Source organism: Gallinula chloropus, assembly GCF_964237585.1.
Source record: "Gallinula chloropus genome assembly, chromosome: 2".
Classification (NCBI taxonomy): Eukaryota; Metazoa; Chordata; class Aves; order Gruiformes; family Rallidae; genus Gallinula; species Gallinula chloropus.
Window position 1 is genome coordinate 113201576 of NC_140086.1, and position 142887 is coordinate 113344462.

At 41.8% G+C, this 142887-nt stretch overlaps 3 protein-coding genes across 3 annotated transcripts; 2 read left to right on the plus strand and 1 right to left on the minus strand.

The window, feature by feature from the left end:
• Positions 1–21023: 21023 nt before the first annotated feature.
• NME8 (NME/NM23 family member 8) lies at positions 21024–37920 on the plus strand (the record flags this gene model as incomplete). Its single annotated transcript, XM_084260647.1, is given in 16 exon segments — positions 21024–21053; positions 21144–21201; positions 22081–22187; positions 22880–22951; positions 24056–24172; positions 24779–24844; positions 24846–24849; positions 26648–26721; positions 28312–28404; positions 31350–31501; positions 32833–33008; positions 34096–34240; positions 34939–35046; positions 35965–36116; positions 37013–37157; positions 37698–37920. Coding segments are annotated over 16 exon segments (1722 nt in total).
• A 7562-nt stretch (positions 37921–45482) lies between these two features.
• SFRP4 (secreted frizzled related protein 4) lies at positions 45483–54776 on the minus strand (the record flags this gene model as incomplete). Its single annotated transcript, XM_084260909.1, is given in 8 exon segments — positions 45483–45671; positions 48553–48616; positions 51071–51269; positions 53743–53808; positions 53907–53990; positions 54162–54627; positions 54629–54721; positions 54723–54776. Coding segments are annotated over 8 exon segments (1215 nt in total).
• A 1544-nt stretch (positions 54777–56320) lies between these two features.
• EPDR1 (ependymin related 1) lies at positions 56321–89376 on the plus strand. The gene is made up of 3 exons (XM_084279859.1): positions 56321–56623; positions 83686–83894; positions 87023–89376. Exons 1-3 carry the CDS (start codon positions 56355–56357, stop codon positions 87211–87213), a joined length of 669 nt encoding a protein of 222 aa, XP_084135985.1. The 5' UTR covers positions 56321–56354; the 3' UTR covers positions 87214–89376.
• The last annotated feature ends 53511 nt before the right edge of the window (positions 89377–142887 follow it).

Below are 142887 nucleotides of genomic sequence, written 5' to 3' on the forward strand. Positions count from 1 at the left end.
AGTAAGTGATGTGTTTAGAGTAGTAATCTTCACTTTACATAATCCTCTCCTTTATACACATTTGCTCTCAGTTGGGAGCAAATACAGAGTTGATCATGTGCATGATACATACATAAATGTCAACTAACTCAGCTGTTGTCTTCCTCCACTTCTCAGCATTGCTGCAATAGATGATGCTTAAGTGCGGCAGTGCTGACACTTATCCTATTAAAGCTCTGAGAATGCACATCAGTGCTACTGCAATATTATAATTCTTAACATTTGTCCCTTCTGGCTGAACAGACAATATGATTGATGACAGAAAACCCAGTTATGAAGGAAGTAGTTGCTAGTAAAGAAACATTTCAGTGAGTCATGAATACAGATTTAAATGGAAACCAGAAACTATAGTTAAAACCGGGTTCCGGGTTATAGATCAATATTTTAAAAAATAAATCAAACCCTCCTTTCAGCCATAACTTATTCTTTGACTTGAAAGAAAATTTAAGAGGAATGCAGACGTGAAATACAAGTACCCAGCTTGAAATGCAGTGAGGCCACATAGTTTCTAGAACCTGACAGATAAGAAAGGATGATAAAAATGCAATCCAAACTCAAAAGAGGAGACTCAAGAAAGGCAAAATTCAACATACAGGCTGAAAACAGAGACAGAAAGGGAGAAGAAGTGTTTCCCCCACAGAACGAAACAACAAGAGACTGCCACTCTGTGACATCTTTTTAAAGATTTAAAAATAATTTTTTTCTGTGACAGAAAAAGGGATGGTAAGCAATGAATGATTTTACATGGTAGCCACACTTTGTTATTTTATTTTGGCTTTATAGTTATTCTTGGAATTACTGCATTGTCACCAAAAGATAATTATATAGATTTCCCCAGCTTACAGAAGGGGCAGGGGATGTTTACGAATCTCCTCAAGTCTTACTATTGATATCATTAATTCTTGACCTCAGGCGTCTTTTGCTTAAGGGGTTTGCTTAATGGTTTATATATATATGTGCGTCTGTGTGTGTGTGTGTAAAGTGCTGATCACCATATTTATAAGCATTCTTTGGAACCGCTCTGACGGCAGAGGTAAGATCAGGAGTCAGCCTGTCAGTACCTCAGCGCTGCTGCAGCCAACCGATTTAAGAACCAAAACAGAAGCCACAAGACTTTGCTGCCAGCTTGCTCAGCTGGTGTTTAATACTGCTGCTCCGTCAGGGGTGGAGGGAGACCTATTGTGAGTGGCAACAGTTTGCACTGACTTGTCCCGCTGCGCTGCTGAGGGGCGCGGGTGTCTCTGAGGGGCAGTGGGACGCGAAGGCCCAGCAGGATTGAGTGACGTCCACGGCGTACACAAGAAGCGGCCCTGAGCTGGCCCTGCCCGTCACTCTCCCAACGCACTTATTGCCACCTGCCGGCTTTCTGCTGCCAGGACAGGTCTCCGTTCCGCACGCAGCTCCGGGGGATGAACTCGGGGCGTCCCACTCAGCTCGGGAAATTCAGAAGTTAGGGTCAGGGCAGATCTGAAGCTCCAAAGACACATTACTTGAGCGTAAAGCCTACCAATTCGGGCAATAGGCAGCCCGGGAGTAAGGATCAAATCCACGGTGTAGCGGTGGCTTGCAGGCAGGCTAGCTGTGCGTTAAACCACTCTTAACAGGATGTCCAAGTGTTGTCCTAAATCATAGAATGGTCTGGGATGGAAGGGACCCCAAGGATCATAGAGCTCTAACCTCCCTGCCACAGGCCAGGCCTCCAGGCCTGGATCTACACAAGGGTGCCCAGCGCCCCATCCAACCTGGCCTTGAACACCCCCAGGGACTGGGCATCCAGCCCGTCTCTGGGCAGCCCGTTCCAGCACCTCACCACTCTCTCTGTAAAGAACTTCCCCCCAATACCTCATCTAAACCTTCCCTCCTTTAGCTTCAATCCATTCCCCCTTCTCCTGCCATTGTCCACCCTTTTAAAAAGTTGATTCCCCTCCTGTTTGTATGCTCCCTTCAGGTACTGGAAGGCTGCAATGAGGTTGCCCCGCAGCCTTCTCTTCTCTAGGCTAAGCAAGTCCAGCTCCCTCAGCCTCTCCTCATAGAGGAGATGCTCCAGCCCTCTAATCATAAATGCGCTAGTACAAAAATTCCTACTCTTGTAGGAAAATATAATGTACATCAGAGGGAAGCATCATGGAACACAAATCCAAGAGCAAGTTCCATTAAGGACATTATTCCAAAGCATGCCATATACACCAAATAGTAAAGTCTCTTAACAAAACTCCTGAGGTGTATCTGAAGAATCCACCCACATGGTGCAAACCAAAAAAACCCACCTAACCAAACAGTTTATTCTTTCCCTTTCCCAATTGGTTCTTATTTTAAGGACAAAGCATCTCTAAAGAAAGAATCTGAGTGACTGCAGGAAGGGAGAAGTAGTGGTAACTGCACTGCTGCTCAGCTGTTTATATTATATCACATGTCTGTCACTTCAGAGCAGGAGAAGAAAGTAAGTGTGAAGTTTTTGTGCAAAGTCATTGCTGTTCTGTCAGCTGTCACCATTTCCTCGCTCCACTCCTCCACCATTCATGTTTCTCTTCAGGATCCAATTCTGTTGAGGTACTAACACAATTTACAAACAGCTTAGAATAGACCTCATCAGTTTTTTTTAAAAACTTCTGAAATGATTCATAACCACAAGACTTTGGTATTAACCACATCACATAACCCTCTGTTCTTACTGTTTCCTACTTTTACAATAATAACAACAACAAATAAAGTACAAAACCAGTGCAAGCAAGATGAACTGGGACAGCTATAGCTGAAAAATTTTATCTGATGGTTTCAAAAAATTATTATATTTTTCTTGAGACATTTTTAATGTTCTGAATTGCATACATAGGAGAAATATCCTCACCGTCCTCCCCATGGAAGACCTCACAATTGCTGGGAAAGGGGTCACAAGACTCTAAGTCACCATTTTAGTGAGACAGCAGTGGGAAGTTTGCAGGCACTGTTCCTCTCAGGGAATTGTGTTCAGAAGTTTATGGGAGTCCTACATTAATTCATTTCCACGAATCAATTTTTTCCAAAGGAAAAAAACAAGTCAGGAAGGAAGTTTCTTACAATGAACATGATAGAAGTAGGTTTTGAATAGCAGGGAGAGAGCTAGATAAAAGGAACAGAAACCAGTTTATTTCTTCTTTGCCAGACCCAGGCTTGTGTCTCCACTATCACATAATTTTGAGGTGCACCATCCACATTCAGCTCAAAGAACTTGTTTAAAGGACCAGGAACTGCCCAAAGACAACTTGGTTAGCATGCAGAAGTAGCTCAGGGTCTAACAGAACCTGTTTGATCACACCCCCAGCATGGCCAATATCAGCAATTACTTCAACTTAGGGACAAAAGGAACTTTTACACATAATTTCTCATTTAAAGACTCATCACATTGAGTTTCATGGAACATCAGTGTTATGGTCAAGCCTCAAACAGTGGCCAAGCACCACAAGACACTTGGACTCTCACTGCTAGAGGAGAAGCAGACAGAGCCTAGGATAAGGATAGTTTACTGCCAAAAGCACCATGGAAGGGGAAAAATAACAGCCTGTGGCAAATTACACTCACATCTCACGATAACACAGAGTACCTTATCAACAGAGTAACACCAAGCACCACACAAGGGCTAAACCAACACCCCAGCCACACTCAGGCTGCCCTAGAAGCACCCAAGAGTGCCCCTCCTCAACCATCTGCTCTTATGGGGAAGTGATGCCAGTTGGTGAGGAAAACAGCTTGGGCTAACCCAGCTCACCTGTGCTGGCTGCTTGGGGAGGTTGACTCTGGCCTAGCCAGAACCAGGACAATCAGGTAAACTTTCCTCATTGTATAAATGGACCTTCTGGGTCTGCTTGTATAAAGGGTGTAAAACTCATTGTTAAATCTGAGAGCTTAATGTGTGAGAACATGAGTACAGCGCAAGTGTAAGCATGAAGCCTCCCAGCACAATACAAAGATGATCTTTCAGAACTAGGAGAAGCAATTAATAGCTGAAAACACAAAGTTATTAAGATGTCTGAAATCAATCGAGTATTAGTTGATGTAAAACAAACTTTGTTAAGCACTCTCCTTCTTGCTATTGCAGTAACTAAAGGCAGGGAAGCTAATTAAACAATTTTTTAACTGGAAAATCAAAAGGAGGAAATTTGTCATTCTGCCTTTCTTTAATTTTCTGCTTTATTTCTTTACTGAGACTTTATTCTTGTCTTCCTGTTAGTTTTCCATAAAGTCTTACCTCCCATGCTAATGCCACAGAGAGGCCAGTATTGGACACACAAGAAGGGCGTGGAAGCTGATCATCCTTGGCAAGATCTTCAAGTGATCCCTAAATCAAAAGGAATTGTCTTAGCCCAGAATCTGGATGACAAATCAGTGTTACTGCTTTTGAGCTGGTGCCATGTCCTTTCAAAAATCACAGACAGCAGCACATGATGGCACAGTAATGGAGTCTCCCTCAGTGCTGTGCCCCGTTACAGCTGAGAATTAATTCCCAGAGTTACAAGAGCGTCCTGGAACCGTGTTCACATAGTGAATGAAATCTCAGATTAGTTTGAAAATCTTTTGAGGACCTCAGGCAGGTCTGGATATATACGAGAGACAGCCATTGAAAGGATAAGAATATCAGGAAACATGTCTTTAGCTGCAAAAGCATTCTTGCTGTGGTTGACACAACTCTGTTTAGTCCGTCCACTGTTTAATCAATCCGATGCTTGTATACCACGTGACATTTCAGCACCAAGGAAAAGGTGTTTTTTTTCCAACCATGCCTTAATGGGGTTTTAATGATGATACAGCTGAATTTTGCATTGAACCTGTGGTGCTAATAAGCGCCATTCCCATAAAGTTGCCCTCAAAAGACACCTTTGCACCTTCAAAATGGACCTGTGAGTCACCCACTGAGCAGCCAAATTGCTGTGTGACGCTCCAGGCATCTCTAGCAGCTCTGGCAACTGTTGTGGCAGCAGATAATCAAAACATACCTACCTTCATTCTAAGACATAACAGGCTCATTTAATTGGTTTAGTTACTTCATCTGTCATTAAAATGACATTGATGAAAATCTCAATTATCCAAAAATGATTGATGGATTCAGTACAGAGAAAGCTTGCAAGTAGCACTAATCATAATGATTCTAATGGATGGCAAATGATTCCATTTCATTTATAGAATGGAGTGTTCAAGATAATTACTCTTGACATATGATATGCATATAGTTGGAAACACCAGCACAATTTTTCCAGGATGTTTGTTCTTAAAAGTATATATATATTTTCCCTGAATTATGAAATGAAAAGTTATTCCTTTCCAGGATTTGTTAGCGTTAGTTGTCAGGTTTATCCTTTCTGTATGCAAGGGACAACATTGTAGCAGTTATTTTAAAGAATATACATTCAAATTCCCTAATCATTTTGAAGAACACACTTGTGAAACCTGCACAATAAATGATTTTGTTAAAGCAGCAATTTGTATTTCAACTCCAACAAGGGACAAGGTGGAGGGAATAAAAGCTAGCAATCAGCAACAGGAAGGAAAAACATGACATAACTGAAAAAATATTGAAATTTGAGGCTGATTTTCTGAATAAATTTCAAATGTTGGAAAATAATACGGCTCCTTTCCCGTGGGTTCACATTCTGACTGTGTACACATGTACACTAATTTCATATACAACCTGCCTCCGTATTAATATTGGGAACACTGCTTTCATATTATGCTCCAGCATTCCCAATGTATCTTCTCTCAGTTGTAACCACAGTTATGCCTCTTGCCAGTGAAAAAAATTAATCTTTTAAAAATGTGTGATACTGGGTTTACATCATTGCTACACCTTATGAGGATTCAGTGTTGGATGTTTCCAGGTGTCTTTCAATTAAGCTGTAGGATTACCCACTGGAAAATTTAATCAAAAGCAGGTCAAAGGTGCTGATGATACAGCTGTCTATCCCACAAAAATTTATGGTTGCTGGGTGTGCAGTCAGGTAAAAAAGGAAACATGAAAAAGTGGTGAGTAATCACTTCTCTACTAAATATTTGAGTCTTATACAGAAAACAGTGTAGTTAAAGTATGCAGGTTTCCATGAAAAAAAAACATAATTTGCTGCTTCTGGTATGTAGTGGATTGACCTTGGTTGGATGCCAGGTGTCCATCATGCCACTTTATCACTCCCCTCCTCGGTAGTATGGGAGGGGAGAAATAAGATGGAAAAAATCTTTTATGTCAAGATAAAGGCAGTTTAATAAAGCAAAAGCAAAGGTCACACATAGAAGCAAAGGAAACCCAGATGATTTATTCTTTACTTCCTATTAGCAGCCAATGTCTGGCCATTTCCTTGGAAGTGGAGCTTCTGTACAAATAGCAGTTGCAATGGAAGACAAATGTAATAACGAATGTCCCCCCTTCCTCCTCCCTATCTCACAGCTTCTTATTGCTGGGCAGACGTCACGCGGTATGGCATATCCCTTTGGTCAGCTTGGGTCAGCTCTCCTGCCTGTGCCTCCTCCAAAGATCTCTTCCACCCCCAGCCTGCTGGTGAGAGGGGTGTAGGAGAGACAACCTTGGTGCTGTGCTCAGCAGCAGCCAAACCGCTGGTGTGTTACCAGCACCTCGCTCCCTACCCATACACAGTAGAGCACAATGGGGGCTGCTGCGGGGACAATCACCTCCATCTCAGCCAGACCCCATACATGGTATGAAATCAAAGTGCCCAGCATTCACTGGGCACTAGTGAGCATTTATCCACCTTTCTTCACTGTTCTTAATTTCATCTGTTGAGGTTCTTGGTTTTGTCTAGACTTTAACAAAAATGTTCCTGGGAATAGAAGCATCAGTTTTGTAAGTAGGCCCTGTCCAGAGTGTTATTCATGTTAAAGAGGATTATGTGTACATCTTTCATTTGTGCAAGAAAATACATATTAGACAGGCAATGACCCATGTTCTTGTGAATTTTGGTCATTGTTAAATAGGCGTTCTTGTTTTATGGTGAGAACTTTATTTCCCATAAATCAGTAAATACTTTTAAAGATCTCATTTGGGATTCAATTAATTTCCCTAGCAGCTGTGTATGGATTGAAAATACATACTTTTATATATTGCTATATTTATTTATATAGCAATTCTAGAGTCAGAAACAACTGACCAACAACAAAGCACAGAACAGTTACCACAGATTCCTGTTTCCAAGATAAATTGAATAAAGATAACTCTTAATTCACCAAACTGGGAGTTTCAATGTTTGCAATATTCAATTCTATATATTTTTAGTAAGGGACTTTAAAACCAAAAGCACACAGAAAGTTTACCTCAGGAATACCTCAAAAGACTATTTAACAATTGCAACAATTAACTATGCATAATTTTTTCCACAACTTGCTGCCCAAAGGGTCAGCTCTTACCATAATTTCTGAATTTCCAAACTCAACAAAAATGTCTCCATTTGGACAAAAAAAAATTCCACAATGACTTTTTTTTTAATAAGAAAAGAAATGAAGCAGAAGAATACTTTCATGTGATTTTGAAAAACAAATACCTAAGGCAAGACATGTAGCAAATCATAAATTAAAAAGATAATGTAACCTTGAGTTACTTGAGTTTATAACCATGTACTTTTTAAAAATTCATCAAAACAAACAAACAAACCATTTATAACAAATTACCATAATCAATTTAAGATGATGGAAAGCAGACCTCAAGACAAGAAATGAGTACTTCTGTTGTAATCTGCCCTCCTTCTACTCATTCTTTTGTGGTTGAGAAGAGGTACAAATGACGTCCTTTGGATTGTTTTGAACAGCCAGATGAATCATCAGGTTCTTTTTCAAGACATTTAGTTGATGCAGTAAGTAAGCCTCTACTGGGCATGAAGTTAGTGCCTAAAGCAACCTGGAACCCATCAGTGCCTTCTAAAGATGGTGCGCCCTAACTGTGACTGTCAGATATTTATACACTATCACAAAAAACTGCTTGAAGCCCTTATTTTTTGCAAAGAAGATTACACAATTAACGTGCCCTCATTAATAATAAACTGCTCATTAATTGGGAAGAATTACAAAACCTACCAACAGCAGGTCAGAAGGAATTAATATGCAGCAGAAGTCAAATTTCCTAGATGTTTCAAATTTCTACAGAAAATTGTAGGGGGTCAATGAAGGGGGCGGTGCTGCTGATTAGATAAGCCTCTCTGGTGCTGTTGTTACTGAATGACAGCACTGTTAAATTATATTTCTTGCAAAACAGTGAATCAGACAGTGAGTGAACGATATGGAGTTACCTCCTATTTCTGGTCATGGATGGAAGTAAAAGACTGACATTACCCCAAGCTGTACATTTACTTTGTGCATTCTATCTTATCTATCTTTTGGAAGCCCAGCTTTTTTCCTGTAAAGGATTCAAAGAGCTCATAAAACTTTTTGATATCATGTCAAAATGCAGCTGACTGGCAGGAAAAAAAATGAAACTGTTGGTTACCAGATGAATAAGAGAACCAGAGAGGTGTGGGGAGAGCGAAGAAGAGGCAAGGACTTTCAGGAAAGCAGTAGTACTCCAGCAATTATTTTTCTTTCAGTCACTGAAATTATTTCATCCCTAAATCTAACTGCTTAACAGACTTCCTGGCTTTCTGAAACTGAGTGCAGGTGAAGATGACTTGTGCAGTGAGTTCTCTGACTGTTCCACCAGCTAGGAGGGAAGGAAATGATCTCACTGATCCATGTTGGTGGCTTATTTTTCTTGTGGCAGATGCAGTTTCCAGTATCTTGCAGATCATGCTATTATGTGCTTTTGTGCCTTGTGGTAATGCATTTCTTGAGTAAATTTTCAATTTAATGGTGGGGTTTTTTTCTTAATCTTAAAATTAATGACTTTTTAAAAAAAAATATTAAATCATTTTGCTTATGCATTAGCAAAGGTGAGTTCTATATAAAATGCAAATTTAGCTGTTCCTGCCAGTAATTCCACATTGACTTCCACATGTGAATCACTGCAAGGCACATTCTGTGAGCCTATCCTGGTGGAAAACAACGCTGTGATAGCCTGATGGCCTCTTGCTACCCCTGGCTCTTTTTGGCCAGCGTGCAACTGGTTAGTGGACAATTCCAATAGACTGCACCACAACAGAAGCTATCACTCAATTCCATGCTGTCGAGGTTGACTGGTCTTTTGCTTTTTGTAGCCTCTGACTGTGCAGTGTAATTCCTGTTTCCTTTTAGTGCTCTCTGCAAGGAGTCTGTCAAACGTTAAAGACAAGCCTCAGAGACCATCAGGGAAGATTCATGGGCACTGTCAGCAGCTATACCAGCTATCCTGCTGCAGTCATAGTGTAACAACAATCTCCAAAGGCTGAAATGTCATCTTCCTCCCACCCACTGACATCTGTTTGTGTGAGGTCTGAGCCACTTTACAGCGGATGCTGCTTACCCACTAAGATCCTGTGCCACATGGTCACAGCATGCAGATACACAGTGTCTCAAAGGAATACACTTCTGGGTAAGTAACTGGTGTGAATGCAGATAGGTATGTCATTTAGGGAATTAGAGATTTCTGTGGTAGGAATGCTCAGAAGATTGATACGCAGGCCCTGTGTTAAACTGTGCTCTTATTCCACGCTTACACTGTATGTCATAGCACAAGACATTTGGTACCTGAGTCTGGTTCACACAGCAAGTTTTCATCACATTCTGACAACAAACCTAACAGAGCATAAGGCATGCTAGCACCTGCTTCTGGGCATTGCAGTAGGACTTTTTACTGTGCCACTGGATTCAGAAACGCTAATGTGTTGTGACCAATTTAGCTTTATTAGCATGCCTGTATTAACAAGCTGTTGCCAATTAAATCCTGCTTCACATGATTCTACCTTTATGGATGCAACAGGCCACTGCTCTGGCTGCATAACCATGAAGTGATAAGCTCTGAGGCAGGATAACAGTGTGGTGAGCACCGTGTGTGTATCACCAACACCCTTCTAGCAACATGACAGTAGAGAACCTGGGACCACCAACATCCAGACAGACATCCCAGCCTCAGTGGCCTCTGAAGGCCTAGTGACAGGAAAGTAAATAAGGCCATCTGGCACACTTGGTTCAGAGGTAGAGAGAGCTCACCTCAGCACTCAAATAAATCACTGCACCGAACCTTCAAAGCCTTGCAAACATCCTGCTCATGTTTCTGAAAATTATTTGATTTGGCTTTTCCTTGTAGAAGACCTTGTACGTACAGGCCTTCTCAAAATGTAGACCTGTACCTGCATCTCCTGTGAGCCTTTCCCCAGCATTGCACATGAGAGACTGACACTTGTTAAGACATTTCCAGAGTACCATGACAAGGTGGACATGGTCACATTCATAGTAGTAAACAGCAGTGGTCCCTAGCACACCCCAACTTTCTGAGTTTATAGGTTTACTAAGGATGCCCAATGCTAGGCCATATTTATGCACATAATACCAGGGAAAACAGAGTGTGAAGGTATAAAATTGATGCTGGACAGATATTACAAGGGAAGCAAGAAAATCTCAGAGTTTTCCCTTGGCTTGAGCAGACCTCTGGATGTGGTATTGCTCAGTAGCACTGTAACTTGCTGCTATGGCGTTGTTTTACTGCCACCCTTCCTACACACACATGGACAAAATGTCTTAAAACTTGTATGGAACATTTCAGTTTATCTATTTGACCAACTGACTGGGAAGACTTCAACAAAGAGAAATTTCTGTAATTCAGATTCTTCTTCAGGCAGCTGTTTTTAATATCAAATTTTCTCTTTTGAGCAACCATGCAAGATTTAGGTATGTTGAACTCATCAGGTCATTGCCATCGTTCTTGTCTTATATGGATCATAAAATTGAAGCAAAACAAGTTAACCTGAGTGATGTGATAGGACACTAGGCCTGGAGATGGAGTTACATATCATTATTATTATTTTGGAAGAGAGCATTGATTTTAACCTGGAAATTATAAATGATTCTGGCTCCAGAACATTGTGCTTAAAATTCTAAGTGTGGTGATGGCTATATACACCACTTGAATTGCATTAAAAAGAAAAAGCTATCAGAATTTTTATATGCGACATAAACATACTTCTACCATTTGTAACTAAAGTACCTCTCTGCTGCTTTGTGTGTTTCACAAACTTAGGTAAAGTGGTGAAACTGGGACTAGCAGTAGACTTATATGGAAAAGTTTTGAAGTTTTCTGCTTGAGTTAATGAAAACATAAAGTAGTTATGAGATATATTAACTGGACATAATTGAGAACATTGAATAACTTTAGGTGAAAAATGTGTGCAATACAATTTTTAAAATAATTTCATCTTTCTGTGCACTTAAAGTTGAAGGTAAAACTAGATTTATGGCTACTTCTATAAAGAGCTGTTCTGTTTAACATGTTAAAAAATACTGAATTTAGACACTCATGTACAGTATCACAGTACTGTACTGTTTTACAGAGGAAAAACCTGAAACTAATATGTCCCACTGAGAATACTTGAAAGATCATTTACTTATTCTGAACAAGATTACCATTTTTATAGCCTGTTTCATATTTTAAATAAAGCTAGAACCCCTCTCATTCAAGGATTAAACAGCTGCCTGCAGCATGATAATTTTGTACACATGGAAGAGGGAATACTTTAAAATAATCTGTAAGCAAAACTCTCCCAGATAGGTATGATGACCACCTAATTGCATTTATATACTTCTATACTGTGTTATCAGTAACACAGTATAGCTCTGTATAACATGCATTGAATAAGAAATAAATTGGGCTTCAGATCCAAATTCATTATCTTTGCTCTTGAAATCCATTGAATTTTATCAATAAGGACCAACTGGGATCGTCAGCTAACTTTGTTTAAAAGAGGAAAAAATAAGAGGAGTGGGGAATAGAAACTACAGCATTTAGAAAAAAAAAAAAAAGTAGAACGCAGTCTAAATAAACTTTCCCTAGTATTTCTGATATACCAATCCCTGATTCCCTAGTGCATCTCCAGTTGCTTTATTTCACTGTTGGGTGACTTTCCGCCAGGAAATCTTCTTTCAGGAAAAAATGAATTGTTGGGACGTGTTACTGTCGTACTAGGAACAGCGTATGTGATGGCATATCCATCAGCAGTCTGTGGACAAGGAGTTACTGCATGCATTGTCACATACTGAGTTTATGCATACATACTTGTTTCCCATCTGTCTTTGTGTTCAAGACCAGTACAGGGGAACCAAGTTCTGTTATCTGTCCAACCTGTGGTGGGCCCATGGCATGGGACTGGCGGGGTGTTTGACGCTCGGGCTGTGTGCAGTTGCGATGCTTACAGCCCAAAGCATTTCCTATGCACATGAAGTGTACACATGCACTCTGTACAGCTAGCGCATGGGAAGGAAACCACAACAGCAGAGGCGAATTGGGTTTTGAGATGACTCAGGGGTGGTTTCTGATCCTCCAGCACACACTATGTTGGAAACCCCAGGAGAAACCCAAGCTACAGCTCTTACATAGGATGAGTCATCCAGCCACGGGCTTGCTCCGTATCACCGTTTTCCAGCAGGACCCTTCATCTGCAGATAAAAACACATCACTAGCCACACAAAAACTTCCTGTTTCTGCTAAAAAGTGACTATTTCTCTCTCTCCCAATGACCACCCTGTTTGATGTATTATCTATCATTCACTACACGATCAAACCCAGCTTTCCTTTTCCCATACATGGGCACATATGACAGAAATGATCATCTCGTCCTGATAAATCATCAGAAATTATTTATCTCACACTTCTGCCATATACTGTTGGCACATAGCATTTAATCCCTCAAAGTCCTTTGCAAAAAAAAAGTGGCTACTGCTGGCCTTGTGCAGCAATTCCTAATGCAGATACATGCTGTGTACTAGCCAGGACGTGGCATCCATGAAACAAGTTGAAGCAGCATAATGCGTTAAATGTTAAAGTGACATATGAAGCAGGATCTAACATTGAGCAGCCTGGTCTAGTGAGAAGTGTCCCTGCCCATGGCAGGGGGGTTGGAACTTGATGATATTTAAGGTCCCTTCCAACCCTAACCATTCTATGATTCTATGATTTAAAGTGTTTCTGAATGTGACACCAGCATTGACCATATCTAACCAGCAGTCTTCTAAGGACTGGGGTATATTTTCGAAAGCTAGTTGGCTAAATGTTGCGATGACTGAAGACATTGTACCAAGACCTGTTCTCTGTTCCTAAAAATATTATTATCTTAGAATAGAAATACAGCAAATTGGAAATATATAGTCTCTTTTTACTTGCATGAATTGGGACAGAGTCAATAAAGAGAATACCTCAGCATATCTTTTTTTCCTACATAAGCTTGAGTCATTACAGCTAGAAAAAGTTTCAATTCCTTTGGCACGTTCTTTAAACTCACAAAAAGGAACAAAATTTTGTTTAGATTTAACCTTCTTAATGTGTTCTGCCTTGTGTGTTCTTCTTGTTAATAAACTACCCACTATCTTACTTCTTCTTTTAAATGACCACATAGTGCCAATTAGTAGGGAATTTAAATACAAAACCAAAACAAACTCTTAAAGCAGCCAATTGTGTTCCAACTGCTTGACTATTTTGTTCATTATGGCCCTAAAAACATATCTAAAGTAGTTTCTGGCAAAGTTTTTAGTGGCTATTTTACTGTGCTGTTTAATTTCCACTCCTACCTTAGCAAGGAACAGTAATTCATATACTACAAAATATTCTAACCAATACTTTTGCACAGGTACTATCCTGTCCCATGACTGGAATCCAACAGCATATTCTGCTTGGATTACATCACAACTCAAGTATTTGTGTAAATTTTTCATCATGTTCTTAGGTCTTGTATTCTCTAAAACCCTAACCCTTTCCTCAAGCATATTTTAGTGCTCATCTTAATGTGTCAAGAAGATGCAATTGTCTGATCCCCTATTTTTTCTGCCCTGATGCTAAAGCTCTTTCCAGATTGTCTCTGTAGAGGAAGATCTCACAGTGAAAACAGAATGATGCAACAAGGTTTTACTAACTGGAGTTCATAAAATATAGAGTCTGAGTTCAGTCCAGCTCTGATAAGTATTCTGGAGGTCCTTATCTAGGCTCTGAAGATCTGTAGATGTGATAAAATAGAAAAGACCTCTGTGTCTTTACCAGATAAGTTTGATTTAAAATACTTATGTGAACCTCAGTTACAATCTATCTTTGTTACCTGGTATCATGGGTTTTGTTCTTCAGTATACAGGAAGTTGCTTCAAGTCAATTTATTCTCACTTCCCTACACTTTCCAGATCCTGTTGCCAAGGCATTCTTCTCTGTCTCTCTCATAGTAGAGTCCTAACCAGTGTACTAGACTAATGGAAAACTGTACATCGATCTGGTGAATCAGTGTATTTGAGACTGCCAGAGAGCAAACTGCTAGTTGTTTTCCAGCTGGTTTAGATACGTTCCAGATCAGTTACCAGCTGTTTGTTAACGACTACTTCAGCTGTTGAAAAAACCACCAATTATATCTCATTGAATTCTTCTATTCATGGGTGGGTACATGTTACATAGCTAGAAAGGATGAACCCAACGTTACACTTTAGTATTATGTAAATCTGTACATAAGACGTTGAAAAGGTTTCATATACCCAAAAGACAGACCAATATATGGACAGGGAATGACAATAAGGTACAATAAAAAGATCTCTGATTTTTTTTTTGCTCTCAGGCACCAAGTCCCAAAGGATTTAGTCGCATTGCTTCAAAGGTTTAATGCCCATATTTATCAAGACTTCTAAAATACTAAATTCTCTCAGTTCCTTTTCATCTGCACATTTTCTAAAAATTCTATGCTAGCATTCAAGAACATCTTTTTTGTGGTTCAAAAGGTGCAAAAGTTTATGTATTAGTAACATCCTTTAAGATGTTGTGTTTGGGTCAAATTCTACCACTGACAGAACCAGGTCACTCTGAAAACAAGCAGCCACTTCCATTATTTTAGTTGCCATTTATGGGCAAAAGTTATATTAATTACCCTTACACTCCTGCAACTGCAACCCGTAGCAGTCTTGGACTGCTGTCTGGAAGTTAAGTGCCTGTTTTTGAAGTCATCTGGTCTCTCAATTTGTGAGCACACATACTGATGTGTCACAGTAAGTCCTTACAGGAAATTTCTTTGGTTATTAGTTTATTTTATGCTGTTTCTTCACTTGTCAATGTAGTTCTACCACACAGAACTATTGCACCAACAATAGTCTGTGCAATGGAGACCTACACTTGGAGCAGCAAGCACCATGTCCTTCAGTTTTTCAACTTTCTGACCCACATCAGCTATTTGTTTTTATTTTCAAGACATTAAAATGTCTACCATTTCACATACTTTCTTTCTGGTTTTCACAGCAATACAAGAAATTAGAAAGCTCTTCCACTGCTGTCAGATTGATGGTGTAATATGGCTGACACAGAGAAAGCCAGTACACGTGTACACAGCTTTCAAGTTACAGAGACTGCTATGCTGCCAGCCTAAGCACAGTTCTGCAGGAGAACTGGGAAGGTCAGAAGGTCTCTAATCATGAGCAGCTCTAGAATGAATGCAAGTAGAGAGACAGAAGGAACATTAGGACATATCCAGGAAATCTGGCAAGCAAAAGGCACATATTGAATCAACTCCAGAACTGGCGTGCACATGGACTGTGCAGCTACATAAGACATTACAAGAGATAATTTAAGGTCATTAAGGTCTCCAGTGTGTTTTCTAGCAGATAGTCATCACAGCTACACAGGCACTGGAATCCAAGCGTGTACTAGGGCACATAAAAAGACTGATTTGCAGGAAAAACACATCCCTATTTTGTCTCAGGAGTTACAAGTCTCAGCAATGTTTACAACCATCTTTCATTACTTTGTAGAAGAGTGCTAGTCATTTGAAAGGAAGTCACTCTGGGTATTAACAGCTCGTGACAAAGACCAGACCTGAAATCAAGTGGTATGCACAAAATGGAGTGAAATAGTTTTAAAGTTATTCAGAATAATTATGTAGTCATTCATCATGAACCCATTTTGGCTTACCTGTTGCATGTTTTCAGTATGCTTACAGAAATTTTTGGATTCAGAAAAAAGAAGACAGTTAATTTCTAACCCCATTTCTCTGATGCCTTTTATAATGGCCAATGAAAGTTCTGGTCTGGATAATATAAGTACATCATCATTAAATTAATTAAGAATTTTACAGAACTATATGATCTAATCTAAAAAAGCATCTCATCTTTTTATTATACTTATTGAACTGAAAATGTAGACTTGCAGAGTTTTTATTATTGAACACCATATAAAGTCAACAAGCTGCAGCTACCTAAGTTGGCAGCTAAAACACTCTGACAGAAGAAAAGTACTCTCTTTGGGGGAAAAAAAGGAGATGATATGGAAATCAGACACAACCTCCAATCAAAGGCTTGCTTTCATGTAGATCCAATGTTTCAAACATCATCCCAGGGACCAAGAGTCTTTGACAGTTGCTCCCTAAAGAACTTCTTCCGAGTACAGTGTGAGCAAACCATAGAAAGAAAGAAGTTAAAGATAAAAACACAGAGAAAATATTTTTCCCTATCCGAGGCTTTTACTCTTTATTTTCCCTTTCTTTCTACTCCACCCCCTATCAGGTACATACCTCTACCCAACAATTACTAGACAGTAACATGTAGACCTAATTCCTCACTGAAATGTTGACCATCAGGAAAAGAAAAAGAGGAAAAAAAAAGGAGGAAAAACAAAAGAGGGTCACAGCATGACACCCAAAAGGAAGAGGATTAGCCAACAGATGACACAGTTCCAATCTTCATCTACTCCTTGCTCCTAAGTTTCGCAAATGTGTTGATGGGGGTGGGTGCAGTGCAAATCAACCTCTTAAGTACAATATTTTAAAATACCAAATTTATGAACAAAATCTCTTTACATGAAATATTTTGTGATATCCAAAGCATGTATATATATATATATACACACATATATAAAACACATTCTAGCAGAGCAGTTAAAGAACAGAAGAACAGGCTGTGTCAGCCTTTTAAGGTTTGATACATAAGCATTACCTCATTCTACTGTTTCTCCTCAAGACTTTTCCTCTTTTCTAATATATAAATAAGTGGGTATTTATGAAGAAAGTGGTCTGGATAAAGAAGTTAGCAATTTGCAAAGGAAACCTCCAAACCATAGCCTGTGTTTTGGGGCTCTAACTTCCACATGGAGGGTGGGTTAAATATCTCATCTTTTGTAGTTCTTTCTAATTTTTGTAAGCCTATTATGCTTTTGAAAGTTGTTTTCCTACTTTGTGCAGGAAAAGAAAGATTATTCAATGGTATTCCTCCACTTCCAAGCAGGCCAATGCACAGTTTACACTAGTTCCAAAGCTAGAGTTTTCCACTAAAAAAAGTAGGAGATGATTTAATGTTGGCTATATAAATGCATTATTTCTGATCTGAACATGAAGTCTGTCTTGCCGCCTAACTGGTCTAATACAAGCTGTGAGGGCATAGCGCAGTCTCAGCTTTGGAAACTGCTGCAGCTCTGTGGAAACGTTGCCTCATTCACACTGCTGCAGAACAAACATCCTTCAACTTGGGATGATTTAACAGTTAGAAAGAACATCTATTCTAGCTCCTTTCAGTGCTCTTACCCTACTTTTTCCCTTCATATTAGTTTCAGGAAATAAAATTAACTCTTCAGTAGGGGTTTTGCAAGTCATGCTTTGGTGAGCAGACCCTGAAAGTGACAAGAAAGTCACTGAAACTCTGTTTTCTTCAGACGTGGTAGATACCTAGGCACTTAGTGTGCCTAGGCCAGGATTCAGAAATTAATTTGAAGTACAAACAATTTATAAATCAGGAGCAACACACATACCTGAAATGTGAACAGCTTATAGACACCTACATTTGATCTGTGCTCATTCTTAAATCTATGCCGACACAAAGGCATTCTCACAAGCTGATATGCCTTTAAGAGTTTATCTGTATATGAAAATGGCCACACCGTACTCTAGATCAATTGTGCTTTCTACTTGTCTGAATGAACTACACCTTTATCTTCTGTGAATTTTGGGAGCTCCTGAGATGGAAGGTTGCATCTGAGAAATGACCCGGTGTGGTCACAGACCTGCACTGATAGCTGGTGAGCATGAGCAGCACTGTTATTTGGCTTTCAAGACCCTCTGGTCACCACAACTTTCACAAACTATTTCTTCTTTTCATCCCCATCATCTCACAATTTGCAAGTAACACAGAGGGAGGGCAGATTGCTAATTAAGTTCCAAGACTCATTTTCTCACATTTTAATGTCTAAGGTTGGATTCTGCTGAGGAAGGAAGAAACAGAGGAGAAAGAGCGCAGGAAATGGTGCCGCTTCTTCCAACGCCTGCTCAATCCCATTTCCCTCCCCTTTCCCCTCTCTGCATGCCTGCAACTCCCTTGCTGGTGTCCTGTCAGCCCTAGACTGTTGAAAGAGGGTGATAGGGGAAAAATGACCCTTGGAGACTGAGCAGTGAGGGAAGCTGGGTAACAGTTGCAGGAGGCAGTTAGAGCTGTTGAGGGGGAAACAGGTGGGCGGTTGCAGGACATCTGCAGGCAAGAGGGTGATCCAGGGCAGGGGCAAGGTGTGTGCGTGGGTGTTGGGTTAGGGGTGCCTATCTGCTCCTGGCTAGGCCTACGCCTCAGGGGTGAGCGGGCACCCAAGCCATTGTGTGATGGCGTGCCTGTCATGGAGGGTGTTTCAAAACACTGGGTGCACAAGAACCTCAGCATCCTGGTTATGGGAACCTGCCATGGAGCTGGTGTGTGTCTGTGCATTTGTTCACTTATCCATGTTTCTGTGTGTGTGTGTGTGTCTGTGTGTGTGTGTGTGTGTATAGAAGGGGGACTTAGGCCCAAGAGTGTGTGCCTGCATGTGTGCACACCCAGGAGTGCTCATGGAGAGGGCCTGAGCAGATGAGTGTGCCTCTGTGTAACAGAGGTGTGAGCTTGCATGCTTGCATACCCACAGAAGGATGTGAGTCTTTGTTTGTACTTGTGGAAGCATGCAGGCATGCATGCATATGTGAATGGAATCATTGTGCACTCCAAGGTTTTTTTGTATTTTATCCAGTTTCATAGAATTCCAGGGAACTTTGTGTCTGTCAGTATGCATGCATATATACATGGGTACTCGATGATCCTTATTCGTCCCTTTTAACTCAGTATATTTTATGATTCTATGATCTCACAGGTGCTCGGATATTTTCATGTGTATGAAGGTTTGTGCTAAGTTGTTGGATGTCTGCCTGCAAGGAATGTATGTACATGAATGTCAGTCTGACAGTGTATCTGAGTATGCACACAGGTCTATTTTTATATGTGAACAGTCCAAGGAAGCAGTTTTGGTTGTAAAGTGTGTGGTAAGAGGTGTAGTGTACAGCTGACAAAATGCCTTGTACCAAGGTTAGAGAAGCATGTTGCCTGTGTCATAGATAATGGAGAAAATGTACTGACCATATTACTGAGACAATGTGTTATGCAAAAAAATTACTAAAAAGTGTAGATGTCACATGTATCTTCACAACTGCCTTGGACAGCTGCCATGCTAGAGCTATATATATATATTTGTGTATTTGCATGCATATCGTGTCTGTTCGGTGGTGCTTTCTTTTGCCATCTGAGAATGCATGACTGTACATTTTCAATTGGGGACAATGTGTAGACTGACTGGAAAGTATAGCCCATTGTGGTGTATGTTGTCTATGTTTTTTAGATCTAGTCTTGGTGTACATTGATTGTTATCACTCAGTGACAGTAGGTAACAATGACAGAGAAGTCCTTTAGCTGAGATTTCCTACAGCCTATTTCAAGGCCAGGTTGGATGGGGCCCTGGGCAGCCTTGTGTAGATCCAGGCCTGGAGGTTGGTGTCCCTGCCTGTGGCAGGGGGGTTGGAGCTCTATGATCCTTGGGGTCCCTTCCAACCCAGACCATTCTATGATTCTATGATTCTATGATTTTCATCTGTCTGTTTCCTACCATTTCAATTCCATCATCTACTCATATTCTTTAAAGCACTTGACTTAAGGGCATGCTAATGAGCCTGTCTCACTACCTGATATAAATGTTTTGAAGAAAGCCTGCATTTAAAATTTTATTCCTTACTAACATTTTTAGATCAAACGTCAAACAAGTATCCAGGCAAGAGTTCTCACACTGGCCACTATGCCTCAATCTGTGATCTTAATGGAGCATCTCCAGTGGGAATGCCAGGATAGTTCAAGCTCTGGGTGTATTTGCTGGTTGACTTGTCAGAACTAGTGCCAGTGGAGATCACATTCATGGTGGTACTTTCATATTCCCCAAGAAAAAGCCTACCATCTTAACCAAGAACTTTAGAAACCTGCACTCAAGATACTGATCCAGTGATAACTTTTAATGTTCAATCAAGTTCCATTTAGAAGCTGAAGTCAATCTTCATCCATATATGTAACTTAAATGAGATAATATTTCTGTCCCCTTTATATTTAATTAACTATTAAAAAAAAAGGAAAATATTAAGGATATTTTTATGCAAGCCATTGCTTTTCATGTATCCCAGAAGATAGGAAGCCTGATTTCATGTCATTAAAGTTGAAGCTCTGTAATCAATATTTTTCTGAAATGGTCCACTGTTACAGCAGCTGTCATTCTATCCAAGGTTTCTGTGGCCATTCTGAACAGAGTAATTATTAGCTTGAAAAATTGCTGGGGCCAAGATTTTTGAAGATCTTAACAAAGTAAGAAACTAAATTTTACTCTGTTTCCTGTGCCATATGGGTTTTGCATGTAAATTGGATAGTGATTGGACAGTGCTCATGGAATTCTGATGTGGGGTGTTAACTGCCATTATTGTAGGGGCTTCAGTTAATTTTTAAAGGAATTGGAAGGTAGTGCTGGGCTGAAAATCATATAAACCAGTGCTGCATGTCACATGTTCTTTTGAAAAACTGCTAAATGTGCTTCGCATTTTTATGTTTTCTATAATCACAGGGAAATGGCAGACAAGACAGAAATCCCGCTCCAGGTAGAAATACTTATTACTTCAACAATTCTAGAGATGATTAGATTTTATTCTGCCTTTTCATGTTAAAAATGTCAATACATTTTATTTCAGGCCATAATAACCAATGAAAACCAGTGGGATGAAATTTTGCTGACAAAAGGTGTAGTAGGTACTGTTGCTATTTTCTGTTTAATCACTCATGTAGACATGTACAGTTTTTCACACTCATATACTCTTTACTAGATACTTGTCATAAATCTAGAAAACTAGTGCTATATCATCTTTTAAAGAAATGATATGTTGATATGTTTATAAATGTATATATGTTTATGAATATGCACTGTGTTCTATGATATGTAAATGTTTGTCACAAATCATATGATCTGTTATTTTATACACTGTTACACACTGATGTTTAGAAAATACCTTTCCAACATGGTGTTCTGTACAGCATGGAGTTGGAGACCTCTATGGAAGCTTTTACCTCAAATCTTGTATGGACTAAATTAATACTGTGCAGTTGTACTTACTAGTTCATTGGTTGGCATTCTTGAGAATGCATGGTCTACGAGGTATATTATCCCCATTTTTCAGTTCAATCAGGCTAATAACAACATTAGGAATTCTCTTAGGAATTGTATTTAGGTAGAGAGAACAAATCTTTAATGGGATTATGCCTACAGAGGGGCATTAAGGGGAAAGAAATGATCTGTGTTTGATCAGGGAGGTAAAAATCCTGTAGAATAAAGATCTAAATAAGAATGAAAACTAACAGTGGGAAAAGAAAAAGAGCAATTAATATCTACCTGTTTGGATTAATTACCTCAAACAGTATTGTGAAATAGGCTGTTGATGTCAAAAGTAACAGAAATAAGAGAATAAAGCATCCACTGAATACCTTAATGTAATCACAACACATTCATTCACTAGAAGAGGACTGAGAGGTGCATGTGAACACCTTCCCATTACTCTTCCAACACAATAAATATGTGCCATTTTGTAAGTTCCACAAATCAGCTGTTTGTAATTCCACACTATTGCATTTTAGTAATAGATGTGCATCAAGCTTGGTTCGGTCCTTGCAAAGCTGTGGTGAATTTATTCAGAAAACTGAAGGATGAGTTTGGCGAAGATGATATGTTGCATTTTGCAGTGGTAAGGATATAGATTCTGTATGGGTCCATATTTATATTTTACTGTAAATATATCTTTTTATCTATCTGCATATAAAGAGCTTTCACTTTACTATGCTTACACAAAGTCCTCATGATTTTGGCCTGGTTGCCTCTTCTTCTGCTTATATCCTCATAAGACTTTGTTTAGAGGTAGATTAGAAATGACAATAAATGTGGACAGAGCTATAACAGAAAGAGAGCTGATATCCAATAACTACTGTTTTTCTTCACGAGACTGCAGAAGCATTCAAAAGCCTGCTGATACGATTTTTAGTTTTAAGCCTCTACATCATGGTCCATCATATTTAAAATTCTGACATCCCTGAAAAATGCTGTTACACCTTCTTCCCAAATATTCCTTTGTTTCTAACTTTTAAGAGAACAAAAAGGAGAATTGAAAAATAGTCTCCAAACAGTAGTAGTAAAAATATTCCTCTACACTAGCAGTATAAAATAGGAGGTAAATAACATATTTAAAGTAGAAAAAGCAAGTACTGTGAGAACTGCTAGTTGTATTTAAGACTGCAGTTTCAATGTGTAACAGCAAAATATATGACTGCCATTTTCTTGCAGGCAAAAAGGGTTTTATATATATATAAGTCTCTATATATATATCTCTACACGCACACACATACACACGTGAGTAAATAAAATTTTTTCACCTGACTTCAGGCAGAAGCTGACAACATTCCAACTCTGCAACCATTTAGGAAGAAATGTGAACCTGTCTTCCTCTTTGGTGTTGTAAGTACATTACATCAGCTTCTTTTAATGTGCTGCCTACTTTTGCATTAATTTTTCAGCAGATTAAGAAGAAATGTGAAGCTATACAAATTGTAACTTTACATTAGAAAAAGTTGGGTTAACCCGATAGCCTCTGGAGGTTCTTTCCAACCCCTAAAATTCTGTGAGTTATACAGCATGTAGGATCATACCATCTGATGTTATTTACTTGAGGCTGTTTCCCGTGCCTAAATCTGTGGTCCTCAAGCATGTTTTTGTTGTGGTGGCTGCATGTACAACCGCAGAAAATCTGAGGTAGCCACAGTTTTGGTAGTTACTTAGTGAGAAATCAGTGTAAGTTTTCTGAGGTTACCTCATATAAAGTGTCTACATGTGGCTACTGTGAAATGATTGTTTTATGCACACCTTCCCTCAGCAAAAAGTGTTTACGTTTTCTGCAACTTCAAGTTTCTTTAAGATAAATGACTGAAATTGTGTTTTTCACTGAGCAATTGTTTTTCACCTGAGCAATTGTAACAATGAATGACATAGTTCTTATCTCTCCTCGATGGATATAGAAAGACTGTCCCTCTGGGATGCCACTGTAGAACACCACTCACTTATGAGGCAGTGGGATTTTTCGATTTGAGAGTTCTAGAATTCAAATTCCTGCAACTATTGGCCAAGACCAACAATACTTTCAGGACACTTTCTGATTTGATTTGAAGCTGAGTGCTACCAAGTGAAGTTGACAATTGTCTTTGATAGTTAGGTAGAGGTGGTAGTTAGCTCTGCTGTGGTGCCCCTGAGTGTGGTAGAACATGCACTTTAAAGTAACACAAACAAAAAGATAGAAAACTTCATGTCACAGAAATTAAGAGAGGGTAAATTCCATATTTGTGTTTATTTCTGCCTATACTATTAATGGTGAGGCTAAACAGAAATGAGGCAGAAAAGGAAGGGAGGAAATAAAAGTAAGAAAGGTTCGTTCTGAATTCATAGAGGTGGCAGTAGATTTGATGGGAAGTGGTCCTGTTGCAAGATGAGAACATGTTCCAAAATTCAAATCATGGTCTAAACTAAGCGACAAAAACTCACAGAGAGTGTTATTTTTCTCCTTTACAGAATGGCAAAATTATTGCAAGAGTGAATGGTGCAAACGGTCCTCTTCTAAGTAAGAAAATAACAGAGCTGGTGCAAGAAGAGAGGGAAATTGCAGCTGGACGGAAGGAACGCACTGAGGTATTCACAAAACAGATACTTAAATATAAATTAGTGTTTTTTATTATGCTTTCACAGTAAGCCCATGAGAGTGTTTTCCATAATGTAATGTTTAAATTGCGGGGGAGGGGGGAAGGGAATTTGACAGCATACCGACAAACGCGAGGGTGTTTTCAAGAAATTTCCATTTACTTTATAAAAACTTTAGAAATTTACAGATAATATTATTAGAGAGATAATAAATGGAGAAACGGACAAAACATGACTAGCACATAAATGTTTTAGTAATCTTTTTCCTTTCAGGACTTAGTATTTTTCATATACAACTTGGTAAGAATGCATCATATGAAACAAATGAAATACATGGGATATAGTCATGTCTCATTCCTTGTTTTGAGTGAAAATCGAGATCAGAGAAATCCACTTATAGTAAAATGAAATTTTTAAGCAACTGTAGCTCAGTTAAGGAAAATCTGGCTAGTCCAAGTTCTTTCTTAGAACTACTCGCTTTCCTTGGTAGCAAGTATGTTAATACATTAGAGATAAAAGTTTTGTAAAGATCTCAGTGTTTGGGGACTTTAGCTACACACTGGTGATGTGTCTGTGCTGTGTTTGCGATTACCTCAGGTAAATGAACTTGTTTTCCTAGAAGAGAAATCTTCAGAAGAGACTGTTGAGGAGGATGTACCCAACGGCAAGTATATTTGATTTATTTTAAAAATATCAACAAAAAGAGAAAAAAAGAGCCATTTTTTTTCATTGATTTGATTGAGAATTGTGTATGTTCAGCGTTAATAGACCTCTCTTTGAGTTAATTACATGAGAAGTTATGACTGAAGATATCAAACCGAGATATTGGATTGTCATCATTAGCGTTTTCACCCTTCTTTGGGAACCTTCAGAATTTAGGTCTCCAGCACATAGCAGCAGTGCTACGTGACAGGAATTTTCCAGTAAAAAAAATTACTGCCTTAAAGTCACTTTTCTAGAGTTCCTGTGTTAGATATATTTTTTTGTTGAGATGGTGTTGGTTAACCTTCGGATGTTCTACAAAAACACAAGGTTGGAAAAATAAATCTCTGAAAGAACGGCATGCCTTGTATTTCAGATTATTTTTAATTAACTCTTTTACAAAACTAGATTTAAATACTAAAGAACAGACTTACATAAGAGCATAAATCCACATTAGTAGGACAAGGTTCCAAAATATGCACCATCCTGCTTGCAAGTCTCACGTCTATGATTTCTTTCAGGCTTTCATGAGCTGGGACCTTCATTTTTTCTATTCTTACTATTATCTGTGGCTATTGAAGCTTTGTACTGCTTCACATATGCACAGTGTGTCATTTGGCAATGTTCAGATGGAACAAACTCTTCCATACTCTCTCTTCTTCTTCTTCTTGGCTTATTTTTCCTGTGATAAGGCATTTGATCACTGTCACAATTTCAGTTGTGTCCATTCTCCTTCCTCTTCATGTCTTCTTTATTCTGTGGTTCAACTGACAAGTTCAAAATTTAAACCCTCTGAGACCTAGTAGTACGATTTTATTTAGCCATTATATACAGACTCCACTCTAATCCACAAAATCTAAATGTGCAGCAGAACCAGGGGACAAAGATTTCAGCTTGGGTTCAGCTTCAGGTGAGGGGATCCCTCAGAAACCATAATACACTAGCACTTTATGGTAATATTTTCCTTACCACATGCAGATGTCTGTGAGTGTTGTCTAGTATTGAAAACAAGTAGTATTTTGGTGTTTCTGTTAGAGCTATCAAGTTCTGGAGTTTCTATTAGAGCTATCAGGTTCCTCTACAGTGTTCAGGATCTGATTGAATTACATGCTAATGCTTAACTGTAAACCTCAGATCCTGCAAAGAGATGTAGTTTATATTCCCTTCCGACCATGTGCTGTCATGTTGCAGGGATCTGTATGCTATGGGTGGTGTAATGGTATGTCTACAGGAAGGAGGACCTCTTGTTAGATCGTGTTAGCCAGCATGTGTTTCTTCAACAGTTATTTATTCAAAATGACTTCAGCATCCACAGTGCAAAGGAAACAAACACCTACTATGACAAGAAACATATACTGTACTGGATACCACTAATATTCATACAGATTTTCACTTGGTGAATTTTCCTTGGTAATAGTCATTCCTTTCACATTTCCAGTCTTGTATACACAGAGCTCCTCTTAAAGAGTAGCTTTTCCACCACACCTAGCTGCATGTGAACCACTTCTCCATCATATGACCCAAAACACCCTTGATTCATCAGGAATATGGGCTCCAGGGATAACCAATGACAGTCCTGCACTCCAAGACATGCTTTAAGTGTTGGTGTAATTTATTCTTTTGGAACCACTGCTTAGTCATCTCTATATTAAACTGTAGAATTATTTAAAGAAACTCACTTGTAAGTAATGGAAAATTCAGTTGTGTATTTATTTTGATAAATGTATTCATTGGCACGTTGGTTTTTTTTCCCTTTCGCACCAGAAGTCAAATACTCTGTTGGAATCATAAGACCTGATGATGTCTTAGAGGGACGTGTAGAGGAAATTAAACAAAAGGTAGGCAAAATTTGATGATTCATTTATCCTGTTTAGCATAGGCATAAGATAAAGACATAAAACAAAGTATATCTTAACTTATGCCCAGGCTTTAGAACAAGCCCTGTAAATGTTTCTCTGATTAGGACAATAAAAACAAGACAATTCTGAACTGAGATAATATGGTATTCAGATTGACACTATTGCTTTAATATTTTATGTCACTAGGTGGGGTGTGGCATTGATTCATACTGTTGATCACTGTTGTGTGATACCTACAAAGAGAAAGGTATCTCTTTTCCCCTCAAATTGCATTCAAAGTGAGAACTAGAGACTGTGGTGGTGAACTTAATTCTTTGCACAACATCTTTTAAGAATTGTGGCACACATAAAGTAATTAACCAATTTCTTATGGAAGAGGATACATGCACAGGCACATATGACAATATATACGTGTAGATGGAGACACTAATTCATGTACACTACCAATTGCACACTAATATTTGTCAGCAGTGCACCATTTGTTCCTGCAGTGAAGAAAGTGATTTCAGCATTCTCTATTTGTTTAAGCCATCACACAGTGAAAGAAAAAGTCTTTTGCCTTCTAGAATATGATACAATAGTAATGCTCATTTCAATTTGAGGAATTTCTCATTATTTGTGTTACAAAAAATTGCCTCATAACATTATATATCAAGATAAAGTCATGCTGATTTTAAGAAATATTATGAGAAGGCCAGTGACCTTTGCAGAAAAGAAAATCAGGGTGTTGTACAGGTTGTTTCTGCAGTTACTCTACCTTGACCAGAAAGATCAGTAAAGATAAAAAAGCAGGTAATGCTTGACAGCAATTTAGCTGGAGCTGAGCAGCTGCTCGCTGACTCTGCCTTTGCATTTCATTATGAGGTGTGTACCCATACCGTTCCCACACTCATCCTTGTCAAGGCAAGTCTGGAAACACTCAGGAGTATCACAGGGGATTTTAAAAAGCAGAGAGCTGTTATGCAGCTTAATATTGGCATATGATCAGTATTGGGGCTGGGTAGTACCTTTGTGGTTTAAATATCGGTACGTGGTCTAAACCTCATACCAGTGGACTATGAATTTAGATATAGGTGCATCTCTCATGCACAGATAAATTTTGTACAGTAATTCACTGTAAAATAGATAATCATAAAATAGATATTGGTTTAGTTTATTTGCTGTTTATAAAGCCAAGTAGTTTAGCCAAATACATCTGCTGCTAAGTAAACATTCATATGAGTACTGTGATTATAATATAGTTTATAATAACATTCTTAGAAATGGCTGAATATTAATCACAATGGTTAAAATTAGTTTATTTGATGCTAAACAAAAGGGATTATTAACTACTAGCTGAATGTATACTTTCAACTGCACTATAGTTTTCTACAAACATTAACTTATTTGCCATTGTAAACCTGAATTTAGTAAAGTGCTTTGAAAATTTGGAACTTTAGGTAAACATAGCTGCTATATTTGGAGAATTTCAGAGAATTTTAAAATTAAAATTAAGATATCTTCTAAAATCAGTCTTTAGATTTACAATAGCATATGATTTTGTATATATCCATTACTGAATAATTGCAGATTATAGATGCAGGATATGGCATTGAAGCAGCAGAGGAAAAAACACTAACTGAAGAGCAAATTAGAGTATTCTATGCCCGGAATAAAGATCAGGTAAGAACAAACTCAAAACCTAAGCAAAAGTTACAGGTAAAACATATAACAGATACGTCTTTACAAATCTCTATTGTTTAAATTTCTAGTATGTTAAAGTAACTTAATGTAGATTTAGTGCATAGAGAAATGAGGATATCTCTTTTTCTTACTGATCTACACAAATATGGCTTGGCAGCACTCTAACACTCCAACTAAATTAAATTGGAACTCAAATGAAATACCAAAAGATTTTTAGTTCTTTCTGTTGTCAGAAAGTGTGTGACCCTTAATCATGGCCCTAAACATAGAGTAAGTTAGGTGCTGAAACACACCACAAAATGAAAATCCTGTGTAACCTATATGACAATAACTATTTGACACATACTCTTCCAGCCAGAAAATAAGTGATATATACATCGCATATTTTTCATCTTTACAGCTTTTATCTTGGGGTGGTACTGCTAATAAACACACGCAGAAAGAGAAAACACCTTTAATGAAGTTTATTTTTCTGTTTCCATGCTATGTTAAAGGACAATAAATAGCTGTGGTCTGACAGAAAGTTCAAGAAAACAATGAAATTACACTGGTCACCATTAAGTGGCAGTGGTCTTACAAACTAACACCTGGATACTGTCAAGTACTTTGGCAGCATGATAGCTAAAGCTAACTCTACAGAAGGGTCTGAGTCACAAAACCTAATCTACTTAGGAAATATTTATACTTGCTCCTATTTAAGATCTGCATAAGATAAACAGAGGCTGGAATTATAGGCAGACCACTAGTTTGTCCGGTATCATTAGGGAGGCCAACAAAAGGGTCAATGAAAGAGTTGGCATAATCAAGAGAAGAAGCTGGGAATGTGTTTTTATGTGTCCTGGTTCTGGCCAGGACAGAGCTAACCTCCCCAAGCAGCCAGCACAGGTGAGCTGAGTTGGTCTTTGCATCTGCTCTTGTCCCAACCCACGGAGGCTCTGTTTCTCCTCTGAGAGTGAGCGAGCAGCACATGGTGCTCAGCCACTGGTTGGCTGAGTGAGTGAGAGACACTCCTGCATGCTTCTAGGGTAGTCTGAGTACAGCCAGAGCATTGAGCTGGTCCTCACTTTGTGCAGTACTCTACGTTATCACGAGGTGTGAGTGAAATTTGCTGTGGGCTGTTATTGCTCCCCTTTCATGGTGCTTTTGTCAGTAAACTGTCCTTAACCACTATCCTAACCCTTTGTACCCCACTTTGGATACCAAAAAGCCCCAACCAGTGACTGAGCACCATGTGCTGCTCGCTCATTCCCAGAGGAGAAACAGGCAGAGCCTCTATGGGTTGGGAAAAGGGCAGATGCAAAGACCAACTCAGATCACCTGTGCTGGCTGCTTGGGGAGGTTAACTCTGGTGTGTCTAGAACCAGGACATTATGGCATTCCAAATGAATGAGAGTGAGACAAGGTAGTTCCTACTGAATGAAGCCAGAGGGGAAAAAAAGAAACCTGATAGTAATCACCAGGTGTCTGCACTATGGTTTAGAAAGGAAGTAACAGGGAGAGGCTGTAAGGAATAGTGAAGACCTTGGTTTTGGCAAAGTTGGGATTCTAGTTTAGAGAGAGACAGTTTTGAAACAGAGCTAAAAAGAAGTTTTCTTCATGGGAACCACAGCCAAATTGGAGATTAGTTGGGTGTAGAAGGAGAGGTGGGAGGAACAGAGACGGGGAAAAAGCTCGCAGTGTTCGGTCTATGGCAGCACTATTGTACCACAGCAGATCCTAACCAATGTTACAACAGGGAGAATAACAAAACTACTATGAACTACCAGAAGAGGTCGAGGGGCCCCTATGTATATTGAGAAGCCAATTATTTGCCATTCTTTAAGTGTAATTCTAAGGTGAAAAGAACTTATATTAAAATGACAATGTAGAATATATATTCCTTTATGCTCAGTGGGCAAAATTATTCCCGTTTGAACACTGTGCAAGCTTGCTGAAGGTCTAGAAGCTGCCTGTTACAACAGAATAGAGACTCAGATATAACTGGATGGAGAAATTGTTTCTTTTCAATGATGAAATTGAGTGAGGCAGGAGAGCCTAATCTGATAGCTACTCCTATTTCTTTTAATGTGACCAAGCTTACTTTTAAAGCCACAGCAGTATAGATACTCTCTTTTTGCATTGCACTAAAAATTTTTGTATTTGCATTCATTTTGTGTCTTTTGAGTTTGTCCATCTCGTGAAATGGGTTAAGTCTATGCACAGATATGAAGATAATTGAAAGAGAAAACTAATCGATTGAAAGCATACACATGAATATTTCATCCTTGTATTATTAAAGAATCTGATGAGGGTAACTTATACTTAATGATTGTAAAGTATTTAAAAGAAGAGAAGATATTTAGAAAATTAACAATATTGAAGAAAAATGTGACACAAGTAAAAAAAAAATAATAAGCCTTAACAGCTTCAAAAGTTATTTTCTGATGAAAATGTACATTTATAGGATTGAAGATTGAAACTGAAGGAGTTAAAGGAACATAGCAGAGGAAAAGCCTACAAATGCCTTGAAAGTATCAGAGTGTTCTGTATTTGCAGCCAGCTACATGACTCTGAGTTTCAAATATTACACTTGGAACTGCATTGCAGTTTGTTATGTCACACTATATATGCTACTGCAAGCATAGCATTTCATCACATCAAGTTTCTAGATCATTTTCTTCACTCTTACGTTTGCATTTTACCCTGGAAGAACATGTGGTACTTGCTTAATCTAATTTTATGGCTTCATTTACCTCGATTAATTGTTTTAGGCATTTTATAGTGTTATTATCTCAAATGATTGATCAAAAAACTTCCCAGACGATTCGTCAGGGTTTTGAGTAAAGTATGTGAACTAAGAGTTTATTTGGAAAGGATGGTAATCTCTCTCCTGATGATAAATTCAGAGTTCCTGTAATTCATGGGAGAAAACCTATGTTTTTCAGCCTGACTTTGATGATTTTGTTCAATTCATGATGAGTGCACCATGCCACGTTTTGGTAATCACTCAAAAAGAAGGAACTATTTCTCATGGGGAAGAACCACGTAAATTGAACGAGAGCGTGCCTGATGAGCCTGAAGCTGAGAAGCCAGACGGGTAACCAACAGTGAAAATGTGTATATGTGATTTAGTTATGGGATTTGGAGCACACCATAAACCAACACACAGTTGCAGACACTCACATACTCATGTGTACAGGGTCCAGGGAATAGGCAGAATTCTTCACCTGATCTTTCACAAGGCCATCTTTGGAGATGCCATCACAGTTCCTGTGGGAACATAGGAACTCCTTGCTTCACAACAAGCAGAGGGCACTGATGTCTCACCACTTCTGAGCTAGCCTTGAATGGGTTCTTATCAGACTGATGGGAACAGTGCTATACTTCAAAGCTGATATATTCCATGCAATTCCACTTCATACTATTTCACCCAGACAAACTGATCTCCAGCCCTGTCCCTTGAAGGTTGCACTCTTGCTGATGTTTATTCCTGTGTATGCTGGGAAGCTGTAGATGTGGCCTAAGTGAGACCAGGGGACCCCTGAAATATGCTGTGCTCCCAGAGACCACTCTGTAAAAGCCAGTAAACAAGTCAGAGGGTCTTGGGTTTTGTTCCTCCCTGCCCTCCAAGATGCATACAAACACTGTAAAGATTAGTTGCCCACAACCATGGTATCTTGAAATGTCTGTTTTCCTCCTATGCCAAATATTTGTAGAGAATTTTAAAGAGGTTGATAGTTGTGTACACAGCATCAGGCAACAGAGTGTTCACAAGAGTTCAAATACTGCATCAAGTTTTATATTTTGACATGAGATTCACTTAAAGCAACATGAATTTAAATCCTTCCTTCCAAAAAACAACTTCTCATGATAATAGATTCTATTATTGATGCCTGCTGTATCCCTTTCTGCATTAATTTAGTACAACTGGGGAATATTACATTTTCTGTAAGTGGCCAAGAGTGACTGTATTTACATAACTAAATAAACCTTAGAAATACAGTCAAGTAGCAATGAGAAGTACCTCTGTTAAAGACAAGTCTGTAGTGCTGTCATTTTTATGATCATGCTGTACACGCATTAAGGACAATCCTTTTATTGATCATTCATTATACACTGCACACTTGTCAGAGGTAGTTCTGTCTAGTGAAACAGAGACACTATTTTGAATAAGCTAGAGGGGAATTTAGAAAAGCTGCATGGCTGAGATTTCTCTTTCATAGCACATGACAAGGCACTTTTTGAGAAGGTTAATAATTCCCTTCTCAGAAACATTACCTCAGTCATGAATCTGAGTTTAATAAAAACTTAGTTTGGCATTATATTATAATCTTTCACTAAACTTTAAGAAAGTACATTTTCAAGAAGTCAACTGTTAACATAATGCATGCAGTGACTTAAATACTCTATTACTTTATGTCTCATTAGGTTGGAAGGAACCATGGAAACTGGGAGTATATTAAATATATGTGATGTGCAAGACAGCATAGAAGATGCCAGCAGGCAAATTGCCTTATTTTTCCCAAATTTTGAGATGAAGACAAACCAAAAAGTTGAAAAGACTTTGGCATTAATTAGACCTTCTCTCTTAAAGGAAAGATGCAGTAAGTGTTAATAACTACATTTTCCATCTTGGGCATATGAAAACCCTCAGATTTTGAACTTCAAAAATTCTACTTCTACTAATGAAATGTTCTTACATTATATTGTCTACCCAGCACTAAGCTGACAGTACTCTTTGCCAGGAAAAAAAGTTACACAGTTATTGATTTTGATATATTGAGAATGTAAATGTCAACACTATTTTGTTCCTTTGCCTGATTTTTCAATAATGTTTTCAGATTGTATATTTGGATGGAATGTTTCTAGAAAATGATCTCTCACAGAAGCTAGCAATTTCAGAGTATAGTGTAGGGGGCTGTACTTCCTGTCATACTAAAACAGCTGATAATATCCCTGGATGGCAGTTCAAAGGTAGATCAATGGCAAGGTGAAAAAGATCTAACCCAGAATGTTCTATGCTACCTAAGGCAGTGTTGTACAAAGATAGATCTATATAGATGAAGTTTCTACAGAATAAATTGGAAAATCTAGCCCATTAGCATGAAGTGTCATCCAGTGAGTTTATTTTTCTTCTGAGGAACATATTTTCATTTTTTCCCCTAGATTCTAGACAACACCTTTATTTCTAACTTGAGAATCTTTGTAGTGGAAATAATCTATACACAGCCATCTGAGAGATTACAATTTTGGCCTCTCTTTGTGTATTTATTTTCTTGATTGTTATCTAGTATGTTGATTAGAGCATCAGTTTTACAGTCCATATATAGACAATCACAGAGGCATTTTACTTGTACCAAACATTGCTTACTTATGTATGGGGTCTTGTAAGATGAATATTAACCTATTCAAAATCCTTAGACCTTTTGGTGGAAGTAACAGATACCGTATTTCTCAGTTAGGAATTCCTAATGAGTTTTCTGAAGTGAGGGAAAACCTTAAGAAGGTGAGAATCACCTTTTTGAGTGTCTAGAGAACTACTGAAGCCCTCTAGCAGTTGCTTGAAATAACTTTTCTTCTCTTAAGAAATCAGTTTATCTGTAAAAAAATATTATGGAAAGTTCATTTCATTGCAAGTGTGCAAATTAATGAATGGATGGCAATTTAGCATCATTTCAATATTTTAAACAGATTCTATTATGCAAAGAATAAAGGATGAGGGCTTCAAAATAGCAATGCAGAAAGAAATAATCCTATCTGAAGAACAAACACGTGAATTTTACAAAGACCATGAAAATCAAGACTATTTCCCAGTCCTTCTAGAGCAAATGACCAGGTACACTGGATGAAAAATGAGATTGTGGATCTGTGACTAAGAGTGAAATTTTCATAATGAATAATTATCCTGAATAATACATGGCTACAAGATACCCATGTATCTGGGAGTTTAGTAAAACTAGAAAACTGTATGTAATGAAATAAAACCCAGGCACAGTAGACAAATAAATCTGCTTTTTAAAAATGACTAGCTACTCTATATCTCTGTAGGATGTTGAAGCCAGTGGCAAATTGCATTGATTTGGGTGAAAACAGTTGAGCTCTGATCTGCAAGGCTGCAGTTAGTGTGTCTGTAGGAGAGTCCTGAAATATTTGTACGGGCTGTGTGCTGAATTCTGTGGGAAGGGAAAAATAAATGATGTTTAGATATTGCCTTCACATGAAATCGGGACATGTCTAGAACAAATATAACAAACTTAGGAGTTGAACAGCACTTTACATCTTATAATGAAGACATGGCCCAATCCTACAGTGTTCTTGCTGCTATGTTAAGATTCATTACGTTTGAAATTTAAGTTTGCATTTAAGCCCTGTAAGGTTTATCAGACTGTAGGTATTTAAATGAAGATGGGGTTTTAAATCCTCCAATACTAGGGCTCATTTTCCTGGCCTGGTCTATATATAAGCAAAGTCTTTTTACAAATTACAGAGAATGTAATATTTTATTTTTTTAATGCCAGTTTTACTATTTTACAGTGGTCCAACTCTTGTACTTGCTCTAACACGAGAAAATGCTGTAACACACTGGAGAGATTTGTTAGGCCCACAGACTGTGGAAGAGGCTAAGAATGAAAATCCAAACAGGTAATACAGTGGTAAACTATTATCCACAGCTTCCAATTTACTTTCACATTCCTCATCTCAATGAATACCACATTCCAACTGGTGTAACTTTAGTGCCATCATCTGGAAATCAATATATATTACTGAGACTCGTTAAGCTTTTCTTGGAAGAAGTGATGCATTACACATAGTGACTTATAGTAATTTTTTTAGAAATAAGGGCTGCTGAACATAATAAAAAGGTAAGTTCAAAAAAGGATACTGAAGTGAAAGATGACTTATTGAGTCAAAGAAAAAACTTTCACTAATAGAAGCACATACCATAGGGGGAATCTACCTGTAATAGTCTCTTTATAATCCTGCTCTGAGGGCCATATGAACAAGTTACTTGGCTGTTAAGTTGAATCATGACTTCTTATGGCAGTTTTTAGTCTTTGTGGTCTACAGAAGTATTCTCTATGTGCAAAGAATCTTGGGATTATCTCTCTCTTTTTTTTTTTTGCTTGAATTAGCATTATTAATTTTTAGAACAGATGCCTATTTTCTTAGATTAATGAAACTTTCCACCAGTAGAGCATTCTATTTCTAAGTTTCTTCTACATGGTTTATAAATTAACATTTTAGTTTTACCTGCTTATTATCTTGTTCAAAGGAACTGCTGTGGTATCATCTTACTTGTTTCATTAAGCAAGAACTATTATTATCTTGGAAATATAACAAGAACCGTTAGGAAGGAAGATATTAATATCTCAGGGAGTTAATTAAAAAGCTGTGGTGGGTTTTTTTTTCTGTAGACAACAAAGGTCTCTTAATCCTAGATCATCAATCACTTAAGTCACCAGATCAACATTAGTTTATATTTACTGGGTTGAGCCTAGTCATACTTTAGGCTCAAACTGGCTTTTCATTCAAGTGACTTAATCTTTTAATGACTCTTAGTTTAAGTGCCCAGTATGCAATCAACAACATACCTATTAGCCAGCTGCATGGTAGTTCTACACCTGATGATGCTAAGAAGGAATTGCAGTTCTTCTTCCCTCAGGAGCACACGCTGGCATTAATCAAACCTGCTGCTGCTAAGAAGCACAAAGGTGAGTGATCTAGAAAGTGTGGACTATGTCTACAGATGTAATGTCCTCAAAATATTTGCAATTTAGGCTGCAGTAAAGCACATCAGGTACATTCTTTTTACTTGCTGAAATGCTTTTTCTGTGTAGAGAAATGCTTTTACAGGGCTTGTATAATTCATATTAAGGTCTCAAATGTCACATTTCTTTTGCTTAAGCTACCTGTGGCTTTTTCTTCATGAGAATGGTGGTGAATTGAAGTGGAAGAATTCTTAGCTAAGTTAAAAAGCCAGGCATTTGTGCAAACTAGCCATCCAGCATCCTTCTAAGTCAAAGGGGAGGGAGGCTTTCTGAATTCATGTTACTTATTTCAGACAGGTATCTCTACTGACTCAAAAGGGGTCATTGCTTGATTAGATGCATTCCCATCCTTGGTTTAACTTGATATTAGACAAAGAGAATAAGGAGGAAAGGTCAAAGTTAAAAGTACACTATGTACATCTTGGACTCTTACCTTAAAGAATTTTGCTGCCACTTATTTTTTTAAACCCTCCATCCAGAGTTTCATCCTGGTAGTTGTCTTTTCTGCCGTAACAAATGTTGATAGTCCTTATAATCTTAATTCATCGTTACCTTTTGCGAGTCTTTCTTCCTCTGTAATTTTTAACAGCCCAGATTGATTTTAGCAGGCCAGCTGGTGTGTGATGTAGCATTACAAATACAGTCTGCTCTTTGTCCAACATCAGAAACATCAGTGAATGCTACTGGTATAGTTTATAACAGCCTGTGTTTGTCACCTACATAGAGATGGATTAGTGCATTGACAACAGTCTCTGTATATTTTAGAGGACTGTTAAATTGTTTGTCACATTCATCTAAACAATTTCAATCAGGAATGAGTTGGCTTGTTATTCTCCTAGATGACATTATGCAAAAAGTTAAAGATGCTGGATTTACCATCTCAAAGATTAAAGAAGAAGCTTTAACTCGTGAAATGGCTACACAGTTCTATAAGAATCACAATGGAAAACCCTTTTTTGAACAGCTAGTGACTTGTATGACCGAGTAAGTGTCTTGTTATACAATACTGAGGTATGTAAGCATGCTTCAAACTTTGAATTTACAGTGCCAACAAAACATGCTGCACACAAGGTACCCTAAGGATTTTACAATTTGCTACTGTTTATGATGTTTAGTGGCTTTTAGCCTGGACTGCTCTTCCTTTAAAGTAAGATTTTAAATCCTATCCAAACTGATGGATAGTGACTAATATTCTAGAATTTTTCTCAAAAAAAGAACTAATTTCTGATTGAATACTTGTTCTTCCCACACAGGACAAAGATCTTCCTCATAATATTGTTAGTATAGCTGTTGATAAAATAGTATCTGTTGTCTTGCTGATAATAGCTGATAATCATAATTGTTTGGATTTTCAAATACAGGATGTTGTCTTAAACAAAGCACTCAGAGACAAATTTTAATTTTAAAATGTAAAGGATTTCACAGAATTCGGATAGCATAATGCTTACCCTTCATGGTACCGGATGTCCAAGCTAAGTCTGAACCTCAGAGCAGTGTAAGACCTTCCTTATGTTGATTTTACAGGGGCCCATCGGTGATAATGATCTTGACAAAGGAAAATGCTGTGGAAGACTGGAGGCAACTAATGGGTCCGACTGATCCAGAAGTGGCAAAGGAGACCTCTCCTGAATCCATTCGAGCGCAGTTTGCAGAAGATATTTTGTCTAATGCTGTTCATGGATCATCTAATAGAGAACATGCACTGAAAAGCATCGACTGCTTATTTGGAGAGATTGATATAGATTGAACAATCAAGATTCAATCTCTGAAAATTGATTTTCATGTCATTAAATGCATCTGTCTACACAGCCACCTATATTTAATACTATATATATATATACACACTCTTTTCATTCATAATCCATCCATTTTTTTTTATGCCCAGTTTTTGTTACCAGCTTTGCTGTATTGCAAAACATGTCAATATAACAAGTAATAATTGCTGGAAGTTTGATGTTAGTAATGATTTCTTTACATATGCCTAATAGATAGTTCTTCTTTTATGAGTTTAACAGATCTATGCCTTTCCAATAGTCTAAGGGGTTTTATATATAATTACCTTAAAAAAACAGAGCCAAAAAATGTCATTAAAACACTATTAAATGACACATCCACTGTGACATAGCTGAGGTCATCCAGTTTGGGTAGCCTAAAAAGGAGAAATGCTGAAAGGTAGAAGCACTGCAAGTAATGAACCAGGTCCAGGACCCATTCAAGGGTCCAGTCAAGAACAACAGGCAAGAGAGCCAGAGGCAAACATTCCTGCAACACAGCTCAGACAAGGATTAAGCCCAAGTGTGACTTTAAACAGAGCTCCTGGGCCCACTGGCCAACAGTATGGGTGTGCATCCCAGGTGAGACTGCTAGGGGCTATTAGTGCCCATTAGTTCCCTGAAAAACATTTGCATTTTGTATCTATTCTTTCCCTAAACATCTTCTGATGATTACTTTCATTGGTAAGATAATAACCTAGAAGGTGCTTTTGAGTCCATTTACTCAATTCAAATATATCAGATGAAGTAAAACATAAAGCCAGCTCTTGCATAACAGCTATTCTTCACATATGCCTCCTTGCCAAACTAGTGAATTTGTATCCTGCATCTGTCTAACTTGGCTGGCCTTCATGAAGAACACAAATATTCTTCTATAGCTGATATATTTTGCTGTACTGAGTCAACTGAAAGGCTGAGATACTAAAGAATGGCATTCAATTAAAGCAATTTACTTATGGCATTGGTTATGAGCGTGAAGTCCAGAAAGAATGAAGTCTTTCTCACACCTTCTTTACTGTTCCTACTGTATTTAATACAACTTGCTGCATTAAAGAGCTTCCTGACAAATATTTCGGTTGTGATGGGGCATTTGTTATTATAGACATTCCTCCAGCAGAAGTTGCACTGAGTGTTCTCCTGGTGGCCCATTTTCACCTACAGCTGCTTTACTGCCATAAACTTGACTTGAGGCTAGCTAGCCTGTAGGAAGTTGTGATTAGTGCAGAATTCATATGTTGCCTTGCTGAGGTGAGTTCTGAGAAGCATGCTTCAGGATTGTTCTATATTCTTTGGCTTATTTTTTTACTTCAAAAACCCATTAAAACTGTTTTTTCTGGTGTTATTTCAGCCCTCTGGGTCTTTTGGGTGCTGGCACATTGTACTTTAAACCAAGAAATAGTCTCAGAAGAGGCCTGTGTAGGGTGATTTCAGATGCATCAATTCAAGCTCTTTTCCCAAGACCTTTGCTGGAGTTAATGGCTTCTACACCAATGGGGCAAATACAGTGTTGAAAGTTTAGATGGGTTTTTTTTGGACTGGAACAGAAATCCTGAAAACAGCAAAATGTGTTTATGCCTTATTAAGAGTTCATTGATCTTCTGCTGGAAGTTCACAATCAAATAGCTTGATAGGCATCATGTATAGGTTTTGAATACTGTGGATCATTTATTGCTATGGTCTTAGGAATTTCAATTACCTGCAGCAGTACCTTAGGTTTGTCTGTTTAAATATGATAGAATTTTATTTACTGAGTTATTGCTTGTTTAACCATCATTCTTCATCCTCCATTACATCACTCTTAAGCAATACGGCATTTTTTTTCTATTTAGTTGAACTATTAGAAGTTGAAAAATTCCATTTATTTGGGTTCATATATTCATGCATGTCAATTATTATCCCTGTTCTGTGCTTGTTAAAATGATCCAAAAGATTGAATTGAAATATTACGCATATATCTATGACAGAAGTATTCAAACCCAAATTGAAATATGGGAACATTGAATTTATTAATGCTTATGGCTTCTCCTAAATAGATTCTTGATCTTAATTTCTTTTAGCAGCTTTGGAAAGGAGGAATTTAAGAGATATATTTGAAAACAATGAAAATAACTGTTTCAGTCAGCTGATGAAGAGATTCAGAAAAATTAAGTTTTTACATTTTTGAGATACAGAATTTTGTAGAATTATCCAAATATAATACATTCAAAAGCATTGAAATACTGGCAATGTTTTCAGAGATTACTTTGTCTCTTTAAAAGTTTAACTCAACCCTTAGGTATTGTATACACAGTTTAGGCTGCCATCCACTCTTCAAATTTTATATTACTGTGATATAGACACAGATGAAATTTTTAAGAATTTGAGCACTTGTGATGGTATCAGGCAGCATTTTAATTTATAGCCAGGAGGAATGTGCTCCAACATAATTTCCACTGAGTCTTGCAGATTAAAATCTTCTTGCATTTAAATGTACACAACTCCTTTGCCTACAAATCTTACAGAAAGTCTGACTCTATCCTTTTATCTCATATACAAATGCCAGACCAAAAGAGAATGTGACCTTTGTAATCGTTTATTTAGAAAATATCTCGTGGTTCTGCATAGAATTAGGTGGTACGGAGATGTGATGAGAATGCTTCCAACACTAACAAAAGATAACATAATTATTCTTCTGATTTTTGTCCCAGAAGGAGAGAAATGGAACCACAGGGCATGTTTATTTGTACAAGGGACCACGTATTTCCTTGTTTAGGAAATTTAATCAAATCATAATCTGACACTAAGACTATATTAAAGATCAGTTTCCTCTTAGAATGGCAAACAAGCTGGTCCTTAATCTCAAAATACTGTTTAAGAAGAATTAGAATGTCTGATTGTATTTGTATTGAATTACCACATAATAAAATAAAAGAAGTGGGGAAAAAGCTTTTTTCTCTGCCAAGAAGATGGAGTCAATCAGCTCGTGGTTGTGTACTGCTGGACTGTTTTTCCTTTGTCTGCTGAATGAGCTACACTGGCAAGTTATTCATTTTATCTACGTTATTTGTGAGCAAATGATTAGCTTTCTGATTACCTTGCTCAGAGGATAAACACTGGATGCGCTCTGAGTATCTACACACTGAAGTTTTTATCGTGTTGTCACCTGAAGGAATCAAAATACTTAAGGTAGTTGGTCTCTTCAGGGCACTCTGATGCATCCCTTAAACGTCCCTGCGTAGCACAGACTGTATGGCATATTAAAATTCTGGGTGTTGATTGTAGTATTCTCATCTGGAGAGGAGTGTGTCCTCCCCTCCAGACATTCTCCTTTATGCTGATCAACATACTGATTTATCCACAAGTCCTTTTGGCAGCAACAATGGAAGCCTGCCTGATATCAATAGGTGTACCTGGAAACCCCTGAATTTAGTTCATCTGTAGCGAGCAAGTTCAAAGTCCAGTTTTACCTTCCAGTAAGACCGGTGTTCGATTTTGGAGATGTTACATGAAATACAGTGTCAGCAGTTGAAATTAAATGTAAAGCCTGGACCAGGTCTAATTAGAAGTAATGTACCTCTATAGAAATTAAATGCTTATTTCTAGGCCCTTGCAAGTTTTTATTACTATAAATGGATACATAATTTTCCATGTTTGTTGACCCATATTGATGGTTTTATATTTATTTTTTAAAAAATTAATTGGAGCTGATGCAGTTTACCCAAAAAATCTGGTTGAGGAAACATTTTCAGATGTGCATTTATATTCAACTACGAAGTGCAACCAAAAAGTGTGTGTCGGTTGTGCATAATTGGAGTAAATATTTTTTCAGGTTTCATTCATTTGGAATCTAGGTTACAATGCTGGATAAAATAATTTAAGAGCTGTTTGAGTATTTTGGACTGGAAAAATCTTCTTTTTATTTGCACAGGAAGTATTTCTCAGTTATATGCAATGACTGGGCAAAAGTAACAAAGTTGCAACACTGAATTTAATTAAGGTGACCGGGTCATTCAGGTCTTGTTGGAGAGGGGTTCATGAGGAATTTTTTTTTCTTTTTTTTAAATGAGGGTCATTAAAAAGTTCTGATTTGCATTTACAGTGAGCTTCTAAAACGGTGCCAATAATTCACAATTAGAGTAAATATTTTTTCAGGTTTCATTCTTTTGGAACCGAGGTTAGAACATTCAGTGAAAAATATTCAATGGCACTTCTCACTGAACCGAGTACATATGTGTGGGAGGTAGTGAGAAACTCACTAGAAAAGCCTGTTTGGTGTTCCAGGCAAATTTTATTTTATATATGAAAAATAAAAATGCCAAGTCCCTCGGTAGGAAGTCAGCTGTGCTGCTGAGGAAAAAAAACCTACATTTGACACTTCAAGTTTCGGTCTGTTGGTTTTTCTCAGCTGCAAATAGGTACAGGAATGACTTTCACCCATCAGCCGATTATTTGCCCGCTCTGCCAAGCCCAGGTTTCGTGACTCTGGTGCTGGGGTCACTACCACAGCCATGACTACACCTGCCCATGGATGTGCATGGGGAGAGGCAGCTCTGACTCTCTGCCACAGTGCCAGGGTGCAGAAGTGCGCAGTGGGCCCCGCAGGGATGCAGGAGGACGTGTTTGCCCACTCGAACAGCCTTTTGAAGCTCCAACATCTGCTTCACACCTTCGCAAAGGAAGGGCAAGCGGCTGGAGGGTGGGGATGTTCTGGGTCTGGATTCAGCTGGCATTTGATGTTGTGGCAAGTTAATAGTCATAAGGGATTTTCAAAATGGAGTGACTTGTATTAGTGCTGGATTGGGCCACCACATGGCTTCTTAACAAGTATTTAAAAATGGATTTGGGAAAACACACTACCTTACTAACTCAGCCCCCCTGTCTGCACATCTGTTCTTTGTATTACAATATCCCCTATCTTTCCTTCTTCAAAATTTTTATCATATCAGATTGAAAGTTAGTCAGCATAAAGCATATATGAAAACGCCAAGGAGTTTGGAAACACTGAGCTTGATGCATAGAAGTTTATTCCAACATACTGGAATGGTCAGTCTAATGACAGAAACTTACAGAAACAATGGTGACAATTCTCTGCAGGAAGTAACTTTTACATTTTTTCCCCCCGATATTAAAAAATTTCAGAACTTTTATTTTAAACAGCTGTAAAATAATATGTAATGTTGCTATGAAGTCTAACGAGTTGTTCCAAAAGTTTCATTCAACAAACGCCACACAACTATGTTCACAACAAAACTTAGTAGAGTGAAAAATCACAACTTTGGTGTTTGTCGTTTCGACATCCCATTGACAGGACTGTCATTCATTTTTAACAGCTAACACTGCACATATTTATTGGATTACTTTAAACTGGGATGAATAGATAATCAAAGCTTAAGAACTCCTGATACATGGTAGACAGAACTATCTTAGAAGCTCTGCAATCACACTGATCTTTTTAGATCATGCTTACTCAAGTCAGCATTTTCAGACTTGATTTAGTCACCTACAATGAAATGCTGTGTTCTTTGATTTTTATTTCAGTTTCTCCATTTCGTTGTACAGGATGAAGATTTCACCTATAGTCTGTATTTAGGCACCTGGTTTTTTAGACACGTCAAACGCGTAATTCCCACTGAAGTCAACAGATGCAATATATGCTCAGCACTTCTGGGACCCGGATGGAATTTTGGATCTTATTCTGCAGATGTTCCATGGTTCTGCATCTGCCCTGAATTAGCAGGAAGAGCTACATTCGAATGCTGACCTTTGCATATTTTAACCAACTCCTCAAAGCTCTTTCAAGGGTCATGTAGGGTTGTTTCCCCACACCCCCATTACGCCCGAATTACTCTATATGATATTATGCCATTTTTCTGTAACACCTCTGTCCTTTTGTTTTAAGCATCCTAACTTGGCAGCTGTGTCTTCTGCTTGTGTCAGCATATTATCAAGTACGTTACCACTGCTACCAAAATCACTCCAGCACATTCTGCCTGAAATTTCAGGCATGTGAATTTAATTGGAATACCTGTAATAACATAGATCAATAACCCGATACAAGAAGTTGTAACTCTTTATGTTCATCTACACAGAACTTTTTTTCCCCCTTTTTCCTGGCTTAGACTCTCTCAGTTTTATGAATGCCCGTTTTGTTTTATAGATGCCAGAAATGCGAAGTCTGGTCACTATTTTTGCTGCAGGAATACTTGAAGGTCTTTAAGATTTCTACCATGAGTCATTACAATATTAATGTGGGTGGTCATCTTGTCTGTTAACAGTCACACTGCCTTATCCAGGTAAAGCTTGGGCTAGAATAGCATAAATGCCATCTTTTAGTTATGTCAAATTAGATTTATATCACCTTTGCTATTTTTAATACCTCACACTGCAAATGTTGTCAGTAAAACTTAGTACATAAAGAAAAGCATCTGCTTTGCCTGTGACCCTTTGCAGAGTAGCTGGTTCCTTCTGATCAGCAAAACTGCTGAGAGCCAGTTGTTTTGAGAAGTTCAGGAACAGGGACAAGCCTTATTTATTTTTGTTTGTTTGTTTATTTGGTATCAGAGAAAGATTGAGAAATGTGGTGTGAAATGATAAAAAAATTATCCAAATTAACACTGAGCCATGTGAAGCCCTATCTTCTTTTTAATAATGTACAGTAGCTGTCAGTTATGTTTAGAATAATGCTTCTATTCCAGTTTTCATTACAAAGCTAGATTACAGCAAACATAAATGTTACTATTAAGAGTTCTACAGATCTGCTTCACTTTAATCTGTCCTTTTAAAAAATACTGATTTTTTAATTAGATGCTTAAATATATTTGAAATCATAACAACAGAAGCCAGCCTGAAGTACAATAAAAAATTTAAATGTCTGCTTTCAAGGCATTTTTGCTGCAGAAACCCAGAAGATCAAATACTAACACTGTAAGCATATTTCTGGCACAGACATAAAAATAATCACATAATGCACACACGGATGTCTATTGGTAAACTACACTTCTGGACACTCTGAACAAGGGCTGTGATTCCAAGAGAGCAGATAGACTCAGCTCCAGCAGCTGCAGTGGTCACTGCCCCAGACGTCTGCCAGCACTCAACGTCCCTCCGCTTGCTCCTCAGCCACCACGGTTCTCAGCTCACCAGACTAACTCACAGACTAACTCACCAACTACTACACCTTCTGTGGAGAGGAGAGAAGAGATGCTATGAGCTGCTCTCCAACCTCTGGCAGGGAGGCAGGGCAGGCAGCTGTCATGACGAGTTGAAACCTCTGGCAGCCAGGACTAGATCTATCTAGAACTGCAAATCAGGTCCCTAAGATAAGGTTTGGTGAGTGTGAATATGCCTACCACATATTAGTGCAAACCTACGCTCTACGGCTTGCAGTCGCCTGAAAGGAAAAGCAAACCTCTTAAAAGTAAAGTGCAGCAAAAATGTCTATGCAGAAACTGTCGTGAGTTTTAAAGGTGGTGAGTTCTGGATTAATAAAACATGACGACGAAGCCAGATTATGGCCCTCATCATGCAGGTAAAGTCTATCCTTCTGGAGATTTCGCGCTCATACTTTTTTAGGACTGATTTCTTTCTGGCCATTTCTTATTTTAGTGGCCTTTTTGGAGCCACTGACCAGCAGGTTGGTGTTCTTGGATGATGGGTTTGGGGCTCCACTCCGACCACTGCGTCCGGCGTTCTGGTTCTTACTGCGGGCCGTTCGCAGCTTTTGTTCTTGCAGTCTCTGTTCCCACCTCTGTGGAAATGCAGAAGATAAAGACTGAGTCATGTGAAAAAGGCACTGCCATAAACAATTACATATTAATCTAAACTATCCTGAACCTTTTGGCACTAATGCTGCTCCAAACACCTCTGTCCTCCATCCCACAGGGCCAACGATCTCAGCTTGTTCCAGCTGTCTGCAGGAAATACCTGCCACATGGTGCGAGATGGGGGAATTTCTACAATACCACTTGATGTATTCAAAGGCTGAATGAACTGGGGCTGTTCAGCCTTGAGAAAAGAAGACTGAGAGAGGATCTGATTAATGTTTATAAATATCTGACATGTGGGACACAGGGGGAAATGGCCAACCCCTTTTCAGTGGTCTGCGGGGACAGGACAAGGGGCAATGGCTGCAAGTTGGAGCATAGGAAATTCCGCACCAACATGCAGAAGAACTTTTTCACAGTGCGGATGACAGAGCCCTGGGACAGGCTGCCCAGGGGGGTGTGTAGTCTCCTTCTCTGGAGATATTCAAGACCCGTCTGGATGCATTCCTATGCAACCTGTCCTAGGGAACCTGCTTTGGTGGGGGGGTTGGACTCGATGATCTCTTGAGGTCCCTTCCAACCCCTACGACTCTGTGATTCTGTGATGTACACAACAACATCTGGTGTGCATGCTGCACGTGAGTGCACATCTCACACCTTTTCAGAAACCCAAGGGAACTGGCACCACGCCATCGAAAAGACAGAGTCTGCACACTGAGAATCCTTTGCCTTAAAGCCATTCTTTCCTGTCTTACTGAATATGCTACTTGACTTCTCCTCAGAAAAGTCTACAGAAAACAGGCAATCCCTGCACAATATATATTTAAACACACAGCTACAAGGGAAGGTGGAATTTACTTTCTGGTTCTGCCTCTCCTTTGGTGGAGAGGACTGGGCATAAAAAAGCTTCTGTTACAGGTAGACAATGGAGGTAATTGCTAAAATTTGGGGTTACAATGGGATAGGTGTGAATAATGTACCTTCAGCTTTATTCATCGGCACCCCTGAGAAAATTTGATAAGCAATTAGATCAGTGAGCCCACCAAAGAGAATAGCTGTCAGATTTCCAAACCCAAAAGGGCAGCAGTGTGAGGTTAAGTGGTTAGATAGTTCAAAGTATGGAGACTGCAGACTTTCTCCTTTAGGAACAGAAATACTTAGAAGGAAAGCAAAGTAGATAATAGAACCTGGAAGGGATCTTTCCCCTGTATCAATTGACTTTCTCTTCTAAAACTCCCAAAGTCTGAGACTTTGCCCAGTGATCAGAGCAAGAGAAGTGCTCTCCAGCTTTACTCTTTAGTATGTCTGCACTGATCCTGTTGCTAGTCAGACTTCTGTCCTGGCTAGAGAAGACACCAGCCATGTTGTGGTTATGTTAACAGATGTCTTCTGTGGTCCACAGACAGCTCAAAACATTCATTTTAAGTGGTAACTCAAGATAAAAGTTGGATGCATGTCTTCAGAGATGAATGACAGGCATTAAAATGAAGCCACCATGAAACCTAGTTCTGTACTGGACATACTTGTGTGGTCAGGGTCATTATACACACCTTTATAAAACAAAAACTATCAGCAGGCATTTAGGTGTGTCCCACTCAGACATGTTTAAATGAGGATTTAATTTATGAAACTATTAATATCAGAGGGAACGTTGTATGCTTTGAGAAGTATTTTGTTTGGCAGTCATGCATCTATTTGACAGCCTGGAAACGAACACCCAAATAGGTTTCAAGACACAATTAGAAATGTCAAAACAGCGTGAGGAGGCCACTAGAAAAACACTCTGTGTGCCAGTAACAGGCCATTAATTTGACAGCTAAGGGACCGAGCGTCCATGTCATATGTCATATTCTCCTAAGTCCCACGTGGCATCATATGCAATTACAATATATTTATTTTTTAAAGATTTAAAGCATGTTTTCTTTTTCACATGCGGGTTTTACATGAGTAAGTGAGGAGAAAAGGGAATGATGAAAGCATCAAATACGATTTCCTGCAAGAAGCTGGTCTGTAGTCTGTAAGCTTCCACCGCTGGAAAGATGCATCTTTTTTCTCCTCTCTATCGGCTGCCAATCAGCCCGTGGTAAAAATCAATATATGTGCATGACTTTAATGCTCTGAAACCTTTCCTAAGTTGCAGAAATTGTTTTCTTCCATCTCTAAAAGTATGAGGAAGCACCAGACATTGTTTTGATTCCCCTTTTCTTTCAATTACAAAGAGGAGTTTACAAGCAGGGGGTGACAGCAGGTGCTATCCTGAAGCCCTAAGAAGCAGGGGCATCCATGTCTTCTGTCTCCCACATCTCTATACTACAGACTTTTCCTTTCAACGTTCCCTGAAATGAGTGAGGGGATGCCAAATATTTTCAGTGGGTCTTTAGTGGGAAGTAGGTGGTGAGATTTTCTGTCTCAAGCCTGCAAACTTTAATGCAGCAAAGCCTATTCATCCAGGAGCAACAGGATGTTCATTTCCTTTCTTATTTTCTGTGGACTATATACTCACCTGCATATCACCTCTCTGGTGGTCATTTGCCTTAACAATTATAAGAAAGGAATTCCCAGAATCATGATCACAATAAGCCAGAGTCCACACAAAAGACTATCCAACCATCATGTTTAGAGAGAGTTTGTGGATAAAATAAAAATAAAATTTCAAGAGACCCTAAGATGCAAGACTAAATTCTTCGGAATTTCACTAGCACTTATATGTAGCTATGGGGTATGAAAATGTGGTAGTGAAAATAACCACACCTAGAGGGGCTATGGGTATCTGAAAGTCAAGCAAGTTATTCAATGCTGAAGTAGAACAATGGTGTTTAACTTTTTATCAAGAATACCAGCATTCTTTTATCTGGTTGCATTTACCTTAAATCTTTTGTTTAGCTGATCCTTCCATTTTTCAACTAGGCATCCATCAAGAAGCATCAACCTGAAAATGAAGAAATAGATACAAATTACAGGTATTTCTGGGCTTGATTCCTGGGACGTCCCTCCTGATAATTTAACAGGATGAGGCTGAAATGCACCAACAGGTACTGTGTAAGGGATTATAGTCAGAAAATATGATCATACTGTTCCTTCTGTAATACTATTCTAAACTTCATAGAAACAGAAAACACTTTTTGAAAGAAATCAGATTTTACATCCAAAACTGCAGGACGTGACTAATATTGAGGAGACATTTTGAGCCCTTTGTCCTCACCTACAGCTATTCTGCAGGGAAAATCATCCTGTCTTGATCACTGTTCGCAAAAAGCGATGGGTTGGGTAACATCCCATGAAACTGCTTATATGTATATGTACATATATTTTCACTTATGCCCACTTTATGTTTGTTTGTGGGTGTGTGTGTGCAGAAAAGTAGTTTAAATTAATGTATTTTACTTCTGAATTTATAAAACACTATGCTTCACAAGCACCAGTTAATAGTGTCAGTGTCAGGAGGATGGAGCCAGGCTTCTCAGTGACAAAGGGCGATGGGTGCAAGCTAAAGTATAGGAGGTTCCATGTAACCAGAAGGAAAAACTTTCTCACTGTGAGAGTGGCAGAGCACTGGCACAGGCTGCCCAGGGGGGTTGAGGAGTCTCCTTCTCTGGAGACATTCAAAACCTACCTGCACATGTTCCTGTGTGACCTACTCTACGTGATCCTGCGCTGGTAGGGGGGTTGGACTAGATGATCTTTCAAGGTCCCTTCCAACCCCTAATGTTCTGTGATTCTGTGACTCTGTGTGATATAGGACTGAAGCTAAACCCCCATCATGAGGAATGAAAACCCAAAAAAGTATACACATGATGCAGCTTCTGTTCAGGTTAAACTATTGAGACCCTAACCAGCGACGAGCAATGGGACTTTTGCTGTTGACATCAGTGGAGCTACAGCTTCCACTCATTTTGCCTCTGACATTGAAAAAAAACCTGCTGTAACCCAAAACCTTCTGCTTGCATGCAACTGAGTTCATCAGGAAACACATATAATAGTTAATGTTTCTTTTTTCAAATCCATTTTAGTACACTATATGAAATTAAAAACCTCAGTGACCTTTAGAAACCATCACAAAATATTTAGTGAATAGTATATTTTTCTGTAGTAATGGAGAAGCAGATTACAATCCTTCACTTTTGTAATCTCCACACCCTGACAGACTCCTGAAATGTCCAACACAAGTAAAGGGCTCTAAATTAGTCTTTGTGAAATACTTCCAGATCTGGTGGGGAATGGTGCATGTTAGCTCATGAAAAAACCCAAAAGTTAAGGGAATAAGGTCTCAGATGGCAACTTTTACAAACACTTATAAAGTGTTTTTAAAATATCAACTCATTGAAATTATAGATATGGCCCACCAAGTTCTGCACGTAGATGTTCTGTGGTCCTCACAAATAACAGCATTCAATTAACAGTCACGTCACTGTACACAAAACCACCCTGTGCATTTTACGAGCAGCCTTATGTCTGACCCACAGCACACAGGCACACATGCCTACCACACCACAACCTGTCCTGTTGGCTCCTGTTGCTACTGGTACACTTGGGGTGCTAACAGGGATGGGATGTCCCCTTCTGCCTCAAGAACCCAGAGAGAAGAGGGAGCTGTGATTCATCCCTCCCTCCCCTCCAGACCAACATGCTGGATTTCCTTCCATGCCTGGGGCTAGGCTGACTGCCAGATGGAAGGTCTGGTAAAGTTAGTTTTGTTTTGTCTTTTAATCATACAGCAGGACTGGCAAGCTGCTCTGAGAGTATTTACTTTTCATCTGCCATCTGGGAGCCAGAGCTCCAATGGCTGCAGTTTTGGTTGCTCCCAGTACAGCTGTGGGATCAGAAACATCTCGCTGATGGCACTGATCCGAAGTATGGATGGGCCAGCAGAGAGGGCCTGGCTCTGTCCCCAGCAGCTCTGTAGAGTGGAGATGTGCATCATCTCCCATCCCCACCCCTAGGGTTGGTGGGGCAGAATATGCCTTCCCTGACAACATGGACCACCATCTACAGCCGGCCAACATCGGGTTTGCAACATGCGAAGCAGCTCATATCTATGAAAAGTAGTCCTGGAAAAACACTCCCAAGCAGCTGGAGATGCCTCAAGTCCTGCACAACGCATTAGGCAACATACTGTCAGCACCTAATGCCACCATGTTTCCCGCTCCATGTGTGAGCCAGGCTTTGCGAACTCCAGATTGTGGCTCGGGGCTGAGGGTGATTTAGTGGAAAAAATTAATTGCAAAGATAATTGGAACATGTAGGTGTATGTGTGTGTTACCCTAAAAACAAAAATCCTACCAGCAGAACCTGCTTGCTAGGAGGAAGGAAGCTTTGCTGGCCCTCCTCCTTGTCTATCACCGCTACCTAGCACGCTCTTCTACACCGCAACGCCAGGGCTCACCTTGAGCGCCATTCATAGCACATGATGAGAACATCCTGCTTTGGTTGAAGAGGTGGACACTGGCAGGAGGAATTTGTAAGAAGAGGCACTTGAGACAGAGGAATTGGCGTTGAAGATTTTAGAATGTCTTTGACTTCAACCACAGTTGTTATCTCATTGCAGTTCCCTCTTTCTACGCTTTTTACTTTAGCATGAATGACTGCAATTAGAAAAACAGAGGCATGAGAACAACAAACAGAGATTTAAATGCATCTTAAAATTAAATAGAAACATGTTAAATTGAAAGCTGTTGTTTTGGCTGCGAAACTAGAACTACTTCTGCATGGGTGGGCGCATACGGTGGCTTAGAATAACTCAGGCCTGATCCCGATTTGGTTTTCAGTTAGGACTGTTGACAACTGTGAAATTAAACATGTGCTTCAATCTTTGCCAGATCAGGCCAGGCGATCTCGCCTGGAATCGCACACACAAACAGCTCCTTTGACTCAGACTTGAACAGCCCCTTGCATAAATCGGACCAGTTCTATAGCCACAACTGGCTATTTCCAATTAAGCAATGAATAATTTACCTCACAGACAGTTAGCATGGATCCAGTTTTTTCTGTAATAAAACAATTTCCCTGTGCATTGCATCCAATAACTACAATCTTTTCTTAAACATAAGAAAGAAGGGAAGGTTTGAAATAAAGGCTTAGGATTGTTGTGATTTACTCAGTTTATAGGATGGGTTTTTTTTCATCTTTTGCCTTGGGATTATCCACCAACAGTAAGATCCTCTGAAACTGGTTCTCCTGACTATGGATAAGCAAACATTAGTATTTTTACCTTTTATTGTGGAAAGCCACACGTCTGCACAAATGGAAGAAGGTGGATCTGCATATATCACTCTGAGGATGATCCCTGGCTAACTCTGTACCGGTGAACTCCGGCGATAGCCACTACTGCAACATCTCACCCACCTCTTCTTGTGAGAGGCACCAAACCAGGGAAGGGAAGCCCAGTTTCTACAGGAATGCCTTTGTCTCAAGGAAATGTTCGAAATAGGTTGGATGCTACTATCACAACGTTCTTCTGTGAAAGAAGTGTGAGCAGTGTACGTATGGAGAACAGGGTGATGAGCCTGCAACAATGCTGCCCCCAGCAGCCACCAGGTCAAAGGCCTTTTAAAAGGACCTCTGAGTATAGAGGTAGAAATTTCTCGTCTAGAAAACAGCGACTTTAATGCAACCTGAGGTTTCTGAGCTAACTTTACCAGGGTGTGTATAAGAGCCTCAAAAACACATAAGGTATTTCAGTATGAGAGACATAAAATCCATTTTAAGTCTGATTGAAACCAAGTTCTGACCAGCTAGAAATACAACTTGGCTGTCAATATTATTTTAAAGGACCTGAGATAGATTTTTATTTTATTTGCTACTTGTTCTGCCTTGTCTCTCAATTCATTTTCCTTATGAACATGTCTATTCTCAAGAGGATGAATAAAATCTCTCTCTCTCTGAAAACCAAAACCTTAACATTACAAATTCAACAGAATTAAATTTTGGACCCCAGCCTACAGTTATTATTCAGGCAAACACTCCCACTGAAGTCATCAAGAAGTTATACAAAAAGAATACATCACACAAACACACCAAAATGCTGTGACAAAAGTGTGTACAGTTACCTAGGTTAGAAGTTCATCTTGATTATTCCCACCAAACTGACTTGGATTTACTTTTTTTCCTTATAGTAAGAAAGAAGCAAGTAACTACAAACCGACTTTCATTTGATGTCAGGAACTGGCTAGATATAAATAATGACCCTACTGCATAAGGACTGACTACATCCCTTGAAGAAATAACTTCTATCTGAGAGAAAAAAGCCCGTGAGGTGCAAAAGCCCACGGTACTGCATGGCAAATTCATAGTTAACAGGGGGCTTCTGTTTGGCACTACAGCTGTTTCATCTGGTGTTTACCTAATCTTAATTAGACTTTTCCTGACTCTCAGCATGAGAAAACCAGAGCAGGGGGAGCCAAGGAGAGAGGAGGGGAAAATACTTACTGCATTGCCAGTATGTCATGCAACATGATAAAATAATCAGTCAGGTCCTTGGCTGGCTGGTGCAAATTGTCACTGAATTCGATTAATCTCTAACAATTCAGCACCAGATGAAACCCTAGCTAGTAAGTAAAAGAATGTCTGAATCTCAAAATAACAACTTTTAACCTTGCTTCAGCTTTGTTCACAAGTGTTTTTCAGGTGACAAACCTCTGTTTATTCCACCTGCCGCACAAGAACAGGAGCTGGCCCAGTAGCAGGCAGCCACCCTCATGTTAGGTGCCATTGCACTTACTTGGAGCGACCTCAGCAGCAACAAGCCCCTTTCCTGCAGATTGACCTGTTGATCCCAGCTCACATGGTCGATATTTCTCCCACTTTATCAGAAACACCATCATCTGCTACTACTGCCTGTGCGAGCCACGTGCAAGCAGTGGGTCTCCAAAGGAGAAAGTTTGGTTTCCTCAGGCAAAAATCCACCCAGAAAAGCCGCGGTGGAGTGGTGTCCTCACACCCCACTTGCCCAATGGGGCCCAGTGTGGGTGCAGCACACACGCGTAGCTGCCTGTCTGTCAGGGGGCACAGAGTGGAGCAGGACAGGTAAAGAGAAGCGTTTTCCCCCCACGCACTTACTGTAGCTGTAGTTCTTGGCCAGGTAGGTCGACAGCGTAGGCTTTGTCTTTTTGCACCTGCATCGCTCTTCAAAGGAAGAGAAAGGGAAACGGTTGAGGGGTGTCAGAGGGGGCCTGGCTCCGGGCAAGGGGGAGTTGGGGTGGGGGGAGGCTTCCGAGGCTCACCCTGGCCGCGGCTCTTGCAGTCGGGCTCCAGGGGTCTCTCCGGCATCACCAGCCCGCCCTGCGTGAAGTCCGTCCACTTCACATCTGCAAACAGAGGCGCGGCGAGGAAAAAAAGCTGTCGGGGAGAGACTCCCGGGGCAGGGGAGGAAGAGGGTGCCTCAGCCCCACGCCCGGGACGCTCCGGGGAGGGGGAACGAAGAGGGGATCCTCCCTATTGCCGCCCCCGCCCGCCCGCCCGCCCCCCGGGGCGCTCACCCTCCGGCAGGTCGGTGACGATGGCCTCGGGGGAGATGCAGACGCCGCGATCGTAGACGGGGAGGTCGTCGCAGGCCAGGCTCTCGGGCCAGCTGTGGTTGTAGCGGCGCATGATGGGCTCGCAGCCGTCGCGGGCGCGCTGGCAGACGGAGCGGCACGGCTTGATGGGGTCGTAGAGGAACTCCAGGGTGCAGATAGGGGCGTACATGGCGCAAAGGAAGAAAGGGAGGACCGGGCTGCAGCCGGTGCCCACCAGCTCCTCGTACTGCTCGATGGCGAGGACGGCGTTTTCCTGGGTGCTGTGGTGAAGGTGGTTGGGCATGCGGGTGATGTTCCAGGGCATGGGGCGGCACATGGGGATGCGCACCGCCTCGCACGGCGCGCCCTGCGCCCGCGGGCTCACCCGCAGCCACAGGGACACCGCTACCAAGGCGCGCAGCATCCTCCTCCTCCTCCTCCTCCTCCTGCCTCTGCTCCTTCGCCGCCGCCGCCCGCCGCCGCCCCGCGGGTCGCGGCGGCCGAAGGGCGCGGAGCGGCGCTGCCTCCCGCCGCCCGGCTGCAAGTCAAGTCGCGGGAGCCGCCGCGCCGACAGCCATGGACATCGCGGGACCTCATTTATACCGGTGGCACGAGTGACGTGGGGCCGATCGCGCTCCCTTGGCAGCACCGCTCCTCCGGGGGGGGGGGGGGGCTGGGGGTGGCGGATAGTGAGGGGGGGTTTATGCGCGCGCGTGTGTGTGTTTTGCTGTGCAGGCACGGTGACATCACCTCCACCCCGTTTAATCCCTCGGCGACATCACTGCGTCTCTCGTCCGTGGCTCCAACTCCGTTTCAGTTTTCATCTGTGTCATAAATTCCTTCAGGTGGAAGAAGGGGGAGGGGGAGCAAACCCAAACTATACGCATCTGCCGCGGGGCTGCGCTCACCGACGCGGGGAGACGAGGCGGGAGGGACGTGATCCGCGACCGGAGCCCCTCTCCTGCGGAGCTAAACTTTACGCTGCATTTTCCCCAGGGACCCGGAGCAGAAACTTTTAGCTGGGCTTAGGGGAGCTCCGGCGGCTTACCCCGTCGCCTCCGTGCGCTCGGCACGGACGGGGAAATGCGTGAGGCGGGCGGAGAAGCTGCGCTTTGTCCGGTTTGCTCGGGACGGGGGAACTCGCGGGGGCCGAGCCCGGGAGCGAGCGGCGGAGCTGGGGTACAGCGGTACCGCGGCGCGGAGCTGCTCTGCAGCAGTCAGACTCCCGCTGCGCTTCCCCTCCACCTCTGCCCACCCCGCATTCATCCCCCCACCCCTCTCGCATTTGCAGGTGGGTGGGAGAAGGTATTTCGGGCTTTCTTCAAGATGTTTTTAATTGTTGTTTCCATCTTGCCACGCACCCCTGACCCAGCAGAGCAGCATGCCCTGCCTCAATCCCTTCCTCCTCTGGAGGCAAGTGTTACACACCAGACTTGAAGGGACTCCCCTCGGGAAACAAAAGTAACTTAGTGCCGCCTTATTGCAGTGGCCTGGGAAAACCCCGGCGTGGTTCAGTGCTACCAGCTCCCGGGCCTGCCCTGGCCAGGTACCGTAGTGCCGCCGGTGTGTCCCCACGGGCATCCGGCAGAACTCAGGCCTGGCTGCCGCAAAGTATCCCACGGGGCGAAGGTTTCCCCCTTCCCTCTGTGTGCGACTAAAGCTCAACCGGAGCGGGCAGTAAACAGTGAGAGGGCAGCAGGACACGAAAGGGTGTTACGTGCTTGGTGACACTGCCTGTGGGGAACTGGCAAGGAAAAGCAAATTCCCCCTGGACAGCAACGTTTAAAGCACCTTCATCCAGCAGGTCCCTCCAGTTCATGTATCCCCTCCCACTCAGAGTGCCCAGAAGTACCCCAAGGCTCGGGCCATCCCTCCCGGGCACAGCAACACGCCCCCCTTCACCCGCCGCCCCGAGGACCCCGGGGGCAAGGAGAGGTGCGGGGGGGGGATGGGGGGAGGACATGTCGCCCCACTGCCTCCAGCTCTCCCATCCCGTTTGCACACAGCAGATCGAGCAGAAACCACCTCTCCTCTCCCGCTGAGGTGATGCGGGTTTGGAGGCGGGCCGCCCCCGCCTCCCCCCCCACCCCCCCCCGCTCCTCCCCGGCGCAGGCCTGTCTGCCCGCCCGCCTGCGCGACGTGCGGGGCTGCTGTGCGTGGAGCGGGGCGCGGAGCATGGCGCTGGCGGCGGGCGGGCTGCAGCTGCGGCTGGGGCCAGGGCGGCTGCTGCTGCGGCTGCTGCTGCTGGGCGGCCTCCTCTTGCGGGGCGGCGGGGCGGCGGCGGCGGCGGCCGAGCCGTGCCAGGCGCCGCGGCAGTGGGAAGGGCGCACCGTGTTCTACGACCACGGTACGGGCCGCAACACGCGAGCCGCCGTCTCCTACGACGGCCCCAACCAGCGCCTCCGCATCCTGGAGGAGAGGAAGGCGCTCATCCCCTGCAAGAAGTAGGTGTCCGCGGCGGGACCCCGCGGCGGGGCAGGGCCGGGCCGGGCGGGGCTGGTGATGGTGGGCGCAGAGCCCGGAGGCGCCTCCCGGAGCGGGTGTGGGTGTGTGTGTGCGTGGGTCTCCCTCGGCCCCCCGCGTTGCGGGGCGGCACCTCCCCTACGTGCGTGGGGAGTGCGGGGGGCGGTGGAGAGGCTGCGGAGGGGGGGGCGGAGGGTGGGGAAACAACTAGCATGGAAAACATGTCATGGTATGACTTGAATCCATGCTCTGTGTTTGTATTTCTAGGTGTGTGTATATTTATTGTGTGTGTATATTGTGTATATATGTGTATATATATATAAAGATTTATGATCAACAGTGTCAGCTTGTTACCTTTGGAGATATTCCTCTCTCCCAACTATTAATTACTATTTTTTTTTCCCTAATGGGAAGTGGCTCCAAAACCACAACCCAATATGGGAGGTATAGCAGGTGTAATGAAAAGGTCGCGCTCAAACATGGGAGTAATGTCGGGGAGGGGTTCCAGCCCTGCAATTTGCTACCAAGTTTGAGTCACGTTTGACAAGTTCTCTGCTCATGCTCGGTTCCTGCAAGTGCCAAGTCAGTGCAGGGTGTCATACCTATGGGACGGACAGTGCCCTTATTCACACTGCACAGGCTGTGCAGCCCTTGAGGACCTCCTCGTTCTTCATTTATACACTATGTGTCTGCTAAGCCCATAACTAACTAAACGAAATCCCTGTTTCACCCCACGTTTCTTGATTTCTTGAAAACCAGGTGTAGAAAAAAGCTGACTGAAGGTGGGTCTCTCTTTTTTTGTCTCATCAACCTGCCAAGTTCAGGCCTGACAGGCTGGGTGGAAGAAATAATCAGCTCAGAGAGGCCTTCCTGAGCGAGATGTTTCTGGGTACTGGGTGTCAGTAACTCTCAGATACCACATCAAGACATACCCACCAGTCTGAAGGTAGCCAGGTACCCCCACCTCTCCCACCTTGAAATTGTTCATATAAAGGAGGGTCAGTCCTGGGGATGTGTGAGCCAAAGCCTACAAATGCTGTCTCATCCAAACTAAATGGTCTCTGCTGTTGAAAGGTCAATATTCCTTTTTGCTGCCAGCTGGTTGTTTTTTTTCCCTGACAATGGTCAATTTCTTACCAACATCACATAGTCATTGTTTTAATCTTTCCGGAGAGCATGGTCTTCCTTCGTCCTTTCTCTGACAGGCCCGAAACACTGTTAAAACTGAATTACGTGTCTCATTTTAAAGCCTAGCTTTCCCTCACTGTGCCTTTTTTTTTTTTCCTTTATTACTGTTTTCTTATAGGAGCCATATGAAGAATGTTAAAGGCAACATACAGCTGTTTGTTGGTGGTCTCGTAACATCCAACACAGAGCCTGACGCTGGCTGTGCTTTTCCTTCCCTTCTTTTAGAAGCCCTGGGTTGGCCTTCATGTTTGTGACAAGCACAGAACTGCACTGCAAAGTCTGATGCAAACCTTTCCTAGCTTCTAAGTGGTACTGAGCTCACTTCTTCAAGCTTGTACTTGGCTTATTTTCGAGGACCTTATTTTAAGATTGAATAATTATTCTACATTTCTTACTCTGTGCCAGATTTTGGCTTTTGCCAAGATCTACTCTTTTTTTTTTTTTTTTTACGTTTTTGGTAAATATTTGCTCTGGACATAGGGTCTGGGCTGATAGCACTAGAAAGAGCTGGAGTGCCGACAGGTACACTTGAAGCATTTCTTTGTTGGTTTTTTCCTGTATTCGTGGATTTTTTTGTTGTCAGACAAACCTGTGACCTCAGGGATCCCTATCGTTTCCATGCTGACCGTGTTTTCCACCCTCTGGTTTTGTTTTGCGCGCAGCTAGTGTCTGCTAAGGGTGGGACCCAGCTGCCATTGGAGTCAACAGAAAGACTCCCATTGATTTCAGTGTGTGTTGGATCGGGTCTGGGATTGTGATCACAACTTCATTTCACTGTGGACACAGTGAGTCATGAGCCGAAGCCTTCAGAACTCAGAGGGCAAGGGGATTTATCCTGTCTTTTGAAAAAATAACCTCTCCCCCACTCCACTCTGACGTTGGCAAGAAAAGGGTAATTACACCGAGGCAGCGACTACAAAAGCAGCAAGAAAAATAGAGCTGTCCTGGTCTCGAAGGAAATCTCAGTCAATTCTCATTAACAGACACATTTTGCTCCTATCAGATGTAACTTACATGCAGCAATCAGGGTTGGCCAACAACCAAATTTTTATACAAAGCGTTTTCTGAAGCTTGCAAATGTGGACCTTAATCAGACGCAGCCCTGTTTAAGTTAGTTCCCTAAGGTTAATCAGGGACACAAAGATCTGCCTGTGTGGAATGGCTTGCAAGCTCATAACCACAGGAAAACCTAAAACTTTCAGGTTTTATTGTAGGTATATGTTTCAAATTCATGTAATTTGCTGTGAGGCATTTTCGTACGTGCATCAACCCAGTGTCTTCAAGTAAACTCCTGAAAAGTAACTGTAAGCTAAATATCCCATCCCTTCTGCTCACAGGAGCACCTGAGATGCAGCAACTGCGTTGGTGAGGGCTGCCGGTTCCCCATCGGCCAGCTGCCACGTTGTCACCTGCCACTTGAGCACTGGCCTCACTCCCTGTGCATCCCAGTGGAGATGGTTCGTTACAGCAATCACTGACAGTTGTTTCAGCCAGCTCGTTTGTTAGGGGTGTGTTTCTCTGGGTGGTAGCATTGACTGCCTGCACCCCAGCTTAGAGTGTAAGAGCTGCCCATGGTGATCCTAGGCTGAGCTTTTTAGAGGAGAACCTGTTCCAGTTGGATTCATTACTGAACTTGGTTTTTTGCTTCTTTTGCAGCCCCAGCCTTAGCTACACTCTGCATCTTAAGCTTTCTCAAGTGTGCCTTCCCCTGATGCTTCTTTCCTTGCCCATAGCAGAGGGGTTGGAACAAAATGATCTCTAAGATCCCTTTCCAACCCAAACCATTCCATGATTCTATGATTTTTTTCCACTTCAGGATCAAAATTTTGGGGATAGACAAGGAGGGCAGGGCCACTCTTCTCTTTTGGCTTTGTGTAGTGCTCAGCTGATACCAGTAGAAGAGAAAAGAAAACAAACAGGTTTTTATTGAGTAGATTGTGCCATTTGGAAGAAGTCATGCCAGTAGGGTTATTATATGATGTGAAAGGACAGCACTTGAAACGGTTCCCTAGAGCTCTTGAGTCAGAGACACGTCACATTATCTGCCAAATAGGACAAGCTTTTTAATCTTTTCTTGCCTACCTTGGAGTTGCTTCTCTTTGTGCTGTGTATTAATCTTTCCTTGCTCTTGTTTAATCCCCTGTTGGCCACCATCTCAGGACACATCATAAAACAGGTAACAGTCATTAGCACAGTTTTGATATTGGTGCAAAAGTGCTTCATTTTAGAAGCACAGAATCACAGGATGGTTTAGGTTGGAAGGGACCTTAAAGACAATCTAGTTCCAACCCCCTGCCATGGGCAGGGACACCCTCCTCTAGACCAGGTTGCCCAAAGCCCCATCCAAACCTTGGAGACTTGGTAGGTAGCATGTACGAGTTTAGATGTGAGTATGACATCACAGCAAACCTGTAAGAAAACCTGGCACTACAAAGGTCTAAAGCAAAAATCCTGCTCACTGGATTGAAGCCAGAACTTCGTGTGTCCTGCAATTTTGTTGAAGAGACCAGAGTCAGAAGTGTACTGCCTGGCACTGCTGAAGCCACTCGACAGGCGTTAGTTGTGAAAGAAGAAAAGCACGAAGTGGGGAGTAGGGCAGAAAACACGCAAGTGGTAATTTGAGGGAGGGGGTGTTACTTATCCCGTGCTGTATTCATAGGGTTTCACCCTTATCTTCCATACTATTTTTCACAAAGTGATTTTAAGGGGAGGCCCAGTAACAGATTTTCTTGTGAGAAAGGTGATGGCGGTGAGAAAAAAAATATCCATGTGGTCAAGAAAATCAGCAGGAGGAAGAAAATTGATTTCTGTCTTCTATGAGTGCATTTTAACAGTAACCATGGTACAGTGTGCAGCAAATTGTGATGCCTGTGTATTCGAGACTGCTGGGGTTACTGTCTTAACAACCATTCCTGCAGAGCAGGAAAAAAACCCCAACCTGGAGATATATCATATTTCTTTAAAAGCAGAACTTCATCTTGGTAAATGCTATCCTGGGCTCCATCAGAAAAGGGGTGGCCAGCAGGGACAGGGAGGTGATTGTCCCTCTCTACTCTGCCCTCGTGAGACCCTGTCTGGAGTACTGTGTCCAGATCTGGGGGCCCCAGTACAAGAAAGGTGTAGAACTGTTGGAGAGGGTTCAGAGGAGAGCCTCGAAGATGATTAGAGGGTTGGAGCACCTCCCCCACGAAGAGAGGCTGAGGGAGCTGGGCTTGCTCAGCCTAGAGAAGAAGGCTGCGGGGTGGACCTCATTGCAGCCTTCTAGTACCTGAAGGGAACATACAAACAGGAGGGGAATCAACATTTTAAAAGGGTAGACAATGGCAGGAGAAGGGGGAACGGATTAAAGCTAAAGGAGGGAAGGTTTAGATTAAATATTAGGGGCAAGTCTTTTACAGAGAGTGTGGTGAGGTGCTGGAACGGGCTGCCCAGAGAGGTAGTGGATGTCCAGGAAGTGTTCAAGGCCAGGTTGGATGGGGCCCTGGGCACCCTTGTGTAGATCCAGGCCTGGAGGTTGGTGTGCCTGCCTGTAGCAGGAGGGTTGGAACTTTATGATCCTTGGGGTCCCTTCCAACCCAGACCATTCTATGTTTCTATGATTCTTTAGTTTCAATCGTATTTGGAGGATTAACTCCTTCACTTGGCAACACAAACTGCCAGTACAGTAGAGGAGCAGCAAAGCTGTGTTTAGAGAAACACGCCTGCTATTTCGGCAGGGTGTTCGCATGCGTGCGTCAGTCCCTCTCCTTGACTGAAGAGAAGCAGCGTATGGTCAGGTGCAAATATAACGATGTTCCTCTGGAGAAGGGGTGACGACTTCAAAATAAACAGAGTGTGGGCACGCGTGTCTGACTTATCTCAACTACTTCTTAGTTGTTTTAGGATGTGTGATTGTAAAGGAAAAAGCAGCGGTGTCTGACCTATTAAAATCATATAATCCATCCGTTCTGTGGTCATTATGGTGACTCAACGAGCTAAGTATTGAGCTACCCTGAGCCACTGCAGATTTGTTTCCCAGACTTGGTTTTGGGAGTGGTTTCTGGAGCTTAACATTTAGGGGAATGAACGATGGTCATGGGTAAAATTTTCAGAGTTGGCCAAGTTACTTGGGAACCCAAGCCCCATTTTTTAAGATTATGTAGAATGTGTAGACTTCTGAGACCATTAATTTGCAGTGAAACATAGAATTGAATTTTCAGCAGTTTCTCTAAATCTAATGCAATTTCTTGGGATCTAAAATGCTTCATAAACTGCCGTGTATAGAATTCACTTTTAAGAATGAGAACTAAGGGAAGGTACTGAAACCTCCTGCATTTACTTTCCTCCCATAGATATCAAGTTTTTTCCAGTGCCGTCTGCTGGTAACAACTCTTGAGTTTGGAGAAGGTGGCACTGGAAAGCTGCTGTGGTGGTTGCAGGCTGGCAGTCAGGTGCTAGGCAATAGCCTGAAGCATACAGCAATTGTTCTAGTGAAAGTGGTGTGCTGCTGGGGTACGGAGGGTTGGCTATGCAAGCCTCAAGTTTTGTATTCCCATCATAACCTGATTTACAAGTTGTTTACTGAGTCCCTCGGTGATGCAGCCTGCCAAGGTGGCCAGTTCCTTGGAGAAGAGCGACGAGGAAGCTGTGGTCCATGAGGGCTGCGTAGAGGATCATCTCATCTTCCCGCCTGTTACTCTGTTTGTTTCTGTCTACAAGAGGCAACAGCCCTTTCCCTTTGCAAGTTCTTGGTCTTGTTGGAAGCTGGCCAGGCTGTATATCACAGGGAGGCAGTGAAGCCAACTGCCTTCATTGCTACAGGTGGGCTGGGTGGGAAGAGATGAAAACACCATTCACGGGAGGAGGCTGAAAGTCTTCAGCCATCAAGCTGTGGCACTAGCAAGTAAAGTGGGCTCTGTCAGAGTAAGCTGGGATCTGTTGGCTTAGCAATGCTTTTGCTTTTGTGTTTTATGCTTTTTGACAACTTCCATGGACAGCAGCATCTTTGTCTCAGTTGGATGGGGAAAAAACAGATAACAATATGAGTAAAGCGATCCATTGCTTTGAGATGTCACATTCTCTTTAGTGTAGCATTTTCAAAGCCCTTGTTTATGCTAAGTACTCTGGAGTCATTCCATACGCTACAGAAACACAGCACCCACCTAAATGGCAAAAAACTAACTGGCTCTTAAATTTGAAAGAGTAGGATCCACAAAACGCTTTGAAGCTGGAAAGAAAATGTGGAGAAGCAGTGTCCAGTGGCCCCAGCTTGATAATTTGCCACAATGCTGGTCAGTGTATTTAGCAACCGCTTTCAGCATTCGATGATTGGTTGTTATATGGTGGTTATAAATAATGTTGAATGGATGTTGTTAAGACCAAACTGGGACAGGAAGACATCAGAATGATTGGCACTGGCACAATATTGCTGCTGATACTAATGGGTGTTGGTTTAAGCCTTTTATCTATCTGAACCCTTTAAAGTTCCTGGACCTTTAGAGGTCCAGTGTTTTCACAAGATAAATTACTGTCATTTTTATTCAGGGGCTTTTTAAAAATTTTGGGGTCTTTTTGGTAGAGACGTAGAGTGGAGATGAGCTGAAAGAGAGATTCAAGTTCATAATTTGTTCTGTGCTTGCAGACAGCCTGCAGACAGTTGATGGTGACGTGACTGCACAGCTAAACAAACACTATGAAAGAAATCTTTATATTCGTGATTTTAATTTGGGCTCCATTCAGTTTGAAGCCTGATGTAATTCCCATGGCACAGCTGGCAACATCACACCTATTCTCACAGGACCAAATGGCATTTGTCTGAAAAAAGCATCTCCTCTGAAGGATGATCTTCTAATTTAGGGCTGATCTTGCGGTGCTGTGAGCAGCTTAAAACTGACTGCACATTGCTTTCAGAAAATTCTAAAGGATAAATGCATCCAAAGGACACTTCACGGGTTGATGCATTAGTCCTTTAATTGTAATCTACTTAAGTATCCAGGTCTCCTTAATGTAAAAGGGCCAGTAATGTCAAACAGTTTTAGGTATTCAAGAGAGTATTTACAGAACTGCCTCCAGAAGCACCTCCAGAAATGTATCTGTTGGTGCAATTAGTATTTGCACTATGGCTCTCTATAATCCTCCCTGCCTGTAGGTGCTCGATGTCTTCCTGTCCCAGTTTGGTCCATCAAAACTACAGTGCATGACCCAACAGGGTGGGTTAGGGCACAGTCTCCTCCCCATGATGTGTATCCATCAGTCTCCTGCTGTGTCTGTCTCCAGGCTGAGCAGTGGGTGTATGTCAGGGCTCCCTTCCTTGCAGGGTGAGGGAGCAATGTGCTTTGGCATTGTCCCAGCAGTTGGGAAGCAGCTGTGGCATGCTCCTAGGAGCAGGATTTTGTATTTTTTCTCTTTGTCCTGGAATTTTGGGAGAGCTCTAAGACCAGGGGACATACTGAACTTCTCAGGCTCAGTCTCAGGTTTTTCTTCCATTTGCAGTTGAACTCTACTTGATATGCCAGAAAGTGAAGGGTTGTGAATATGACGGCTGCATATGTTACAGTTGGGAGCATACTGGAAAGCTGAAGAGTTTGAGTTAAGAAGCAGAATCATTTTTCCCTTACTTTTTTAACTGAGGGCTGCAAACTTAGCAAAGATGATGAGAATTTTGCCTGTGGCGCAAGGATCTCATCTCGGGACTGTATGTTAGATGCACATTTGTAACATATGTGGGAGGTATATACAAGAAATACATCTCTCTGGTTCCAATTCAAACTCAGCTTCAATTCCTGAGGTTGGTCCACACTGCCAAAAATGATACCATCATTCACCCTCTAGCCTTATTGATGACAGCAATGTTATAACTGTGGTACACAGCTTTCAATGTTGTGTCATCTGAGTGGAATTGGAAGATGTGGTGATAAAACCTGTGCCCCTGAATCCTGTCCACACCCTGCCTCTGCCAGCACTTCCAAGGATGAATTTTGGTAGGCAGTTGCCAGTTAGAGGAGAGGAAGTGTTCAGGGAAAGAGGCAGAATGTTTTAATTAAAAGAACAGAAGACTTTTTTTTTTTTTTCCATCTTTTTAACCTTCCCCACATTTCATTTTGCAGGCCATTTGTTCATTTGTGTACTTGATTTTTGTGCTAGTGCTGTTGATTGCTTAGTCTCACTATCGATTTGTTGATGTGATGAGAGAATTTATGTATGTTTCTTATTTTGCAGTACAGAGGATGCTCATCTGTTTTTTTCCTGTCAGAGGTCATCCAGCCCTGACACTTTCTTCTCCAGCTAGAGAACTGATTTGTTTTACCTATCAACAGGCTTGTCCATTTATTATCTGCATGGAACAGGTTTTCAACTGGATGACATTTTCACAGACAAGCAAAGTCAGTGAAATGGTACTAATTTATACTTTTATCTGCATGCCAGCTGATTAGCTGATGCAAAATGGAAAGGTAGGGCTCCACACATGTATATCCTCTCCATTTTGCTATGAACCGATGGCTAAAATGAGATGTTTCAGTCCAGGGAAAGACAGCGGCAAAGCAAATAATACTGAGTTATCTTGAAAAAGCAGACATAGACTCATCTGTCATGTACTAAGGGAGATGGTTAAATTTAAAGGAGCTTTGGGAAAGAAGAATGCTTGCAACAGTAGGACTAGGGGGCACGTAAGTAAATGCGTGAGATTACAAACTGATGCAGGTTTAGAAATGGACTGTTGACAATTCATGGATGAACATGGCAGACAAGGATTTCTTCTCAAGATAGGTTTTTAGGCATCAGATCTGTGCATGGACTGGAGGAGGGAATCTCTTCCCATGCATGTTGTGCTGGGGCTGCTCTCTGGAGAAACAGACTTGTGGCCATCTGGCTGCTGATGTTTGGGCTGTGGATCTGTGTAGCTGCAGCAACAGCAATCCAAGTCCTGACTTTCATTTTGGTCTTCATCGCTGTCTTGCCTTTGGCTTGGCCTCCCCTGTAGATTTGCAAGGAATTGCTTGCTCAGCAGCTCACTGAGTTCACTCAAAGTATTTTTTACCTGTTGCGCTTCTTAACTCAAAGGGGAAATTATTTTCTTCTCTAATGTGTTTTTAAGGCATGGTATAGTGTCTGGCATGCTGGAAGCGGGGGTGATGTCTGGGTGGAACAGGGCCACCTTGTGCAATATTTTGGCTCTTCTAGAATAAGCAGCATTATGCCCAGCATGGCATTGCATAACCTGAAGGTACCACTGGCCAGTGAAACTTCTCCTCATCTCTGCCAAGCAGAGCTGTTTCTTTCAGCTGTTTTTGTTTACTGCCTCATTTTCATGGCCCTGGGGGAGATGCGAGTATGTTGACAAGAGATCTTAGATTCCACAGGGAAACACTGTGTCCTCCCAAGGCTCCAGAGGACAGCTTTTTTGCCTATATCATGGTCACTTTCTGATACCCGAGAGTCACAGGTCAAGGACAGGATTCTCTGCCAGGAGTTTGTTCCCATGTGTAAAATTACAGAAGGCTCAACGTGTGAGACAGTCCTTGTTTTCAGTAGTGCATTAATTTCCGGAGTTGGTGCCTTTTATACTTTCTTACCCAGGAGTAAATTAAGGGTTTTTCAACAGCAGCATAACTGTCCTTGTACAAAAGCTAACTTATGACAGGTGGTAGTAAGAAAGAAAGAATCACTTGTTTTCATCTGAACTTGCACTTCTTAAAAAATTCTTTTATAAATACAGATCCTTGACAAATGTTTATTTGAGAATCAGTTTAATCACTCTACTGAAGGTTACGTGCACACATTTGCACTTATGTCCCACTCAATTACTAAAAGATGCTTCCCTTGTACCACAGAAAAATAGATAAGAATAATTTTTGCAATTCTTCCTTTTATTCTGAGAATTTTATTAGCAACATTCCCACAGTCAATAGGGCTGTTCCTGTGACTTAGCAGTGACCATATTTTTGCTTTTTCAGATTTGGTTTTCAGATTTTCATGATTTGTCAGGATTTCTGGCATCAGAAGATTAAATTGGCGGGCACTTTCTTTTTGTACAGTGCTTTCACTGTAGTTATTACAATTTTTCAGTCTTTGGCTGTTAAGATTTCATACGTCTCAGGAGCTGCTTTGCTATTTATTCCATGAAAGCCGATTTTATCCCTTTCATTCCTTATGAAATTTACCATTTTGTTCTGGCATCATCCAGACTATATTTTGTGGGCCAAATGAAGCCCAGAGGGAACTTCCATCCAGCCTTCTGCCTTTCCCTGCTGAATAGCTGCTTGTTGCTTTAATAATTGCCTGGCACTTGGATCCCCTTGTGTTGCTGCTCCTGTGTCCGTGTTGGAGGAGCAGAAGGGACTGGATGCGTAGGTTGGAAATTACCCCAGTCAGTTGCCCTGTGGGTGAGGGTCAGTGGTATTTACTGCCATATTGGAAGAGTAGTGGAATAGTCAGCAGTAGTATGTGTGGATGGCACTGCATATGTATAGCTTATTTCTTTTGGGTATAAAGTAACACAGGGTTGAGTGATTTAGGGACATTATTAATTTACTGTCTGACCAAAAAGGCCTCCAAGATTTTGGCAATTAAGAAGAACTGGATTATCAGATATCATTGATAGATACCAAATTATTCTAAATCTGGAACTCTGTCTGCCTTCTATATTAGGAGAGGAGAGGAGAGGAGAGGAGAGGAGAGGAGAGGAGAGGAGAGGAGAGGAGAGGAGAGGAGAGGAGAGGAGAGGAGAGGAGAGGAGAGGAGAGGAGAGGAGAGGAGAGGGAAGAGGAGAGGAGAGGGAAGAGGAGAGGAGAGAGAAGAGGAGAGGAGAGAGAAGAGGAGAGGAGAGAGGAGAGGAGAGGAGAGAGGAGAGGAGAGGAGAGAGGAGAGGAGAGGAGAGGAGAGGGGAGAGGAGAGGAGAGGGGAGAGGAGAGGAGAGAGGAGAGGAGAGGAGAGGAGAGGAGAGGAGAGGAGAGGAGAGGAGAGGAGAGGAGAGGAGAGGAGAGGAGAGGAGAGGAGAGGAGAGGAGAGGAGAGGAGAGGAGAGGAGAGGAGAGGAGAGGAGAGGAGAGGAGAGGAGAGGAGAGGAGAGGAGAGGAGAGGAGAGGAGAGGAGAGGAGAGGAGAGGAGAGGAGAGGAGAGGAGAGGAGAGGAGAGGAGAGGAGAGGAGAGGAGAGGAGAGGAGAGGAGAGGAGAGGAGAGGAGAGGAGAGGAGAGGAGAGGAGAGGAGAGGAGAGGAGAGGAGAGGGGAGAGGAGAGGAGAGGGGAGAGGAGAGGAGAGGAGAGAGGAGAGGAGAGAGAAGAGGAGAGGAGAGAGAAGAGGAGAGGAGAGAGAAGAGGAGAGGAGAGAGAAGAGGAGAGGAGAGAGAAGAGGAGAGGAGAGAGAAGAGGAGAGGAGAGAGAAGAGGAGAGGAGAGAGAAGAGGAGAGGAGAGAGAAGAGGAGAGGAGAGGAGAGAGAAGAGGAGAGGAGAGAGAAGAGGAGAGGAGAGAGAAGAGGAGAGAGAAAAGAAGAGGAGAGAGAAAAGAAGGAAAAGTCAAAACAGATTTCAAAACTTAATAGCAATACATGTAGAAACACATAACTGGTTCAACCCAAATACCCCAAAACACCATCTGAAAGCTACAGGTATAAAAGCACATAAAATTTCTAGAATTCCAGAATCACAGTAAAATCTTGATTGCTGTATTCATTTGGATCTTAGAAGGCTGAAATAATTTTGCTCTAGCTCCTTTCTAAGTTAAAACAAAGGCAATCTCTTCATTGCAGTTGAAGTTGTCTTTTAATATGAAATATCCAAGAAGTGGCTTATCTTTAAATCCATTAAATTATTTCACCCTTCTCAACTGGAAGGCAATACTGCATAGTTACTGGACATCTTATTTTCTATGTGTATTATTTAGCCTGAGGACAGTTCCTAATGAAATGTGATACTGTGACTGATAGCAAAACAATGTGGAAAACCATAATTACTACATGTATTGCAACATCCCGTATTAAGGTTACTTATGATGAACCTTGTCTCTTTACTCCACTTAAAAAATAACATTGTAATAGCGCTCTGCATATTTACCTTTTGGTCAGTTGAATAGTTCACAAGTAATTCATTCCAAAAATGGTTTCACTGGTGCTTGTTGATTTTGTTGTGCTGTAACGTGCTCCTCAGAATCTGCCCCTTTAAAGCTACTGCCAAATATTATTTCATGTTTTTGACTGTATGTTCAAAACACACAGTCAACTGCTTTACTGGAGTTAGCAGTACAGCAGGAAACGTTTTATGACATCTGTAACTAATATCCCAGGTTGTCTGTTGGGAACACGCTGGTTTTTAACAGATTTTATTTTTTTTTCTGTAAGAACAACTTGCTTTTTCTTCAGTCTTTAAAGGGGTATGAAAGAAAGCCCCTCAAAACACTGTCACAGGATGGCACAATTTACCAGCAGGATGAAGAACAAAAACTTCTGCCTTTGTTCTGACCAGTTCTTATTCTGAGTTTGGCCCCAGTTGCAGAGGAAAAAAAAACAACAGTGTAAGATAGCAATGAGGACAACCACTTACAAGACTTTTCTACTGAGGTTTCAATCTCTGATGTGGCCCCATCTGTTTCCCTGTCAGTTCTGGTACTTTCACACTTGGGAAGCTTAAACTTCTGTCTCCTGTCAATTCTTCGTGGGAATTCATGGTGAGTGTGCTACTTCATCTGAAAAATCAGATGGTTTGGTAGATAAGAGGGTTCCTAAAAATATGATGTTGCTTGGCATTTGCCATTTATTTTGGTGAAACCCTACACAGGAAAGCTGGTGTGAGACCTAGATAATGTTCAGCTCCTGAACAGATGGGAATTTCTCTGGAATCAGTCTGTCTTCATGGAAACCTGGTGTTTGTAGCGATACCTATTGTTTCAGAAGTTATTTTCTGAGGGGGAATGAACAGATTCTTCCCAAAGCTTCCCAAGGGCTTTTTTGTGCATGTCAGTGCTGAAGGCTTTCAAAAACCCATATGAGGCACAGAGTTGATGCCGTGAACGCAGCAAAGAAAGATCTCATTTTTCATTCTTTCAGTATCTCCTAATATCATTTGCAACAGTGGTTTTATCATATTCGGATACTTTTCTTGCCAGGAAACTTATGATTCTGCCATACTTTTAGGCAGCCAGCACTGGAAAATTTACTCATGCTATGTAGTTATGGTAATTCTCAGAGGATGTGTATTATTTGGAAAGCAGAGTTCCATACAGGATGAGGAATTCTTATTACAATTAGTTCCCAAATTAATGTATCACTATTTAATTAGATCCAGATTTGTTGGCCTACATCTTCTGTAGAAGAAACACATTTCTTTTTCCTTATCTGTGGTGGCATCTGGGGATTGGGACACCTCCCTGTCTCTCTTTAAATACCTGTGCACAGAAACACACATGATTTGCAAGGCCAGACTAGTTTGTTACCGTCTGTCCCAGAAGAGAATGAAAGGGATAAATTTGGATAATATGCTCGATAAAGTGTGAAGATGTAGCGTCTCCTGTACTTTTGTATAGAGGGGGAAAAAGAATTAGGTAGAGTAAAAGGAGATAAGGATGTGAGAGGTGAGACATCCCTTCCTTGCATTTTGTTTATCCCCTTATTATTGAAGAGTGAAAGTGTAAGGAACTGTCTAACTGCTCTAACATACCAGAAGATGAAAGACTTGCTTATTGTTTTTTAAGTAATCTTCTGGGCTGCCTGTCTCCAAAACCAAATGTAAGCATGTAGATACTGATTGGCAATATAATTGTATGTATTCTTGGTCTATTGATATATTTCTTTTAATTTTTGGTTAGTTACATTGCCTTTAAGAGTAGGAGATCTCACAACGTATACACCTCTTAGGTGGGTTGTTTAAAATTCCTAAATCATTAATGCAAGTGGCCTAGTCTTGTGAAGTAGGAAACAGTTGGCCATCCAAGGTGGAGGCAGAATTGGGTGTAATTCAGATATGTCCAGGGTACCCAGCCCGTCGTATCATTGTGCTAATACAGTCAAGCCAGGTCAGTGTGATGTACAGATTGGCATGGAGGCACAAGCTGGTGTCTCAGCACTGCCCAATGTAGGTACCACAGCTGCTTGGTTGGAGCACAGTAAAGAAATCAGTCCAGGGTGGGTCAAGTGGGACCTCCTCTCTCACTGTGTTTAGGGAATCTAGCACACATCTGAAACACAGTTTGGTTCTCTGGATTTCCCTCCTCTGAAAGAATGGAAAAATTCAGTTACAAAGGTCGTGTTACATCTCTGCAGGACATGTATTGTAACTGAGATGCTTATATACTCTAGCAATAGTAACTATAAACATTGTTCAATGTGTTCAGTGTCCTTTGGATTATTTTTTTTTTTAATCATGGAAGTGTTCTTTAAATATCCAGTATTCTTCTCCATGTTAGCCTAATGAATTATGTGCTGTTTGCATTTGCTACACACCCAATTATAATCACTCTGGTCTCCATAATTTATCCTCCCCAAGTATTTGCATGCAGTTTTAGGCTGTAAAATTCCATAGATCATTTTGTTGGTTTTGAAGATGTCGCTTAAAATACTAAGAAAAGAGGGAGAACATGTCATCATTGCAGTATGTGCATGGTGCTTGCCAGGAAGTCAGTACAGTGTATGAACAAGCATTAAGTATAAAGACAAAAATCTGCTTAAATCATAAGCCCAAGCTGCCTGTTCTGAAGCAGCATGTGTAGAAGTGAAGCTTTGTGAGCACTGATCATAGCAGCCTCCAGCTACTACACCTCTGAGATACACCTGCTGTGCAGAAGGCCAGGGCATGCAGCGACAGCGTGTGGCTTCTGTGTTGCCGCTGAAGGCCTTGTCCATCTTCTGTTTCTCCTGGTTGCTTCAGCAGCATTCCAGTGGTCCTGATAGAGGGCGGCTGGCTCTGCTGGTAAGGGCTGACCCATGCTGGGATTTTTGCTCCCTGCCTCAGAAATAATTTTCCTAATTCCTAATTGAGTCCAACTACAGGGTTAACGCAGTGCAGACAACCTGGGACAGCAAGTTCCCCAAGAGGTACAGCAGACCAGAAAGCAGATGGATAAATGGAAAAGCTGCAAAGATTTCCCATAAGTGAATTAATCTTTTTTCTGAGTTTCCATACTCTCGGAGTTGTAGGATTTTTGTGAAGTTAGCTGTAGCAAATGACTACATAAAAAAGGCTACAAAGGGTGTGCGTGTGTGTGTGGCAAAAAGATGTTTCATACAATTTAAATGTTTGTAGTTAAGTCTATAAAGATATTAATTGTTTTGCCCAAAGTCAAGGTCCAGAACACAGTAAAGAAGAAAATGAGAAATATCACAAAAGCCAGAAAGTCAGCTTAAACTTGTGGAAATACATTTTGGGGAGTTGAGAGTGAATAAAATATGTTACATTTGCCTTCCATTATCTCCTCAGATTGCCTGTTCAAGATAAGTTGATAGTTATGTTAGGTTTTAAACATTTTTCAGCCTTTTTTTTCTTTACCTTCTAAATAGAACAGCTTAGAAACACCTGTAAAACATCTGTAAAAATCAGTGAAACTTTTTTGGTCCTGTCACAGGGCTTTGGGTCAGGTTAATGTAGAATTTTGAAGAAGGAGTTGTACAGCCAGATTTATCTCTAATTACATAGCTGGTGGATGGAAATTGTAAACAGTGGCAGTTACATGAGGATCTGCTGTTACGATGTGGAAAGAGCAATTGTCTCTTGACAGCCAGGGGAAACATGAGAGATGGGAGGGAAAATCTGATGGGCAGAAAAGTGATTTCTGCTGATGCACTTCTCTGGGGAAGAGAATTCAGAAGTTTCTTATGCAGTCTTTGAATAGAAAAAAAAAAAAGTATTTTGTAACATTGGGCACCTTGATTCTGTAGTGGTTACACTGGCACATGGAGTTTTAGAAAATACTGAATACCGTCCCTCTGAAAATTTGCCCTTTTCAAGTGTCTTCATGTTGAACATCCAAAATAGGAAGCTGTTCAAAATCACTGGTCAGTTTTGAAAGTCTGGCCCATGAAATGTATAAAGTCACACAATTAAAACACCAAAAAGCTTTAATAGGCATACATGAGACTAGATTTGAAATAGTCATTTGTACTTTAAAAAACAAGTGTTATTTTCATATTTGTTAGGCTTATGGGAATGGTAAAGTAAAGTAATTTTGACATGTACCAAAATTCTGAATTCATGTTAATTAAGAAAAGCTCAGAGAAAACTACATCTCCCTGGCAGTGTATCTATGGCACTGGGCTCTGTCAGAAAAACACCCCCAAATTAGGCATACCTATTTGGTAAAGGCTTCAGCTTGTATTTGTGTCATGCTAAATGGTAAAGCTATTTCTGTCATGTTTTAAGCAGCATGGGTAGTCTAAACATGTTCAATAGGTCTACTGACCTTTCCCTGAGTAATGGAAAACTTTCAGCTGTGCCAGTGCAGTATAATTATACCAATATTATTTACAGGTCTTGCCCTCCTTGCTACTACTTCTTAGAACTGTCCTTGAATGAAAAATAAGTGTGTCAGGTTTTTAATACAATTAAAATGGGTATAAACATTCTTAAAAATAGAAATGCATTCTAAGCCATGCTTATTTTAGCTGATTGCTATGTCTTCAGCAACTGTTGTTTCTGTGATGGACTGACAGATAATCTGTGAAGTGGTTCTGCATCAAATACACCGATGTGTACTCTAAAGCAAGTACTTTGTAATTGGAAGATAAAGCTTCTGAAGCTCATATTCATCATCTAGTGATTATTTATGTATTTGCAGCCCAGCTGATTTTTAAGAACATACTGAGGTCTGCCAGTATCTTGTGATGCACCATGGATGTTGCTTACGGAGGATTCCCATGAGTAGTATATGTGCAGTGGCTGCTGAAAATCCTCCACAAAAGGCAGAGAAGTTGTGGGTCACAAGACAGTTGTAATAACAAAAAGCACAGTAACTCAATAGAGGAACAAAAAAGACAGTTTTATGAAGGGCAGTATTAACAGATAGTTCAACCATTATTCTCTTTAAATACTCAGCATGTATCATTTGAATCTTATCTCCATGGTCCTGATATTTGACAATATTTGTCTTTAACTCATTCACGGAATCACAGAATCACAAGGCTGGAAAAGACCTTTAAATCATCAAGTCCAACTGTTCCCGTCCTATGCTAAACCGTATCTCTAAGTACCTGATCTACCCTTTTTTTAAACACATCCAGGGATGGTGACTCAACCCCCTCCCTGGGCAGCCTGTTCCGGGCCCTGACAACTCTTCCAGTGAAAAATTTTTTCTAACATCTAATCTGAACCTGGCCTGGCACAGCTTTGTGTCATTTCCCCTTGTCCTATCTGTTCAGTCACATAAAGCAATGTGATGGTGTAATTAGGGTTAACTGTAAAAAGCAACAGAGCTGAGAATCGTCAGTGTGCAGGAGAAAGCACCATCCCATGCTCCCTGTGTGAAGGAAGGAAGACGGAGGCCCAGCCCTTTTCTGAGACTCCTCAGAAAGGATGCACAGTTGCAACCATTGCTTCTGAGAGGTCTCAGAAAGTCATCCCCTAAGGTTGTTCAACACCTTTGGGCAGGTAGCAATGTCAAGGATCCAAATCGTAGAACTGGTAAATCAGGACCAGCTGATTAAGCTTGTCTGCTACCAGAAGAGATGAGCAGTCATTGATATTCTCTGAGCACCTATATGTAAGGCTGGGAAGGTCCCTGAGCTGCCATATAACCTGTTCCTCCATCCCAGAGAAGCAAAGATGTATTTGGGGTGTCTGTAACACTTGGTTTTGTTATCGGTTCTTGTAAAAGCTGGAGCTTAAGAAGAGTCCAAGGAATCCTGCAGCACTTGTACATACCAACGTTTTCAGAGGATCTCACTTAAACCCTGCTTGCTGAAAGTGATTCAGTTTTCTTCCAATGCTACCTTCAGGTAACACAGACACCAACTGGTATTCTTTTTTAGGTTTTTATATACCAGGGGGCTTATCATGTGTCCTACCTCACTTTTCCTTTGGTATACTAAACACGCCCAGTTTCTTCATAGGTCCTGTTCCTTAAACATCACACCATTCTTGCTGGTCTCTGGACTATATCCAGTGTGTTTACCTGTTCCCTGAAAAGTGGCAATCTATGCTTTCAAGAGCAGGAACAGCGTTACCGTTCTGACCTCATCAGGGCTAAGGAGAACAAAATAAGTGACCTCCCTAGTTGTCCCAGAACTGTAAACTTGCCTTTCTAAATGATGCCTGTGTACTGTGTCATATCTTGATGGGTATGTGTTCAAAATGCCATTTGGTTTATAACCATGGAGCAATTAGCATTTGTCCCTAATGATATTTTTTCTCACAGTTCTGTTCTCTGAAGTTCTGTTCTTCTGCTTAGGTCGACCTGGACTTTTAACTCACCAACACTTTCTGTTTGAATCCAGTCACTAATTTATGCATTCAGCAAACAGTGTTACTTGCGATGGTAGCTGCTGGAGGAAGAAGAAAAAAGACCTGTGCAGACTGCTGGATGAACTGAAGAAGTTATTTTTACACTGGAGGTGGGGAGGAAGAATGAAATGCAGTGCCAGGACCTCGGGTTGCATTTATTTCTAGGGAAGTGAATCTCCATCTTTCACAAAATTTATTTAAAAATAAGCTATACTCAGGTGTTTGGATAAAGATGTTAGAAAGCTAAAAGTGTACTTAGCTTTCAGACTGTGTTTTCTGATTACCCTAGCTGGCCTGACTCCCAAACTCCCTTGAAAACAGACCTACAGTTTTTCACTTTTTGTCGGACAGATATCTGAAAGACCTGAATCATCCCTCTTAAGGAAATCATTGCAGTTGGAAGGTGGAAATCATTACGTCTTTGGGCAGAAATATGGTACAAGCACGTATCCTCACAAATTTTTCCAGGGAATATTCCATCGTGAAAGGGATTTTGCTCTATCAGAATAGGGACCTACTCCCCATCTGTTCCAAAGGTCAATCTGTTCCTCCAGCTTCGTCGTGATTACTTGCTATACAGGAATGCATACGGAAAAGCAGCTAACTGGCCAAGTAGATGTGTGATGGGATTTACTGTCTCAGTGTAGAGCAAGATAGCTCTCCTGAATTTAACGTAGCCCTTATCCATGGTATCTGAAGATCCTGTGATTATACACAGAAATTAAAGTCTGTAAGAAGCTGCAGTGACAATTCCTAGATGACATATTGGTGGTTGCTTTAATCATACTTTTATTCCAAAGTAAGCACTTGAAAGAGAAAGGTTGTTTTAGATATTCATGTTTAGGGTCCTCAATTTACTATGCCTTTCTGATGTGCAAAACAGGTGTTATCATATTGAGGCAGAGCTAAGATCCAAGTTAATATCCTGTCTCTGAGCCTGATTCAGAGGAGGGGGTGAAAACTCCAGATAAATGTGACAACTGGAGTTAAAATTAAAAACAGGAACACAGGTATGTCTTCTTTTTAATTTTTTTTTCTTTATTGCTTTGCATTTTCTTTCTGGAGATGCTCTCAATCATTGGTGCTCTCTCCATATTAAATTTCTGCTTCCTTTTTGTTAACATTTTTCTGAACTCATAGGGTGCCTTAATATAATTGCAGACTCGGAAGAGCATTCCCATGTCTCATTTTTGAGAATCCACTCATTCAACTGAACCATTTACTTCCCTTCTGTACACAAGACAAAGAGGATGAAAAATGTAGTAAAATAAATAAATGTTAATGTACTTATGTAATTTCCCTCCTTATCTTTTTGTCCTTCCTAAGGTCTTTGGTGTATATTGAGAGGCAAATCCTGTCCGCCTTCATTCTTTTTGGTCTCCTCTAAGCCCTGATGGAATTTTCCAGTAACCTTTATTATTATTAACCTAGTCAGGAAAGCAAGACCTTGCGGTACTAGACTTTTTAAAAACACCCAGAACAGGAAAATAATCTCCCACCTCAAGTGTATTTTGATATCATATGGCTTGACTGGTACATACCATATTGCCTAGGTGGTGATTCCATTGCTGTGTTGGACACAGCATTATGGTATTCTAGGTACATCTTCCATTCCTTTCCTTTTGAGCTGTGCCACTGTCTACTGATAGCTCCAATTCACGAATTATTCCATTAGTTAGGGAAACACACGGATGCTCTGCATTAAGGGAAGTGCATCTTTGAGCCCCTTGCAAGACATGATTCCCTTAAACACAAGACTTTGTTGTTTTCCTAAGTTGCAACTTCAATTAGAATGCATTGTTCTCAGGGGTGCAACTTGGTGGATCAGACTGATTATTATGGACTGTCAAATAGTCAAAAAAAGGACAGCAAGGGAAACAGCACCCTTTCTAAAGAATGTAATTTCCCTTAGCATTTGCCAAAGTAACTAATCTAATTTATGGGGAAAAAAATAAAAGAATAAGACATTGCATAATTTTTTATTGAGTTTTGTAATTAAAGTCACAAAAAATGTGTCATCCTTTAGTTGGTGAGGCTTTGACTAGGTTTTCTTTCTATGCAAACTTCATAATTAACAGAACTTAAAATGTCTAATTCTCTCTGCTTTGGAAGCTGGTAGTGCTGTTAAAGTTCCTCATATACCTTGCTAATTAGATACCTGATACAGGGGGCTTTGTTGCCTTGAATAAAAAAAAAAGGCCTTTACAATCTGTGAGTGATTTAAGTCAGACTGAAAAAGTACTGCTTTTACACAATATCAGATTACATTTTCTGTCACATGTATTTGCACAATGCTGTATTTGTACAATATACCATAGTCCAGCACCACTGCCAAACATGTGAGATCAAATATGGTAAATTACTGTTGTTGTTGAGGTCTCATACACCAGAAGAAAAACACGAGTCTGGAATTACCGAAAACTCCATGGGAAAGAGGAAAGGATTTCCCAGAAATATACTGAAAAACTAATGCTTCTTAGCTCTGAAATGAGCTCACCAGAGCTTTCCAAAAGCAGATGAATGTTCTTGACCTGATGAGTGTTTATCAACTGTCTGTGTGTCTGCTTGGCAGCCTCGCTCCCTTGAAAACGTTCTTAATCTGAAGAGCTGAGAAGATGAGGTTTTGCAGTCATCCTTCTAGTAAAGGTTCCCATTCTTCCAGCTTTCAATAAGAAACGTGTAAAAAACAGTGGTATTGTCATGAAAATTTTCTGGGGAATATAGTCAAGAGGATACAAGATAACTCAAGAATTACATATTTGGATGTACCTGTCCACACACACCAGAAGAGAGAATTTCTTTGTGGTATTCTTTGTGAATATCAAAAAGTTCATCTGGTTAAAAGTGTTTCTAACTCCTTTCACAATGTTTAAAAATGCCTTTTTACCAACAGAGCCAGTGAAGAAGTAATAGCACAAAGGCAGACAGATGTTTCAAGCTTTCAGCTATCTCCAAAGGCAAAGCAAAGTTAGCTTTGGAATAACTGCAGCGACCTCAACTTGATATCTTAAATATCAAATGCTGTTCCCTGCTGAGTAATACAATCTCTCTGATACAAATCGTACATAAAATTTTGCTTTCATTTTTCAATTGCTTTATAATAATTACTAGGTAATATGAGTCCTGGCTAAGGCAAGTGGGAGTTTTAAGGATACAATAGCTGCAGCTGGGAAAACCGAGTCGACAGATTAAAGCCCTGGATGCATGAAACCCCATATGTCTTTCTTTGCAGGAAAGGAAAGTCTGTTTTACAAGAACCGTTGTTCCGTTGTTTTTGGGGGCAGGAACTGTGGGTTTGTTTTTTGTTAATGCAGTGCCTCACACAACTGCTTCTTGATCCTTGATTTGTGTCTATTCAGTGCTACAGCAATCAAAAAGTAAATAACAAGAAAAGGCTCCAGTACTCTTAAGTTACTTGTCCAAAGCCACAGAGTGAAATGATGCAGAGCCAGATTTAGCACACAAGGAATTTCTTTTACCCAGTCTCAGCCTCAGACCATTATTTTGTTTCTCTCTAGTAAACGACCTTGTCTGATGTGCTTCAATACATCACGCGGGCCTTGGCATCTCACTGCCAGCACCCCTCCTCCTCTGAGTCAATGGGACAGCAAGCAGCTCCTTCCTTCTAGCTTGGACACTTGTGAGGAAGCCCTCAGAAGTGCAGAAGTAAACTCTGGGACTTACGCAGATGTGTTAGGTGACAGGCAGGCTAGCATACTTTAGGATGGGCAGTTTAGAGGGACCTCAGCATAGGGCACTTTTGGGCAGGACATGGTGCAGACTGAGTACCTGAAACAGAGATGGTGGCACGGTCTGGAGTCTAATGGCTTTTTTACTGACAAATATTAGAAAATAATTGATTGTTTGGAATGGAATTCATAACACCCAGAACAATAATCACAGAATCACAGAATGTTAGGAGTTGGAAGCGACCTCAAAAGACCATCTAGTCCAACCACCCCTGCCAGAGCAGGATCACCTAGATTAAATCACACAGGAACGCATCCAGGCAGGTTTTGAATGTCTTCAGAGAAGAAAAGTCCACAACCTCTCTGGGCAGCCTGTTCCAGTGCTCTGTCACCTTCACTGTGAAGAAGTTTCTCCTTATATTCACATGGAACTTCCTGTGCTCCAGCTTGCCCCCATTGCCCCTTGTCCTACCGCTGGCCATTGCTGCGAAGAACCTGGGTCCATCCTTCTGACTCTCACCCTTTACAGATTTTACAAACATTAATCAGGTCACCACTCAGTCTCCTCTCTCCAAGCTAAAGAGGCCCAGCTCCCTCAGCCTTTCCTCATAAGGAAAGTGTTCCACTCCCTTAATCATCTTGGCGGCCCTGCACTGGACTCTTTCAAGGAGTTCTATGTCTGAGAGGCCCAGAACTGGATACGATATTCCAAGTGTGGTCTCCATTCATGAGATGAGTCATTAGATAATTTTATTTGTTTCACCATTTCTGAGGGTCCAAGCGTGTGTCTCTGTTCCCTAGGCCATCTTCTGAGAGGTACCTCTAACTATCTCCCCAAATTTCAGGAGGAATCTCCAAGGCAGGATGAAACTTGGGTGTGCACCCGCTCTTCGCAACACGTCCTCAGCGCCAGGCACTTTGCCTTGTGATCGTGTGAGCACAGTATTGAGCCCTTGCATTGAATTCAGACAGTCTCTTATTTGGAAAAATAACTTCCCTTAGGCTGGGAGAAGGGAGTATTGAACAGAACATGTAACCCACCTGTCTGACGTGGCTACTGCCAGCAAAATCAATGGAATTATTTGTGCAGGATGTGGTCCAGTGTTAAGAAATTCTTTAAAGCATAGGAGCAAAAAATGTGTGTGTCTTTATGTGTTGGAATTTATCCATTTTCGGGCACAGACAAAGGGAGTATTAAGCAGCATGGGAGAGTCTCTTTAAGGGCATGGTGTGCAAAGGGTGTGAGGCATAGGACATGGTAGGATAAAGATGATAGAAAAGGAAGGAAAATCATCTCAGTCAGTCAAATAGGATAACTTGTCCAAGTAACTTCTCCAAATTTGTTTGAAAGTGCCCACTGAACAGGTTGGGGCTTTCTTGAAATTACAGTTTAAGAAGTAAAATTATTATAAAAACAGTATTAGGGGTGGGCACAAGCTACTTCTCCTGAAAAAAACAAACTAATTAAAAATCATTTCCTCTTCTATTTCTTTGCCAAGACCTATTTTCAGGACTTTGTGTTTCCCCTCAAGCAGCCTATGAAATCTTAGGCACCTAAACCAAATAGAGGCAGTGTACTTACGACTTGGCTGGTAAAAAAAAAAAAAAAGAGGAAATTATTTTAAAATATTTTACTTTAAAATATGCTAGATTGTCATTTTTATATTCATACACATTTTGTTATTAATTTTGGCTGGCAAGTAGTTCTCTTTGTAAAACAACAACTTAGCCATTCATCTTTCATATGCAGTTAAACTCAGAACCTTTGTAATCTTGGGCTTCTGCTCTTGCCATTTCCAGGACACACACAGGAGCAGTTCTCTTTAAAACCTGGATGTAAGGTACATCCAGGTTGAGTACCAACAGTGTAAATCACGTTCACTGCCTACCCATGCACAGCAAGTAGAGCCACACTCTGCAGTTCTCATCTCATGTCCATGCCAGAGTAGCTGCTGAGTTCATCCCAGTAGTGCATCAGGTGGTGTGACTGGTGCCAGTTCCACGTGTGTTCGCTCTGCCTCTCCCAGAAGGAACAATGTAGGCTGTGAAGTCACAGTGGATATCTGCTGAAAGTTAAATACATGCCTTTGTCAGATTGAAGTCTGGATGACTGTTTCACTTGGCTAAAGTTGCCACATGTCCCTCATGCAATGGCAGCAATTCAGGTTACCAAATTTAGAACAAAAGGTGTTTATTCCATGGAATAATTTATAATGGAAAGGAAAATGTGAAAAAATTATAGCTAAAAATGCACATAAAATTTATGTGCAAAGCAATTTTGGGGGGTGTTTGTTGTTTCACAAAATGACTATATCATCACTCAGACACGTTGATAGACTCATCCATAGGGCATTCCCCATCCCACTTGTATGAGGGCTGCTGGGCAGCCAGTTTAACAGTAGTCAAGTCATTACAGCCTGGTTGCGAACACATAAATAAGTGTATTTTAGTGTTCCTGTGAGTATGTTCTCTGGACAGAGTGTGATATAGAAGTCATGTATGTCCCTGTGTGGCCACAGGCTTGGGTTTACATAAGGAACCCATTTATCTATACTGAATTATTCAGTAGCATAACGTGACTGGGGAGACATTGCCTTTGACTAAGAAAACATTGTGCGAGTTCAGGTTGCTACGAGTCATCACAAAAGCAGGAATATTTTAAGATACGGGCTGCAGAACCATTTACCATGGGGAAGGTCTTAGACCACCTTGTGGTTTGTCAGCCTCTGTGTGAGCCTTGTTAAGGTGTGAGAAGTTCCCGGTGACTGACTTCCTCATGGAAAGTGGGATTACCGCTACCCCCCATGTCGTGCAAGGCTGTGGATGAGAGGTATGCCCCAGCTTAACCTCACATCAACCTCCTTATCCCCTTTTACGTTCTTTGTCACCGTGCAGTATGGCTAACACCATTTAGCCTGCCTGTGTCTTCCACACATGCTGGATAAAATGATCCTCTCAAGAAGTGGTGGGAACATTACTCAGGTGCTTTTAATCGTGGTTAGGCTCTTCTCATAATGCAACCTTGAAATGCCTCTGTGTCAGAGGTGGGTGAAGTGATTCCTGTCTGATGGGGCAGTTGTATAGTGCAACAATTAAAACTGTAAATTGCTTCATTGTTAGCCGTAAGGTACGTAAACTTTACGTCCTCCCCAAAAGAAAGGAAAGACTGCAGGAGTTGGGAAATACCACAGTGAAGGCCCCCTTTTGCTGTTGCATGTCCTCTCTTCAATTAATGTGGACTGTGAACTGTTTTACATCAACATCCTGTCATGCTGACAGCACAGGATGAATGCTATTAGGGGGGCTAGCATCAGGGTTGTGAAGTGGAAGATGCCACTGCCCAAAGGACACCCAAGCCATTATTATTACTCTTTTTCAGGAAATGGAGGCTGCATCATGAATGGAGGAAAGAAGTACGGGTGGAAAAAGGCACTATTACACATGAGCAAGAGGAAGCTGTTTGAGGGAATTAATACCATTTCTTCCTTTTCTCTAGAGTCACTGCATAACAGCAGACTGTAGCTAAATACTTGAGCTGAGATGGTCACAGAAAGCCTCTAATAATGAGTGCACAGTTTTGGGGGGCTTAGAGAGTGACTTCTGGCTCTCCTTTGCAATAAGAGCAGAGCACAAATGAGGATGCTTTGAGTTGTGCTTTGAACAACTCATCATCTAATTAACAATGCTATGCACACTGGAGAAGTTAGGCCTCTGGTGCTTCTATTTGCACATTCAAAATCAACTGATACTTCTGATAATTTTGATTTCAATTTCTCTCTGTTTCACTCCCCAGTTAAAAGGTTGAGGATCACACCACCTTCTTTTTCTAGGTCTGGAAGCAAAGTCACAGTGTTTGTGGCAGACCCAACTACTAGAACTAGTAACTAGATGAAAAAATGTCCATGAAGAGGTTTTTCATCTCTCCTCAGAGCGGGGCTTGGTAACTTCATATTCTACAGAAGATTGCTTTTAAATCCTTACCAATTATCCATTTTGTTGACCTCACCTTCTGGCCTCTCCAGCTCATTGATCTCCACACCTCTCCTTATCTCTGCCTTACTGCTTTGCTCCTCTGCTTTTTCCTTTCACTACTTCGTCAAGCCTGGTGGCTTCCAGAGAGAAACTTTGCCATTAGGAGGGAGAATCTCTCAGTTCTGCACTTTGGACCTCGTACTTTCCCCTTCATTGGCATGTCCCGCTGAGCTACATGTGTTTTGATGGAGGAGTGTTAGCGAGGCTGGCAGATACCACATCTGGCCAGCACAGAGAAAGGCTCTACCACATTCATGGGGAATCGAATCTATCCAGTCTGTGTGAGCAGATTATTTTCAAAGGCTTATAACTTAGCCAAATCTGGGCACTTTTTAATAAAAAACTTTCCCCCTGCCAAATTTGAAGTCCTTTCTCCATAACATGGAAGCACTAGAGCTTTTTAATCAAACAGTTATTAAAAAACAAACCAAAACTAGGAATAACAACATGTTTTCCTCTCAGTTGTTCTCAGAAAAGTTTCTCTGTTGTTCTCAGAAATGGCTGAACCGGTTCAGCCTGATTTATTTATTTTGGAAAGAATCATCTGAGACAAACTTTCAGCATGGGAAATTTCAGCCCAACTGGTTAGCCTTTCTCAAAGTTTGGCAAAGTTTATTGGAAGTGAAAATGGGCCTATACTGGGACGTCAAAGGCAAGCTTACTTATCAGCAGTGCTCCTTGTTTAGTATAGAAAAAGACTATATATGCTGACTGGGGTTTTTTTTTTTAATGTTTCAGATTCTTTGAGTATATATTGCTCTATAAGGATGCGGTGATGTTTCAGATTGAACAAGTCACAAAGCTTTGCTCGAAGATTGCTCTGACAGAGCCATGGGATCCATACGATATTCCTGCCAATTCAACTTACGAAGATCAGTACTATATTGGGGGACCTGGAGACGAAATTATGGTACAGGAATGGTCTGACAGAAAACCAGCCAGGAAATGTATGTGCATGCTTTTATTTCATCTTAATAATAATCATTGTCTCTGCTACCCAGGGAAGAATAAAACTATTCACGTTTCACCCCAGCTTTCTGTATCTATAAAGTTTGATGGAAGAAATATCAAATATGCCCTGTGCACAGCATATCATTTTATTATGAATGCATTTTATTAAGAAAACATTTCATATCTCAGCAGGATCAAATATCTTCAGGAAACCTGATTGCATTTTAGTTCCTATCATACAGATTTTGGCATGGAACAGCATCATTTGGGACCTGAATCCAGCAGCCTGTATTCAAAATTTGTCCAGAGAAGAACTGGTAATATAACTAGGGGCACGCTCAAACTAGAGTGTGCATAATAGAAACAAAGCTGGTGTCATTGTGTGCTTACACACTACTATCAAATATTATCATAGAATATACCCATGGTTCTGCAGGAATGGTTATCTTTAATACACACGTAAGTTTTGTTACCCGTTACACAAATAAGAAACATCTGCTTGCAAGGCTTAGTCTTGCACTTGGCAGCTGAACACCTGCATCATAAAAGAAAGTAGGCTGAATTTTCCAAGGTATGGTATGTTAGGTCTGGATGTGTAGCAGTTTATTAGCACATTGGCTTCAATTTTGTCTATGATTTACTGATGACCCAGACAACTATAAAAATAATTTTAAAGCCCCCATTAAATTTATGGTGTTATTCATCTAATGCAATACTTATGCTTATAGACACCTAATATATAGGCTGGTTATGAACCTGAGTTTTTAGCCAGAGGAAAATACTTCTTTCTTGAATAAAAGTAAAAAGAATGAAGTAGAAAATGAAGGATAAGATTGTTAGACCTCTGTAACTAGGTCGATATATCTTCTGGTATTCTACAAGTGGCAAATTATCACTTACTCCAAGAATTTTGGTTTTTTCAGATCCGGTATTTTTGGAACTTCTGTGGAACTTAATATCCAGATACATTCAGTTAATGATGTGTGATTTTTATCCTGTAGCATTTTGTATCTCCAGTGCTTTTCTGTATGGCCATTCATAAATGTAATGTCTTAAAGTTGTCTACCCATCCACCTTTCAGATAATATTGGCTGTGATTCTACAAACTATATTTCTGTTAAAATAATGGCATTTTCACTAGAGATGCAGGCTTCCTTGGTAGCATCCTATTTTACCTTATTTTTTTGTTCAAAAAGACTTGTTGAGGAAAAGAAGCCTGCTTTCCTGGATACTCAGAATTGAACTCGTTGAGGTCAGAATGGTTTTTGATATATTTGGGTATCCTGGTTCAAATGTTACTCAGCTTACCACCCTTTCTTTAGATGGTGTATGTGTGTCCCATGTCACAGCTTATCTATTTCTGATAATGTGATTGTGGTACAGTGAATGACCCAATACCCGAAGGGCAGAGAATAAGTGCGTTTGATTGCTGCTGAGCAAAAGAAAATAAGCCTCCTTGGGACTGCAAAAAAAAAGTTACAGGTATCCCTCAGAGGAACTGATTTATCATTTTATTTTTCTGTGAAGACAGGACAAGGGGCAATGGCTGCAAGTTGGAGCACAGGAAGTTCTGCACCAACATGAGGAAAAACTTTTTCACAGAGAGGGTGACAGAGCCCTGGGACAGGCTGCCCAGGGAAGTGGTGGAGTCTCCTTCTCTGGAGATATTCAAGACCCGCCTGGACGCCTATCTGAGTGATATGTCCTAGGGAGCTGCTTTGGCAGGGGGGTTGCACCCGATGATCTCTCCAGGTCCCTTCCAACCCCTACAATTCTATGATTCTATGATCATCACAGTAGGTATTTCTCTATTTTAACCTCATGAGTTTCTGCTATCAAGAGATTTGGAATACGTAAAGCAACTGGAGGAAGTGGTGTACAATGGAAGGGGTAAAGAAAGATCACAGAAGAGGTGCAGGGGGTTAATAAAAGCAATTTGAAAGGGAAGGATATTCAAAGGAAACCACATCGATGGGTTTGACTACAGGAGTAGCATAGTGGTGAAAGTAGAAGTGATGGCTGAGGATGAGGGTGAAAGAGACTGAGGGAACACCTCTGAGAGGAATTAAATAAATTTAAAAAAAGAGACAAACTTGCTACATCATATATGTGGAGGAGATCAGCATTGAGTGCAGTCCCAAAATAATTAACAAACTGTAGAAATGTTTGAGAGGAATATAAATTTAATAACATGATAATAAAGATACAAATAGATGATGGCAAACAGAAGGAATGAGCTAAAAGAAGAGATGGAGGCACTGGAGTTGTATTTGGGAATGTTCTTCTAAGGAGACAAACCCTCTGTGCTTGAGACAGTAAGATGGAAAAAGATGAAGCAAGGTCATGTTTATTTGGATTAAAGGTCTGGTGAATATTATCAGTGTAAGAATGACAGTTAAGATTAAAAAGCTGTGGAAGCAAGATGCTACAGCTCTCAATTCTGGTGCAGAGGAGTCCCCAGCACAGCAGAGGACAACTGCTTCCTTGGGTAGGTGACTGCAGAACTTCCTGTGCACAGGAGGGAATTCGATGTCTTGCATAGTTGGGGGGACCATGTGTTTTGGAGTGTCAAAGGCTGTGTTGAGGGCCAACACGGTGAAATGGACCACAGGTTCTCGATAATCACACCTTTCAACTTGTTGAGAACAAGGTGTAAGGTGAAATGTCCCCATGCTACCCAAGCTGGTGGCACCAAAATTTGCCTTCTGGGAACACAGAGCATTTGATTGTTTTACAGGTGAACTGAGTGAGTGCTGACATGGAAGTCGGATGAGGCATGAGAAAAATCAGACTTGTGCAGAGCACAGCTGGAGTGATGGTCCTTCAGTAGAGGTGTACCTGGGTGGCATACAGTATAATGATTTGGAACATGCTTGACATGAACATGTTCAGGTTTAAGATGGTTGGGGTGTCCAAATTGCGCTAGTTCTGTGTGTGTGGCCTTTCTTGGTGCTGCCACGCATACGGACAGAACCATGGGCAGGTTCCAATCTATAGGCTGTGCCTGAGGAATGGCCATTTTTTTGACTGACATCATTATGACACAGTCCATTCATTCATTCATTCATTCATTTATTCATTCATTCTTGTCACCTAACGTAGCCATATCTCTGCTTGGTTACAGTGGAATCCTGGGTTGGCGTTTACACAGTCAAAGACTGTTACCCAGTACAGGAAACCTACACGAAGAACAACAGTGTGACAACCTCCACTCGCTTTTTTGATCTACAGCTGGGCATTGCCGACCCCTCGGTGTTCATCCCACCCAGCACCTGCCAGACGGCCCAGCTGAGGAAGATGAAAGATGAATGCTGATTACAGACACTGGCTGCCCCGGGCAAACAAATATTAACCAAGACACTGGTTATTAATAGTCAGCTGCTGACGTCTAACCTGATTTTTCAAGCTTATTGCTGCTCTTTTGGGAATTGTAAGTTTTCACTTGAAAGAGAACATAAACATTTAGCTGAGTAAAATATGTAAGACAAAAGAACTCTTTCATCACATTAATCTGTTCAGTGATGCACTTGCAGTATTATACAGTTACCACTAAGATAATATTTACAGATACTATTTATTTAAGCTGTGTCTGATTTTCCTTTTGCAAAAGCTTCATTATTTATTTTTTCAAGAAGACAAAGCATAAGCAGACTGCAATAATGGTAACATCTAGAAGGAAATGCTTCATTTTTTTTATTTTTATTTTTTGCTGCTGCTATGTCTGGGGACTTGAGGGAAGGGGAAATGTGTCCTGGGTAAGACCTCATCCCTAACTGAAAAATACCCCATTTTAAACAATGTACATCAAAACTATGGAAATTTGTTCTCTTGGGTTTGCTTTGTGTTGTGTTTTGTTTTTTTCTTTCTGCCCTCCAGGAAGCTTGTAGTCTAATGTTTGAGGTGATTTTTTTCTTTTGGAAAACTGGGGTAGTTCTATTCATGTCATGCTAGCTGACATGCAATAAATACTTTTCTGTTTCCTGAGAGAATGGCTTGAAAGGAAGGAGGGAGAGGGACAGCCCCAAAAATGTAAGCCAAAGTTTTCTTGCATTTGCTACACCTTTGATGAAGTGTTTTGATGTGGTGAGATGAGACTTTTGTCATATTCTTAGCACCCAGTTTTCAAGGCAATACTAGCTTTAACCTATGCAAAGAGATTAAGCAGTACTGCGCTCCGAATGGCTTTAATATTCTGTAACTGCTTTCAAAAGTCCTTGCTCAAGGAGTATGGGAACACCTTTATAATCCAGGTAGAGTTGAAAAGAAGCCGTTCCTAATCTGGTGATTAGCAAAGGCTAAATCAGCGTTCACACAGTGCCCAGTGATCCAGGGAGGGGAGTGAAAGACAGAGCTGTGTGACCAGAGCGGGGAGCTGGGAGGAGGAATCAGAGGGAGAGATTTTTAGATGTCTTCTGTCTGGTGTGGCTGCAAGGCGCTGCAATCTGAGCAGAAATGACAATCTTGCTTTCTTTTGCACCCACTCCGTTGATGCTTGCCATATTTGCTCCTCAGCCAGCATTTCAGACCTTATCGTCTCCACATCCTTTTCTGGTGGGCAGAGTGAAAGTTTCCTTGAAGGAAGCAAATAACTTACAGAAACGTGCACGGGAAGTGCATGTTATTTTGCTTTAGAAGATTCAAACCAAAACTTCATGCACCTTCAGGCCCTCAGAAGTGTGGAGTGGTGATGGGCTTTGCACTTTTACCAGTTGAAATGAATTGGTTTCTTCTTCAAGTCTAGAGTTGCATTTTATTTATTATGTTCAAATATGTTTAAAGCCAGATTCTTGTCTCTTACATGTCTTGGGGAGTAGTTTCTTCTAGAAGTTACCTGGCTGAAAGCAATGCAACGCAGAGAAGTTTGGGTTTGGGCAGAGTTATCAAGTTCTGTCACTTTCTTAGCGACAGCTGGACTCTTCCCCTGCAAACAAATTTCTTTTTCAGGCCAACTGTTAGTGAAGAGACATGATCCAATAGGACAGCGATAAGATGTCCTGCACAAATAGGATACATCTTCTCCAGGCCAATGGTACCATATGGGACAGAAAGCTGAAGGCCTGCACCATTTCTGGAGGAGAGATGCTGGGCAGGCTTTTAGTGCTTTGTGTGCTCATAGCTTTTTGTACATAAGCGAGTGGCACAGTGGTCATTTTGCTTTCACACTTGTGGTCAGAATGGAATTTTACTTTGCCTTGTGCCTAATGAAAATATATACACATACCTGCTAAAATTCAGGTAGTTCATTAGAAAATTTCTCTCCAGCATGACGGTTTCACTGAAACGTGCCAGTGGAAAGGAGGATTGAGTTTTCTTATACTTAGAGTGCATTTAGTCTGTACTCGCCTTCTGTACTTTTTGTGAAAACCTAAATGCTAACTGCATATTGTTCTCATTAGGGCAGTGATTAACATGCATTTCTTAATATCTGTGTCTTGTGAGAATCTGGAAAATAAAATAAATCTGGCTAGGAAACATGCAGCTGTGGTACTGTATCATTTGGGATGACTTTGTTGTGGTAGCTCAGCTGTTCTCGGGGTGTTTGCATTATGATTTTGCTGACAGTGATACCATTTCTAGCAGCGACATTAAATGTTCCTTTAAATATAGGAAGGAACTACATTTAAAGTTCCTTCCTAAACTTTAAATATAGTTTATTTAACAGACTTCTGTGCTTTAAAGATGTTGCTGTGACATGCAGGGCAACTCTATATGGCTAAAACGATGCTCTTGTCTTTGTACTGTTGCTCTGCACACTCAAGAGACTTGTCGAAGAGATGTTAACCAACAAATTTTTGGATTATATGTTTTAAATTAGCCACCAACCAACTATGAAGCCCAAAATGCATATGCCTGGTTTGTTATCTTTGTTATCACTCGCTGTGGTTTGTTAACATGTACCGCAAGAGACATTTTGTCTTGATGCGACCTTGCCAAAAGACTCAGCAAGCACAGAAGGACTTTAAAGTAGCTGTACAGTGTGCTAAAGGAAATAGGGGGCTTTCATATGCCTGATGCTTTGAGGAATTTGTTTGCAAAATTAATAACAAAGTGGTAAGTACATTGTATTCCACTAGGTAACAGTGACAGTACCTTGGAGCTGGATATCCTGTGAGACAAAGCTGGTTTTGTGAGATGCCCAGTGCTTCCTGGTTTCAGCTGGGCCAGAAATAGTGCAAACATGGATCTGCCTGCCATGTTTTTGTATTTCTGCTTGGAGGCTTTGCTGAAGGCAGGATGTGTAGAAGCACAACATTGTTTTATTTAGAGTTAACCAAACATTCCTGAACCTCAAAACAGATTTAGTTTGAGTTTGGGGAGGAGATTTGGCCATTTGGTTCAGTTCCTATTTTAACAGTTTGCTTTACTCCAGTATTAGGGCCAGATTTTGCTGCCTCAAGACATGCTGCACACCGTTGAAGTGCTGCCATTTACCAGGGAGTGCCAACTTCCATGAAGAATGTAGGAAGAAATACAATAATACATCATCAAAGTGACTTTCAGTCAAGAAATCTCTAAACAATACAATATTCTTATTTTGGAACACTCTAATGAAATCAGTGTGTTTTCCACCTTGAAGTTCATTTCATTCTAGTGCTCACAGTTACTCCTTGCAACCTTGCATCTCTTTTCCCACCACCCTGTTTTTCCTAGTGTCAGTAGAGTGTGCTTCCGAAAGGGCATTTACAACCCTCACTTCCATTTATTTCAGTAGGAGCTCGGCACCTACATACCTGATGGATCTGATCTGGAGCCTACCTCTGTAAATTTGCCAGCAGTCTTATCTCAAGTGCAAGAATGGTGCCAGCCATAACCACATGTAAACATTGCACACATCTATGTGACCAATGGTGGGAGCAGCGTTGGCTCACGTATAATTGCCTGTGCCCCAAATTCGCGACTGACGAGAGGTCTTGGCACAGCTCCTGTATCACAGCCTGCACTCCTCCATCCTCTGCCACAGACTGGATGCAAGCTGTAGGACATGCCCACATGACAGAAAGGCATGTCATGAAATCATCGACTAGTTGCCTGCTCCCTAGCCATGAGAAATAAAGGTTTCAAAAGAGCACCCACATAAAAAGATAGAGGTCCCTGACTATAATGATCCCAATGTGTCCCTCAGCTACTTTTCCAGGAGGCTGCATACATGCCATAGATACAAGCACATAAGAGATATTAATCTTCACATCTGCACTTAGGCATAGGAACAAATGAGGTGAGCTTGGAAGGCTCTTTAAACACAAGCATTTGTTCTTTTGTTAGGGGAGAGGGAGAAAAGCTTACGATCCAATGAGTCATCCCAGAAAACAGTAACACATCTGTAGGATAAGAGTGATGAGATGCTTCTATGAAGCTGCAGGGGAAATTTCCAAACACTACTCTGAGTGCACACTGGTTTAACATGCTCATCCGTGTGGTTTGATGTGGGTGTTTCAGCACAGAGCCAGAAACTGTGTACTGAATGAAATAATGCACACAGTTCCAGTGTGGTATTTTGTGTGAAGGATGAACAAACAGACCAGCAGTGCACATTCTGTGGGCATGAGTGAGTAACCAGTATATATGGAGATATATATATATGTATCTTCCAGGAGGGGTGCTGCCTGCTGTTTCTGAGCAGACACTGAGCATACTGGAGGACAGAAGAATTACTCTTCTCACCACTCCATCCATGGGAACCTGCTTTAGGCTTCTTCCCTCTCTGCAAACTGGGGACAATTATTCAGATTTTCAGCTCTTCTTGTCTCCCCGACTGGGTCAGCTCTGGGCCAACATCATGACCTCCACTAGTGGGGTCTGTGGAGGCCAGTGAGCACTTCTGCAGTAGCATGAAAATCAGGGAGGGTTCCCAGCCTTACAGCATGTAGTAAAATTATGTGTGCGTGTTATACGTATGGGCTTACCCTTTGCACCCCTGCATGCTCACTCAGTACATGGGGTTGTTGCTCATGAGCTCAGCACCTGGTCATCTCAATTAGTTGGACTCAGCTCAGGCTTTGTTGATGCCAGGCAAGGGGCTCAGGAGCAAAAGGAAAGGAGAGGAAAGAAAAGCCTGCTGGGCTTGCCCGGCTCCCTGCTGGGATTTTTCCCACGCTTGCCCAGTGCTGATAAAAGCTTTGACGCTGTTGAAAGATCAGACAGAGAGTTGCCAGTTCTGGGTTTCAGACAGTGTCAGGCTGAAGGAGAGGGTTGGGTTTCACCCTTTGCACTAAAATTATCCTTCAGGCCAGGCCAGGGATTCAGTTTTGCTTTTGGTGGAGAAAGCATGCCTGCTCCCATCTTCCCAGCTGCTGCTGTCCCAGCCTGCCTGGCAGGGCTTTGTGGAGGAAATGCTGAAAGTAATGAGGAGTGACAGCAGAGATCCTGTCACTGGTGGCCCTAGCCACTGCCAAGTACCACTACAGTGTTAGACCTCTAGGTAGGAGGCTCTGGAGAGGCTGTAGAAGACGTAGGGGATATTTCGTGGGGAAAAGAAATCCCTCTCCAAAGGAAAACCCATATGTGTGACTATAGCTCACTCTTGAGCAGTTGTTTCATAGAGAGATAGAAAAACATCTTTTCTCCTAGCACACATCTAAGGAAAAGGTGTAAAACTTACTTATATGCACAAAACATTGACTTCTGAATTATGGAAATGGCATGCAGAAAGTCCCAAAAGCTTGTAGTCAAGCAAAAGCTGTATTTATAAAGCAATCTGTAGCTTTAAGCTAAAGTTTTTCAGCCTTAGAACTTCTACTTTAAAGTAAATAAATAATGCAGCTGGTCAGAAGGACTGAACTCTGAAGAAGTGCTCTCAACTGGCATCCAGCTTGGAAAGATGCTGTTTCTGTTGTGGGCTTAAAGGGTTTTTGCCTCAAGTTTGGTACTTTTTCCAACCATAGCCACTGAGGTAATGAAAGATACCACCTCTTCCTACAAGTCTCATCCTGCCAAAGGGATGGGGCTTCTTTACCTGTGTGCACACTCAGTACCCTGCAGATTTCCCAGGAAATCTGGTTTATGCCAGATGGTTTTGAAATGATGGTTTATGCCAGCACAGGATCTGTCCAGGACTTTTTTTTTTTTCTAGTCAAATACACAGAGAAGGCTATGAGCAACAGTCTGTATCCCTTATCGTGGGAGCAAGCATAAGCAAACTGATGACACTTTTCCCTGTTTTCTGCCTGCTGGGACATCCTAGACAGGAAATCACATTCACAGAACCTACAAGGCTCGTGTTCCATGAGAGCTGGAGAAAACCAGTAATAAAAGAATAAGGTGAAAAAAAGAAGTGAGATGAGGCAAAATTAAAGTATGCCAATCAAGTGGTAACCCAGAAACCAGTTAACCATTCCCCAAGTAAGAGGAGGGGCGGGGGAGAGAAAGGAAAGGAAAATGAGAGAAAAATATCTTTGCTTGCCCCTTCTCAGTCTGATTTATGGATTTATAGAAAAGGCATGGGGGACCAAATCCAAATTTAAAGGTTCCTAAACAACAGCATTTTTCAGGCAATACAAACCTGTGAAAAACCTGACCAGACTGACAGACTACCCATAGGGTTTGCTCATGCAGACACTGATCACTCAGTGCCTGATGGCGACCAGCAGTGGGCTTTTGGGAGCCCCATGGAAGGAAGGAGGTTTTGGGTGGACATCCGCCTTCTCTTTGGGAAGGAGGCTTTTGGTGAATTTGACCTTTCAGGCTCATTCAAGGAAGTACCAAACATTTGCACCTCCTGTTGAAGTGGATAAAGTGCAAGATCTTTTCTAGCCAGTGGAAATCAACAGTCAGCGCTTATGATCCTGTTCTTTCCTTTCCAAGAAACGTTTTTCTTAACTGAGCTGCTGAATTTGGACATTGAAAGCACCTAACTCCCATTTAATTTCCACCTTGTGCTAGTTCACACTGCCAGAATGATATTGCCCTTAGGATTATTTGTTCCAACAGTCTCACTCTTACAGATGTGGATGAAAAGGACAGATGGTCCTCACAGGAATCATTAGGAGAAATAACCAGAAGAAGTCCAGAACGAAGCAATGCAGGACATATTCCCATGCACAGGCTGTCCTTCACACCACACAAGGCACCTGAGATGGAGTTGGGAAATGGGCACCCATAAAAACCAAGTCACAGGAACCACAGTACTTCAAAGACTGGGGCTGATATTGTCTATATTGGAGGACCACTCTCATGATGTCACATATGTTGCTTGCTAATGAAATCTCCCCTTCTGAAGGACATTTTTTAGGAGCAGAAGGAAATGTTGGACATTGCCTCCACAGCAAGTCACATCCCAACCAGCCAAAAGCACCAGGCAAGGGTGGCCAAGCACAATACATCTTTAAAGCTTCCTCTTTTATTTCTACAGCAGCTGCCTGAAACATGGTTGTCAAATGGCTTTAGTAGAGGAAGACATATGAGGCATGTGTTTGGTCAGGTGTCTTAAGCGCTACAGTGAACTTTGGGCCACCTGAACGCAAGGGTGTGATCAGAATCATTGCACTTGAGTGTTGTAAACAGCACTCAGCTTTGGACTGAAAACCCTCACACTGAAATGCCCTGCTATGTAACAGGCATTCATAGGAAAACATTTAAGATGAGATATAAACCCACGATCTGGCCACCAATACCCATCATTAAAAGAGAAAAGCCAAGAAATTGTTTAAGAAAAAAAACCCAAGTAACACCTGCACTTCCAAAAAAAATTTTCCATCTACATTGGCTAAAAGACATGACCTTTTTTTTTTTTTCCTGATTGTGGTAGTCAGTGCAATTATCTAGGAATTTGTTACTTCCAGTCTGGATTGTTGCTACATAGAGCACAGTACAAGAATGCAATTAGTACAGCTAGAGATATTTATTTCAGGATGTGCTAGTTACAGCATTCATTTGCCTTGTGGGGCTCTTTGCAGTGAGGAAAGCAGACTCTTAAAATGCCCTGGCTACTAGTTTGTTTTCAAGCCTAACTCAAATCACAGGCTTTAGCTTGAAAAGGGTACATATTCTAAAATCCTCTCTACCAGCAGACTGTCTTTTGCCTCAAAGACCCCTGGGCAGGGGATTTTTGAATCCTCTGAGGGTTGACCCAGTGCCTGCCTCAGATCTGAAGGAGGGTGGCTTCAGTCGGCACCTCTTCTTTTGGCTCCAGGCAGTCCCATTCTTTGGGTTATATGGCAGGCTCCAGGAAGGATGTGTGGTCAAAACGAAATCTGCCCAATACAGCAATGACGTACGATCAGTACATTACAGACCAGCACAATCATTCCCTGCAGCGCCTGGGTGAAGGACACTCAACACGAAGATAAACAGCTCCTGATTCATGACTGGGGGGTTTCAGGTGGGTGTACAAAGAGCAAATTTATACACCTGGGCACAGGGACTGCCCCAGGGCCAGCACCCCAGAAGCCTTTAGAGGAAATGAAGGATGCTGGGCAGAGCTGCGCATTGGGGGGCCACATCACCCTCATGTCACAGGGCCTCATTGGCCGTCACCTGCCAACTCAGCAGTCACAATGCCCCAGGACATTATAAAAGGGGGCAGAGTGCCCTGTCCAGCAGAGATAGTTTGGAGCTCCCCCAAGGAAGTTGGACAGGAGTGGCAGGCAGGCAGGCAGAGTGGGAGGGAGGCAGGCAGAGTGGGAGGGAGGGAGGAAGTAGATGGGATAAGTTGTCCCCTGCAAGACCAGCATCTGGCAGCACCACCTTCAAAGCCCATATGTCAGATGGAAATTGGAGGTGCCCGACACTCTCAGACCTCTTCTACTGGAGATCCGTGGCCAGAGCAGGGGAACGCCTTCTAGAGGTGCAGTGCCGAGCTCACTGTCCTCATCCCCAGCAGCACAGCTCTATAAGTGGGATCAGGCCGGGGGCACCTGGCAACTTGGAGCAGCCCCTGAGACAGCTCCAGGCTGAGGGAGAACAGGGCTAGGGCATCTCCTGGGAGATGTGACCAGCCGGTGGGAGGAGGGAGCCGGTCTTGCTCACATGCTCAGGGAATAGCCGATTGCCAGCTCTGCTGCTTGGGTCAGGAAGGAATTTTCCCCTGGGGCGGATTGGCACTGGTTCCTGGGGTTTTTTTGCCTTCCGCTGCAGCACTGAGCAAGCCCCCTTGTCAGGACTCCTCAGAACCCTAACCCCTACCCTTAACCCTAATGCTCCTCAGGGCCCTGAGAAGGGCTAGGTTCTTACCTGCTGCTCTAGCACCTTCAAGGTGCCACTCAGGCTCTGGCTCTCTTGGGCTCTCCTGCCCGTGGCAGATTCATAGCAGAAGTGCGCTCTGCTCTTCCCTTGGCTCCATTTCCCCAGAGCTTCTTGCTGGAAGAAAACAGCCTGGAAGTGCTTGGAAGGGCTCCAGGCTTGCTGCACCACCAGGAAGGAGCTTCTGCTTTTCCACTCTCCCTGCAGCAGCCCAAGCCCAGGGCAGGCACTTTCAAAAGAGAGCTTTTCACATGGTGCTGGACAAGAAGTGCAGCAGAGCAACTTTGGGAGGGAAGGAGTATGCTTGGCATCGCTACATATCACACTTTAGAAGATACTACACACCTTTTGTTTGTGACCGGTACTGATTCTCATTCTTGCTATAGAATCGGTAGGTGTGAGAATGTTTCATTACCAAAAAAAAAGAGAAAAAGCACATTCTTAAGCCTTGCTTTTTCTCGAAAGAGCCGCCTTTGTGCATCAGTCAGCTATCTGCTTTCCTGTTTCTGGCAAAGGTTTTGGGGTTTTTTTTTTGGTTTTAATACCAGTTACATATTTTCAGGATTTTTGAATCCTCTGAGGGTTGACCCAGTGCCTGCCTCAGATCTGAAGGAGGCTGGGTTCAGTCGGCACCTCTTCTTTTGGCCCCAGGCAGTCCCATTCTTTGGGTTATTCTATATGGCAGGCTCCAGGAAGGATGTGTAGTCAAAATGAAATGAAGCAATGATGTTTACACACCAGCACGATCATTCCCTGCAGCGCCTGGGTGAAGGACATTCACCAAGAAGATAAACAGCTCCTGATTTATGACATTGCAAGGAACTCTATGGACAAACTTGCCTGGAGAGGTAGAGTTCATAGCAAGTGTGCTGGACGATAAGTGAGCCCTTAACTGCTTGTCACAAGAGACAGTGAGTGAGACAGAAGTCAGTATTCCCTGTGCAGTCCCAACAGCACATGGCTCTCCACAAGATGCAGGGATCTGCTGTGACTTTCTGTAGGTCTCTGACTTGGCTTTGCCAGACTTGGAGCGATGTTTTGTCAAGCTAAAGGGAGGATTACATCAGCCTGCTCCTGGCTATGCTCAGGCACTGTGCTAAGCCTGAGAATATCTGCCCTGAAAGAGTTAGAAAAATGAAATAAAATACTGTTACCACCTGAAACCTTTGTGATACGTGTCCTTGAAAGTGGTTTTGGAGCTGAAACCCCCCAGGCATTTCAGGCAAATAACAGTCTTATTATTTGACTCATGATGAGTGTAGGACTACAGAATAAAACAGTTCAGCTGGAAGGCACCTACAAAGATCATCCAGTCCAACTGCCTGACCACTCCAGGAGTGACCAAAAGTTAAAGCATGGCATGAAGGGCTTGGAACAAATAAAAGCCTCTAAAACACCTGTGGTGGTTTGACCCTCGTGCCCACCCAAAGCCACTCTATCACTCCCCTTTTCAGCTGGACAGGGGAGAAAATATATATTGAGAGGCTCAGGAGTTGAGATAAGGACAGGGAGAGATCATTCGCAATTAATGTCATGGGCAAAACAGACTCAACACAGAATAAAGGACACAAAACTCTCTAATTTATGACACTGCACTGCACACCCACTGGGTAATGAGAAGTGTGGCCAGATCTTAAAGCACCTCCCCCCACCCCTCTCTTCTTAGCAGAATTAATTGTGACTTCAGTCACAATTTCGCTCCCTTCTTCCCCTCATTGTGACAGGGGCAGGAACTGGGGGAATGGGGATTTTGGTCAGTTCCTCACCAGTTGTTTTCCTTCTTGGCTGGTGGGGAAGGTGGGAGGGCATTCCTCACACTCTTCCCCTACTCCAGCGTGGGGTCCCACCCACAGGAGATAGTCCTCCACAAACTTCTCCAGCTGAGTCCTTTCCCATGGGGAAGCTCTCCAGCAGCTGCTCCAGCGTGGGTCACTTCTATGGGGTGCAGTCATAGAATCATGGAGTGTCTCTCAGTCTCTTAAGCCCAGGCTGTTCCTGCCTGGTCCTTCACAGGGTCACAAGTCTCCCTCCCCCAGCAAGCCTGCTCCAGCGCAGATCTCTCTCTCATCTCTGTGTCTGTCTGTCTCCACACACTGCAAGTGCTGGCAGGGACTTGCTCAAACGTGGGTCACAGCATCTTCTGCTATCTCCACCTGCTCCAGTGTGGGGTCTCTCCACAGGATGCAGGTGGGGTCTCAGCCTTTTCCATGGGCTGCAGGGGGACACCCACTCCACCATGGGTTTCTCCATGGGCTGCAGGAGCATCTTTCTGGCACCTGGGGCGCCTCCTCCCCCTTTCACAGATTTTGGTGTCTGAACAGTTTCTTACATCTGCTCACCTTCTCACTCCATTCTCTGGTGGCACAAAACAGCTGCTTGCGGGTTTTTTTCTTCCATGTGATTCACAGAGGCTCTGTGACCATCGCTGATGGGCTTGGCCTTGATCAGTGATGACTCCAGCCTTGAGCTGGCTGGTGTTTGCTCTCTTGGGCCTGCAGAGAGCTTCTGGCTGCTTCGTGCAGAAGCCCTTCCCTGTTTAGCCTGAGAAGGGATCTGATCAATGTTTATAAGTATTTAAAGGGTGGATGTCTAGAGGAAGGGATCGGACTTTTCTCAGTTGTGCCAAGTTGTCACAAGGGGCAACATGTGAAACTGGAACACAGAAAGTTCCATCTCAATATGAGGAAAAGCTGCTTCACTTTGAGAATGACAGAGCACTGGAATAGGCTTCCCAGAGAGGCTGTTGGTTCTCCCTCTCTGGAGATATTTAAACTCCAAGTGGATGTGATCCTGTGCAACCTGGTCTAGGTGTTCCTGTCTAGCAGAAAGCTTGGACTACATGATCTCCAGAGGTCCCTTCCACCCCCTACCATTCTGTGATTTTGTGAGTCAGTGCTTCTGTGAGTCTGTGTATTGGTGATATACTCGTAATACAGCCTTGTGTGAAGAAGACCTAGACTACTATATTATCTCATTTAAAAATAACCCCAACCCTAGAAGCCTAACTTTCTGTGAATTTATGCTACTATGAAGCCACAGACAATTTAGTTGTACATTCAAATCTTCTTCACACTAGGCAGATCTTGGAAGATGAATCCAGGAAGTCCATTTTCTATTTCTTAGACAGTGAGAAGTTAGTCTCACCCACTGCATAGCATCAGATAACAGAAATAAAGTATTCCGCTTCAGATCAGACTTTGCAGCCACATGATTTCCTGGCAAATATGACAGGAAAGCAGACATCCCAGCAGATAAGTCGAGGTTGAAAATGCAAAACTCAGTAGCAGGAGCCTCAAGGGCTCTGTAATCTGCAGATGGGCATGAAGAAGAATCATAGCATCATGAAAAGAGTCTATCAAATTTCTTTGGTTCCAGGTCCAATATGGCAATGATCTGGGCTTCTCATTTGTCCATTGTACATTGGATTTTTTTATTTTTTCCTTGTGAAATGTCTTGCTGGAAGACTGGAGAAGCCTAAGAAAAATAACTAGTGTCTTTAACTTATGCAGTTGCCAATGACCTCACTTGCCACATGTTTAAAGAATCAGCTTATACTGTCCTGTCAAAAGTCCTTCCTTCTCTACCGACCCTATGGCCGGCTTCTGCTCCAAGCACTCTCATACCACTTTTTTTTCCCCAGCTACTCCATCCCACTGCATCCATTTTTTTTGAGTATTATGAAAGAATTTACTACAAGCATATGATAAACATTCCTCTTATGGTACTGAAATTCTTCATCCCTTTTCAGATGCTTGATCCTTTTTCAGATGGTACCTGACCCCTCACTCTTAACAGCATGTTATACATATAGAATCACAGAATCACAGAATCATAGGGGTTGGAAGGGACCTGGAGAGATCATCGGGTCCAAACCCCCTGCCAAAGCAGGTTCCCTAGGACATATCGCACAGGTAGGCATCCAGAGGGGTCTTGAATATCTCTGGAGGAGACTCCACCACCTCCCTGGGCAGCCTGTCCCAGGGCTCTGTCACCCTCACTGTGAAAAAGTTCTTCCACATGTTGGTGCAGAACTTCCTATGCTCCAATTTGCAGCCATTGCCCCTTGTCCTGTCTCCACAGACCACTGAAAAGGGGCTGGCCATTTTACCCTGCATTCCATGCTTAAGATATTTATAAACATTAATTAGGTCCCCCCTCAGTCTTCTTTTCTCAAGGCTGAACAGTCCCAGCTCACTCAGCCTTTCCTCATAGGGGAGATGCTCCAGGCCCTTAATCATCTTTGTAGCCCTTCTCTGGACTGTGTCCAGGAAATCCCTGTCTTTTTTATACCAGGGAGCCCAGAACTGGACACAATACTCCAGGTGGGGCCTGACCAGGGCAGAGTAGAGGGGGAGGATCACCGCCTTCGACCTGCTTGCCACACTTCTCCTGGTACACCCCAGGATCCCATTGGCTCTCTTAGCCACCAGGGCACACTGCTGGCTCATGGCCAACCTGTCATCAACCAGGACCCCCAGGTCCTTCTCCACAGAGCTCTTCTCCAGCACGTCATCCCCCAGCCTGTACTGATACAAATGGTTGTTCCTTCCCAGGTGCAAGACTCTACACTTGCTTTTGTTGAACTTCATCTGGTTTCTAACTGCCCAGCTCTACAGCCTGTCCAGGTCTCTCTGGATGGCAGCGCAGTGTTCCTGCGTGTCAGCCACTCCTCCCAGCTTTGTATCATCGGTGTACTTGCTGAGGGTGGATGCTATTCCCTCATCAAGGTCGTCAATGAAGATATTAAACAGGACTGGACCCTTGGGGAACACCTCTAGTAACAGACCTCCAGTCAGATTCTGCTTCACTGATCACCACTCTCTGATCCCAGTCTTCTCAACCCACCTCACTGTCCACTCATCTATCCCATGCTCTCTCAGCTTTGCTATCAGGATGTCATGGGAGACAGTATCAAAAGCCTTGCTGAAGTCAAGGTAGATGACATCCACTGCTCTCCCTCCGTCCACCCAGCCGGTGATGAGATCATAGAAGGCTATGAGATCGGTCGAGCATGATCTCCCCTTGGTGAATCCATGCTGACTACTCCTCATGACCTTCTTCTCTTCTAACTGCTTGGAGATGACATCCAGAACAAGCTGTTCCATCACCTTTCCAGGGACAGAAGTGAGGCTGACTGGCCTATAGTTGCTGGGATCCTCCTTCTTGCCCTTTTTAAAGGCCGGAGTGACATGGGCTATCCTCCAGTCTTCAGACACTTCTCATGTTTTCCAAGACCTTTTGAAGATGATAGAGAGCGGCTCAGCAGTCACTTCCGCCAGCTCCCTCAGTACACATGGATGCATCCCATCCAAGCCCATGGATTTATGTGCGTTAATCCCTTTGAGACTCTCCTGGACCACCCCCACCTCAACCAGAGGGAAGCTCTTCATTTCCCAAACTTTCTTCCAATGTCCATGGGTCCCGAGGGGCCTTTGAAGTGAAGACTGAAGCAAAGAAGGCATTCAGTATCTCCACCTTCTCAGCATCCCCCATTACCAGGACACCCGCCTCGTTCAGCAAGGGACCCACATTATCCCTGGTCATCCTCTTACTATTCACATATCTAAAAAAACCCTTTTTATTATCCTTTATGTCCCTTGCCGGGATAACATAGATAATTACCATGTAAAGCACTAATCATTATTACTGGGGTTATTTACATACAATGGTTATAACACCATGTTTGGAACTTATGATCATTATATTAAATATTTCCAATCTTATTCCTCTATTTTCCTTTTCCTATAAAGCTTTGTTTCAGTCTAACATTTAAAAGGTTGACAACTGCTTATGAAACCCATATCTGTTTTGACATTCCTTTGTAGCAAATACTGGCAAGGGTATCAGCGAGTGTGATGCTCTGTATCACTGTATACACCCTTAAAATACATTTATTAAAGAAAGCTTTTCATTTGAACTCCCGCTGCCCTGGTAGGGGTCTTCCTAAGTTAAACATGGCATGTCCAGAGGAGAAGTCTTTGCAGATGGTGTGAGCTCATTCTCATTCTCTGTTTAGCTTTGGTGTTGTTTCCACAGGATCTAAAGATGGACTGAACTTAAAAAGCAGGAGGAAGGCTAAATCACCAGGGAGATGGAAAAGAGTGTTTTCATGAGATCTATAAAACTTCTCGAGACATTCTAAAATTACAGATAGCTGCCTTGGCTGGGTTTGATGTTAGCAGTCAAGAAACTAAGCACTAATTTTACATTTTTAAACTGTCTTAAAATGGGTTTATTTTTCAGTTGGAATGTGGATGACTCACAGCAATCAAGAGGCCCAAAAACCCGTGCACCAGATCCTCACCCAGCACAAAGCGGTGTCAGTCCACAGTGGAATTAACACTGGCTGGTGTCGAGTGAGCCGCTGACTCTTACCCACCATTTGCTGTCTGTGAAATGCAGGCAAACAGCCCTTTTGGGGCTGGGGATGCTGGGGATCTCCAAGGGCCATGTTAGAGAGCCCCCCATTATACAGCCTGGTTCAGTTTTGTCTGTTCTCACTGACCTCAGCAATGGCATGTTGGTCAGGTGCCACTGAGGCAAAATGCAAAGTCCCCTCAGCTTTTCTGGTCTGTCCATGCAGCTACCCCAGGGGACACGTAGCATGACACCAGTAAAGTGGCTTCATACCAGTGGCCCTTCTCTGGCATGATGAAAGCAGGACATTTTAACGTAAGCAGTGGACAAGCACACCCTTGAATTTACTGACATTTCCTTGTCACCCTGCAAGGCACAGCAGACGCCAGTGCTGTCCCCAGTTGCATAAACACACACCAACGCCATCAAAGGCCTGGAAACTACAGTCTGGCACAGTGCACAGGCAGAACTTCTGTTCTTGTAATTAATGAACTCTTGGCAGGAGGCCGCAGGGAGCTCAGCATCCCATAAAGAGCACATGCCAAACTGCACAGGGGTGGCACTCACTGTGATTGAAGACACAGCTCCAGTGAAAAAGAAAGTGGAAGCAAACAGCAGCCTTCTGCCAGTAAGTGCTCGGAAGCTGTGCAAGCTGCTGCTCTGCACAAACTGGATTTTCTTTATTCGTGCTCAGTTCGGTGCTCCTCAGCGTCATTCATGGGCTCTGTGACGTTGCCTGGGTGTCCCATTTGGTGTACACACCCCTTGGGTCTAATGTCTGTGCACCTGGAGCACCACAAAAAATACCCCCAACCCAACAAACAGAACAGGTAATGTTTGACCTCACAAGCTGCAGTGCACCAAAGGCGTATGTGTGAATCCAAGCGGTCCCCGTTGCTTGAGGTTTCCATACAATGTAGTTTGTGGCGTCCACTGTTAATAATCTGGATAACCAGTTCCACTTGCAGAAAATACTCCAATAGCCCATAGGGATATTTGTAAGGATGCCAGCAGAACAGCAAAACTGAGATAAGCTACTGAAAAATCCAGCACATAACTCTGTGCTAACACCAGGATGCCATGATCCTGCGCTACACGTCTGTTCAAGGTGATGCGTAAGCAAGACCCAAACCCTAACGAGAGGACTGCGAATAGGGACCTGCAGACTCATGCCCTAAAACTAACCAAAGGCCGTCAAAGTAACCCCAGAGCAAGCTTTACCTTCCTAGGCAAGGATTGTCCCCTTATTTTTGCTGTTGTTGGACCCAGCATGCAACATCTCCATCCAAACTGGAGATCTGAAACGCGCCCTGTTTGCTCTTACTCAGTGCTCAGCAGCAGGCTGCACGGGGTGAGCAGGAAACTGTCCCACTGCGATGCCTTGCCTTTGTGAAAGCTGCTGGCATGCAGACAAGGTACAGTGGATTTCATGGAATGATTTGTTCAAATGAGAACTTCTCTGGCATAAACTCCGCAAGTCTTGCTCCTAACCCTTACTTCTTCAGAGCCAGCACATCTTTGGCCCATTTCATACCGTCAGTTCTAACATCTAAATTCTGGTTGATAGCCATAACCATTAATAATCTTCAACTTTCCAGCACTGGAGGCTCCTTACTACTAGTTTTACAGTCATGGTAAGCATTAAAAAAAACAATCACCTTGCTATTTATGGCTTGAATAGATTGATAGTGTTAGAAATTATGCTTAACCTCTTCTTTCCTGACCCTCTTTGCCTATATTTTCAATTTAGGAAGAAACTTTAGGTAGGGGTTATTTCTAGTTCAATGAGAGAAATGCACAGCGCATACACACTTATGAAAGAGAGAGCAAAGCAGCCACAGGTAACAAACATACATAACCAATTAGAAATTCTTTCTATACTTAATTTGGAAAGTAACACATACTTTGAAAAATAACCTAAAGCCCAATTATATTTAGTTCTGTCTTCTGGAGAAAATCTATGTAAGCAATTAGGCATTTAGGTCAATGACTTCCTGACTCGTTTCCTGACTCTAATGGAAATAAACAAAATATTTCAGTTCAGCAGGAATTTTTAAGCTTAGTATCTGAAGAAAAAAAAATTTAAAGGGAGGTCATAGATTTAGGTTTCTTAGTTAAAAATCATTCTGATATTTTCAAAGCTCCATTTTCAATCTAGACAGTTTTGATAGGATTCCTTGTACCCAATGTTAGATACCAGCATGGAAATTTCTACACATGGCTGAGAAATCTCAGTTGCCCGTGGAGGCAGTGAATAAAAAGAAGTACTTTATGGAGTGAGCTATGTGACCTGAGTGAGAAGTCGGCTTTAGGAGGATACAAACCAGTCTCTCAAAATGCTCTCTTATAACTAACATTGACTAAAAAATGAATCTCTTCAAACCAGCTGCAACATAGGCAACTTTATTGACACCTGTTTTGGACCATGTGAAGCTTGTCTCTGTTTTCCTCTGTTGCTAAAGGAAACTGCCCAAAGTGCCCAGATTTAGGAACCTAAACTTGGGGGGGGAAGGGGGGAAGGGAGGGGGTTGGTAGGTTTTGTGGGTTTTTTTGTGCGTGCAAGTATTATTTCCTTGTATTGCATATTTTAACAAGGCTTGCTATGATTTTCCCTTTAGGTAGTGATACAACCCTTACATTTTGAAATAATTTATTTCCTAGATTTTTTTTCCATCCTCCTTTATCATATAACTAGTTTGTCAGGTTATTATTAGCATTGTTATCTCAACTGAAATTAAAACATTTTAGTCTGTAGCCAGTCTTTTAATTTACCTGAATACAAAACAAACATTCCTACAACTAAAGATAAAATGGGTCTTCTTTTACTTCAATGAGAAAACAACTGCTTTCTCAAGCAAAACCTGAGGAAGCAAATATGTATTTGCTAATCTCTGCATTGTATTGTCTGAATAAGTCAGAGGGGAAAATACCTCTGTGTTCAAATCACTTTACAAAATTAAACCTTGTCTGTGTGTAAGCATGGATTTTAATGTTAGTTTACAGGCAACAATCTTTTTTAAAATTGCTAAATGTAGCCAATGAGATGCCACTCAACTTTCAAAATTCATTTTCTTAAAGTCATAATTAAGCACTTGCAAGATAGTAACAGAGACTGTGGTTTCTTGAATGTTCATCCCTGGAAAAAAAAGCCAAGATGTTAATATGTCATATTCCAAATAATTAATTTGAAACCTAATTTCTGATACTGACTTTCAAAAATTAGAGTCAAGAATTTGACAACATCAAAAATAGGAAACGCTGTCTTTCCTACAGAGGATCCTGGGAGATCCTGCTTCAGTGCTGTAATATTCTATATTTGAAAGCTATTTACAATATGTTTTAGACCCTTTGAGCTACAGTTTTTGTGATTCTTCAGAAATATATACAGATTGCTACCAGAGCCGAAGTTTTGCGGACTCAACTCGGAACAATGTGATCAAATATTGAGCTCATTTATTGAAACACACACAGAGCTTATATAGGTTTCTATATCAGTGCCTGAGTTACATTACATTGCTATTGGTTAGATGCTCTCTTCACCCGCCTTACATGCATCTCACTATTGCTAATAACTGGTTAAGGCTACACAGTCACGTAGTTCCTTTTTAAGGCAATTATTAACATTCTTGCAGTTTCTTATCTCATGTCTTTTCTTACAAGCTCCTGTTCTCACAGACATCTCCTCTCCTGTTACTGCATACTGACATGTCTCTGCTGCCTTCCCCAGGCCTGATTATATGGGGGGTCAGAAATAAATCTGGATGGGCCACAAAACCCACTCCTCTCAAAACGCATTGCTACAGATTGCAATGAGAAAAAAATAATTCTTTAAGTTCTACTTACAGATACAGAAAATTACAATTTCTTATTATATTATACACATGTGGTTCTGTCTGTTAAAATATGTGTAGAGAATGAAACTTGCACTTCTTTGCTTGTATTCTATAGGCCCTTATTTCACACTACAATACTATGTATTTTAACTTATGAGACACTGGAAAGAGCTGCATTGTGAAAAATTGGAGAAAGATCAAATATGAGTTGTAGTACCCAAAAACTCATCTTCAAATCCATTTTCTACACACTGAACATTGGCTCACTGAAATAAAGACCTTAGGATAAACTAAAAAATGAGAGTTTGGTCAGGCTAAGGAAATGAGGAACAATAAAAGAAAGAAGAAAAAGAAGGGCCTTTTGGAAGCAACACCTTGTGCACAGCAGATGCTGGTTTAGATTTCTCCTCTCTTTGGGATGTTCATTCTAGGGATTCATCCAAAATCATGTCTCCCAGTGTTGCCAGAGAGTTATCAAAAATATATATTGACTCCCAAATATGAGTTATGTCTCTCTCACACTGAAACTTGCTGCTAATTAAAGTTAGTGGAAGATTTATCTGCCCATATAATAATGATGCCAGGTTGTCCTACCGCAATTGGAATATGTGCTGAAACCTAATGAAAGTGCTGGAAAGGTGCCTGTTGACTTTAAGAACATTTGGATCTGTCCCTGAAGTGGTAAAGAAAAAACATTATTCCTCCATTCCCTCTTCTAAAATAAATCATGGCTGTGATTACACCGCCGTGCTGCAAGACAGATAGTGTGGTAACAGAGTAACAGATAACAAACAGGCAGCTTTATGTTTCGGTGCTCATCCTGTGTCTCAGTGCTCTCAGCTTCTATCACAACCTCATAAGCGCACACATGGAGCAGTATTCTTGATCACTTAAAAGATTTAATTACTCCCATGTCTCTTGTGGTTGGTTCACTGTCCCCGTGAATTACTTGATGCCAGCAACCCACTGCATCTCTACCCAACAGTCCTGAGGTTTGACCTGCTCTTTGCACTGTGCTCCTGCGTTTCTCCCCCAGCGTTTTCATCTGTTCTTTGTCACATTTTCCAACACTGACAGGTGTTTTGCAGCACTGCTGTGCCATGCAGCCAGGTGTGATGCTACTGCAGGGCTACTGGTACCACACCAGGGATCGGGCTGGATCTGGCCCAGCCCTGAGCTGAGAGTGGCCTGAGGGACTGGAGGGAGTCCATGGAAGCCCTCTTTAGCCACATCCTGCTGGCAATGTGGCAGAAGTAGGCTTTACCATAGCGTGGGTATGTGCTGCTGTATGTATTTTGTCCAAAACATGTGAGTTCATAGAGGTGTAACTGAAAAAGGACCATGAATCTCTCTTCTATCCCCTTGGTCAGTGCAGGGCACAAACTGGGTTACCCATACACTGCACAAAGCCAAAGGAAAATATTGTCTGGGTGCTTGAAACCTTTTTTATCTCACCCACAGTACAATAAATTGTCCCTGTCCAAGGGGAGTGTAAGGGCTGGACAGGCTTCCTGCATTGTGCTCCCGATGTCTCCTGGCTTGGGAAATGACAACATCTTGAACTAATTTTTTTAAATGGTGGTTGATTTTAAGCAACATATTTTCCAAACTTCTTTTTTTTTATTGTGTCTTTATTATTTTTCTTTCTCTTGTTCTTTTTTTCTTTTCTTTTCCTTTTTCTCTTTTCCTTTTTCTCTTTTCCTTTTCCGTTTTCTTTTTCTTTAAACTTCTTGGCAAAGGACAGAATTCTGTGCAGGGCCCTCAACAAGTGACGTTTGGAGCAGCCAAAGACATCAGCAACATCTGCCAGCCACCCCTGGAAGGCGGAGGCATCACTGGGGACTGGACGTAGGCTCCTCCATCAGCAGAGCCCGCAGCCGCAGACAGGGTCAGTAACCACAGCCCAATCTGCTGCTCTTTCCACAGCAGACAGTTGTCCTTTTCCACACAGTCAGGTACACTGCTTCTGGGACAAATCATCACTGGTGGTGAGGGGGTGGGAGAGAAGCTGTGTCCAAATAAAGGACCATCACGTATTGGGCTGGAGTAGAAAGGTCTCCTGTTAGCCAGGAGAGGTTTCCTCTATATTTTCTCCTGGATGTCAGGAACCATTTGACGAGCGTTGAAACGGGCAGCCAAGGTTTTGTCTCCACCACCCCCTGCTGCCTTCTCACCTTTGTGCAGCCACTTTTGGGGCTTCCTTGGCACATCATGAGTCTGCATGACAGAGAGGAGGACTTGGCCAGCCCCAACTGCTTTGGGCTTGTTGGCTAACCTTGCATGGAAAATATATGAGGCGCCAGATATCATCCACAGAGGCTGTTTGCGAGCTCCAAGCATTCAAACATCAAGAAAAATGCTCCCAGATATAATGAGAGCAGCTTAAACCCCTTAAAACTCAAATATGTGAGCTTGCCAGCGGATGTGCAAGTGTTTCTTTGCCACTTATGGTCAGACGTTCCTGCATGCCAATAGGGACTAGGTTTCCTGAAGGGAGTTTGCTTCCCCTAGACTTCCCTGGTACCATGGGGTGGTGAAGATACTGCAAGGCACCCTATGGTCCCCACCAGTGGGACAAGTTGAGGCCCCACACTGTGGGCAGGGCTGTTGCCTGTAGCAGTGCTCAGTAGGGTGAACCCAGATTCCTCGCATAGATTCAGGCTTTTCTCACTTTGTGAAACTTTCCACCTCCTTCACAGATAGGCTGCTCCAGCTCTAGGCTGGTTTCCATGAGGCTGGATAGGAATGCTTCACAGGAGCAGGATGTTTTATTATTGCCTTTTCTGTTTTGCCCAGATAGCATTCCTCCATCCATGTGCTGCAGAGCTCTTTTCCTGGAAAGCCTGCTCCAAAGACTGTGAGTGACAGGTAGCTGATATTGAAGCAAGGAAGTGCTGTTGAGGGCTGGTCTCTTCACAGGGAGGTCTGGAGCCTGCCCTGCAGCAGAAGGACATTTGCCACGTGGCTCTCTTGAGTTGGGTGAGCAGCCAGGAGTAGGTCCTGACACCCAGCCTAACCTCCGGGGACAAACAAGCAGGCTTTCTGAAGCAGGGAGGAGGTTTTTATCTAGATTTGGTGTTTTACCCAAGGACAGGAAATTCTTAAGAGGTATTTGCAGTGTACCCATACTTAAAGGGGTCCCACAGGAAAGTGGGAGATGGACTGTTCACCAGGGAGTGCATTGATAGGACAAGGGGCAATGGCTTTAAGCTGAAAGACGGTAGGTTTAGGTTAGACATTAGGAAGAAATTCTTTGCTCTGAGTGTGGTGAGGCACTGGGGCAGGTTTCCCAGGGAGATTGTGGAAGCCCCATCCCTGGAGGTGTTTAAGTCCAGGTTGGAGGGGGCTTTGGGCAACTTGGTCTGGTGAGGGTGTCCCTGCCTATGGCAGGGGTTTGGAACTAGGTGATCTTTGAAGTCCCTTTCAACCCAAAGCATTCTGTGATTCTGTGATTTGCCCAGAGAACATCTTGGTTGTGGATGGCTTGCCAGTCTCAGTAAAGTTACAGCCCCATGTTTCCACATCAATCTCATTTCTCTCCCACACTTTAGCCCCTTACATATTAAGCAAAACTAGGCAGCAGTTAGCTTTAGCACGTCCACCTCTCCAGCAGCTAGGATAGAAAAGAGTTGTTTCAGACAACATAATTGCAGTTTCACCCCGTGAGCTACATATTTTTCATTGTATATGTTGCTTTGCAGTTTTTGTCCAGGTCTGCCCACAACCATTAGTTTGTAAAGGTCTGGGCTTTTAGGGAGAAGGCAGGTTTGGGGACCATAAAACTTTCATTGCACTACAGCTGAGGTACTAGGCTCAGGCTTCCTACAGTAAAGTATTAACCACAGTGGCAAAAGTCCTCAGCATGAGATAGGTCTCACATTTAATCTTCAGAGATTGTACATACAAGTTAGATGGTGTTACACCGAAAACCTTGCTCAGAGTGAGCGTGCACGCTGGGGACCTTGGAATGATTGCACCCAGCTCGTGGTTTAAACTTAAGAACCAAGTGGGGAAAAGGAGCCAAATCAGCAGTTTTGCATTAGGAATGAGGGGAGAGGTTTGTCGTGCAAGGCAGGCAGCGATTAGCTCAGCACTGAGCGGCAGGGAGGGCTCAGGCTTTGCCCTGCAAGTGTTTCCAATGGAAGCCGTACAGCCAGGCGCTGCGTTTCGGTGCCCAGCTAATCTTGTCATGAGAGACGTTGTCATCAATTTCTCAACTACGTCAGAGCCTCTTTCGCCAAGCCTGCCACTGAACTCCATCTAAATCCCCAGAAGTCTGTTGGGAAACACTCCCATTGTTACAGGTCTGTGCATCATTACTTGGAGCTAGAGCAGACAGGAGCAGAGTTTTAAACTTGCATTTTTGCCATTATAGGATGCAGATGTGAAGCATGAACTTTTTTCTCTTTTTTTTTCTTTTTTTTCTTTTTTTTTTTTTATCTGAAATGCCTGGGATCTGGTAGTCAACAGCCCTGGAAAAAAAAAAATTTAAAAATGTAAGGCATTTTTAAACACTAAGGGGCTGTAGCCATTAGCAGACGCAGCAGTTTTGGCAGGAGACAATGCAAATTCTTTGCTTCAGCAAGTTCAGCCCCTGTCACCTAAAGCTATGCAAACACAAAGGGCTAACCAGAGGGCAAAGGTTGCAGTGCCTGGGATGATGCTTCCCAATAGCAACAAACCCTACTTCTGCTTCTCCCCACACCCAGCAGCAGCTGGATGAATAAGCTGGTTTCTGTCCTGCTTCCTTTTATGCTTTGGGATTTTTCATGTGCAAATTTGATTTGAATTGATGCAAAAAGAAAAAAATGGCAAAACTCTATGATTGCCACATGATACCAGTACCTATGAGACAGGTGAGCATCAAGAATATCTTACAGTTTCAGGTAGCCTTTTAACTTCAAAGTACATTGCAGATAGCTGAGTGAGATGGAGCCAAGAATCTCATGCTCCATGGTAAGATGTAAGACTGTTTCATGTGCTTGGAAATACTGATATCAAACTTAGCAGTGAGATCATGCCAAGCAAAGAGCTCAACTTTGGTGCATGAACACCTTGACCGACCAGTAAGAGAAGCTAAACCCTGGGTGCATCACAGATGCTTCCTGCACTTATGTTAATTGGGGGATGGGGCATGTTGCAGGACCTTTGGGGCAGATCCAAGGAAGGACTTATCTCTTGATGACAATGACCCAATGCCTCTGTAAGATCTGTGGCCTGAAATGGTGGACCATATCTTCAGAAAGAGAGGTGTGTGTCAGTGTTTGTCTGCAGACTGTGTGGGCTATTTACCCCAGCATTGAAACGGGATATTTAGAACGTGTCACCACTACACCTCAGATCTAGCACACACAAGCTTGTATCCAATGATTGGTTCCCCCTTTCTTTGCATGTCCAGCATGGGAGCAGAAGGGGATTAATTATCTCCCAAATTCCAAAGTGAATTCACTGGAAAGATTCCAGTTAATTTCAACTGGCTTTGGACCAGTCTCTCAATGAAAAGATGCAAACTTTTGTTTGCAGTCTCCTGTACCATCCACTTGAATTAGTTTGGGTGGCTCAGTGCTTGTCCTGCTATTCAGCTGGGATAGATTTAATTTTCACAAGAAGCTGGGAGAGGACACATCCAGGAAAAGTGACCCAAAGGGGTAATGCATACCATATGGAGTCATGCTAGCAGGAACAAGTTTGGTATAGGGTGAGCAAATTGCATTGTGTATCACCCACTTTATATATTCTAAGCACTTTGTTATTATTTTCCTCTTCCTTTGATGTCCCACTAAACTGCCCTTATCTCAAGCCACAGGTTTTACCTTTTTCTTGCAATTCTTCTCCCCATCCCACATGGGGGGGTAGGGGGGGTAAAGCAGGGTAGCAGTGTGAGAGCAGTTGCATGGTGCTAAACTACTGGCTGGGACTAAACCACAATGCTTGCAATTTATTACTTCAAAGATTTTAACCAGTCTTACTGAGGAGGTTTAAAACTAAGCAGTATAAAAAGCTATTGCTCATGGACTCCTTCATAAAGTAAGGTTTTTAAATTTGCATTTAATTTTTCATTTTATGAAGCACACCCATTCTAGGTGGCACTTCAGATTCAGAAAACTGATAATTTATGTTTGTGTATCTAGCATAGGACTAGAAAGCCTCAACTGATGTTCATAAAGCCTTATGTTAACATGATGTTTAAAGACTGTGGTAATTTTATTTCTACAACAATTTAGGATGGGATTCACCTGTTTTCTTTTCAGAGTGTTTTCAGCTTTAAGAAGTTTATCACTTGACTTATGAATGGCTTTATTGCCTCCTGTCTCACTACAATTGCTTTTTTTCTCAAGGAGAGAACATGCAAAGGCAATAAAGGCTTTTTGGAAAAAAGTTTGCAGAGAAATATATGTCATTTTTGAGGATTTTACAAAATTGCATTCATTTAAACTTATTATAATATCGTTATTACAGGCACAGTGAATGTTTCATAGCAAGAAGTTTCTCTTAAATGAAAATGAAACCTGCGATGCCATAAGCAATTGAAGGAGGAGTTAGCTTCCAGAATCTGTATTGCCCAGATAGCAACACCTTTCAGATGCTTAACTGTCACGTTTGCTGATGACTTAAGGATTTGAACTAAATCCTTTCAGAAGACAAGTGATTTCTCACTGTGTGTTGCAAAAAGTGCATCCATGAGAGAAATTTACAGTGTACTTTCTATAACCTGAGAATCTGAACAAGATTTCTGTTCTGAACCCTTCTTCTGGAGCAATTTCTCTTCTTTCAGCTTATCCCTTTGAAGAGTGTGAGAATGTTTGATTTGGCCTTTACTGCTCTACTTTATGTGGATATCTTCCATGAGAGTCATTGACCCATGCGATAGCTGAGGCTGGAAGTGGCGGCTGGTGGCCCTCAATTCCAACCCTGCTCAATGCAGGCCTATCTCCAATGAGAAGTCAGATAGTTCAGGATCATGTCCAGCTATGTCTTGAGCTTCTCCAAAGAATTCATGGCCAGGGGTGGACCTTTCCTTGTCCCAGAGCTGCATCACTCCACCAGTGGATTATTTTGTTCTGTATATTCAAGTAGGATTTTCCTTTGCTGCAAATCTCAGCCACTGCCTCTGGGCCTTTCTCTGGACACCTCAGAGAGTCTGGCTTCATGCACTCTCTAGCCAGACCTCATGGGTGAACGGCAGCAGCTATCCTCCTCTTCCCCTACTCTGTGTTTCCAGCTCAGGCAAGATATCACCACTTCTGTGAGCCTGTGGTACCAACCACCCTTCTAGGTTCCTTCCACCTCAGGGACCCCAAGGAGCCCTCTGTTTCTGGTAAGCACCAAAAGATCCCCTGGCTCAAGATCCTGAGGAGAACCTTTCTCTTCCTGACTCCAGGGATATTTGGGTGTGGAAATGTTGGTCTTTGCCACCTCTGCTGTGTGATCTGTTCACAAAGTCTGGGCCATTGAATCATGCATCTCAGTCCCCTTCAGTGTTTCCCCTAAGTGTGTTTTCCTAAGGTCTTGTAAATTCAAATGAAATTTTCAAAATATCACAAACCAAAAATGCAGTCATCAGACTCACCTTCAGATCACAGAGGAAAACAACTTCCATTTACTTGACTTGTTTTCACTGCCAGTTAGACTGAGCAACATCCTCTAGAAATGAAATTTCAACTTTCTGTGGCAAGTACTCCAGTTTCTGATGCAGTGATGCAGAAAAGTTCGTGGCTTATAACAGAAAAAGCAATTTTCTTCCTTAATGACAATAGCAGTTACAGAAAAAACAATACCAAGGTTGATACACAGGCGTGAGTTGCTCAGCTTCTCAGTGTCTCTATAGATTTTCCTCAATCAAATGAGAGCATTGTCTAAATCAAAGCTGTAAAAACTGCTATTATCTTATTAAAACATTGAAAATTGAAGGAAATCTTAAGGAAAAAAAGAGAGCATGTTATAAATCCCAGGAGTATAAAGAACAGAGACTTGGAAAAGTCAGGCAAATTTTAGTTTTAAACCTAAGCAGTTTCTCCAAACATAACTTCAGCGGCTGATGTAAATTCACATTCTGAATTCATAACCAATAATTTAATATGGAAGCATTTTGCTCTAGCTGAACCAGAGCGTTCACCCACCTCTGAACTAAGTAAAGCACCTGAGTATATAATTAGGGAGACCAGGCATTCTCCTCAAATTTATTTTTCACTTCCTCCAATGACCTAAGTTTCCAGACTCAAATTGCCATACTGTACAGTACAAGGCAATAAGCTCTAGCCCTAACCTTCCTGGCCAAGGTAGATCAGTAATCCCCAGGCAGGCAAGAAAACAAGAGCTACTCATCAGCCCCTTAAGTACCATGCTTAGGTTTCCTCTGAATCTTTGTCCTTGTGTTTAAATAGTGATATTTTCTAACGAGCACTTAAACCCTTTAATGCAATGCCAGTATTTATGCAGCTTTGTGCTATGGCTGTTGCAAGTTTTTTGCAAGTTTGCCATAAAATGTTTGAGCATTTAGAATCTTTTAAAAAGACCTAGACAGAGAGAGTCCATACAGGATGGCAAGAATGTTACTGGTCCTTGCAGAAGCTGTCAACCCTGACAGTGCCACCACTACCTCATTAACACAGCATTTTGAAAGAAAAGGGAGGGGCTGAGCAGCCCTGGCGACGTGCACTTTCTAACGACCCAGCAAAGGATTGTTTTTCCCTCTCCTCTTGCTGGCCTCTACCCTGGCCACAAAGGGCTGAACGACAAAGGAGGGAAGGTTTAGATTAGATATTAGGGGGAAGTTTTTTACAGAGAGTGTGGTGAGGTGCTGGAACAGGCTGCCCAGAGAGGTAGTGGATTCCTCGTCCCTGGAGGTGTTCAAGGCCAGGTTGGATGGGGCCCTGGGCAGCCTTGTGTAGATCCAGGTCTGGAGGTTGGTGTCCCTGCCTGTGGCAGGGGGGTTGGAGTTCTATGATCCTTGGGGTCCCTTCCAACCCAGACCATTCTATGATTCTATGATTCTATGATTCTGTGATTCTATGATTCTATGACAACGTGTGCGCCTTCAGCTCTCTTGGAGGTTCCTTCAAGGACAGTACCACTGAACAGAATCAAAATGAGATCTGATAAAATACAGGTCCTTTCTGCTGGCCCACTCTGGAGAGAAAAATAGTTGCAGATCAGCCGACAGCAAAAAGCTAGGTGTTGCTGAATGTCCTTCCCTAAAATACTTTTCCCTCTGCACTGAAGATAGAGCACTTACTGGAATATTATTGCCGCAGAAGGAACCCTAGACAGATACTAGACGGCATCTGAAGGAATAATGGGGTGGGAATTAAAAAAGCCTATTATTTGCCAAAAGGCCTCCAATACAAACCATGACAGAGACAAAGCCACTACATTTCACAGGGCTGGTCTGGAGGGAAATTTTTGTGTGGCATTTAAAAAGGGCATTTATTTGGAAAATACAGGACCCTCTAATGGAAGAAATGCTTCACCTCCCACTCACTTATATAATTTTTTGATTTTTAAAATTTTGCCATCCTTCATGAAGACTTATGACCATTCTTCAGATTTATGAGAGAGAAAATCCAGCAGGACCATCTGAGTGGATGGCTAATGACAGGGTATCTTTGTTTATACTGAAAAGACTTTGTTAAGAAAGTTAAAGAATAAAATCTTCAAATGTTGACCTTGCCATCAGCTTCCAAAAATGTTTTCTTGGCAAAAGTATTTTTAAATTCCTCCCAAATAGGTCTTTGATAATATTTTAACTTTATTTTTACATAATTTTTGAAAACAAACCAGTTTGTTGAATCTTTTTTTCCTGCAAATTTAACATCATATGAGGTATTTTATTGTAAACAACCCAGTATTTTAACATGGAGGCATCCAAAACTTCCTGTAAATAAATTATCACATAGTACAATCTTGAAGAACAGTAATTAAAACACTGGCAAAGTTACCCTAAAGGTTAAAAGACCTTATCCCACAGTAATAGCTTGGTTTGCTCCAACCTTGTCCTCATGGAGCCAATCCAACGAGGTCTGAAAATCCCAGACTGCAGTATAGGAACTGTTTTTCTGAATTTGACCTCAGTTTTTCTTGTAAGACCATGGTTTAGTAAAGAGACAACCTTTTACAGTTAGAATTCAGGAAGGCTTGTAAGGAGAATTTAATGTAAGGCTGTTACATCTACAAGTGGTGAGCAGACAAGATGGGAGTCATTCCTGTATATATTTTTAATGAAAAATACATTTGTCATTTTTAAAAAAACATTTGTTTGGGTTGTTGAATGAAAGAGACAGAGACTGTAGGAATCAATGTACTTTCCCCTCATATTTGAAGAGACGATGGAAGTTCAAGGGCAGTGTAAGCTTAGGCAGGATGTGCTCAATGCCAGGCTTTTTGCAATCAGGAGATTGCAAAAATTAAAAACATTAAAAACAAATAAAGACACAAAAATTAAAAACAATAAAGACAAACTTTTTTTTTTACATAAGCATTTAAAAAACACACTTTTTTCTTTGCTGAAAGTTTAAAAAATGCCATTCTAGAAACTCTGGATTTGTCCAGTCAATAATAAAGCAAAGAAACAGCCGCTAAAAATTAGTGCATACCCTGAAGTCAAATGCAACAGAATTAGTCTGTACCTTCCAGAAAGCCAGAAAGCCAAATGCCAGCAGATTTTTCTTCCCTGTCTCTGAAAAAAAACTGTATCATCTATCAGTGAACAGGAATCCAGCTCTGACCATGACTGTAAACCACATGGCACAGGAAGAGACAGAGACCAAGATAAATAATTACAACCCTGTTAAAGGCTCTATGAACAAAATCCAATATGAAAAAACTCTTCTCAGTACTCAACAGATGGGTGTTTTGGTTCCCAGCACAGGGTTGTGATGTACTGTGGAACAACATAGCCTTTGGTACCAAATTATGACCTGTTCTGCCTTCGACCTCAGGAAAAGCATCAGGTGAAAGTGAAGTACGTGGCAGCAATTCAGTCTGAAGGTAACAGATGAGAAACACAAAACCTTCACCCTGCACCAGAAACCTGTGATCTCCAACAGCAATGATGACTTTATATGATTGACACAGCTGTTCACTATCTCTTTAATCAATGCTTTTCTAGATGATACCACTATAAAGATTGCTTACTCAGACTGTCTGACATGGAAAACTACTCATCTACTTTCAGAAAGTGAAGGGTTTAGCAGATAATCTTGCTGCTGAAGAGCTTTGCAGAGTTGTTCATGCAACTGCCAAATGCCTCCCTGTATCCCCAGAGCTGGTCTTTGTTTAGGTGTCAATTTGCTACAATCAATACATACAGAGTAAGCACCACAGGTATGGGTTGGTTTTTTTTAAAAAAAAGCTTGTAATTTTTCATATCTGGACTATCCATTAACACTGTCTAATTGTTCACATTGCAATGAACACTTTGAAGTGGAGTCTGGAAGATGCATCCACACTTGCTTTCACATAAAAATATCTGTCTTGTACTCCAGACCTGTTGCTGACTTGCTGTGACTACCAGCAAATATCTTAAACTGATATTACTTCAACATTTATTGAATTAATTGTTAACGTTGTTAGCTAATTTTTATCTTTTAGGAGCCCATATGCTGTGTATATAAAATATTTTTGATGGGAAGTGGTGGCTGGTTCCTAAATCTGGGGGAAAATGGTCCTCAGAAATTGTTTCGGTTTGAAGAACAGCCAACAGTACATCCTGCTGTGGTATAGAGAAGACTGTTTCATCAGACACTCATTAACAACACCATCTTACACACACCTCCCCCCCCCCCCCCCAAAAAAAAAAAAAAACCCAACAAACAAAACCAAACAAAACCCAAGTAGATTTAGATATAGAACTAAAAGAAATCAAGAGAACCACTGTCAAATATTCTAATTCCGGGTAAATGTAGTAAGCACATCAATCAAATGTGCTTCCAGGTATTCCCATTACCATTTGCTCATCACATTTTTTTGAAAAATGGCTCCAGAAGATAGAAGCCTGTTTACTAGCCAAAACTTTAAATGTTGTAACAGTTGTCTAGGGAGTTGTAGGCCAAGTCAAGATAGAAAGCTGAAGCAGCTCAGAGGCTGAGCCATCTTGGAACTAAGACAAGGACGTATCATTGTAAGATGTGAAAAACATGGCATCATATATAGAAGAGCTCCCTTATTTTCTACTTAAATCACAAAATTGCATCATATCTTTTTCAAAGCAGAATTGTTTTCTGAAAATAAGTACGTAGCACATGAAAATTCAAAGAGGGTAAATGATAGTCAACATGACATGCAAATCATCAACGTGACACACTCAGCTTCTCTTTATGACAACCATTCTTTTTTAGGATATGTTGACCAGTCCAGATGTTCATCCTCAACATCATGTCACAAAGCCCCCATGGGAACATACGCTGTCTTGGCTACAGAGAGATGCTAAACAGTATTGAGGTCCTAGACATAAATGGTAAAGTATTGACTGTTACAGCTCTATTGCAGAGATTATGGGATGTAGTAATAGATCCCTGCTTTTAGTAGAAGCTGGTGGTATTTGATAGTGGGTAGGAAAAACTGAGACAGGCAATACTGGGAGCCAATTTTCAGCCTTGGGTAAAGATCCTACTGTAACAGGCTCAAAACAGGGCAGGCAAAGCCCATCCCAAGGAGCATCCGCTGACTCATAGGTGTTAGTGGTGTCAAACTTAACTGGGATCAAGGAACACTTGCAGACATGCAGTGAATCATTCTTCCAGTTTTATTCTAGGCAAAAACTCCCCACTCCCCCAGCCATATTATTAAAGCATAAAACATTTCAAAAACGGCTTCAAACCAACTTCAAGACAACAAAGTGTTTCCTCCCTTGACCCTTCTCTTCCCAGTTACTTAGAGAAACTTCTCTCTTTCTATTGTTCTGTCTCGTTCTCTTTCTATTCATTTCTGTCTTTTACAGGTAAGAACTTAACCTTTAGATACCTATCAAGAAATTTAACGTATCCAAGTGAGGCATTACAATTTTCCTCAAAGTTATATTTGTTTCGGTCAAGTTGCATTGGTTGGGAGAGGAGGGGTCATTTTAACTGAGATTGCAACAGAGGATTTGTTGCCTAATAGTGTTACCGCTCTCCAGATAATTAGTAGCAGGCTATTTGCAGATGGTTTTACCTGTTAATGTAAAAGGATGGTTTTGTAATCCTTCCGTTGTCTAGAATGTGGTTGTTCAGAAGTCTGGAGGTTTTGCCAAAAAAAAAAAAGAAAGAAAAAAAAGTGAGAACAGTTATTTAGTCAACTGATTTCCTACTGAGCTTAGCATTAAGTTAGGAAAATGAATACAATATGGGACCTCAGAGACCTGGCTGACTTAGGTTCCTCTTGGCTTCTCAAATATGCCATGACAGATTAGGTGAGTGATCTCAGCATTCCATTTGTAAAGAAAAGATAATATTCCTTGCAAATACATATTTATTTTTTTTACATTTCAAGATACTGGGAGGGGTGTAGGTGAGGGGGGGATGTCTTTCATACATAGAGGGCTCCCCAGAGGAACTGCATTGCAGCAAGTTCAAAAAGTTACATCCAACAGAAGCGTGCCAGATACGCCTGGAAGACTGACTGCACACTTCTGATCATCACATTTCCAGTTTCTGTTGGTCTGGCACTCAAACTAATCACTGTCAAACTTCAAGCTGATGAAATAATTTTCATTATGCCTTGATGTTACAAGAATAAGGTCGACAGCCATTGCCATCTAACGTGAAAATGTTCTCACGTTCCAAGCATTGAGTGCAAACTGTCACGGTGTTACTACAGCAATGCAAGCTGGGACAAATGCACAACCAGAATTATTCACATCACCTTGTATTTCTGGTCACAGAAACCTGTGTAATAAGGCTTCTTCCCATTAGAATTAAACTCAGTTCTTGCACCACAGCAAACACCATTTTCTTCCTTCACATCTCTAAGAAGAAGCTGAGTAAAAAGAAGAGCTCACCACATTAAGGTCTAGAAGATACAGTGTGTTATGGAGCTGAAAGACAGGCTTTGTCAGCCTCGCTCTGTTCATCATCAAACAGATGGAAAATTTCAACACTCGAGTGCAGAAGGTGCTGATCATTACAAGAATTGTTATTCAGACAACAAAAACTTACTTGGTTTTGCTAGTGTAAGAACTGAAGGAGTTTTTTCCATCATCTATGCACTTCTTTAACTTGAAAATGAAGCACTCCTTCGGAGAGACCTGAATTTCTTCCTACACAGGCTTACTAAGCATACAGATGTTACCATCTCAAGTGGCTGATATTTGACCTCCTTCTCTTAATGGTTTCCCACTTGACATTTCCCCTGTCTTGTGTACCATCTGGTTGCAATGAAAGCATTCCAGGGGTTTGCATGCCTTCTCTGCCCAGAAATCTTATGTAAAACCTGCTTATGCAGCTCTATAAATCTGTTAGATCCTTAGTATCTTGACCACTTCAGCAATACCTTCCCCTGAAGGATTTTGTTTGCTGATTTTGCTGAGATTGAAACTAGTACCAGGTAGGAAATCTTTCATCCATGTTGTAGCAGCCTGCTGTGGCATAATGGATGAGGAAGACTGCAAGACAATATAATTCCTTGATTAACCTACACCCTTCCATGTTGCTCTATCTTTGTGCAACTTTTGATGATACTCATATTGGGTCCTGTCTTTTCAGGACTTTTCAGAGACATTATGGAGATTAAGCGTCAGTTACAGAGGAGAAACACAAGCAAATGCAATCTTTTTTCAAATACTGTGGTTTCTAGGCTTCTGCTCTTTGTCATTGCTCTTGTCTGGACTCTTTCCAATTAGTTGTATCCTTCTCAACGTGCAGTGCCCCCAGCTAGAAACAGAGCTTCAGCCATAGCTATGCTGTAACAAAATGGTTGGGTTTTCCCATCCAACTGTCTTGTAGGGCATCTTCTTGTTTATGAAGCACAGTTTTTGCTTTTCTTGTAGCCCTACAACTTCATTGACTCTCAGTGACTCATGTTCAGCATGGAGTTCCTTGCCTTGCTACCTAGCCAGTTGTTTCTCCTCAAGTTCTGCACACCCCACAACTATCCCTGATGAAAAGTGGTTTGTTTCATTTTGTTTTCATAATATATTTCCAACTTGGCAAGATTTCTTTGAGTTCTAACTTTGCCCTCCTTCACAGCTTGGAGTCATTTGCAAATTTAATACAATACTTTATCATCAGGTCACTCATGAGTGTGTTGTGTAGTATATTAAGCCCCTGTGAAGCCCCAATCACCGTGTCCCTCTGACTTCACAGATAATATGGTTTTCTAGAAACTTTCCTCACCATCCCAGAATATTCCTTTCATCTTGACCATGCTTCTCTTGCTTATTTATGAGCATTATATGAAACACAGTTAAGATATATGGCACTTACTGCTTTTGCTTTGCCCACAAAGTCTGTGACAGAAGGAAATTAAATCAGTTTGACAGACAACTAAGAGCAGAGAAAGGTGACTTATAGTGATGGTGAACAGTAGCCAGTTAGACCTTCTGTAGGACTACCTAGACCAGTATTTCAGGTTGGAAATAAACTGAATTCCCAAGAGTGTACCCTGACAGTAAGAAGCATATTGCTGATCTTCATCTCAGTGGCCACAGAAGACCACCCTCAGAGAGTTGTAACTGATGCTTAATTGGGCAGAGAAAATGTTCTCAGGGCTTCATTTACCACAAGTCAATTTAAAAAATAGAGAGGCTGCATTCCTTGTGTTGATGGAGTGCTCTGCATTTGAAGCTTACAAGTGTTTCCTCACTTGCTTACATTTTAACACATCTCCAGAAGACAGAAAAATGAATTTGTTTTGCCCTGTATGGATAAGCAGCTTTATTAAACTCATCTTTCCTACAGATCAAGAGAGCACTAGGATTTCTTGGAGCAATAAGGCCAGGTCCTATCACTACCACAGTTCAGAGGTTTGTTCCTTCCTAAAAATAATCATGTTGTTTGGCCTCCTGCTGCTGCTATGTATAGGGTGTTGTAAGGTGTCCCTGTTCCAACAGTTACAGACCTTCTACTTTCCAGCTTGAATGTATTCATGCCTACTTTATACTCCTTTGCTCAACTTTATCACAGAGCACTAGCTCAGTTGTGAGGCCCATATTACTTGCATCGGCTGGTATATGTCTCTCTTCTCCTGCTTCCTCTTGGGCCTCACGAGGAACTGATAATCAGTGAAGTAAACCAATGGGGAAAGCCACAGAGGTTGTGCTGGGATCTTGGGTATATTGGATGTAACATTAAATGAGTAGTGTGTGAGTCAGTGAAGCAAAGTATTCACCCTAGCCCTGATTATCTTTCCCATCAGTGTCAGGCACTTAAGCTGTCTCCCAGAAATCCATCCAGTTTGGTTGAAATTTCTGGGAAGGGAAGGTTTCCTCCGTTGCCTGTCCAAGTCCACAGCTCTAGGAGCGGAAAACGTAAGGACAAATCACTGTTAGCAGATGGGTAATAAAAGTTGTGTTTATTTCTGGTTCTGTGAAATCTTTTCTTCTCTCACACAGGGTTCACATGTGCTATGCTACTATCATGACCATGCTGTGTTAGCACCCTCCTATGCCCTTCTCATCTTAAATACAACTCGGTAGGCCAACAGGGAGAAACCTTAGGTGCCTGCTAGCCCTCCACAAGACACCCTTCCCCAGGGCAGTGAACAGAAACAGTTACATGAGACAGAGGCATGACCCAAAAGTAGGGAGAGTCTTCGAATGTTTGTGGTCTAACACTGCCCAAGCATCCAGTTGTATGGCACCATCTAGCTTGGCTCCTCAGGCCAAACTAACCTGGCAGGGTCACCTGCTATGGGACCTGAGTGTAGCCTCCTGGGGTGCAGGAGGAAGTTATCAAGATGAGATCATCACCTTGGAGGCTTTTAAGACCCGAGAAGACATAATCTTCTGCAGTATGGCCTAAACTCAGCTCTGACCTTTCTTGGACCAGAGACCTCGTGAGGTCCCTTCCTGCCTGAAGGACTCTGTGAGTTCACACACACGGAAGAAGCAGATGTGCGACCTAATCCATGACCCGGATCACATTCTTCATACACATAAATCGCCAAGTGTCAGCCACTAACAAGTCCTGCAACTGAGAACTGGAGATGAAGGAAGGTAAATAACCCAATACTGCAAATACAGAAAGCAAGACGCAAAAGCTGTGGTTGCTTCAAGGTAGGTACCAGGCATTGGAAAACTTAAACATGATGAAGATCTGAAATAAATTTGCCTCTGCCTTCAGTTATAAAAAATATGCCTTCAGAGCCTCCCACCGAGATTCTGGCAGGCATCATTCCTGGACATCATCTATTGGAAAATGATTGATTCTTCTTTGACACAGCATCAGAGCATCTTTGAAATTTAGTTTCCTTATGTTTGGCAAGCACTTTGAATTATTAAGAAATGGAAACATCAGAATGCAAGTGTTCAGTACTCAATTTTATGACTATATTGCCCAAGTGACAGATCTGTGCAAGATTAGAGACCTGTTAACGCTGCCTATTTTTAAGCCTAGAAAAGCATTTTATTTCCTCGCAGTACCATTGTTCTATGCCAAATTACCCAACAGAATGTTTATAGATTCCAGAACTTCTCCAATTTTTTTTTCACTCATAATGCTGCAACCAGGCAGGAAATTTAAAAAATTACAAAATATCACAGAGAAACAAGTCAAACCAGGATTGTCATTGCTGATCTCACATGCTGCATGGTCGGTTCGAAAGCTTATAATTTATTTAACTGTTTTAACATGGCAATAGTTAAAATAAATTACTCCAGAATTATTCATTCATTGTATTCAGTCTTGTAATCAGAAAGCCTGGCAGGGTGCAATCATAGTGGCCCTTGCTTAAACATGCATCACACTAGTAAAAGACAATACCCGTCACTGCACCACAGGGCACTTGCAACACTCCTTTAGCTTGTTCCAAAAGTCTTACACTAACAGCTCTTCCAAGCAGAATGGGTCATCTCTTGTTCAGTATTGGTTTCATACAATTCACCAGGGTAAACTCAAGAGGTATTAATCTTTAATAAGACTAGACCATTTCTCTCAAGCAAAAAGCAAAATAAAAAAAGATTCAGAAAATGTGTTCCCTTCCCAAATTAAACATCACACCATTGCTTGTCCTTTCTGTCTCCAGTAAAGGCTGTAGACGATAATATTACAGAGCTTTTAAGCTTCTCATTCCCGAGAATATGTGATGTTTACATAGTCTTTTCTGACTGCAGTAAGTTACCTCAATTTGTTGTATAAGGGTTATTGAAATACTCTGGTTCAATGTTCTTGTTTGGAGGGAAACAATCTTTGTATTTCTATTCTTCCAGTATTCATTTAACAGTTTCTGGTTGTCTTCTTCCAAAATGCCATTTGCATCCCGCCATCCTAGCTCAGCAAACTCCTGTTTTCTGCTCCAAGTTGCAGTGCTAGAACATCATGCAAGGAATAGGGAGTCTCTTTTAAGGAGGATCTGGGAGCACATGGTTGCAGAGACTGAAAGGTATTTTCCATTTTGAAGTATTGGCTAAGGAGACTCAATATCAGCAGTCCTTTCTGGGGTGTCCAGTGTGGGTATTTTAAAGCACCTCAAGGCCGTAACTTGGTCAGACTCAACCTTCACACATCAGCTGCCCTACGTCATGCTGTAGAGAAAGGAGCGAGCATGGAGCCCAGAAGCAGGGTATAAACAGTGGCATTGTAGGTCTTTTGCAAGTCTTACTTTGGAAAGGTGTTGGCTGGTGAAAATGGTTTCCTTCACCAGCCCTTCATTCTTAAGCACACTTCGCTGTCAGTCTGTTGCAAATTAGGCTTCCTCAACTATTGAAAACCCACTGTTTCCCTATTTCCCTTACTGTGGCCAAACTGTATTGTCCTCCTCTCAGCTGCTGCAGGTAGTTAACTCCACCAACCACTGATGGATTTTACTCCAGGCCTTTTCCCATCTAAGTCCTAAGCCCTCCTCCTAGGCCAGCACTTGGACACCTTTCAAAATGTCTTGTGTTCCTGAATTGTTTCCCACAAACCACATGCTGGCCTCATCAGATGCTGGAAGACGCAGAGATGTCTTGCTGTAAGCTTCTGAGGCCTCAGTTTCACAGGGTCACCATCGCTGCCCACAGCAAAATGACTAGGAAGCCATTCAAGCAGAGAGGGTAAGTCCTGGGATGATTCAGCTCTGCCATAGCTGTTTTTAGCTCAGTTGACTTCTGTGATGCGTACGTGCTATGGTGGCTGAGCGACATACCTTTCCAGAGCTTTATTTAGGAAGCACGTATTGACCCTGGCTGTCTCTTTCCAGGGTCAGCTCTGATCAGCAGCAAGCTGGTGGTTAACAGGCTCTTCGCCCAATTGTGCTTGCCACATGGCCAGTGCCATCACATCCTGTCTTTTCACTACAGCTAGGTTGATTTTTTGATTCGTTCTTCAAGCATTAGCAAAACAATCAAATTAATCTATGATAAGACTTCTTTAGCTATAAAAAGCATGTATACAGATTTTAGAAGTGTGATTGGACTTGGACCACATTTTCCCACCAGGGAAAATACCGTTCGAGTTTACTCATATACCTAAAGCAACTTTGGAAGTTGAGAGAACTTTACTTATAAGGTAGAAAACTCATCCACAACTTGGCAGGACATGTATCTCAAGGAAGTGTTTGAAGGGAGATGATAGTGTTTCTGTAGATTTGTTGTTGGCAGCTGGAGAATGAAGAAAAGTATCAGCCATAAATAACGTCCAGGCTTCATGTTCTAGCAGAAATATTGCCACTTTTTTCAAGTAAAACCAGATTCAACATAAAAATCATATCACTTATTCAGACACTGATTTACAGGGGCTGCTGTACTTGGTGTAGTCATTCTGATTGCATCCCGCTACTTTTTCATATGTTGCTAACACTATCTCACTTTGTGGCAATAAAATTCTGGGGTGTAACACTTTTATAAGGCTTTCCCTCATTTATTGGATAAAAGCTGATTATAAATAGTCACTCAAAGTCATATTCTCTATCATGGAGGGATACATAATAGAAATGTGTTTGAATAAACTAGCTATTAACTTTGACAGTACAGCACATTACTTTTCCTTTCTACATACCCACATATCAGTTGTATGAGAAATACACAAAGTGGAAACATAATTAATGCTGCTTTGTCATCATCCTTCTTTCCTTTATTAGAAATTTCCGGGGATAATACAGTGTCTTGGAATGGAAGTGTGGATTGCTCCTGCCTCAGTAGAAGATTGTATGTATGGAACTACTTTCCAGATAGTCTAGATTTTTTACTGAAAGAGTTCTCGGGGCCTGGAACAGGCTGCCCAGGGAGGGGGTTGAGTCACCATCCCTGGAGGTGTTTAAAAAAAGGGTAGATCAGGTACTTAGGGATATGGTTTAGCATAGGACGGGAACAGTTGGACTTGATGATCTTGAAGGACTTTTCCAACCTTGTGATTCTGTGATTGCCAGACTGTAATCGATTTATGGAAATCTATTTTTTCCCACTTCTTCTTCCAAGAAGGTGAAATTCCCATCTGTACACAGGGAGGATTTCAGACCAACTGTATTCCCAGTAATATGGGCCTTACTCTTTCTTGTGATGTGCTGAAGAAGAAATGACTGTGTATTTAGCTTGTCTGGGACTACAGAGACTATTAAGCACAGGGCCTGGAAGAAATGGGATGTTTTAGAATTTCTAGAAAAGGACAGTGGTTTGATTTGCATGGTTTTGCTGCTGACTGGTGATATGAAATTCGGACAGCATCTGTTTTATTGCATCACCATTACTGGACATCACGTGATATGATAAGACTGACCCACCCTGGAATGACTAATCCAGTGGGATGCTTGAAAAGGTTTTTGGGGCTTTTTTTTCTTTTTTACAACCCTCAATTAGAGAAACCACATTTTCCAGGGAAAAAACAGTAACTTTTAAGCATGTGTGAATGCGTATGTGAGTTGTGCCTTTTTGTTTTTAGGGGTTTTTTTCTGTTTTGCTTCAAACAAAGAAGGCTCTCCTGCCCACTAAAGAATATGGTCAGAGAGGCTTTTTGTTTTTAAACCTGTAGTGAATCAACATGAATCATCTAATTTTAACCAGCGCCTTTACAGTTTGAAGCAAGAAGGAAGACTTACTCCCCAGGCGAGGCAAAAATGGATTTCCTGGCTCACGCAGCTCGTCGCCCCAGTTGGTGTAAGATATACAACCGCGCTCCTTTCCCCGCTTTCAGCTATGCCTATTGGAATTGCAGCTACACCATTTCCCAAGAATATGCTGGGTGCGTCAGCTAACCTTTAAATATTAAAAATGGAGAGTGGCTTTGCAAAGCTATGCCAAAATGGAAAAGTGTAAGGAAACCGCAGTCTGGAACACGAGAACTTGACGTTCCTCGTGCTGAGGCCCCTCTGCATCTTTCAGCACTGAGGCCATGGGTGGTTTCTAGAAATAATATTGTGTTTGTAGCTGCACACTGCTAGAAAATAGTTTTCAGACCTACCTGTTTATGATAAAGCCCCAAGCAATAAGCAACTGTATTTTTCTCTTCGTCTACTGAAACTGGCATGCTTAATCTGCCAGTAAGGGTTATGTCACATTTTGCCCCTCTTTCCCCTTGTAGGCACCATGGACCACAGCTGAAGTGGGGTTCATCCATCCCCTGTATAAATTTATCATGGAGCAGATCAAAAAGACATCCTACTAGCCACCACAGGCAATAATAACTGTCCTTCCAGCCTGATCGCATAGGCTAAGTAGAGCCTTTGGTAGAACAGTCAAACTGTTGCTGACCCAGGTCTTAGACCATTGAGTTTGGAGGAGATTATTATCTACCAGGCAGCCTATGGAAAACTCCCAGTCTTTCACAGAGATTGAGAGGTCAGGCATCAGATGTGAAGCTTCATACATGCTGTCTAACCATACCCATAAATAAGTGCTGGGCTTTACAAAGCACCTTCATACGTGACACCTATGGTTGGGTTTTTTTCATTATTACTTCTTTGGGCTCTTCAATAAGGTTTGAATCTACACAAAACTAGGGCAGGGGGGAGAGAGAAACATTGATTTACAGCATCTATCCACTATCACTGCAAGAACACATCTCCATAATAGTTATCTACCTCTCATAAGATCTTCAATATCTTCTTCATGGTTTTGAAGCAAAAGGAGTTTTTAGCAGCAGTGTGGTGGTGGGCTTTGTGCTAGTAACTTGCTCTGCCTCACTCTGCCTGAACCTACGGAGCATTTGCAGACAGTATTTTTCATTGCACAAAGTGAAGAAACATTCTTCTTCCAGCTCAAACTTACCCAAAATTCCTTCTTGCAGTACTTTTTAGGAAGTGCTCATGGACGTGAAGGCAGCAATCTCACAAACAGATTCAGGGCTGAAACATCCTTTCTGTAACTTCCTATCCTGGTTCACACACTCTTTCTTCACACTTATAGGGTGGGACACCTTATTTTCTGCAGCCCTCTTATGGTACCCAAGCCACTTTAAAGGAGTATGAAAGACCCCACACACCCTTCTGAGAACCTCAGAAGTATCTAGAAGGGGAAAGCTGCAGATGGAACTGCAGCCATCACCTCTAGGGATGCCAAAATACAAGCAAACTCCTTCAGACAAGTGCTAGGTTTAAAAAAACCCCAAACCCAACCTATGAAATGCAAGAGAATAGTTGGGAAAGCACAGTTGGGACCTCCAGGGTTTATATTCCCGTCAGGTACATGCTCTAAAACAGTGGAGAGGGGTTGTGGTTTGTAGCTTGTAGTCAACTGGTGGATTTGAGCTGCTCTCAGGGCCCCCGCAGGCTGTCAAAAGAAAACAAATGGTTGCTGCTGCGGCTGCAGCCCGGGGAATCCCTTGGGCCGCTGGTCACAGTTTTCACGCCCCAAGCTTCAAATTGCCAGTAACAAAACAAAACACTGCGAGGAGCTTCATGAGACATCAACTTCCAGCCCAGAAAGTTGAAGGGAGACAGATCCTATAAAAGCATCCCGCTACGTTATGCGGAGGATCCCAGTCTGCTGTAAAGGTAACAGTCTGTCCGCAAAAACCACTGGCATTTTAGGGACCTCCTTTTGGAGCCACACAGACAGGGCTGACAGAGAGCACAGAAAGTGCTGGTCACCCTTCAAAACCTCACATTCCAGCTGCACCTTCTTCCCCAGGTGCACCTTCTGAAACAACAGGGCTCACATCAAGATGCCATCAATGCCATCAGTGTGCCACAAGCCTTTGATGATTTATTAAAAAGAACTGACCTCTAGGCATATGGCCAAAGACGACCCAAAAATGAGCAGATATTTAGCAAAATCTTTACCCTCCTCTCTTCCCTTTCTTCTCTAGAAACCATGATGTAGCTGAGAGTATAGCTGGTGGGTTATAAAGAATCCAAGGAGCACTACATCAACCCTCTTCTTGCTGCCTAAACCTGCACAATGGTCTGACTTCAGGATGAGTCAAGGTTTTAGGACAACTCAAAGCTGTGTCATGCTTTAGCACCCTACCTTCATGGGCCAACCAGGTGAACTCCTCCTTCCACGGCTACCTACAGGACATGTGGCCACAGCCCTCTCCCTCTGCTCCTGCCAATGCAGGTGTACTTCAGGTCTCAGCAGGGCTTGATGACAGTCTGCCAGGCTGCACCTTCAGGGACTATTTGATGCCTGTTAGTAGCTCAGACAGCAGTTCCCCATCTCCTTTCAGGGTATGGTAATATGGATTGCATCTTAGGGGCTGCTCACAAAATTACCAACTACAGCTTTTGGCGTTCCTAATTTTTAGGACACCAAAGCAGATTAAAAAAAAAAAAAAAAAAGAGGTTTGAAAAATGGCTTCTTTAGGTTCTTGTCAAAATCTGACACCCATTTGGAGATACTGATAATGTTTTTGTCCTGGCTTTTCCGTTTGTGCTTTACCACAAATTTCCTATGGCTGTAAAGGCAAATGCAACCATATAATTATCATGGTTTTCATCGTTCAGTGGCACTAACTGGCTGGTTGCAGTGGCTTTTATACCCTGGTTCCTAGCCACATTCTAACATTCACTCATAAATTTGGTTCTTGAGTCAGATCCATAGTTCAAGTCTTATCATGGCAGATTAATGTTTCCTCTAGTTGTTCTGTTCCTTGCCAAGTCTGTGCTGGCTCATGGTTACTGTATACATACCCCAAAATACATAAAGCAAAACTTAGGATAAGCACAGAGAAAGCTCAACATGGATACTGGTAAATGACTGGTTTAAAAGAAAGATGTGCTTTGATTAAGAATGTTATTAGATTAGCTTTTAAGATGTTGGATAGAGTACAAAAAAATAGACATCTTGCAAGGAAATCACAGGATGCCAATGGAACAGTTCATAAATATCCACCCATTTATTTCTTAGCAGAGGTGGTCTGGCTGTTGAGGTGGCAGTGGAGCTCCATAGCTGTGCCTCCTCAGTGAGGACAGATGATGGTGACAGACAAAAGGGAAGGAAAAACCTTCCTTGTGCTCTCGAGCATCCACACATAAAACTGTGCTTTACCACATTCACAGGAGCTAGAGATTGGATTACTTTTTCTATGATGTATTTGATATAATTGCCATTTTCACTTAAGGAAAAATAAATTGAGATATTTTTATGGGTATACTTAAGTTTTGATCAAGGGACAATCCCATGGTAAAGGGAATTTTTAAATCATTCACCTATGCATATGCAAATTAAATGCACATGGGCAATAAAATCAGTGGAACATGGTTTAAAATGGCCCTTGAAAAGACATGAACTCTTAAAGTTGTTACTTAAAATCATGGGAGGAGTTTGACATCAGAGCAAGCAAACTTCATATGGTTGTACATCCATAACAAAAGCCTTGCCATCTCTTCATTTGGATCACAATGAAAGGCCATAAGCAGTACAAATCTTGACAGAAAACTTACAGACATTCTTTTCATAGTCCCAGACCAAATAGCAAACCGTTTTCTGCAAGGGGAGTCTTACTGTGAGATGTGGGGGGAAGAAAGGTGCAGTGGTAGAAAGGAGAAGGTTATACTCCCACCTTCACAAACAGACCCTGCCTAGAAGTGGTGTAGATTCAGATTTTCTGTAATATATATAGATAATACAACTGAAGGGGGATTTATTTTTTTTACCATAAATCCTTAACTGTGCTTTTCTTGGAAGAGACACTTTCCTACAGTGCCCTGATACTAGAGACTGTGACGGTAGTGAGCTGAGTAACGTAGCTGGCTCTGTCACACTGCCCGGCTTCCTTCCTGAACCAAAATCTGCTCCTTGAACAAGACTGGAAGCCAGAATTTTAAAGAATAAACCATGAAATTACTATCTGGCTTGATCAAGAAAAACATGAACCAGTGGCATAGCATAAGGACCTTCATTTATTCTGGGGTAAGACACATCCAGTCTCACTCTCCAAACCTTGACATAGTGCTACAGGGTGATTCATACTAACTAGAATAAAAGTGCCAGGTAATATATGACTACCAGGTGAGTGATGTTTCCTCTTTCCTCCCCATCCCTGCCTTTTTTCCCTCCCAGGTCCAAGAGGTTAGCTGATTAGAGACCTGTAGTATCAAGTATATCATTTCAACTGCTACTACAAGAAGTTAAAATATTTACAGATGGCAGTGTAAGCCAGAAACTCTTGTTCAATTTCTCAGGCTCATCATTTGCAATAAACAATAACTCAGCACCAGGGTCATATAGCTCCTTTTGTCCATAAATCTGCTTAAACTTAGACACTGGAAGCCTTGTCCTCCACCTGAATATTTTTTTAATATGTAAAGGCAGTACCTTTGAGGTCCAGTGTGAGAAGTATTGAAATATTATTAAAAAACAGAATCCAAAAAGTGTATTGCAATTACCAAAGGCACCTGTGAACAACCCCTGTTGTTTTTAAACTCTGCTTTCTGCCAAAGCATTATACAACACTAGAAAGCTGTATAGTCTAACTTTGACTTGGGTCTGGCAGGTGGAAAAGTTATTAAAAGAAAGGCTGCAGTGCCTGGAGGTTTCGTTTCCTTGTACAAACACAAGGGTACATTGGAGCATGTGGTGTTGATGATACTGTGGGGACAAAGCACAAACTACTTGGGCCATTAAAAACCCACATCCCAGACTATGCCACATGGCAGCACAGAAGAAAAACCGAGCGTTTCTTGCTAACACAAACCAATTAAATTATTTTTAGTTTCTACAAAAACAAAAAACACAGAAAAAAGCAGCCACATGGGTCACTAAGACAATAAGCATTTCTAAGATTAGTCTAGAAATTCTCTAAATACATGCAAACCCCCCCTCCCCCACCTCCCAAGAGGAAAATCATAGTAACCATTAGGGTGTCTGTGTTTATGACTAAATCCCATAAAACAAAGGTTTAGATTAAAGGCTGAAGTTTTTACTTTTCATCCTGCTGTGCAAAAGGAGCTTTTTTGCTCTTTACTCCCAATAAAATCATCTCTGTGGGCATTTTCTGTGACTGCATGCTTAGCAGAGTGAGTTAATGGATCCTCTGATTTTCCTGCCCCCATTGTTTTTCACCAGACACAGTGAATTGGGATATTAAGTCTTCCTACAGTCTTTGCACCTTATTCTTGGCTTCACTGGAGCAATTCCTGTAGCTCAAATAGTTGCCCAAGGTGTGCATTGCTCTGCCCTTTCCTCTGCCTTCACCACAAAGTGGTTTTGCCTTCACACATTTATTGAAATATATTATGCAAGTAGAGAGGAATAAAAACAAGCATATCCTGGATATGCTTTATTTTCTTGGGAAACAAGTTAATGTACGTGTCTTTGTATGTCTGTATATAGGTTTGCATACATGCTTATGTATGTGTGTGTGTGTGTCTGCATAGGTATATCTATGGGTCCTGAGTATGGACAGCAGGGACAAAATGTAAGAACAGGAGATTAGGAAAACCTTATTTCATAACTTGTGAATGTACTTAAAAGCAGCCCTGAAGTCTGGGGGGGAATTGCAAAGCACTGTTCAGACTTGTACAATGAAAATACCCATTTAAGGTTCTATAATACTCATTAAAGAAATGTAACTTGTGGAAGACTTTACAGTTTGCTTTCGTATGAATCCCCAAAACAACAGGAGAAAAAATAGTGGGACTTCAGGTGACATGTGTCAGTGTACTTCAGGAATTTTCTCTAATGTAGCAAAAGGTGAAATTGCTATTCCTTTGAGTTAACATGCCATGACATGAACTGTTACTTTACCTAAAATTTAGCTTGACAATGATCATTGCAGATTTCACAGAAAGAAATATGTAGGTATATATTTTTAAACTTTTTGCATTTAGCACCAGCATGTGATTTTTTAGAACTGCTGTCTTTGCCTTGCAGAGGTCTGGCTGATGGTCTGGGGCAAGACCAGCTCCCCTCTGAAAGCCCAAGGTGGACGGTGGATGCCTCCATCCAAGTCCTGGCTGGCTCACAGAGGAGCCTTCAGAGAACTGATGCAAACAGGCTGGTGGGTGGCCCTACATTGATCTATTTCATCTCCCTTGTTACCAGATTTTGGGATATATCAGTTAAAAAACATTGAGTTCCCAAATGTGGGTAAACTCAGACAGTTACTACCCTGTGGGGAAAACCATAGGCAACTCCTTTGTGTGCCACATGCCTGGAGTGATGCAGAACTGTGTTCCCCCCACTCTCCCCCCCCCATTAAAGCTCTAACCACCAGTGGGAGTCATGATGGCTCCATCTGGCTTACACCAGACTTTGGGGGATGGATAGCAGCAGGGTAGCCAAGGGCTATCTGGAAGAGTGACTCAGACATCTTGCTGGTACGCAAACATGACTGGAAGTCAATCATCTGACTCAATAACTGGTGGCCCATCAAGCTCTCCTGCACAGCAGTGGGCTGCATGCCAACATCTCCCCTTGAGCTGGGATGTGTCTCAGGGTCACCCCTCGAGGTTGAGAGATTTCCCCCCACCAACAGATCCTCAGCAAGTGACCAACAGCGTGCTCAACTCTCAAATCTTTGCTAAGTGATACGAAGGACTGATTGTGCATATATATAATCCATTAGAGATTACTGTTGATCACATCTGGGACTAGGACGAGATCCAACCACACCTGGACTCCTCTTTGAGGAGGAGTTTAGAAAGCAAGGGGTACTTTCTGGACCTCGTGACTCAATGGGAGGGTCTCCCTGACAGTTTTGTCTCATCATGTCCTACATACAACAAACAATAAAGTGTACTTTGCCATCAAATCTTGTTAAACAACTCTTGCATTTACCTTCAACCTTTTCTAAATCACTGTTTTTTTATCAATAAACATATCCTTGCTTCTCTGTTGTGAGTGAAGGGCATGACTCCATCTGCAACAAGTGAATGGCCACTCTAATTAGAGGCTAAAGCCCTAGAGCAGCAAAATTTTGGGCAAAGCAGGTTTTTCAAGAAAGACAGACTCCTTTTTAAGAAGCTTTAATTTTTTATGTGGCAAGGACTCTGTGTGGATTCTGCATGCCACTGCACCCTCTTTAAAGAAATCAGTTACTGAAATAGGCTGCCACAAGGTCCACCCCAGCCAGCATGGTTAGAGGAAATTACTAGAGGAGGGCAAAGCAAGCAAGCCCTCGCTCAACAGGCTAAATGGGCACTTATTTCATGGGTGAAGAGCAGAAGCTGGTGGGTGAAATGTGCAGACACACATTACTGTTGGGGCTTCCATTGATGGTGCTCTGGTGGCTTTGGAAGTATTTGTTTTTCTTCTCACGCTCCTTTCTGTGTTTCCATGTTGCTTGCACAGTCTTGGATCATCACAGTTGGGGCTTGGCTCAGCAGCTCTATCTTGACATGGAGCAAAATAAAGCTCTGCCCTCCCTGATGCCAGCCCCTCTGATTTCCCAGCGCACAGCACTGCCTGACAGCTCATGACTCTCAGCACTCTTGCTCCCTGTAGGCTGGATAAGGCTTGAAGGTTCAGCTGATGCATCTCAGTGGGATGGGGGCAACATATTTTCTCTCCATGTTCGACACCAAGAACTTGATATGGGTTGTTCCTGTGATTAATGGAAAGAAGCACAAGTTTATGCCCATGCCCATCAGTGCATTGTGCTGTTTGGTCTTTTAACTTCTGCTGGCTACAAGGTTATGAATCCTCCTTATTTTTCTATTCTTTGTCCATCTTGGGTGTCAGTTCCTTGCCTTAACAGTGGTAGAATGCTTCAAATCTGAATCTCATGCTTGGCATCCCTGATGCTTTGCAATCATGGTACTTATTTTTTTCAAATTGCAGGGTTTTAGTTCTGAGGCACTTTGAAGAGAGCAAAGAAAACACAGAAATTTCACTGCATGACATAAACACCATATATCATGCCACTCATTACAAGATTGCCTAAGCAAGTTCTTTAACACCCTTTTAAAATTCCTTGTCAGCAAAGCAGCTTTGTCAGACCATTGGCTTTCAAGTCTAATTGCATGGAGTCTGAGCAATTACTTCATTAGCAAAGAACGACAGAAGATGGCAAAGCCCAATAGCCAGTCCACTGAACCTGCCTAATTCATACATAACAGTACATAATACACACACAGTACATGATACAGATTTTTTTAAAAGCTAATTAATCACTTATTTTAATGGTTTTATTTATTTCAAGGTTTTAATTTTAGCTCTGCTTGTCTATAGACTTTTACTTCCATGAGTTTCAAGTGCCTCTTTATGCCAAAATTGAGTCTAAAATCTTACCCTGACAGTTCATGTTGCTGACTCCAGGGAAAATGGAGCTTCCTATTTTAATTAAAACAAATTATTCTATGGTCTGGGTTAACAATTATTTCTGAAGACCAGCAATTTCACGGATTTTATTTGCCTTTTGCTTAAAATTTAATGATGACTCTGCTGTCTGCCTTCCCACCTCATCCTTCAACACCCTGCTCTCCCAGTGACTCATTTCAGAAAATTCCCCTGCAATTGTCTGGTCTACGGATTTATGTCTAACTAGGAGAGTGGCTGCCTGGGCTACTGCTGTCTATCAAACACAGCACAAATTCTAAAGGATCAACTGCACAGGTATTATTCATAAACCTGTTAAAGCCCTTGGTTATTTCTGCATTTCACTATACAAAAAAATTCTGCTGTACAAGGCTTAACACTGTGTCAGAGTGATTTTTATCTGTTTCATAATGTTAAACAACCCTTTTATATTAATTCCATAATCCTGTATTTTATTTATTACATACTTTTGTAGAATAAAAAGGTACTTAAAAATTAAACAAACAAGAAAATGGCTACATAATCCTTAGTTACATTTAATTTTTTAAATTTTATGAAACCAGAAGTTATTAATGCATTTTATGCATGAGAATTTTTAATAAGCTAAGGAAAAGCTTATATTGCACACTCAATTGTATATACAGGCCATACCAAGCATGTGAGTACATAGCCTCCCTTTGTGACCAAAAGTCCTCTCAGAAATATTTCTCAGCCACAGTAATATAAAGTTTCAAACCCCACTTTGACCACTGGAAAACAAATACATTTATTTTATGCCTAATCATTGTAACAAGACCCTGTGCCCACACTGTGACATTTTGTCCTGGTTTCCTCTGCAGCAAATAATGGGATGAAGCATGGTTAATCTAGAAAGGGTTAAAGCTTCCAAGTGGCTGGTTAATTAGACTTCATGGAAGTTATAAGCATGTAGTCCAGATTCCTAACCCCAAAACCTTTATTTAAAAACCTAAAGGAAAAACCCTGCTGCTGTCGCTGCAACGTTTCTCATGTTTATAGTCCCTATCACATGTTTACAAAAATGTGTGCATTACTTCCTGCTGAATGAAAGGATTTGAGGTTCTTTAGTATATGACTTTAAAAAATAATAATAATTTTTAAAATAGATGTGTTTTTAAAGTCCTTTCATAAACAAAACTGATGAAGTCCTTTTCAGCCAGGGCAAATCTGAAAAGAGTACCAACAAGCTTCAGTACCAACCAACCCAAGAAACCAAGTTTCTTGAATGAAGAGGAAAACTTATTGTCCTTGCCCAAGCCATGAAGATGTAAGGCACTCAAGAGAGCAAGAAAACTCTGCAGGCAAGAGCTTCAGCACCCTTAGGCTGGAAGGTCTTAGCAAGTGAGATCTGCAGAACTGATTTAAAAGCTTCGGCAGTGAAAGGCTTGGTCAGGATTTAGAAACAAAAGTGAAACTCCATGTCAGAATTCAGATCTGGCATATAGGAGTGCTGCCAACATTTACTTAGGCATCTGAAACACAGAAGAGCCTGAAAAAAACCTGATAGGATTTGATGAGTTTCTGTCAAATGGATGGATGCCAAGAGAATCTCCTAAAGATAACCATGCTGTCAAAATATTGACAAACCTGAACCAGTATGTTTCTGAAGGCTAGTCAGAAGTCGCTGCTAGAAATAAGTAATTCAGATTCTTTGGCACCAGAAATGTAACAAGAAGAATAAAACTTGAGAGGGTTGAAGCCCTCAGCATTCATCATCAATGGGCGTGCTGATCCAGCCACTTATTGTTAGGGACAAATGTTCTTGAATTGGACCTGGCGTGTCAAAATCAACTCACTGAGCCTGAAACTGGCCATGGGCTTGTTTTACTCTGTCAGCGGTGATCCTGTGAAACCCATCATGCAGCCTTACAACAGTCAAGGACAACTGATGCCACAGACCCTGGCTGCTAAAATTGGTCTTATTCTTGGTCTCCTTTAAGGCCCAAACCTCCTCTGCCTCCTAACCCTTTCACTGAATAGCAACAGGAGTTGCTAGACCTCAGACAGATCTGGAAGACCTTAGGACCTGAGGAGGCACAAAAGTCTTCTTGCAGGTCTGTCCACTTCCTATGCAACTGAGGGACCTATACAGAGACAGAGAGCAAGCCATGAAGTAGGGGGTAGCTAGACCATGCTTGTGAACATTAAACCCACACCATTTAATCCAGATTCATTAAACATTCACCAGATCCACTGAGCTGTGGATATTGTGGTGGGTTGACCTTGGATGACAACTGGGTGCCCACCAAAGCCACTCTGTCACTCCCCTCAGCTGGACAGGGGAGAGGAAATATAACAAAAAGCTCTCAGGTTGAGATAAGGACAGGAAGAAATCACTCACTAATTTCACCACATACCATCATGGGGAAATCAGACTCAACTCAGGGAAATTAATTTAATTTATTGCCAATCAAATGAGAGTAGGATAATGAGAAATAAAAACAAAGCTTAAAAAACACCTCCTCCCTTCTTCCTCTGATCTACTTTACCCCTGATTTTTCTACCTCCTCCCCTCCAGCAGCACTGGGGGATGGGGAATGGGGGTTGGTGTCAGTTCATCACATGTTGTGTCTGATGCTCTAGCGTGGGTTTCCCATGGGATCACAACCTCCTTTGGATGCATCCACCTGCTTTGGCATTGGGTCCTCCATGGGTTGCATGGGGACAACCTGCCTCACCATCGTCTTTCTCCACAGGCTGCAGGGGAATCTCCACTCCAGCATCTGGAGCACCTCCTGCCCCTCCTTCACTGACCTCAGTGCCTTCAGAGTTGCTCCCCTCACATTCTCTCACTGCTCTATCTGGATGCAGTTTCTCTGCATGGGATTTTTTTCCCCTTCTTAACTCTGTTAACCCAGAGGCACTACCACCATCGCTGATGGACTAAACCCAGGCCAGCAGTGGGTCCATTTTGGAGCCAGTTGGCATTAGCTCTGTCAGACACGTGGGAAGCTTCTAGCAGCCTCTGCCAGAAGCCACCCCTGTAGCCCCCTTTGCATGCATCAAAACTGGTTAGCATTTCTCTTCCTACTAAGCAAACTTGCAGAGGGTATAATTCATTTTACTTCCTTCTGGTCCTCCAGATGTATTTCCCTTCTGAGGCTCAACTGAACAAATCAGTCATTAAAGTGCTGGCAAAGGTGTGGGCCAGGAGGACCTCAGAACTAAGCCCTGTGCATTGAGAGGGGTCAGCAATGTGGGGAACAAAAAGTTCTTTCAAGTCCTTGTCAGAAACAGTTTTGCTCTTGCAATGGGAACTTGGTTACCTCTGCACCCCTCTTCCAACTACTAACTGCTAACAACCTTTCTAAAAGCCAGTGCTTGGTGCCTGCCACAACCTCCATGTGACTGCATACCTACCCACTGTCTTCTCTGCCCACTACTGACCATGCAGGGATGGTCACTATCCCATTGCTACCCAGTAGTCCACAACCACTTGGTCACCGCTTAAGCATCTGCAGATCCATGTTCTTTGCTTGACCTCACCCCTCCAGACTTACAGTGTAGCACAACTCCAGTTCAGGTAACAGGCAACATTAAGGACTGTCAACATAGAGGGGTTTTGGACAGCCTTTCTAGACATTTTTTTTAGCAGTCAGAGTGACATCCAGAAATACCTGTTTTGATCCCTTCAGCACTCACAGGTTTCACCACGTCCCTAAATTCTACCAAACACCCTGATGGATTTGCCACAAGGTCAAATAAAAAAGGATAAGGAAATGTATCAGTAAACTCCAAGTTCTCAGGCTGGAACAAAAAGAAGAAAAGCCTTATTTTGGTAGCTACATTCTTCAGGAAAAGCGGTTTTATCACCATCAGTTTCAGTAATAATCAGCTCAAACCAACAGCAATTCATTAGCAATGCTCTGTGTACTTCTTTTCATCAAAGAGACTGGTAGTAGCAGTCTATAGTCCTCATCTGTCCCATGGAGCTTCTCTTACAAGATGAGCGAGGAGATGTCTGCTTTTCTTCTCAGCCCACACATGAGCAAATTAAGCTTTCTTCTTCATTCTCTTCCCTCCACATCTGATATTTATTCACAGTTCAGCAACCCAAGCACCATTTCCCGGGCCTGGATGTTCCTCACATGCTCTCTGGGGATGACATGTCACCCTCCACTCTGTGTGGTTCTCCATTTAGTGCTGTGATTGGCAAGACTGGCAGAAGATGGTATTCTTGGTATTTCTTTGGTAACTAATGTATTGATAACAGCTTGCTCCTCTGTGATCACAGTCTTAACTACCTGCACTTGGGCTTAACTTTACTTGCCAATGTTGGGCTTTTTTTAGTTTTGCTGTGGGTGCTGAGGCTTGTGTAAGCATAACGCAGCTGGAAGTGTATCAGCCCTTCGAATTCCTCACTTGCTCTTCCCAGAAGGTCCAGCTTATTTTTTCTGTTCAAGGATACATGAAGTTGGCTGCATGCCTAGATTTGCATCTGGTGTCTAAAAGGAAAAATAACAATTTGTTTGAATACTATATTCAGAGATGGCAGAGGACAAGATGCAGCTGAGGCTGAGAAACTGAGGCACTGTCACGGAACTGAGCAGCTGCCTGTATCCTATGTGAAGTGTGAAGGTGTTAGTCCTGGGTCAGTGAATGCAACTTTTTCCTTCTACACGCATCTCTGTAAAAGCAAATAAACGATAGATGAGAATGTGATTTTTTTTTTTCAAGATTCTGCCAGCTTCTTTTTATATTTTACAATTGCTTTGCTTGTAGAAGTCCTCCAGACAGGTAGAGCAATGTTCATTCTCCATAGGCTAAGACAGATTTGTGCTAACTTGACACTCCTACTCTGAAAATTTCTTCAGGGTATGGAGATAGTCTCTTGGCACCACAGCTCTGCAGGAAACTGTTCAAGAACCTTTATGTTCTTCAACACTTTTAGGCATACTCAGGAGGAAAAAAATCACCGCTCTCTTCAGAAGTGCACAAACTTCTTCCCTTGATCGTGGAAAAATCTAACAGCTACAAGCTCTTCCACTTTCCCTTCTTGTGTGATGGAAACAGCAGTAGCTTATGGATAGCATCCAAACGAAAAAACCCCAACATTTCCTGCTGATGAGGCTATAGCACTGTAGAGAGTCTGCACCTGCTCTCAGCATGCTGTACAAGTTTTGTCAACGGGGTCAGGAGCACTTGCACAATTCAGCATCTGACACGCAATAGCTGTTCCAGAAAGGAGTCTGCTGCTTCCCCTTAAAGATGACATCTTTGGTTGCAACCCAGCTGCCTTGCACTCCCACTAACTCATGAGCTGGAGCCTTGGTCCTCTGGGGATTTTTTTTTCACTCTCACTCACATATTAGCATGATAAGGACTCTTATCCTGAAAAGCAGCAGAAGAAAAGATCTGGTGTCTCTTGGATAACTCAGTCAGCATGAGGAAAGCATGTACTTAACTGGTCTGCAGGCAATGACTTACTGCAGTGAGAGTGCTTTGCATGGTGTCAGCATCTTGGCTAGCTAATAACCAACCTGTAATAACTATCCTGTTCTTACCACAGGATGTGCAGCCTCCTAATTTCTGCGGGATAGATGGTCAGTTTTCGCAGGATGGGTATTTCCGTGGATCGGATCCTGTTTTGCTGAAGTACGCCTGTGTGAAGAAAAACTCTGTCCTTTCCCAGGCTTGCGATCTGCCTTGAACAGGAAGGCAGTGCTCACTCTTCTGAGACTAATGACCAAGCGACTTTTCTTGCCTCAGACCGTTATTTAACCCAGACTCTCAGTCCAGTTATTACTTTGGATGCCTCTTTAGGGAAATCACTGTTCATATTACTTTAAACACAGCTTTATAGTGGAAATGCGTATTTCAAATGTTATCTATGTATTGTGACCACGCTATACTGTGGATGTATTTCTATAAATGCACCCTAAAATAACCCAGAGAAAGAACAGATGGAAAAGATTTTTAAAGCCTTCATAACAAATCCCAAGCAATTTCCAGAAATTATGTCAGTTAGCATAACAATAATTGCACCCACAGTTCTTCCTTCTCAAAAGATCTGATACTGTATGTATAGGACTTCATAGTCCTGTATTGCATTTCTACAGCTTTTGAAGTCTCATTTAAAATTTGGAAAGTGAAGCTATTGGAAACTTGGCTATTCTCTTGTAGCTGATGGCCAACCAAAACACTGGATATGTCTTGTCAGATGTAAATGATAGGATAGTATATTGTGATGTGTGTATTTTAGAGACCAAATCCTTGTTTGTAGAGGTTTTATGTTGACATGGGAATCATGCGCCACTTCATCAGTAATTTCACTCTCAAACCAGTGTAATTATAATAAAATACAATAGAGTAGAACCAAGCCACAACTGAAACATCAGCTTTCTATCCCATCCCATCACTTGTGAATGGGATGTGAAAAGTTCAGGCTTACCGTAACTCTGCACTAGTGCCCAATACGCAGGATTTTGATCAGTAAAACCAAATATTTTCAAGTCCTTATTTCTTTCTGGTTTTAGGTCATAAGCAGAAGAGTCTATAAAAACACTGCCACAATTCTACCAACAGATGGCTTGCTTAGCTTAGTTTGCTTTGTTAGTAGATACTACTAATATGTGAGTAGAAGCTACTTTTCTGACTTGGCCAGCTCTTTTAAAGCTCCCTTTCTGACTGTCTTTTTGTAAGGCATCTGTCTGATGAAACATGCTTAGCTGAATTTCCCTTTACTAAGGTAGGTATTAAATAGAAAAGTTTCTTGAACATTTCCATGCAGATATACCGTCATTTTTTCTCCACTGATTTGCTGCGTTGGCATCTGTACCTCTGGCAACCTTTCCATCCTCACACAGTCCCTCAGCTGTAATTGTTAACCTTGTGAATTTAGGGCACAGGTAATAAATTTCC

What these genes read in the sequence shown, in the direction of transcription:
- EPDR1 (XM_084279859.1), top strand. Translation starts at nt 56,355, where the DNA reads ATGGCGCTGGCGGCGGGCGGGCTGCAGCTGCGGCTGGGGCCAGGGCGG. An exon ending in GCGCTCATCCCCTGCAAGAA is followed by an intron (nt 56,624 to 83,685) that starts GTAGGTGTCCGC and finishes TTAATGTTTCAG; the next exon opens with ATTCTTTGAGTATATATTGC. An exon ending in CAGAAAACCAGCCAGGAAAT is followed by an intron (nt 83,895 to 87,022) that starts GTATGTGCATGC and finishes GCTTGGTTACAG; the next exon opens with TGGAATCCTGGGTTGGCGTT.